The 107,570-nt window shown below is 44.9% G+C and overlaps 1 protein-coding gene across 3 annotated transcripts; it reads left to right on the top strand.

The window, feature by feature from the left end:
* The first annotated feature begins 15,977 nt into the window (after window positions 1–15,977).
* On the top strand, window positions 15,978–102,086 carry FBLN5 (fibulin 5). 3 transcript variants are annotated; one of them, XM_065906353.1, is made up of 12 exons: window positions 15,978–15,994; window positions 16,527–16,571; window positions 20,330–20,384; window positions 22,761–22,812; window positions 26,786–27,040; window positions 71,816–71,938; window positions 76,282–76,398; window positions 80,567–80,686; window positions 86,627–86,749; window positions 87,819–87,945; window positions 91,297–91,492; window positions 101,121–102,086. In XM_065906353.1, exons 2-12 carry the CDS (start codon window positions 16,555–16,557, stop codon window positions 101,280–101,282), a joined length of 1,347 nt encoding a protein of 448 aa, XP_065762425.1. In that variant the 5' UTR covers window positions 15,978–15,994; window positions 16,527–16,554; the 3' UTR covers window positions 101,283–102,086. The 3 variants fall into 3 exon arrangements, with proteins under 3 accessions (XP_065762425.1, XP_065762426.1, XP_065762424.1); XM_065906354.1 differs by lacking the exon at window positions 15,978–15,994 and adding an exon at window positions 16,192–16,206; XM_065906352.1 differs by lacking the exons at window positions 15,978–15,994; window positions 16,527–16,571 and adding an exon at window positions 16,751–17,118.
* The last annotated feature ends 5,484 nt before the right edge of the window (window positions 102,087–107,570 follow it).

The following is a 107,570-nucleotide window of genomic DNA, read 5'->3' as shown; positions in this document are numbered from 1 at the left end:
AGAGTCTTTTCCAATGAGTTGACTCTTGGCATCAGGAGGCCAAAGTATTTGAGGTTCAGCAATAGTCCTTCTAATGAATATTCTGGCTTGATTTTCCTTTAGGATTGACTGGTCTGATCTCTCTGCAGTCCAAGGAACTCTCAAGAGTCTTCTCCAGCACCACAATTTGAAAGCATCAGCTCCAGTTTGGAGCTCAGCCATCTTTATAGTCCAATTCTCACATCTGTACATGACTACTGAGAGAAACCATAGCTTTGACTATACAGATCTTTGTTGGCAAAGTGATGTCTGTGCTTTTCAATATGATGCCTAGGTTTTGTCATAGCTTTTCTTCCAAGGAGCAGGCATCTTAATTTCATGGCTTCAGTTACCATCCACTGTGATTTTGGAGCCCAAGAAAAGAAAATATGTCACTGCTTCCACATTTTCCCCTTCTGTTTACCATGAAGTGACAGGACCAGATGCTATGATCTTAGTTTTTTTTTTCTTTATGTTGAGTTTCAAACCAGCTTTTTCACTCTCCTCTTTCACCCTCATCAAGAGGTTGTTTAGTTCCTCTTCACTTTCTGCCATTAGAGTGGTATCATCTGCATATCTGATTTGTTGATATTTCTCCCAGTAATCTTGATTCCAGCTTGTGATTCATCCAGCCTGGCATTTCGCATGATGTACTGTGCATATAAGTTAAGGAGGGTGGAATATACAGCCTTGTCATACTCCTTTCCCAGTTGGGAATGAGTTATTCTATTTCTCATTCTACCTGTTGCTTGTTGACCTGCGTACAGATTTCTCAGGAGACAGCTAAGGTGGTCTGGTATTCCCATCTCTTTAAAATTTTTCCAGTTTACTGTGACCCATACACTAAAATCAAAGGCTTCAGTGTAGTCAATAAAGCAGACATAGATGTTTTTCTGGAATTCCCTTGCTTTTTCTCTGACCCAGCGGATGTTCACAATTTGATTTCTGGTTCGTCTGCCTCTTTGAAACCCAGCTTGTACATCTGGAAGTTCTCCCTTCATTTACTGCTGAAGCCTAGTTTGAAGGATTTTGAGCATAACTTTGCTAGCATGTGAAATGAGCCCAATTGTATGGTAGTTTGAATATTCTTTGGTATTGCCCTTCTCTGGGATTTGGAATGAAAACTGACCTTTTCCAGTCCTATGGCCACTGCTGAGTTTTCCAAATTTGCTGGCATATTGAGTGCAGCACTTTCACAGCATCATCTTCTTAGGATGTGAAATAGCTCAGCTGGAATTCCATCACCTCCACTAGTTTTCATAGTGACGCTTCCTAAGACCCACTTGACTTCACACTCTAGGATGTCTGGCTCTAGGTGAGTGATCACACCATTGTGGTTGCTTGGGTCATTTAAGACTTTTTTTGTGTAGTTCTATGTATTCCTGCCACCTCTTTTTAATCCCTTCTGCTTCTGTTACATCCTTACCATTTCTGTCTTTTATCCTGCCCATCCTTGCATGAAATGCTCCCTTGATATTGAAAGGTTGTTGTTGACCCACGAAAAGACGCTGGGATTCTTGGCCTCCGGAGGAGAAGAGTTCAGTCCAGGGCCAGAGACAAGGCTGGATCGCTCAGAGCTTTTGTGTAATAAAGATTTATTAAAGTATAAAGGAGATAGAGAAAGCTTCTGACATAGGCAACAAAAGGGGGCAGAAAGAGTACCCCCCTGCCAGTCTTCAGCTGGATGTTATATAGTCACTAGCAGTCTGTTAATGAAAGAAAGGAATGTCTTAAAACTCAGAATGGCACCAGGCCCCTCATCCATAAGATGTATTTTGGGATAATCTTGGCACCAGACGATTCATCCCGGGCCATAAAACAATTGACTTGAATCTTGTAGAAGGGCAGATTACCATACAAATAGTTTCGTTTACACAGACTAGGGGGAAAATGTCTGAGTATAACATAATGGTTTGTCAAGTAAGTTCTGAGCCATTAGGCATAACTGACTGGAAGCCAGAGTCTGGGGTAAATGCATAGTACATTAACATAGTTTAAGACAAACATTTCCATAAGGAAAATGCATTGGTTAACTCAAGGTTTGAGAATAGTTAACTTCACCTGATGGGCTGCCGTCACACAGAGGTCGCACAGAATCAGACACGACTGAAGTGACTTAGCAGCAGCAGCAACTTCAGGTAAAACCAGGTGTCATTATGACAACACAGTATTTTAAGAGAAACCTTTTAAATTTGTATAGAGAAGGAAAAAAGTATTGCTAGTTTGTTTCCTCCTGCTGCTTAAGAGAGAGAAAAATGTCTGACACTTGCAGCCAATTTCCTCTGTTTGGAGACCCCTGGCCTTCTTGCCTGTTACACTCTCAATATCTCCCATTGAAGAGATCTCTAGTCTTTCCCATTCTATTGTCTTCCTCTATTTCTTTGCATTGTTCATTTAAGAAGGGTTTCTGATTTCCCCTCGCTATTCTTTGGAAGTTGGCATTCAGTTTGGTATCTTTCCCTTTCCTCCTTGCCATTCACCTTTCTTTTCTCAGCTATTTTTAAGGCCTCCTTAGACAACCACTTTGCCTTCTTACATTTCTTTTTCTTTGGAATGGTGAGGTCACCACCTCCTGTAAAGTGTTATGAATCTCTGTAGTTCTTCAGGCACTCTGTCTACCAGATCTAATCCCTTGAATCTATTCTTCACCTCTACTGTATAATCATAAGGGATTTGATTTAGGTCATACCTAAATAGCCTAGTGGTTTTCCCTACTATCTTCAATTTAAGTCTGAATTTTGCAATAAGGAGGTCATGATCTGAGCCACAATCAACTCCAGGTCTTGTTTTTGCTGACTGTAGAACTTCTTCACCCTTGGCTACAAAGAATATAATCAGTCTAATTTTGGTGTTGACCATCTGGTGATGTATACGTGTAGAGTCGTTGTGTTGTTGGAAGAGGGTGTTTGCTGTGACCAGTGGGTTTTCTTTTGACAAAACTCTGTTAGCCTTTGCCCTGGTTCATTTTATACTTCCAAGGCCAATCCTGCCTGTTACTCCAGGTGTCTTGACTTCCCACTTTTGTATTCCATCCCCTGTGAGGAAAAGAACATCCTTTTTTTGGTGTTAGGTCTAGAAGGTCTTATAGGTCTTCATAGAACTGGTCAACTTCAGCTTCTTCAGCATCAGTGGTTGGGGCATAGACTTGGACTATTGTGATGTTGAGTGGTTTGCCTTGGAAACAAACTGAGATGCTATATTTCACAAAATTACAGTACTTTAACAGCTTCATCTTTTTAAGATTTTAAATAGCTCAACAGGAATTCCGTCACCTCTACTAGCTTTGTTCATAGTAATGCTTCCTAAGGCCCACTTGACTTCACAATCCAGGATGTTCATTCATAATATTTATTAAACGAATAAATGTACCACTAGTGGAAATGCTGACTAAAGTCTGTAGTTCTACACAGATGTTAGAAGTTGTGATAATCACTGCCAAAAAGTGGATAAGAATGTCAGGGATAGGGTGTTACTAAATCCAAGTGTTGTTTCTAGACGGTAAGGAGAGGTGAAAAGCGTGAAGTGCTTGTTGCTCTGATGGGATACGTTGTAAGAAGAATCTCTTAGATTTAGGAACTGGCTCAGGAAGTTGTTGATTTTGACTTAGAGAAGTGATGGTGGAATGGTGGGAACAAAAGCCATGTTAAGTAGGTTGAGTATGTGCTGAGCAAGTGATGATGGTGTTTATAGGCAACTCTTCTGAGAAATTAGGTTAGGAAAGGGGATAATGGGAGAGGAAAGTAGGGTGGAGGGAGTTGTTAGCTGGGAGATTTGAACATCTGTCAGTGCTTTTGGGAAGGACACATAGATAAGAAACAGTTCTTGCCCAAACCCATTCTATTGGAATACCAATTATTACTAACTTGAACCTTGTTTTCCTATCCTTGGGATTTAGGTCATGTGAATATATATCATATATCTGAGAGTTTTATGGCATGTTATTATTATAATTTAATACATCCAGTAAATTATTAGTCCATTATAATTACAGCAATATTTGTTTTGGAGATAGAGAAAAATTCAAGAATGTTCATAAATACATCTCCCTTAAGGCAAATATTTGAACCCTTAGTTGATTTTCTGTCTTGGCTATTGCTGTGTATCTTCCTTTTAGCCCTTCTTGGGTTGAGAAATTAATACTTTGCACTATAATGATATTTTGACTGTGATCATTTTCAGCTGTGACTTTTTTTTTTTTTTTAAAGTGTACTCTCCTTTTTACCTCTGATATTCTTAGACTTCAGTGAACCGTTTTTGACCCTCAAGAATTAAATCTCAAAAAAAAAAAAAAAAGAAATCTCAGTGATTGAAAATACTTGTGAACTTAATGTAGCTTAAGAGTTTGGTAAAGTTGTTTTCTAGATATACTTGGACTGTAAAAAATGTAAGACACGTTATTTTATTTTGTAAATTATGAGGCATTTTGGATGTTGAAGAACATTGTATTGTGAGAAGGTTCCCTCCAAGAACGGTAAATCAGCCTCTAGCCCTCTGGACCCATGGGTAAATGGATATGTATTTAAAGGGCATTCATGTCCCAGAGCAAGGATCATCCCAGGTGTTGCAGGGAAATATGATTTCATTTAAAGAAAAGAGTTGGGGGACTTCCTAGGTGGTCCACTGGCTAAGACTCCACACTCCCAATGCAGGCGGCCCGGGTTTGATCCCTGGTCAGGGAACTAGATCCCACATGCCACAACCAGGAGTTTGTATGCCTCGACTAAAAAAGATCCCATATGTCAAACTAAAGGAGCTCACTGGTGCAGCCAAATACATAAAGTAAATATTAAAAAAGGAAAGAAAAAAGTTGGAAAGACAGTAACAAGTTTGTTCGGGTTTCCTATGCAGCTCCTTCCGTTTAGTTGTATTTAAAGAACCACCATGTCATCTAGGAGTTAACACATGAATCCCTTTACAAAAGGATTTTCAGGCACTCTCTGCGAATAAAAAGGGGATAGTGGTGATAAAGTTACAAGTTGCAGACTAATGAGGTAATTTTTTATTTTTGAAAACTCATATGGAATGTATAGTCTTTGAAAAATGTTGGAAGCATTTCAAAGTCATTTCTCTAAGGCATTTGCAGGGCCTCATGCAGATTTCCTACTAGAATAGTCTGGATACAGGCATTCAAACTGTCTTGTTCCCTTTAGGAACGCACTTGCCAACGGTAGCTCCTGTGTTGAAAAATATTGATGATGGTAAACATCAATTCTCCACAGAATTGCTACTTGAAGAAATTAATAGTTCCATTTTTAGAAGTCTTTTCACTTTTGGTTTTTTCCCTTCAGACATTAGTTTTACATGGTGAAAAGTAATTTTACCCCTGCTGTCATCCTTTAATTTGTATCTGTGTATGTGTGAAATACTCTAAACATTTAAGAAGGGGCAACCAGGATATTAGGAGGGATGTCTGGGCAGGGCAGTGTGAAGGTGTCAGCCAATACTCCCTACAAAAAACAAGTATAAAACTAAAATGGTCACGAACAACCATCTGGGGGCTCTGGTAATCGACCAACGGCAGGCAAGAAATTGAAAAATATTGATATTGACAAACCTCTAGAGCTGCAGGTTAAGAGCCACTGACATCTGTAGCTTTCCTGCCTGCAGCTTCCCCTCTCACCAGACCTCCCACTGTCTCTAGTACCAATCAGCCTTGGGAACCAGTGGCCCGAGGGGCTGAACTCAATGATGGGGGCCGGCGGGGCGGGGGTGGAGGCTGCAAAAACACGTGACTTTGTCACTCACCGGTGGTGAACTGGGAAGGAAACTCGGCGAAAACCCAGTGTTGCTGGCCTGAGGTTTCCCTTCACATAGGGCAAAGTGGCCCACCGGTAGGAATTTAATGGGGAGTCCCTGGAACTGAGGAAGCCATGGAAGGGCCTTCACTGGGAAGGGAACCAAGAGAGCCTGGTGGGAAGAAAAGCCTTAAGCCATCGTGAGACTGGCCTTTGAGAGTTCTCAATCCACACGCAGATCCACTGCAATGGACGGAAACAATTTGGGCTTGAGGAGTTTAACGAGCACAGCCTCTACTGAACACTAAGCCATGCAGGAACACCCTCTGGGAAGCCAGAGTAAAAAAGATGAAAATAGCAGTGCTTTTTTTGGGCTCCATGCTCTGTGGCATGTGGGATCTTAGTTCCCCAATCAGGAATTGAACCCTTGCCCCCTACACTGGGAGCACAGAGTCTTAACCACTGGGTCACCAGGGAAGCTCCCCCAAAAGATAAAAATAATATAAAAACAGCAGAACCATCAGCAGTTGCAATCTGTCCTGAGGGACACAGATTTCTCAGCTTAAATCCAATCAAGTTTTTAAAAATCAGAAAAATATCAGAATCAATAGCACTACAAGTATAATCTAAATTGTCCAGATTTCAGCCAAAAATTAGGAGTGAAGCAAAGAAGAAAGTATGACCCATACATAGGAAAAAAGCAGTTAGGAGAAACTGCGTGGGTCTAAGTGTTGGATTTAGCCAACAAAAACTTCAAAGCAGTGATTGTAAATGCAAAAATTAAAGGAAAGTGTGTTTAAAGGATACAGAATAAATACTTGCATACTCACTACATAGCTTTATCAAATCTTAACATAATGCCGTATTTTCTAAAGAATTTTAAAAACTTTTTATTAACATTTTAGATGTAGACAAAAGTAAAGAGAGAGGCACAATGAACCCATTAACTATCACCAGCTTCAATGATTATCAACTCAAGGTTGACTTTCAACTCTCATTTCACTTACTTCCCTTTTTTAGTTTGAAAGCATTTTCACATAGCATGTCTTAAAACTGTAATAACTAAAGAGCCAGTCTTGTTCCTTTTAGTAGAACAATAGAGATGGTCAAATAATGTATGCCTCTTCTGTTTCAGAATTCTCTGGCAGTGTTGTTAAAATTTGACATCCCATCTGCATCCATAGAGAAGTTTCCACAGTCTCTCCTAATTTTGGTGTTAAAAGTCCATTCTTTTGTGTAACATGGGGACATGATATACGATAGTAGTATACATTTTTTATTTTATTTAGCAATTAAAAGCTGACAGCATAATAATATTCTCTCTAATTTGTGAAGGGGTTGATTTTTACTGGTCTGGTAAATTCAAGAATCTGGGAGTCACTTGTTTTGTGTAGACCATAAATAGGAAATGAGGTAATTTGGATATCATTCTATTATAAAGGTATATTTAAGATATTAAGTTTGCCCCAAACCTCAATCCATTATGTGTCAGGAAGCAAACAGGCCCAAAGGAAACAGAGATGACAAATTAGCAGAATGCTATTAGCTATATTTTTTGCGTGTTGCCCTGGTGGGGCCCCATGGCAAAGAGTGTGCTTACCTAAAATCTTTTTGTAAAGATCTCATATTTTATACTTGGTTATATGTTAAAACCACAATCAGTTAAAACAATCCATGCGAAAAGTCCAAGTATTTTCACGATTTGCTGAATTTCCTGAGAATTCCAAGTATGTGCAAAAAATCCTGACATCCTCGAAAAGTTGGTTACATTAAAGAACACATGAGACCACACGTATCAGGAGAAGAAATCTTGGAGCAAAAGTTGAGAAACCTGTGTTCCAGTCCCTATTCTGCCACTAATGATATGAACTTGGGTAAAAGTGGATCAATTCATCTCTCTGGGCCTTAGTTTTCACATGTTTAAAATTAGGGGGTTACAGTTAACGAGTTATAAGGTTCAGGACTTGGTCACCTCCTCGAGGTAATGTTCTTTTTTAACATTCTCAGGACTGGTGGGGGTCAATAGTTGCACTGTTGACCATTCAGTGCCTCATGGGAAAGAGAGAGAGGAAGAGAGGAGAGAGAGAAAGAACTAAGCTTTTCTGAGGGCCTACTGTGCCTCAGCATCTGCTAGGTGCTTTATGAACACTATCTCCTTTACAATACTGTGATATATTTTTGCTCCCCGTCCCCCTTTTTTTTCATTGCTCTGTAAGGCATTTGGGGTCTGAGTTCATGACCAGGGATCACCCGTGCCCCCTGCTTTGGAAGTGTTGGATCTTAACCACTGGACCCATTTTACAGCTGACAACTTGAAGCTCAGCAAGGTTAAAAACTTTAGCTTGGAGTCCTGCATTTGTCCAGCTTCTCCAGAGAAACAGAACCAATACTTCTAAAGGTCATTGTATGTTTAACATAAGCATGACAAAGGAGAGCAGAAACCATGAAGGACAGGATGAAGTCATCTAAATACTTAAAAATGCAAAATGCACGTGTTTCCAAACATATCATAAAGAAGATTAAAAGGCAAAAGACAAACTGAGGAAAATATTTGCACTACAAATGACAATGGAGAAATATCTTCACTATGGAATAAAGATGGGAAAAGAAAGTAGAGAAACTGAGCATTAAGCTGATGCTCCTAATGGTTTCTAGTAGAGGTTGCTACTGTTGTTCCAGTTGCTAAGGCATGTCCGACTCTTTGTGACCCCGTGGACTGCAGCATGCCAGGCTTCCCTGTCCTCCACTATCTCCCAGAATTTTCTCAAATTCATGTGCATTGAATCAGCGATGCTATCTAACCATCTCATCCTCTGCCACACCTTTCTCCTTTTGCCTTCAATCTTTCCCAGCATCAGGGTCTTTTCCAATGAGTTGGCTCTTCACATCAGGTGGCCAAAGTATTGGAGCTTCAGCTTCAGCATCAGTCCTTCCAATGAATATTCGGAGTTGATTTCCTTTAGGATTGACTGGTTTGATCTCGTTGCTGTCCAAGGGATTTTCAAAAGTCAAATTCCAGAGTGCTAACCATTACACGATGGGGCCACCACTCAAAAGTCTTCTCCAGCACCACAGTTTGAAAACATTAGTTCTTCGGCACTCAGCCTTCTTTATGGTTCTCTCACATTCATACATGTCTACTGGAAATACCATAGCTTTACCTAAATGGACCTTTGTTGGCAAAGTGATGTCTTTGCTTTTTAATACTCTGTCTGAAAAAAAGTGACAGTGTTAGTCACTCAGTCATGTCTGACTCTGCAACCCATGGACTGTAACCTGCCAGGCTTCTCTGTCCATGGAATTTTCCAGGCAAGAGTACTGGAGTGGGTAGACATTCCCTTCTCCAGGGGATCTTCCTGACCCAGGGATTGAACCTGGGTCTCCTGCATTGTAGGCTATCTAGGTTTGTCATAGCTTTCCTTTCAAGAAGCAGAGGTTGCTACTTGTCCTCTCATATCCATTCTCTGCTTTCACAGTAGGAGAACTCCATATTTTTAGGTTAAGTAGTTTGTGATCTTTCAGAACACAGACTACCTCTCCCAGGGTCCCTTCCCCTGAGGTGTGACTATCAATTTCTATCCTGCTTCCTGAATTGTGGGTGTGGTTGCAATGTGTCATATCGGACAAGGTAGATGAACATCTAGAGAATGCCAAGCAATGAGATGAAAGGAGCTTGAATCTCTGGTACCTTAAAGATAGAGCTGCCATACTAGTTAGCCCTAGACTACCAGCTTATAGAGCATAATATGAGAACATGTGTCACTTTACCAGCAAATATTGAGCTATTTCTATTAAAAATATTGAGCTATTTCTATTAGAAAAGAAACCACAAAGCACCACCCTTCAAAGTGAAGTGAAGTGAAAGTTGTTCAGTCATGTCTGACTCTTTGCGACCCCATGGACTATACAGTCCATGGAATTTTCCAGGCCAGAATGCTGGAGTGGGTAGCCATTCCCCCCAAACCAAAAACCACCACTAGGGTGGAATCATTTTGATTTTTTTATTAGTTTATTCATGGGAATAAACTAACACATGTCTGATAAGATAGGAGATGTGTCCAATAAGTCATGAGAAGAAATGGATTGGGGGGAATACTCCATAAGTAGTTGAACATTTGGGTCTGCAGAGCAAGACAAGTCAGGGATGTGAGAGGTATTTATTTTAGTGTTGTGTGTAAAATGCTGACAGTTTATGAGACTGATGTCCTATAATAGCTATGGGACCAGTGATCCCAGGATGAGAAGGTAGTACCAAAGAGTAGAAAGGCTGGATCTAACTTTGTGGAACTCTTTGCATGTTAGGGAGGAGGAGGTAAAAGGGGCTGTGTCTGGAGAAAGTGTAGTCAGGGTCACATGAGGAAAACCAGGGTAACAGAGTCATGGACACAAGAGAGAAGATGGGTCCTCAACGGTCAAACACTCCAAAGTGAGACAGGAAAGGGGCACATCCTTTAAAAGAATGACATAGCCCAAGGACATGGCATAAACTGATAAAAGCCAACTAGGTTCAAGATGGCGGGCGAGTTGTCTTTCACTAGACCTTGGGCCTCAGTTCACGCTCACTGTAACAATCAGCGTGCTCCATGATACACCCACAGGCACTCTGACCATAGAGGTCAAAAAGGTCACGCCCATGAACTAATAAAATTCCTGGAAATCCCCACCCCATCCCCCAAAACGTGACAACCCCATACCCTGGTGCCACGCTTCCCCTCTGAGATGCCCCACACTCTGTTTATAGAGTGTGTTTCCTCCCTGAATAGATCTTCTTTCGCTTTACTGCGGCTCTTTCTTGAACTCTTTCCTGCAAGAAGCCAAGAGCCTATACTTGGTGGCAGTCCCAGGGACTCAGACGCAACCTGGGAAGTGACCATTCTCTCACGCCCCCTTCTCTGTCCTGCAACAAAAGAGACAAAGGAGTAGTCAGCACGGAGTAAAGGTCACTGTTTTGGCCGTGAGATCACTAGGAAACTTAGGGAGCACCGTTTGGGAGGACTGGTGGGACATGGTGAGATTTCAGAGGGTTAAGTCGGGACTAGCTGGTGAGGAGGCGATGGACTGAGACGTCTGCTGGAGGGAGGAGGAGAGCAGAAGCCACTGGGGGATCACGACAATAACATCCCGCCTCCCCAGGGTAGGAGGACCTGTGGAGTGGGGCTGCTGCCCAATGCCATTCTTCAACACTGGCTGTCATTTTAGTTTTCGTGTTGTTTGAGGCCAAGTTTGGACAATATGAGAAGCAAAAGACTTTATTGGTGCTAAGAAAATAGAAAGAGATGGTAACGATAGAAGAGCCCAGGGAGTTCCGGGGTGTTCATGAGGAGTGAGGGTGAACAGGCACCAGCTGAATAAGAGCAAAGTCAGGGGAAGCAAGGCTTGGTCAGCTGGAGGCAATGTTGGTTCTAGAACCATCTGGCTCAATTTGGGCTTGAATCTGGACTCATTACTGTCTGTGTGGCTCTGATCTCTCTGGGTTTGTTTTTCCTTCTGGAAAAAGAAGAGTTTCCTATTTGACAGAGTTATTGTGGAGGGTCAAAGGAGAGGATGTGTGAAGAGCCCAGCACAACTGTGGACATTTAATATTGCCCCCTTCCCCATTTTAATTTTTTTCTAGAAAGACATTGCACTGTAGTTATTTTTTGACAATGAAAAAATAAACAATTTAGTATTAATCATCAAAATCTATCATTGAATGTCTAATTTTGTGAATCCCCTGCCACCATTTTTAAGCACTATCTTAAAAAAAAAAAAGACAACTTTTTTGTGTGTGTGGACTGTTTTTAAAGTCTATATTGAATTTGTTACAATATATTGTTTCTGTTTCACGTTTTGTGACCATGAAGCATGTGGGATCTTATCTCCCTGACCAAGGATTGAACCTGCACCCCCTGCATTGGAAGGTGAAGTTTTAACCACTGCCAGGAAAGTCCGAAAGTATTATCTTTAAAAAAAAAAAAAAAAAATCATCTGTCTTCCAACCTGTGGCCTTGTGAACAAATTGAGCTCCGCTGGAGCCAGGAAAGTTCCATTCAGCAGGTGATAACCATTTGCATTTATACTACAGTTTACATGTTGTTTGTTGTTCTGTAGTCGTGATGTATTTGATTCTGATGATTGGAGGTGGGGCAAAGGTTTAGATCCTTATTTTGTAATGAAAAACCAAAAACAAACAAAGAACTCTTAGGAAAGGAAGTTCTGAGAAACCAACCACAATCACTTGGCGGTTCATGCTCAACAAATCTCATTTTCTTTTTTAAAATAGAATTGCTAAAAATAAAAATAAAATACAATTGCTAAATCAGGAAATGTGATTTTTTTTTTTAAAAAGTGCATTTTGATGTTAGCAGGACATCTGACAAAGTCTCTCACCCAGTCTTTGTGGACAGGTTGCAGAAATGTAAGCTGAGTGAGAGGAGTTGGTGGCACCCCAAATTAGACAATCAGCAGTGGCCCCAAAATGTTGACAGAATAAGTGGATCTGTGCCAACCTGGACTGAGGGCTTCACTCCAGCACCTGTCCCAGTAAATTTTTTATTGATAACTCTGATAAAGTCATGACAGTCAAGATCAACATATCTGTAGTTGTTAAAGCTGAGAGTGATACTTAATACTTTAGACAGGAGAAGTCATCTTGAAAAAAGATCCTGAACAATGGATGAAAATTTAATAGAGATGCGTGCAGGCCTTGTCTTCCTTAAAAAAAAATTAGCAACCCAAGCATGGGATGGAGGAGACGGTGTTGAAAAGTCTGTGGACCGCAGCTTGTTCCACTGGTGCAAGTTCAGTGCAAACCAAGAGGAGATGTAGCTCAGGGAGGAGACAGACTCAGCTGCTGCAGGGTCGTGTGATCTGCAGGGGTTGGTGGGGAGGGTGTTGTTCAGCCTGGGGAAGAGGATTCCGGTAGGGGCAAGGGGCGGAACTGTTTTCACGAAAAGGAAGTTGGTTACATAGAAGAGGGAATAGCCCATGGCTGCAGAGGGGAGAATTATTAATAGAAACCATGGGAGATAGTAACCCATTGCTGTTGTTCAGGGTCTCGACTCTTTGCAACCCTGAACTACAGCACGCCAGGCTTCCTTGTCCTTCACTATCTCCTAGAGTTTGCTCAAACTCATGTCCATTGAGTTGGTGATGTCATCCAAGCATCTCGTCCTCTGTCGCCCCCTTTTCTTCCTGCCCTCAGTCTTTCCCAGCATCAGGGTCTTTTCCAGATTTGGATTCCATGCAAGACAGAACTTTCTAGCAATTTGACCTGCTCAATAGTGAATGGGGCTGTTTCAGCCATGGAAGTGGATAATTTACTAGGTATTAATATTTTGGGGAGCAGTGTGTATGGGTGGGAATTTAGATACAGTGACCGTTATGAGGGTAAAGGGCTTCCCTCATCATTTAGTCTGTAAAGAATCTGCCTGCAGAGAAGGAGACCCAGGTTTGATCCCTGGGTTGGGAAGATCACCTGGAGAAGGAAATGGCAACCCACTCCAGTATTCTTGCTTGGAAAATCCCATGGACAGAGGAGCCTGGTGGGCTGCAGTCCATGGGGTCAAAAAGAATAGGGCACAATTGAGTGACAAACACTTTTTTTCATTCCCACAGCCACCCTGAGACATAAATAGTATCTCCATTTTACAGATGAGGAAACTGAGATGCTTAAAGATTAAGTGACTTGTCCAAGGTCACCCATCAGATAATCGGCAAAAATCAAGACTCAGACTTTTATGGGAATGCTTATTCTCTCTCCTCTTCCAATCCTACAGTTTTAAGGCGGGAATGATCTCTGGTCCAAGATGGATCTCTGGGCAGTTTTGTCTTCAAGACTCCTTCTGCTCATGTAGAAAGCAGTCATATTGATTTCCTCTCTCTTTGTCCTTCAGAAGGGTTGACGATATAACTGAGGTAATGGACTAAGTCATTTAAACCTCTTTCTACCCCGCCAAAGAGCTCTACACAAATACAGTATACTATTAAATTAGTCTCATATTTTAAATAGATACAAAATATGGTACATGGTACACAATTCAAATTATAGCAAAAGGTGAGCAGGAAAGGGCTAATTCTCTTATATCTCCTTCCCAGCTGCCTACACAATTTCCTTCCTAGGAGACAAAAAATGCTAACGGTTCTTGCTATATTCTTCTAGAGTAGTCTTTTCTATACATATACAAGCAAGAACTTGTGTATATACATTTTTCTCAAATGGTGGCATGCTTTACACATGGTTCTACAATGTATTGATACACTTATTAAGATATTAGTTTGATCTATGTGAAACGACTGATATTCTACCATTTTGATCTACAAAGTTTATTGGAAATCTTTCATTATAAGTCCATAAGGAACTGCTTCAGTCTCTTTCTTTTTTAAAATAAAGTGCAACATACATAAGACTTCACAAATCTTTTCTTTTCTTTTTTTAATATTAATGAACTTTACAAATCAAAGACTTCACAAATCTTAAGTGTACCCACTCCTGTGGAGCCAGCATCTAGACAACTAATTAGAATATTACCAGCATGCATTAGTTCCCTTATGCCCCCTCCCAGTTACTACCTCATTTTGAATTCCATGTTAAAGTTGTCATCCAGTATGTACTCTTACATGTTCACTTTTTTCTATTGGTTGCACATTACTTTATTTAACCCTATTAATACTGAATTGATTGATGATATGTCTCTTTATACTCTTTTTGCTATTCCAAGCAATGAGAGCAATGAATAACCTTATAAATATATTTTAAAAATACTTTACTATGGGAAATGTCCAACATATATCAAGTAAATAGAATAGTATAATGGACACTCAGCTTCAACAACTATCAACATTTTGCCTTTCTTGTCAAATGTCTTTTCATGAGGAGGACTCCATTTACTAACAAAAACAACAACAAAAAATGCCCTTTAAAAAGGCTAAAAATGCAGTCTTTGGACTTTCAGTGGTATCAATAGCTGTGTTATCATGGGGAAGTAAACTAACCTTTCTTAACCCCCTGCAATACAGTGGAGATGATAGATCCTATGCACAGACTTATAAAGAGAAAAAAAGGACCTCATCAGTGCTTTCTCAGCTGGAGGTAGGGCTGTGTTGAGGGGCCCAAGGGAAGATGCAGGTGGGGAAGGAAGGGCTTGGACTACTACCAATCCATTTTCATCTTTTAAAGAATAGAGACTGAGACTTCCCTGGTGGTCCAGAGGTTGAGACTTCATGCTACCAATGCAGGGGATTCAGATTCTATCCCTGATTGCGGAACTAAGATCCCACACGCCATGTGGTGCGGCCAAAAGAAAGAAAAGAAAAGAATCGGGTCTTTAGTAAAATTTCATTTGATAAAAAAAGATCTAATGCTTAAAAAGGAATTCCCAGGTGGCATAGTTGGTAAAGAACCCGCCTGTCAATGCAGGAGATGTAAGACATGTGGTTCGATCCCTGGGTCATGAAGATCTCCTGGAGGAGGAAATGGCAACCCACTCCAGTATTCTTGCCTGGGAAATCTCATGGACAGAGGAGCCTAGCAGGCTACCATCCATGGGGCTGAGAAAGAGTCGGACACGACTGAGGGCATGCATACACAGACAAAGCTTAAAAAACAAAGGAAAAGAAAGAAAAAGAAGTGGTATGAAACCAGCAATGTAACAAATGTGGACTCAGAGCAGTGCTTTTAGTATTACTGTTAGCCATCATTCTGCTTTACCCTTTCTCTTCAAATCACCTGGTTACTTGTTAAAATCACTTTCAAGCCAAGGGACACCTTTTTTCAATTAAAAATGTTTTCCCAGATTTATTGAAATATAATTGACATATAACACTGTGTACCTTTAAGGTGTACAGATCATTGATTTGGTACAGGGACAAATTTTGATTCAAGCAGAACATGGCCCTGAGAATCCCAGGATGAGGCCGGGCCAGAGCGTGTCCTCTCCGAGGTCTGCATTGCACAAGCTGACGTCTGGAGTTGGTGTCAGCCAGTTTCCCTACTCCTCCTCTCTCCCACTCCCTCAGGCTCCCCACCCCTTCTTCTGGAAAATCGTTGAGTCTCAGCGCCGCTTACCCCAAGCCTCTGCTTCGTTGGGTCTGGTTTCCCAATAAATCAAAAGACTCCAGTCCCTGTCGCTGTTTGTCACGAGTTCGAGGTCGTCCTCTCCCCGGGTGGGAGTCACTTTCCCGGGTGTCCCAAGTGCTGATGCTCCGGATCCCCGCCCCCGCCTCGGCCCACGAGCGCCCAGCCCCGGGGACCTCCTCCCCGGGTGGGAAGTAAAGGGTCAACGGGCCCGTCCAGCCACCCGCCCACCCACCCCCCTGCACCCCACCCTCCTGCACTTGCCCGCCAATCGCCTCCATAGAGATGCTGGAGCCCGAGCGAGGGCGACTGCTGCGCCGGGAAAGGGCTCTCCTCCCAGCGCTGAGCACTTGGTCCTGGCAGACGCCCCAAGATTGTTGTGAGGAGTCTAGCCAGTTGGTGAGCGCTGTAATCTGAACCAGCTGTGTCCAGACTGAGGCCCCATTTGCATTGTTTAACATACTTAGAAAATGAAGTGTTCATTTTTAACATTCCTCCTCCAATTGGTTTAATGCTGAATTACTGAAGAGGGCTAAGCAAAACCAGGTGCTTTCTCAGGACCCAGGCTCTCCCCTTCTTCCTCTCCACGCCTCGGCTCGGCCCCCCTGGAATAAAAGTCTCGGAGAGCCCCACAGGCCCAGAGGAGGCCGAAGTTCAGGAACTGCTCCTCCGGGGGTCCCGCGGGCGCTGAGAGTTCTTCCTCTTTTTTCCCCCACCAGCTGCTTCTCCTGCCCACGCATCTTGGACATGCCAGGATTCAAAAGGTACGTTCTCTGCTCCGGACTTTTTTTTTTCCTCCAGGGTCTGGAAACCTTACTCAAAACCCGATGGGTGGAAAATGGCTATGGCCGTGATTCAGGCTGTGTCAGGATATTGGAAAAGGCATTAGCTAGTGATGCAATGATATTGTTAATTATAAAAAGCTGCGCCTCTGTAATTTCCATCTTGAAGTCTTCTTTTGGGAGTGGGTATTTTATAAGACAGTTTCAGAAGCCAGCATCCGACAGAGGACGGCAAAAATCTCAGAGCTTGGTTTTCCCCTTGCTTTTCCGAAAGGGCCGCAGATTTGTGTGCCGCATTTTTCTTTTCTTTTTTTAATTTAAAAAAAGAAAAAAAATTTTTTTCTTAATTTGAGAGATCCGTTACTAGTTCACTAGTAATTATTTTGCTGCATCGGCTGTTGGACCAGCGAACAAGCTAGCTGCACCTCCCGGGGCTGGATTTGCTCTATGTCTGTGTGGGATTCACAAAGGGCATGCGACCCAGAAGTCTCGAGCCAATGAAAACTGGGGACTGCAGACAGAAACGCATGTAAGCAAACATTTTGATATTCTTTAAGGAAATTGCAGTTCCAGTCAAGTGATCCTTCAACCTTGAAGAACTTTATCTAGATTACATCTGCAGTTTTTATCCAGGGAACTCTTGAGAACATAACTGCTTAGACAGATTTTGTGTGTGTGTGTGTGTGTGGGTGTGTGTGTGTGTGCTGAAAATGGAGCTGTAATCCTGTCATCCTGGGTCGGAGACCAGAACTTCTCTGACAGCCCTGAGATTTGAGATTCGGTTGGTCCCTCTTGGTTTTCCTCCCAGTTGAGGATGGAACACAAAATAGGTGGACCCACCTGTTTTTGAAAGTCCCGAGGACCAGTTATGAGCATCAGAGGATCCCCAGGGTTCCTGTAGTTAATTTATCTTGGAGTTTTCTGGAGTTTTTCATGACAAATGTAACTGTTTGTGACACTGTCAGAGCAGGGATGCTTGGATGTTATTTCATTTTTGGAAAACTGTCTCAATTAGCCTGGAGCTTACTTGGCCCCCAGGGCCCAGCTGGGGCTCTTCCAGGAGGCTGGGCTTGAGGCGGGATCTCTCAGGGGAGACCTGTCCTGGGACTGCCCTCTGGCCAAAGGGAATGGGGGAGTCAGGGGTAGGGGGAGACGTGGAGTTAGCATGCCTTTCCCACTAGGTCTTGAAGTCCACTATGTTCAGTCAGCCTGTCCTGTCTCCAACAAAAACGAGACAGGGTTTTATAACCAACTGAAAGGAAACTTCATGTGAAGAAACAGGAAAACATTGAAATTCATAATATACAGCCTGGAAAATAAATTTGTTATTGTTCTTTCATTCCTTCCAGATATAAATCTGGCCTTTGCAAATATCAAAAAGCCCTGGGATTTGGCTCTGCACTTTATAAGGTCAGAGCTGTCTCCGGCGTTCTAGAACCTGTCTCGTGCAGGCGCTCAGATGAAACGAAAACTTGTGGACTCTTAACGGTCGTTATTCTTTGGATCGAGGACTAGACGAAGGGAGTGGGCTTGCCTCTCCTAGCACCACATCAGGGTCCTGTTTCCTCTGAACCGCACCTTAATTCTGGGGCTCTCCAAGTAGCCCAGCGTTGCTGGTTCCCATGAGCCTTGTGTCATGGATTGAGTAAGCTTTGTAGTCTTTTGAACTCTCTTTATCTAAAGGGAGCGATTGTAAAGTGAAGGTGTACACTGATAGTAACAGGTCACTAAATTCAAGCAGGTCCCAGGCCCACTGCTTTACTGAAGAAACCTTTGAGGTCACCTTCTCCAGGAAGTCTTCCCTGATCTTCTCTACCCCCAGCCTGGCTCTCCTGGTGCTCATTGGGTATTTCTATCCATACCTTAACCCAAGTGTCTAGACATTATTGGTTCAGGCGGCCCCTCAACCTGCTCTCCAGAGCAGCGTCTGTGTCATAGTTTTCTAGTTTTTCTGCCTGCAATTAGTAGTTGCTCAGATAAACCCTCTATTGAACTCAATAATAATAGCACCAAAAAAAAAAGCACCAAATAAAACTCTGTATTTGCATAGATTATTTTTAAAACCATTTAAACAATTTTTAAGTGTCCAGTTCAATAGTGTTAAAGTACATTCAAGTACATTCTCCAGAACTCTTTCCATCTTGCAAAACTGAAATTCTATACCCACAAACAACAACTCCCTAATCCCTCCTCCCTCCAGCCCCTGACGCCCACCATTCTGCTTTCTGTCTATGATTTTGATTGCTCTTGGTCCCTTATATAAATGGAATCAAACAGTATTTGTCTTTCTGTGATTGGCTTTGTTTCACTTAGCATAAGATCCTTGAGATTCATCCATATTGTAGCACTTGTCAGAATTTCTTTCCTTTTTAAGGCTGATAATATTCCTTTTATGTATGCAACACATTGTTTATTCATCTGGTGATGGACACTTGGGTTGCTTCCACCTTTTGGCTATTGTGAATAACGCTGCTGTGAACATGGGTGTACAACAGTCTCTTTGAGATTCTGTTTTCAGTTCTTTTGTATGAATGTCCAGATGTGGGATTGCTGGATCATATGGTGTTCCATTTTTAATTTTTTGAAGAACCTCTAGACTGCTTTCCATAGTGGTTGCATCAGCATACCTTGCCAGCAACAGTTCACAAGTGCTCTAGTTTCTCCACAGCCTTACTAGCTTTGAACTTTTTTGGTTATAGCCACCTGAAGGATATAAAGTGGATACACAGTTTCTTGGCACCTCTTTCTAAGTGTCCACTGTGTTCCTTTTTCTTGGGGCTGCCTGGGTCCCCATGTCCGGTCCTCCCTCTGGGTCTGTGTGAGTGCACTCTGGGAGCATGTGTGTTCCCTGTGACACCTCCATTGGGTGGAACTCACATGCCTCACGTTTGTACTTGCATCATCCAGGGGCACAATGGCTCCTTCATGCAGTAGTCATTTCAGAGTGAAGATGTTCAAAACTCAGGCAAGTCCCCTTGGGTCAGGAGTGAAGGTCAAGCAGTGGTGAATACATTATTAATACCACAGTGGTGGGTGTTAGATTTGTTCTTTGAAGCAGTAAAATTGTTTATTTTTAAAGTGAAGTGACAGTCAACTCAGTCGTGTCCGACTCTTTGCGACCCCATGGACTATGTAGTCCATGGAATTCAAGAATACTGGAGTGGGTAGCCTATTTCTTCTCCAGCAGATCTTCCCAACCCAGGTATTAAACCAGGGTCTCCTGCATTGCAGACGAATTCTTTACCAAATGAGCTATCAGGGAAGCCCTGATTTTTTTTTTTTAATGCCACTTGAAGTCATACACATGGCAAACAAACAAAAAAACCCAAGGTCCTAGTGTATAGCACAGGGGGCTATATTCAATATCTGGTGATAAACCATAATTGAAAATAATATGAAAAAGAACATATAGGTATATTGAATCACTTTACTATACAGCAGAAATTAACACAATGTTGTAAATCAATCATGTCATTAAAATTTGTTTCAATTATTTAAAAAATGCCACCTAACACATTATGCAACATATGAAACCAGTGGAAGGAGCGCAGTTCTCTTTGGGATGTTTGGGACATCTGGCATGTCCCCGGCCGCTCTGGAGCAGCCCCTCACCCTCCAAACACAAGCAAAAGGTAAAGTCACCACTGTAAACTCACAGGCAGCAGGAGATGCATATATAACCCCAGACCTGGGTGCTGGAAGTGTCTCGGGCATTTACGTCAACTTCTTACTTCCCTCAGGATACTCACCGTGACCATACTGGCTCTCTGTCTTCCAAGTCCTGGGAATGCACAGGTAAGATTTTTATTTTGTTACTTGTCAGGAAGTATGTTAAAAAACAGGCTGAGGGTGTCCAGCCACACATTTTAGAATCCTAGGATCGTGTCGTTGACCTGAACCGAGCTCTTCACTATACAGAGGTTAAGGCTGGGTCTCAGGGAAGCTGAGACTTGCCCCAGCTGGTGCAGTTTATAAGTGGCAGGGCTGGGACCTTGGTGTCCTGATTTGCCATCCAAGACTCTTATAATCAGATCATGCTGCCTCATTTGTGTTAGTTGGGGAGGGGTCTTGAGTTATTGTAAGTGCTAAAAAGTCAAGCATGTTCTAGTATTTCTGGGCATCGGTGCCTCTCCGTTCTCCCCGTGTTGCCCATGTGTGTGTATGTGTCCTTCCTGGAGGAGGTAGGCAGAAGAAGGGTGACTCAGCTCCCAATCCGTGAAGACCCAGCTTGGCCCAGACCCTGGGAGGAGTGTGAAGGGGGATCTTAAGCTCCTCGGTCTATGTGGAGAAGCCTGCAGCAGCCCTGACTACAAAGTGATGTTTGTGTCAGCCCTTGAGAAATATGGGCAGATCCCTCCTGAGGAGCTCAGGGCAGCCTTTCTGCATCTCCAGTTCAGAAATGAGAGAAGCCCCACCTCTGAGCAGGGCTGAGGGGCCACATAGTCAAGTGGAAATGCACATGCATGTGCATGAACATATAGAAGACATGACAAAATCACCAACACAGCCCCTCTGTTGGTTATAGCTATGTACACCAGGGCCCTGAAATGGGACCAACCAAATTCTCACTGAGTAGACAGATGCACTCCCAAACTTTCAGGGTCTAGGAAGGAGATCTTAGAATTTCAATTCACATTTGTTTTGATCACACCCTTTAAATATTTTTTTCCCTTCATATTAAGAATTTTGAAATAGATTTCATTGGTGGTGGAAAGAATCTTGAGAAAAGTAGCAAAGATTTAATTTTGTTAATATGGGCCATTTTTTTTAAAGTCTTTATTGGATTTGTTATAGTATTGTTTCTGTTTTATGTTTCATTTTTTTGGCCACAAGGCATATGGGATCTTGGCTCCCTGACCAGGAAATAAACCCACATCGCCTGCATTGGAAGGCAAAGCCCCAACCACTGGACCACCAGGGAAGTCCCACCAAAGACTTTGAGGGCTTGGAAAGGCCTTGGCATTCTCCAGTATAACTCTGTGGTGACAGTTGACATCTACATTTAGAGAGGGCCATGTTTATAATATAGTGTTTATTGCACTATAGGCACTTTAGGCACATTAACAATTTAGTCCTTACAACCACTCAGATGTAAGTACTATCATCCCCATTTTACAGATGAGAAAACTGAGGCATAGAAGATTATGCAGTGAATAGGGGCTGAAGTGAGACTTGGAAGCCAGTCAGTAGACTTGAACCCACACCTGCACTTAGCAAATGAGGGTTGAGGCTTACCACATTTCCTGGTTTTCTGAACTTTATGGCACAGCCTCCTGGCTCATTCATTCCATTTTGTTTGCCCCCAGGCCCTAAGACACCTGAACCCACTCCTAGGAATGCAACTGAATCTATTATCTCCACATATCAATCCATAGCTCTGGGAAGTTTAACTTCCCTCAAACCATAAGGAAGGCCAGGGAAGAAGCCCTCATAGGCAAAACCACACCTCCTTGACTTATTGCTGTAACATGTCAGCTCTAGAGGGTGATTGTTGAGCCCATGAGATTTTTCTAAATGCATGAAGTTATAACTCAAGTTGTATGTGAAGCCTGCAGCCCTCAGGGGCTGTTGAGACCTGGCTATCTCTGGAAGCATCTTTGTGTAATTGTCTTTCTGAGATTAAAATGAAAGAATTTCCCCAATTCTATTTCTCTTAGAAAACTGACTACATCACTGTACAGATTTATTTTATACACAGACTCTGTAATCGGGTACAAGATTTCAGAGGGGCCAAAGAACTCATGCTGGGCACTGGAAAGGAGTTAAAAACATAACCTTCAAAGAAAGAGAGTAGTTGCCCTTAAGGCAATGATATTCTCTCCCAGGAAGGGGTGAGCACAGGGCAAGCCTCGCTGGGCACATCAGATGTGATTAGTATTGCTCTTCATAACTAGAGCAGGAAAAACCCCAATAACCATTTGCTAAAAATGGGCATTTTGAAACAATGACGCTGGAACTTAAAAAGTGATGCTAGGTGTAAAATGATTGTTTAAAAAAAAAATATCTAAAAGGGGACAAAAAGGGGTTATAACAGATGTTGGTATTACAAATGCCTTGTTTCTTTACCCATTTTCTTGTACTTTCTGTGATGCGGTTAGTTAGAATACTTCTATAGTGTTAAAAAAAAAAAGTGTGTAAAATGACCTCTCCCCTTTCTCTTCCTTCTTGCAGCAACAATGTACTAACGGCTTTGACCTGGACCGCTCGTCAGGACAGTGTTTAGGTATGAGGCCCTGAAGGTCCTTCGCTGGGTGGGGGTGTAGTCACAGCTCCATTGCAGGGCCATTTCTCTTTTAGCTGTTGTTCAGTATGGTCAAGTCTGTATCAGCCTTGCCCACAGAAATGGGCAAAAACAGTGCCACGGGGTGGCCGAAATCAATGACATTTTCATTGGTCACCTTCTTTGTGCCCAGCACTGGGTAAGCCCTGAGACAGGGTGAAGATGAGGAAGAATTGACTGCCATCCTCAAGGAGCTCCCCATCTATATCAGTTTCCCAGGACCGCCTTTACAAATTGCCACAAACTTAGGGGCTTACACAATACAACTATATGATCTTACAGATGTACAGGCCAAAAGCCTGATGGGGGGTTCTACCAGGCTAACACTGAGGTGTTGGCAGGGCCTTGTTCCTTCCTGGAGGCTTGAGGGAAGAATCCATTTTGTTGCTCATGCATGGTGCAGGCAGAGTTCAGTTTCCTTTTTCTTTTATTTTGATTGCGATATAATTGACATACAACAGTGTCTAAGTTTAAGGTGTACAGTGTGTTGACTCGATACACTTATGTATTCCAATGTGATAACCATCATAGCTTAGAGCTCACACCTCCCTCCCGCCACATTATTACCGTTTCTTTTTTGTGGTGAGATAAATAAATCCATTCAGGATTTATTTTCAGCAATTTCCGAGTATACAATATGGTATTGTTCATAATACCCACTGTGCATTAGTTCCTTAGAACTTATCTTCTAGCTGGAAGTTTGTACCATTTACATCTCCTCGTTTCTCCCACCCCCAAGCCCCTGATGACAACCATTCTACTCTCTGTTTCTGTAAGTTTGGCTTTTCTGGACTCGACATGTAAGTGATATCTTGTAGCATTTGTCTTTCTCTGTTTGCCTGATTTCATGTAGCATAATGCCCCAAGGTCCATCCATGTTGTTGCAAATGACAGCTTTTCCTTCTTCCTCATGACTGAATAATATTCATATGATTATTATTAATATTCTATTATTCATATGATGATGATATTCATTGAGAATAATATCACATCTATCTATTATGAACTTTATCCATTGATATGCATTTTGGGTGTTTCCATAATTTGGCTATCCTGAATAAATGCTTCAATCAACATAGCAGTACAGATAACTCTTTAAAATTCTATTTTCATTTCCTTTGGCTATATACCCAAAATTGGAATTGCTGGATTGTATGGTATTTCTAGTTCTAAGTTTTGGAGGGACCTCCACACTGTATTCCACAGTGGCTGCACTGATTTACATTCCACAGAATTCAGTTTCTTGCGGTTGGAGGACTGATGGCCCTGTTTCCTTGCTGGCTGTTAACTGAAGGCCTTTCTCAGTTGCTAGAGGCCACCTTCTTCCTTGGCTTCTTCCTTGGTCTTCCCCCTGCAGAGCCAACAAGTTAAGTCCCTCACATGTTTCTAATCACATCTTTTTCTGTTGCCTCATCTCGCTGACCAATCCTTCTGCCTCTTCTTCCACTTTTAAGGATTTGTATGATTTCCCTGGGCCCACCCAGATAATCCCAGATAATCCTCTCATCTCAAGGTCTTCTGATTAGCTCTAAATCCATTCTGTGAGTACATGCATGCTCAGTCACTCAGTTGTGTCTGACTTCTTGGAATTGCAGTTCTGTGGACCGTAGCCCTCCAGACTCCTCTGTCTATGGAATTTTCCAGGCAAGAGTACTGGAGTGGATTGCCATTTCCTCCTCCAGGGGATCCTTACAACTCAGGGATTGAACCCACATCTTCTGCATCTCCTGCATTAACAGGCAGATTCTTTTACCATTGAGCCACCTGGGAAACCCTTAAATTCACTCCATCCATGCCTAATTCCTCAGGTTCCAAGTGAGTGAGTGAAAGTCACTCAGTTGTGTCTGACTCTTTGCAACCCCATGGACCATACAGTCCATGGAATTCTCTAGACCAGAGTACTGGAGTGGGTAGCTTTTCCCTTTTCCAGGTTATCTTCCCAACCGAGAGATCAAACCCAGGTCTCCTGCATTGCAGGCAGATTCTTTTTTTTTTTTTTTTTCTTTTTACTATTTCTTTCTTTTTTCATTTATTTTTCTTAGTTGTAGGCTAATTACTTTACAATATTGTAGTGGTTTTTGCAGGCAGATTCTTTACCAGCTGAGCCACCAGGGAAGCAGGTTCCAAGGAGGAGGACAATTTAGGGCTCTTTTCCTAGCACGCCATCTAGTGGGGGTGGTAGACCTAGGCAGAGTGAAATGAACAGAGGAATAAAGTCTTTGCCAAGATGAGGTGATCTCCCCTACAGAAGTAGGGGAGAGAGTGATGCCTTCTGTCTGAGGTCAATAAAGAAAGCCTTCATGGAGGTCACATTTGAGTCGGGTGTTGAAGGATGAATAAGATCCTGAGAAATAGCATCCTAAGTGGTAGGAACAGCATCAGCAAAGCTCAGGGAGACAGAGTATAGAATATCGTGCTGTGGACGAAGCATAGAGTATAGAAAAAGAATACGGCTCCCACCTTGGGAGTATATTTACTTTTTAAATTGTATTTGATTTAGGCCAAATCATTTGTAATCTCTGAGCTTAGGGTTGAAAAGAATGACAGTTGGTGAGGAACAAAACCATGACTTGGAAGCTCCAGGCTCTCACTTTGACTTAAGGTGAAGGGGCGTGAGGATGCCCCAATGGAAGCAGAGAAGGTGATAGCTATCTTCCCTGGCCCCCCAGTTTTAATGATGACGTCAGGCTTACAGCTAGATAATGGAGCTCCACGCTTCCCTTTCCTGGCGGGGGAGTTGGCACGAGTCTCTCAGAGGAGGTGGCAGGGGTGAGCTGTTAGGAATCAGGGCCCTCCCCCCCCAGCCACCGGTCCCACGGAGAGCAGATCCCCCAAGGTTGGTGAGACGCCCCAGTGTGTGGGGTCAGGTCAGCTGCTCCTGCTGGCAGCCCAGTCCAGGCCTCCTCTGTCCCTGGCCCAGCAAGGCTGATTTTCTAGAGAACCCACCCCCACCCCAAACCCCACCCCCAACTCTAGACACAACAGAGCACCAGCCTGGCTGGAAACGGGCCCTGTTTGTTGGCACCGTGTGAGCTGACTCTCAAGTAAGTCTCCACTTTCCTAACAAGTAACTCACTCCTGGCCAAGCCTTGTCTTCCCGGACGCAAGGGACTCATTCTCCCTGCCCAGCTGTTATTTGGAGTAGAATTGAGTACAATGATGAGGTCCATCCCAGTGTTTCCTGAGTGTCGTATGGACACACAAGAGTACCTGAGATGCTTTTGGGTGATATATCCACAGATAAACACTCTTTATTTTAATAGTTTTACGTTTTATTTTTACTCTTACCTTCTATTTTTCATAATTGATAGTGTTTTTTTCATTTGCTGTCATCATGTAAGATGAAAAAAATATGCTTACTTGGATTTCCAGTGTGGATTCGTTTAGAGAAAAGTGTTAAGCATATGGAGCTTCCCTGATGACTCAGTCAGTAAGGAATCTGCCTGCAGTGCAGGAGACGCAGGAGATGTGGGTTCCATCCCTGGGTCGGGAAGATCCCCTGGAGGAGGAAATGGCAACACACTCTGGCATTTCTGCCTGGGATATCCCAAGGATGGAGGAGCCTGGTGGTTTACAATCCATGTGGTTGCAAAGAGTTGGACAGGACTGAACACGTGATGGATTGGTTAATTGGATCGGTTAATTGGATCAAGCATGTGACAGTACAGGCTGTGGTAGCTACAGCCCAGACATCGTGAAGGGGGTATTTGATGGCCTGTCAATTTGATTTAATCCGGCTAATATTTGGGTAGTACCTGATGGTGATGAACCAGGCACTGCCCCACATATTTGGGAGCAGATGCTGGTAAATCATGGTTGGGGTCCTTCCTGGCGCTGTCAGTACAGAGCTCCGCTTCAGTTTGCACCATGTGGCCGAGGGGCTGCTAACACCTGTGTCCTTTCTGTGGCCTTGCAGATGTTGATGAGTGCCGGACCATCCCTGAGGCCTGCCGAGGAGACATGATGTGTGTCAACCAAAACGGCGGGTATTTGTGCATCCCCCGAACGAACCCCGTGTACCGAGGGCCCTACTCCAACCCCTACTCGAACCCCTACTCAGGTTCTTACCCAGCAGCTGCACCCCCGCTGTCAGCTCCAAACTACCCCACCATCTCCAGGCCTCTCATATGCCGCTTTGGATACCAGATGGATGAAAGCAACCAGTGTGTGGGTGAGTAGCCCAGTGTCCTAGGCTTCCTCTACACTGGCAAAGCCATGTTCCTGTCCAGCAGGTCCAGCCCAAGGTCGTCTCCAGAAAGCCACTTTGTCTTTGCTTATTTTCATCTATGTATTCACCTATCTATCTTACCTGTTATCTACGTATTTATTATCTACCTACCTATCTTTCAATTGTATCTATCATCTATCTACTTGAAGACCAAGCTCATGTTTTTTCTCTGTTCAATAACAAATATATTGTCAAACATACTAAGTGAATCAGAGAGAGGATCTAAAGATCTAAAAAGGACCAGCTTTCTAGAGCCTTCCGCATCACACACCCTTCAATGGAATGTTTGCTCCTGAAAGAAAAGAAGCCTTGAGGGACAAGGCCAATTGTTCTGGAAAGAAAGTGTGTTCCTTGGGTGGGGAGCAGTCCTTTGACCAAGCAGAACCTTGCAGATGGGAACTCATAGTGTGAGTGGACCTCAGGGAAGAAGGAGATGCCATATACCATGAGGTCCCCAGGCTGTTGGCAAGTGTTGTGATGGTGCCCGGGGGAGTGCTGGAGTTCTGTGAGCCAGTGTGGCTTTCGTGGAGGGTTACCCAGTATCCTCCCTCATCGCTTTGGCTTTGGTTGGACCAAAACTTTGCAACTGTTCCCAGCATTGGAAGGTGGGTCTAGAGTGATGATCACTCCAGAGTTTTTTGATCATATGCTCCATCTGCAAAATCCTTCTGAACCTGGACCCTTATTACATGCATGCTTATAAATTATATACATATCCTGTTAGTCTCATATGGTTTGAGGAGTGTAAAGCATATGTGAGACGTAGAAAATTTTAAAGGATGTGATCAAAATAAAACATGAATTGAAATTCTAATATTTCCTTCCTGTGCCCTGAAAGTTTGCGAGACCATCAGGGTACTTAATAAGACTGATGTTGGTCCCATTCCAGGGCTCTGAAGGTGGCGTTGTAGCTTACTGGGAGGTTGTGTTGGTGATTTTGTCATGTCTTCTATATGACCATGCAAATGAGTGTGCATTTTCATTTGACTACATGGAAATAATATGCAAACAAAGTGTCTTTCAGAGCAAAAGGGAAAATTGGCTATGCCTTGTCTAAACTCTATTCTTACTGATCTCAAGAGGTGTGTGAGAGAGAGAGAGAGAGGGACAAGGAGCTGACTGATGGTCACATTGACTATAGATGAGTGTTCAAGGAAAAAGAATACAGGACCCAGTCAAGTCACAGACTTAAATGCTGGTGGGGTAAAGAGTAATGTACTTCCTTATGGCCCCTAGGACAATAGACCATTGTAACTGAAAGGGACTTGAGCAATCTTTAACCACAGCCTCTTCATTCTATAAAAAAGGGGATGTGGACTCCACCAAGAGAGATAATTACAGAGGTAGGATGGGGGTCCTGCTCTCCTGACAGCCAGCCTACATTTTCCTCACTCGCCCACGTGACTGCTCTCATTTGGTAGAAAAGGAATGATCTGGAAGGAAAGGCAGAGAAAGAGTTGGGGGTGGGGGGTGGGGAGCTGCTCTTCACGCTGTCCTGTGGGGCTGGGGAAGCCGAGCGACCACATGCACATCTTGAAGTGAGGAAGGGGTTGTCAGGACCCTGCGAGTCGCTCCAGGGTTTCGGGGGGCGCGGGCGGGTCTCGGGTGGCCGCGGGGTGGTCGGTCCCGCAGACTCCTCCTCGGGAACAGCTGGGAACTCCAGTGCGACCCCTCCCCTCACAGCGCTCTTCCCAGGATCCCAGCGCTGGAGAATAGGCTCGGGGCTGGGAACCCTATTCCTCTCCTGGTCCCTGTGACGTCAGGCATTTTACGGCCTCCAACCTGTCTCACGGGAGATGCGGAGCCTCATAATGGCGCTTTTGTAAGGAGAATACAATCCCGGAACCCTGGCGAGGGCTGGCACCGGGCCAGTCCACTTCCAAAAAGTTCAGCCTTCTGTATTCATAAGTCCCGGGTTCCTCCCCGCCTCCCTTCACCCCACCCCGCCTTTCCTGGTTTACACTGGTTCTTCTGGGCATTGTGAGAGTGGACGTCAGAGGGAGGAGGCCCCGGGGGGGATGGAGTGGGGATGAGAGAGGCGGGGCCTGGGAACAGGCCCGGGGAAGCGAGGCTGGGGCTGGGTGCGGGGGAGGAAACGAAGGAACCAAGGGGGGTATTATTGGGAAGAGAGGAGGTGAGGGGGTGAAGGTAGGTCTGATCCTGTGGAGGAGGCTAGAGTGAGTGGCATATGATGTGGAGAATTGGAAAACGTTTCTGAAACTTGGTTTTTCTTTCTTTCTTTTTTTTTTTTAATGTATTTATTTATTTGGCTTAGTGGGGTCTTAATTGCAGCAAGCGGGAACTTTTAGTGGTGGCATGCAAACTCTTAGTTGCAGCATGTGGCATCTAGTTCCTTGACCAGGAATGGAACTTGGTTCCCCTACCTTGGGAGCAGAGTCTTAGCCACTGGACCACCAAGGAATCCCTTTTTTTTTTTTATTAAAGCTTTTATATTGGATTGTAGTTGATTAGCCATGTCGTGATAGTTTCAGGCGTACAGCAGAGTGATTTTGTTATACATATGCATGTATCTGTTCTCTTCAAACTTGGATGTTGTGGGAGCGGAGGACCACTTCTCCAAGGGGCCATCTCCTCCCCCTTCTCAATACAGAAGATGCTCAACAACAGTAACAACAGCAGCAGTAGTAATAATAGCAAGCACACGATGCTGTGTGCTAGGATCCTTACCTGAATGAACATGTTGAATCCAAACCACAACCCTGTACAGCAGGACTGTTGTTATTCTTGTTGGCCCTGAAGCACAGAGAGGTTAAGAATCCGTCTAAGGTCACACAGCAAGTGGGGGCTGACCTAGGGTTTGAACCCATTCAGGCTCTGGATGAGGAAACTGAGGCTAAACAAGGTCAAGGTTCAGGCCTCACAGGAGTCAGTCCTGGAACCCTGATGAAAAACTAGGGCTTTCTCTTGCTTTTTTTTTTTTTGGTAAATAAATTTTTGTTCTGTAAAACTTTGAACCTAGACAGAAGCAGAGAAAATGTAGTGAACACTTACCTACTTGTCACCCAGTTTGGTAATTGTCAATATAGACCCACTCTTGTTTCTTCTTTACCCTGACCCAGTGGATCCATTTAAAGCAAATATCAGGTATCAAATCGTTCTATCCTTAAATACTTCAGAATGTATCTATCTCTAAGAGATAAAGCTTCTTTAAAAAATAATAGCCACAATACCATTATCAAACCTACAAAAATTAACAATAATTCCTTTTTATCATTTAATATCCAGATAGATTTCATATTTCTGTGATTCTTTCATAAATGTCCTTTTTTCCTTTTTTTTTTAGAATCAGATCCAAGTAAGGTCTACAGATTGCATTTGATTAACAAGTCTCTTAATGGCTTCCTAATCTTTTTTGTCTCTTTCGCACTTATTTCGTTGAAGAACCTGAGTTGTCTGTCCTGTAGAATTTCCTACATTTGAGATCTTGCTTGTTGTGTTCTTGGAGTGGTATTTAACATATTTCTTCATCCTATCTATTTTTCTATAAACTGGTAATAGTTAGACCTAGAGACTTGGTCCAGTTTAAGTTTAAATTTTGGGCCAGTTGTTTTCTAGGCAGTGTCCTTGCTCTTTTCTTCTTTCCATGTCCAGGTTTCTGCACATAAACTGTAAGTAAGTCCAGCTTAAAGAAGCAAGTGGACACTTTCATTGAGGTTTGCTCTTTCCGGGTTTTGGACCCACTTCCAAGACAGCAATTTCCTTCCTTGTCCTCTGTCTCTGGAGGCTGGGCAGAGCCAGACTCAGAGCCCAGGTCTCCTGAGCCTCTGAGCTTCTTTCTTGACCTCTCTGTTTTCAGTTCTACTTGGGAGATCCCCAGACCCTGCTCTTTCTGGAACAAAGTTTGGCCTCAGATTTGAGTCCAGCAAGCCCCTAGATGTAAATCTGGATCACTCAGGACCTTTGCAGGCTGAGTGAACAGTGACAGAAGAATTACCGCCCATGAACCAAAGAAGTTTCGTGTCATGAAGAAAACCGGCATCTTGGCTGGGGGAGGTTCAGCACCAGGGTAACCTCTCTGAGGGTAGTGGGACCCGTGGCTGGTTAGAGTGTGTCCCTTGGATCCTGGCCACTTGGGAGAGCTGATGGTCAGCATCTCAGAGACTGGAGAACCAGATGGACTTGGTTAATCGGCAAGGAGGAAGGAACTGGTGCATGAAAGGCAGGATGCTGTGGGGCTAACAGGGTTGATGCTGAGGACTCAGGGAAGGGTGAGCTAAGCTGAGTGGTTGGGGCACCGAGAATATGAACCCCTACTAAGGAACCTTTCTAGCATCTTGCTGCCTCTGAGAACAGAACTTTTGGCTAAGGTCCCTCATGTTGATGCCACTCTTTTAGGCGTGTCTTTCCTTTATGGCTTAACTTGTCACCTCTCTGGGTGGACATTCTTCGTTCTGGCTTTGCTAATCAACTTGGCTCTGTGGCCAAACTAGGGACTCCACCAATAACTAATGCTCGTGAGACATTTCGCAATTGAGAAAGCAGCCTTTTACTAGAGCCACATTGCCCCAGGGACTACAGGAATTCCTCTGGTCATTTGTGAAGTTACAAGCAATATCTTTATTCTCCCTTCTGGCCCAGGGTTTCTCATTGATCAAAGCGCCTGAGCAGGCAGAGAGGAACACATATGGATCCTTTTGGAAGATGAATGGCATTGGCCTGAAGCGTTCTCTTGAGTTATTTTTCCTGAAAGTCAGCCAACATGTAGTCAATCCCTGTTTATAGAGCACCTCTTTGGTGCCAGGCTCTGGCTTAGGCGCTGAGGGGGGCAGGGAGTCTGGGCACAGCCATGGGACTGTCTTCAGAGCTTACCGTCAAGGAAGGGAGATTAGTCACAGAACAAGCAGCTGAAAGACTTGGCAACCTCTGATAGGTTCCTGAGATTTTTCGAAGAGAAGGCAGAGACAGGAAAAGGCTCTGTTTCCTGGAGTGGAGAGGGCTGGGACTTGAAAGCCAGTCAGGCCTTGATACTCACCTTGGTTTGGCCACTTCCTAGTTTTGAGACTGGAGCCTCAGTTTCTTCATCTGTAAAATGGGTACAACAATGCCTATTTCACAGATGACATGTGAAAATATCTCACCCAGTGTCTGCATAGTGTATCACGGTAAATGTTAATTGAGAAAAGAAAGATTCTCAGGTCTTGAGATGATAATTTATGGAGAGTCATCAAGTCTGAAAATGTATTAAATGCCTAATTGTTTTTTTAAAAATTGATATCTGGTCTTTTTTTCTTTTGCAAGGAAGCTTTAATCTTTATAACTTAATTTATTTAATGTCTTAGGCCAGGCTGTGTGTGGCATGCAGGATCTTAGTTCCCTGACCAAGGATTGAACCTGTACTCAGTGGTTAAGGGAGAAGTCTTATCCACTGGACCACCAGGGAAGATCCAAGGTCTTAATTCTCAAAAACCTTTAAAATGACCTAAAACTGAGCTTGGTACTCACCCACCTTGCAGACCTTGTTGGACTTTGTCTAGTTCAGCGCTTTATGAGACTTCAGTCAGATTGTGCTTTGAGATGCTGGTGAAGTCAGAGTTTATTTAATTGTGAAACAAACAAATTAAACTACCCAGCTGATAAGACAAGGGCAGAAGTGCTTGGATGGGGCAGCTCCTGCAGGCTTTTCTGCATATTTTTTAAAATACAGGTTTGAAACCAAGTCCTCAGAATGAGGCCAGGAGGGAAGCACAGGAAACAGACTACTGGGTTCTTTAGCTGCTGAAGGCATTGAGACCAGACCGGGTAGGCCCAGGGAGGAGGGGACCCAGATGGAGGCAGGATACAGATTTGCTCAGATGTCCCTGTGAACTGGGCCTTAGGAAGCCTGTTCATGTGCAGCCCCCACACTCAGGTTATCCCAGCTTGCTTCAGATCTTTCCTAGTCACTGGCTGGGATAGTGAGCAAGCATTTTCACCTCTCTGAACCTCAGTTTTTCCATCTGTAAGCTGGGATGACAGTATCAATTTTCAGTCTAGGATATTTGTGAGATTTCACTGAGATAGTTCACATAACTTGTCTAGCATGGGGGCTGGCTTTCTGTAATGGTTAATAACAGTTGTTGTTATACCATTTTAGGTGTGTCAAATCTTATCATTCTGTGATGAATTCTACTCCATACTCCTAGTCTTGTTATTTGGCTATTGTTTATTCTTTCCTCTGGGAGTTAGACTTAAGAGCAGGAATAGAGATGCTGATGTAGAGAATGGACATGTGAACAGGAGGAGAAGGAAAGGGTGGGATGAATTGGGAGAGTAGCATTGATATATATACCCTACCATACATAAAATACATAGCTAATGGGGTGCTGCTTTATAGCAGTGGAAGGTCAGCTTGGTACTCTGTGATGACCTAGAGGGGTGAGATGGGGGGAGTGGTGGTGGAAGGGAGGCTCAAGAGGGAAGGGACATGTGTATACGCAGAGCGGATTCACTTGGTTATGCAGCAGAAGCAGCAACAACAAGGAAAGAGTACGGGCCTTTTAGAGCATTGGGGGCTGAGTTCTTGCCACTTTTGGTGGCAGGAATTGGCATTACTAGTGCTTCCAAGGGGAACTCAGCAGAGAAGGGACTCCAGGAGGGTGTCCAAGACAGCTCTTCTCGCATACGAATGTGCCCCAGAGTCACCTGTGGGGAAGATCTGACTTGGCAAGTCTGCTCTGGGGCCTGAGGCTCCACATTTTGCAGAAGCTCCTGGATGATGTGATGCTGCTGGTCCAGGAAAGCTGTCATCCATCTGTCTACCCTTAGATAGGCCTGCATTTGAAAAAAGGTAGAAACTTTATTTTTAATGTAATTCCCATATTGTTTGAATTTGTTAGAAGAATGTTTTATTTTTGTTGAGAAACAAAAACAAAAAGCCCCAAAGAAATATTTTTAAAGTCTAAATTGAAGCATCATGCTGTAGTGGTAAAGTTAGGACATCAATAAGAAATGTTCTCTGATCCCAGATTAGCTATTTATTAGCTGTGTGATATTAAGAAAGTCACTTGGCTTATTTGGCCTAAGGTTTATTATCTGTAAAAAGCAGGGACTAGGGGTCTTACTGTGGGATCTGTAGATAGATTTTAGCAGATTGGTTTTCATCTTTTTTCCCCTACTAACTTCTAATGAAATTTAACATTATCCATCTTTATATAGGTAATGAAGTGCCACAGGACACTTAGCAATACCTGTGGCAGTATTGACAAGAGAAACACAGGTATTTATACATCACATTAGAGCTGTACAGTTATTCTGACATACTTTGAAGATCTTGATGTATTTTGAAATAGTCCCACTTGCCATCACTGCACAATTGTGGGAGATACTAGACCTACTGCCCAAACTTGTCATTTCTAAGATATATTATACATTTGTTTAAAAAATATTTTGAAAACTTTCAGTATTATTGGTTTCTTTCATAATCCTATAAATATAATTTATGCAATTAAAATCTACTCTGAGAAATGGGTCTGTGGCTTCATTGGTCTGCAAAACACATGCCCTAGACCAGATGATTTCTTCAATCCCTGGTCCTAAGGGAAGATGATGGTTGTGTCCAGTCAGCCTGGGTTTTCTGTTAACTCGTTCCCACCTGGACTGCTTGTAACGTGGTTCGTCTCTACTTGTGTGTTTCAACCAGCCCACGTGCTCGGTGAAATCTGCTGCTGGGACCATGCCAGTCCTCCATTTGTGAGGAAGCCCGACCTACCCACAGCTGGACCTGGCTGCAGGGATTGGCCTAGGCCCGCCGTGAGGTCAGGGCACTGGCTGGCCTTGGGGCTGGACGGGAACTCTCCGGGGCCTTTGTGTGTGTGGTAGGCACTTCCCTGCATGGCCATTTTCTCAATGAACCACAACTTTTTCTTGGCTCTCACCTTATGTTCCTTGGTCTGGTCATGTTTCTTTTCATCATGTTCCATTCTGGGATTAGCCAGTTGTGTGTGAAGAGCAAGTGGTATTGCAGGAGGATGGAGAAACGTGGATTCGGAGCCGCGGCAGCTCCAGCCCTGCTATGGATGGTTCTGGCAAAACGAGTGTAAGGCCAGGTCTCCAGAGAGCCCTGCTGCAGGGCAGGAAGGCACACGGTTACAGTCACCTTCTGGGGCCAGGGCCAAGCGGACCATTGCAGCCTGTTTAGCCACATGTGTTTGACATTAGTGGGAGGTGCCTGGTAACTGTGGTTCTCAAAGAAGTTCCGTGGTTCCCAAGATGTAGGAAGACGATTGTACCTCCTCTTTCGTCGTCGAGGCAGGTTGTAGATTTCTTTTCAAAGATCCCTCTGATGAAGTGGGGTAAGCACACCACTGGACACCCGGGAGCAGAGCTGCTCGCAGAGGTTCTCTGCCCGCCTCACAGCTTCTGCCCCAGCTCCGTGTGGCTCTGATCTGCATGTGTAGGCGGGGTCCACAGGGGCATGTGCGCGGCTCCTACACCCAGTGTGATGCAAGAAACTGTGATCTGGGAACTCTTTGTGCTGTTAGGAACGGATTAGATGAAATAAGTAAAAATGCCATATGAAAGCAAAGCTTTAGTGCTGCGGAGAGTGCGTGCGTGCCTACAAGGAAACTGATCTAAGCCATAAATGAGGAATCACGTTTAATGCTGCCGACAACAATATCCTCGTGTAAATACCGTCTGATAGGCCCGAGTTATATCTGTGGTTATGCCAAGAAAGGGGATCTTTGTGTTCTCAAAGGCGTGGAGGGACTGGGTGACAGGCTGGGGAGTGGTGGAGGGCAGTGTGATGTGTGGGGAAAGCATGGGCTTTCGATTCAGAGATGCTGGAGTTCAAATGCCACCCCCAGCACAGGTGCCTGGCTCCGAGCTATAAACACTTTGAGAGACCTCTCTTCCAGATGGGATGGTAGTGCTTACCCTGTGGAGTTGGTTTTAGCAAAGGATGTGCTGTCTACACCCCCCAAACAATTGCTGCTGTCTGTCACTCCCACCACCCTCTGCACAGAGGAGCAGCCCCTCTGTCGCATCACATCTAACCAACCCCTGCCCAGCACAGGGATAGACAAGTGGCAGCTGCTCACTGGTGGCTTATCCCAGGTGGGCAGCTGTCAGGAGGGAAAGGGAGGGGAACCGCCTTTGCATTTGTAACCATGTTCTGCTTCTTCCCTGCTCCACTTTGATCCCTGCTCAGCCAAAGGGGCTGCCTTTGAGTCATTCCCTGGGGCTCTCTTGCCTCTGGGGGTGCCAAGGGGCCAGATGGGTATACTCGTTCTTTCTTCGGCTGCCAGCCCCTCTGGACATGTGGACACGCCAATAGAAAGACAGACTCCAGACCACACTGCCCCAGGAGGCGGTGACTAGGAAGTGCTGGTGGGCTGGGCTGACCCATCATTTAGAGACCCCCGGGTCAGATGATCTTCGAGCAGGCTGGGTGGTTTCCTGCTCAAGGGCAGAAAGGCTAGGCTTCCTGGAAGCCTCCAGGTATGTGACAGAGGGCAGGCAGGAGTCCACGTGCTCCCACCAGGACATGGGTGTTGGGAGTTGACACAGTGCTGGGGCTTCCTTGGATGCAGCCGCTGCACCAGCATCCACTGTTTACCCTCAGCATCTGGCGGCGTGAATTCTCAACAAGCTGTGCTGTGCTTAGTCATGCAGTCATGTCTGACCCTTTGCGACCTCATGGACTGCAGCCCGCCAGGCTCTTCTGTCCATGGGGATTCTCCAGGCAAGAACACTGGAATGGGTTGCCATGCCCTCCTCTCTCAGCAAGCTATTGGCAACTAATGAATGGATGAGTGACGGGATGAATAGAAGGAAAGCGTGGGCACCGTTCAACCCAAGTGACTGGGGGGACCTTCACTCACTTCCACATTTGGTCTCTCATCACCCCCTCAAAGCACACCCCTTGAATGGCTCCCACTGTGCTGGATGCCAAAGGGGGACCGTGATGACCAAGCGTCTCTTTGTCCCTTGAGTGCCAAGGCTGTGCTCATGGTGTGCGCCTGCACCCAGCATGCTTCATTGGACCACTGGCACTTAGCAAGCATTGAACTGAATTGAATTTACACTGTAGCTGAGGGGCTGATGGGAAAAGAGGCTTGTGAAGAATCATCTGCTCAGATTGACTTACCAAGAGACCTTACCTCCACCATCCTTTCTGCCCTGGGCTATGCTAGGGAAAATCTGTGATAAGCTGTGCTCTCCTTGGAACCAGGGTTTTGTTTCTCTGCCCTGGGAGGGACTGGCTCTCAGGGATCCACCTCCAGCCAGGGTCAGCTCCTCATACAACTCCAAGGGGCGCCATTCAGCTCTGCCATTGGCATCCTCTGGAGTCCAACAAGCAGCAGGAGGCTCCTATTTGTCTTGGAAACAGAGGTGCATGCTTGGGGAAGGGTCCCTGGGCCATCTCCTTGGGGGCTGGCAGGGAAAGGACATTCACAGGATTCCTTCCCTCCAGAGGGCCTCAGACATCAGACTGGATGCTAAGGACTGACCTCCCATTCCCCTCGGCTTGTCGGACCTGGGCCAGAGGGGAGATGGGGACAGCCAGTGCTGGGCCCTGCCCCAGGCAGCCAGCATCGACGGGCTCCAGGGGACGGTGGGCGGGTCGAGGCTGGGAGGCGGTGAGGCATGGGGGACTTGTCAGTGTGAAATGACTTTCCTTCAAACTAAAACGTTTGCAGAAACCCAGCCAGAGTTGATTTATGAGCCCCACATATTTCATAGGTCTTAACACATCCCCCAGGAATCAATGAGGTCAGACAGAACAGACTCTGCATCCGGAATCAGTATGAAATTGGCATCTTCAACAGTTCCCGTGGGAAGCAGGGGATAATAATTTAAGGGAGGTTATATTAATAATGCAAAGGCACAAAAATCCCGGACTCAGCTTCATTCCCATTGGGGAGAAAGACAAGTCATCTGTTTTCTGCATCTGAGCTGGGTGAGGGGTGGCCACCTCTGCCGGGGCCACTGTGAGCAAAGTGAAGCAAGATGGGATGCTGGCGCCACAGCAGACGATGAACTCCAGAGCCAACAGCAGTGACCACAGCGTCCCACACTGTGTCTGGTGCATGCTCCATAACTGTGATAAATAGACATTTGTGATTATGTATTTAACATCTCTATGTCCAGCAGGAACTTTCTGTCCTGTTCACCATTGTATTTTTAGTGCTTGATAAATATTTGCTTAAAACTCAACATTCAAAAAACTAAGATTGTGGTGTCTGGTCCCATCACTTCATGGCAAATAGAAGGGGAAAAAGTAGAAGCAGTGACTGATTTTGTTTTCTTAGGCTCCAAAATCACTGCGGAATGGTGACTGCAGTCATGAAATTAAAAGACGCTTGCTTCTTGGAAGGAAAGCTGTCACAAATCTAGATAACGTATTAAAAAGCAAAAGCATCACATTGCTTACATGTAGTCAAAACTATGGTTTTTCTGGTAATCATGGGTAGATTTGAGAGTTGGACCATAAGGAAGACTGAGCCCTGAGGAATTGATGCTTTTGAATTGTGGTGCTGGAGAAGACTCTTAAGAGTTTCTTGGACTGCAAGGAGATCAAAACAGTCAATCCTAAAGGAGATCAATGCTGAATATTCATTGGAAGGACAGATGCTGAAGCCAAAGCTGCAATACTTGTCCACCTGATGCAAAGAGCCAACTCATTGGAAAAGACCCTGATGCTGGGAAAGATTGAAGGCAAAAGGAGAAGAGGACGCCAGAGGATGAGATGGTTAGATAGCATCACAACTCAATGAATATAAATTTGAGCAAATTCCAGGAGATAGTGAAGGACAGAGGAACCTGGCATGCTGCAGTCCATGGGGTCTCAAAGAGTCAGACACGACTTAGTGACTGAACAACAGCAACAAAGTATTTGTTTAATAAGCTGAATTATATGTATAGAGGTGAATTGTATTTATAATAGAGTTAAATGGCCCAGAGAAATTGATTACTTCTCAATAAATAATAAATTAACCACATGGGTTAACTAATTATTGTTAATGGACTTTATTCCTGTATCATTTCCATCCTGGGATCTGTACTATGCACAGAAAGGTAAATCAGGCATCATCACCACTTTGGAGAGTTCTGTTTTCTTGCCAGGAGTTGGGGTAGGTTGGTAGGAGGTAGGGAACCCAACTCATACACAGTTACAGCTCAAGGAAATGGGACAGCAGCCAAAGCAGGTATGAGATTCTCTGTTGGCCCTGGGTGGAGTGGTTGCAGAGTTCTTCCACAAGGACAGGTGTTACACATCTGTGCATTCATTTAATTAAACAGGTATTTCACTGAGTATGTCTCTGTGTTAGATATTGCCAAGTTCTGGGAGGGGATCTAAAGATGAATAAGACTCAGTCCCTGCCATCAGAATCTCACAGCTGAGCAGATGTGAGTGGGGGTTGGGGAGAGGTGGATACACATAACTCATCAGAGTCTTTCTGTGAACTTGAGTGTGAGAGGTGGTGAGAGCAGTATGGCCAGGTGCTGTAGGAGCGTGCACAAGGAGTAGGGATTCTGCCCTGGCAATGAATTGTTGTTGTGTAGTCAATAAGTCATGTCCAACTCTTCTGTGATCCCATGGAGTGTAGCCCGCCAGGCTCTTCTGTCCATGGGAGTCTCCAGGCAAGAATACAGACACTTTACCATCTGAGCCACCAGGGAATCCCAAGAATACTGGAGTGAGTGCCATTTCCTTCTCCAGGCTATCTTCCCTGGAGAAGCAACTGAACCATATCTCCTGATTGGCAGGTGGATTCTTTATTACTGAGCCACCTGGGAAGCCCCTGGCAATGGATATGATGGCCTTTGAGTCAATCTTTGGAGGCATGAGTAGGATTTTCACATGGAGATGGGGAAGGTCTTTCTGAGTTGAGGGAACAGCCTGATCAAAGACGTGGAGGCAAGAAACTTCATGACATGTTGAAGAATGCTGGTGAGGGCCAGCCTTGGTCATGAGCCCATTGGTCACTTGCCCATTTATGATACCCAGTGCATGGCTGCTGCATGGAAATGAGGTGGGGCAGGGGAGCAGGCATAGAATGACAGATGAAGCTAAGAATTTTGGCAGGAACTATCATGTATGCCATGATAATTTCTTGGGCTTTGTTCTATGAACACTGGTTTTCAAGTAGAGGAGTAGTATCTTGATATCTGTTTGAAGAAGACTCCTGGCTTAGGAGCCCAGTGGACTGGGGTCTTGATTTAATCTCATCACTGCACAAGCTTGGGGTAGAAGGTGTCATGGCTCCTGAATCTTCTCTTTCTGGGCTCCATTTCCCTGTCTACACAATGGGGCTGGACCACGGTCTTCAAGGCTCCCTCCAGCCCTGACTGCTTGGGATGTGGACACAATTGTGACAACTAAGTGGAGACTAGCTTCTGGAGGCAGGTAGACTTAGAGGTGGTATCTTTTCATTGGAGGCGTGATTTTGCAGTGAGTCTAAACTCTGGGGGTTAATTATCAGACCACCTCCAATGATATCACCTCCATGCTCCACAGAGTCCTGGTTGGAGCCTTCTTTTTTTAAAAAATTAATTTATTTTAATTGGAGGCTAACTACTTTACAATATTGTAGTGGTTTTTGCCATACATTAACATGAATCAGCCATGGGTGTACATGTGTCCCCCATCCTGAACCCCCCTCCCATCTTCCTCCCCATCCCACCCCTCAGGTTTGTCCCAGTGCACCGGCTTTGAGTGTCCTGTTTCATGAATCGAACTTGGGCTGGTGATCTACTTCACATATGGTAATATACATGTTTCAATGCTATTCTCTCAAATCATCCCACCCTCGCCTTTTCCCACAGAGTCTAAAAGTCTGTTCTTTATATCTGTGTCTCTTTTGCTGTCTCACATATAGGGTTATTGTTACCATTTTTTCTAAATTCCATATACATGCATTAATATACTATATTGGTATTTTTCTTTCTGGCTTACTTCACTCTGTATGATAGGCTCCAGTTTCATCCACCTCATTAGAACTGATTCAAATGCATTTTTTAATAGCTGAGTAATATTCCATTGTGTATATGTACCACAGCTTTCTTATCCATTCATCTCCCAATGGACATCTAGGTTGCTTCCATGTCCTAGTTATTATAAACAGTGCTGTGATGAACATTGGAGTACATGTGTCTCTTTCAATTCTGGTTTCCTCAGTCTGTATGCCCAGCAATGGGATTGCTGGGTTGTATGGCAGTTCTATTTCCAGTTTCCTCCACACTGTCCTCCATACTGGGTGTACTAGTTTGCATTCCTACTGACAGTGTAAGAAGGTTCCCTTTTCTCTGCACCCTCTCCAGCATTTACTGTTTGTAGACTTTTTGATAGCAGCCATTCTGACCAGCATGAGATTGTACTTCATTGTGGTTTTGATTTGCTTTCTCTGATAATGAGTGATGTTGAGCATCTTTTCATGTGTTTGTTAGTCATCTGTATGTCTTCTTTGGAGAAATATCTGTTTAGTTCTTTGGCCCATTTTTTGATTGGGTTTTTTATTTTTCTGGTATTGAGCTGCATGAGCTGCTGATATATTTTTGAGATTAATTGTTTGTCAATTGCTTTGTTTGCTATTATTTTCTCTCATTCTGAAGGCTGTCTTTTCACCTTGCTTATAGCTTCTTTCATTGTGAAAAAGCTTTTAAGTTTAATTAGGTCCCATTTTTTAATTTTTGCTTTTATTTCCATTCCTCTGGGAGATAGGTCATAGAGGATCCTGCTGTGATTTATGTTGGAGAATGTTTTGCCTATGTTTTCCTCTAGGAGTTTTATAGTTTCTGGTCTTATGTTTAGATCTTTAATCCATTTTGAGTTTATTTTTGTGTATGGTGTTAGAAAGTGTTCTAGTTTCATTCTTTTACAGTTGGTTGATCAGTTTTCCCAGCACCACTTGTTAAGGAGATTATCTTTTCTCTGTTGTTTATTCTTGCCTCCTTTGCCAAAGATAAGGTGTCCATAGGTGTGTGGATTTATCTTTGGGCTTTCTATTTTGTTCCATTGATTTATATTTCTGTCTTTGTGCCAGTACCATACCGTCTTGATGACTGTAGCTTTTTAATATAGTCTGAAGTCAGACAAGTTGATTTCTCCAGTTCCATTCTTCTTTCTCAGGATTGCTTTGGCTATTCAAGGTTTTTTTGTATTTCCACACAAATTGTGAAATTATTTGTTCTAGTTCTGTGAAAACTACCATTGTTAGCTAGATAGGGATTGCATTGAATCTATCGGTTGCTTTGGGTATATACTCATTTTCACTATACTGATTCTTCTGATCCATGAACATGGTATATTTCTCCATCTATTTTTGTCATCTTTTATTTCTTTCATCAGTGTTTTATAATTTTATATATATAGGTCTTTTGTTTCTTTAGGTAGATTCATTTCTAGGTATTTTATTCTTTTCATCATAAAGGTGAATGGAATTGTTTCCTTAATTTCTCTTTCTGTTTTCTCATTGTTAGTGCATAGGAATGCAAGGGATTTCTGTTTTTTAATTTTACATCCTGCAACTTTACTATATTCATTGATTAGCTCTAGTAATTTTCTGGTGGTGTCTTTAGGGTTTACTGTGTAGAGGATCATGTCATCTGCAAACAGTGAGAGTTTTACTTCTTCTTTTCCAATATTGATTCCTTTTATTTCTTTTTCTTCTCTGATTTCTGTGGCTAAAACTTCCAAAACTCTCCTGAATAGTAGTGGTGAGAGTGGGCACTCTTGTCTTTTTCCTGACTTTAGGGGAAATGCTTTCAATTTTTCACCACTGAGGACAATGTTTGCTGTGGGTTTATCATATATGGCTTTTATTATGTTGTGGTATATTCCTTCTATGCCTACTTTCTGGAGGGTTTTTATCATAGATGGATGTTAAATTTTGTCAAAGGCTTTCTCTGCATCTATTGAGCTAATCAGATGGTTTTTATCTTTCAATTTGTTAATGTGGTGTGTCACATTGATTGATTTGTGGATACTGAAGAACCCTTGCATCCCTGGGATAAAGCCCACTTGGTCATGATGTATGATCTTTTTAATATGTTGTTGCATTCTGTATGCTAGAATTTTGTTGAGGATTTTTGCATCTATGTTCATCAGTGATATTGTGGAGCCTTCTTTTAAGCTTGAGGCAGAGACGAGTCCTTTTTGAGTACCTCCAAGAAAGGGTCATCAGTGGATGGTGATGAAATTGGCTTTGACTGTGATGATAGCACATGGCCTGGTTCTGTAAGAAATCTGGCATTGCCTTTGTAACACCTGGGGAGAGTCTGCAAGCAGCTGGAGCAAAACACAGATTCCTTACAGAGCCAAGACTCTTCTGAGATTGACCATTGGGCTAAGAATGTAAGAGTTCTACAATCACGCCTTTCAGGGAAATTCCCTTCATCAGTTCTTCTAAACAGATCCTTTTAAAGGATCATCTCAATCTTATTCAGCTGCAGAGAGCAGGAGTTGGCCAGGGACCAGGTGGTGCTGGCTTGTGGTCTGATGGCCACTCACTGTGGGAAGCTCGATCCTGTGGTTACATCCTTAAGTGACTCCCTTCATTGTAATAATTCCCACTTGAACACTGCCTCTCCATTTTCCAAGTGGTTTCACATCCACTTAACTCACTGAATTCTCAAACAGACAAGTAGGCAAGCTCAGAATCGTTTCCCCATTTCAGAAGGATGACTTTGAAGGGCTGTATGACTGTCACAACATCTCACAGTTTGTCCATGGGAGAGGCCAACCAGAGTGTAGACTTGCTGATCTTCAACCCAGCTCCTCCCTTAAGATGTGTGCTGACCAGGTTGGCCTCCTTTGTTTTCTCAAACAAAGCAGGCTCTTTCCTACCTCAGGGCCTTTACACTTGCAAATCCTTCTGTTTGGAACTCTCCCTGGCTCATTCCCCCTTTTCAGGCTTCAGCTCAGTAGACACCCAGGACTGATCTCCTTTAGAATGGACTGGTTGGATCTTCTTGCAGTCCAAGGGACTCTCAAGAGTCTTCTCCAGCACTGCAGCTCAAAAGCATCAATTCTTCAGTGCTCAGCCGTTTTTATTGTCCAGCTCTCACATCCATACATGACTACTGGAAAAACCAGAGCTTTGACTATACAGACCTTTATAGGCAAAGTAATATCTCTGCTTTTTAATATGCCATCTAGGTTTGTCATAGCTTTTTTTCCAAGGAGCAAGCGTCTTTTAATTTCATGGCTGCAATCACTGTCCTCATGATTTTGGAGCCCAAGAAAACAAAGTCTCTCACTGTTTCCACTGTTTTTCCATCTACTTGCCATGAAGTGATAAGACTGGATGCCATGATCTTCATTTTTTGAATGTTGAGTTTTAAGCCAGCTTTTTCACTCTCCTCTTTCACCTTCATCAACAGGCCCTTTAATTCTTCTTCACTTTTTGCCATAGGGGTGGTGTCTTCTGCATATCTGAGGTTATTGATATTTCTCTTGGCAATCTTGATTCCAGCCCGGCATTTCGCATGATGTGCTCTGCATATCAGTTAAATAAGCAGGGTGACAACATGCAGCCTTGTCATACTCCTTTCCCAATTAGAAACCAGTTGTTCCATGTCCAGTTCTAACTGTTGCTTCTTGAACTGCAACTGATTACTCAGAGGCAGGTAAGGTAGTCTGGTATTCCCATCTCTTTAAAAATTTTCCACACTTTGCTGTGATCCATACAATCAAAGGCTTTAGCATAGTCAATGAAGCAGATGTTTTTCTGGAATTCTCTTGCTTTTTCCTTGATCCAGTGAATGTTTGCAATTTGATCTCTAGTTTCTCTACACTTTCTAAATGCAGCTTGTACATCTGGAAGTTCTTGGTTCACATACTGTTGAAGCGTGGCTTGAAGAATTTTGAGCATTACTTTGCTAGCATGTAAAATGAGTGCAATTGCGCAGTAGTTTGAATATTCTTTGGCATTGCCCTTCTTTGCGGCTGGAATAAAAACTGACCTTTTCCAGTTCTGTGACCACTGCTGAGTTTTCCAAATTTGCTGACATATTAAGTGCAGCACTTTAACAAGATCATCTTTTAGGATTTGAAATAGCTCAGCTGGAATTCCATCACCCCCACTAGCTTTGTTTATAGTGATGCTTCCTAAGGCCCACTTGATTTCACACTCCAGGATGTCTGGTTCTAGGTGAGTGATCATAGCATTGTGGTTATCTGTGTCATTAAGATCTTTTTTGTATAGTTCTTTTGTGTATTCTTGTCACCTCTTCTTAATATCTTCTGCTTCTGTTAGGTCCATGCTGTTTGTCCTGAAATGGAGCAGGTTTAAAATCATCTGGAGGATTTCAGGCACAGTATCAAAATATATTGTATTCCTACAGTGAATCTAGTTTACATCCATCACCACACACAATTAAAAAAAATTTTTTTTCTTATGATGAGGACTTTTAAGATATACACTCAACAACTTTCAAACATGCAATACAGTATTATTAACTCTAGTCACCATATTACATATTACATCCCTATGACTTATTTGTTTTATAACAGGGTATTTGTACCATTTGACTCCTTCACCCATTTTGTCCACCCTCCCAATGCTGTCTCTGGCAACCACCAGTCTATTCTTGTATACAGGAGCTTCTCCCCCTTGAGTCCATGTGTAAGTGAGATCTAAGGAATTTGTCTTTCTCTAACTTATTTCATTTAGTATAATGCCTTCATGGTCCTTCCTTGTTGTAGCAAGCAGCAAGATTTCCCTTTTTATGGCTGATTTCCTTATCCATTCATCCACTGATGGACATGTGAGTTGGTTCCATATCTTGGCAGTAGTTGTTTGTTTATTGTCTGTTCGATCTCTTATCTTGTTTCTGCCTTATCCTTGTTTATGCCTGGTCCATCATTGGTGCCTGGCAAGTATTTGTCAAATGAGTGTTGACTGAAGACTCAGATGAACTCTTATTTTATTGTCATCCCACACCTAAGAAGGAAGGTCAAACATTGACAGAAACATGGAGTTATTTGGTCTGATCTCTTCTCCCTGTTACCTTTTTCTTTCACTTTTTCACTCCTAAGCGTTTTCTAAGGGTTATTATCACTATTATTGAATTATAGATGATGTACAAAAATATATGTTTTATGTGTACCACGTAGTGATTCACCATTTGAATGGTTATATTCCATTTGTAGCTATTATAAAATATTGACTATATTCCCTGTGCTGTGCATTATATCCTTATAGCTTATTTTATACACAATAGTTTGTACCTCTTGGTCCCCTATCTCTATCTTGCCCCTCCCCACTTCCTCTCTGCACTGGTAACCACTATTTCTCTCTATATATCTGTAAGCCTGCTTCTTTTGGTTGTTGAATTCACTAGTTTGTTGTTCTAAGGGTTATTATTAAATTGGTGTATAGTTTTCATGGACAATTTTCATGAAATTCCAGATGAATGAATGAGGCTATCTGGGTTGAAAGAGGGCTGTCCAAAGTCCAACCAGGATATCCAGCCAAGTGTGGTTCCCTGAGTCTGCCACGCTCTGTGCTGTACTTAAACTTTCATACTCACCTCACCTCACCTGACAACAGGTGGGAAGAACACACACATCCTCACTCTTCCCACTTGGGACAAATTACCGGCAAGCCAGCTGTGGTTGTGATGGACTGGGGACATGCAGGCTGTGACCACGGCTCACGGTTTTCCTCTGTGATGAGCAGATTGACATTACAGGAAGAAACCTTCATCTTGGGCTTGTCAGCATTTTGTTCAAATAAACTACGACCCAGCCCAGATATCACAGCTCTAAACCTCTTGGGAACTTTCTGGGTGAGTGAATTAGAATTCTAGGACTGGCTTGCATGGGACACTTCTAACTCCCAGAGTGGTACTTCCAGAAACTCAAGTGTCTGAGGTCTCTCCTACCCTGTGGTTTCAAGAGAAAAGAGTTGAGATTTTGCCAGACTGGAATTGGGTTTTAAAGGTAAAATTTGATTTTCTTGGTCAAAGGGGAATTGAAGATGAGGTCTGAGGTGTTTATGGAGTGCTGGGAACTGGTGCTGGGGCCAAGATGGCCCACGCTTCATCTTCTAGTTGTGGGCAGGACTCCTTGAAGGATCCGTGGGAAATGGAGAGAGTGGGTGTGTGTACGTGTGCACATACTCGTGCCCTCACAAGAAAGGATGGGTTTGCAAACCACATGGCTGCTCTGGAATACATATTACAGGAGCAACTACCTCTGCCCAAGAGAATCAAGAAATCTACCCAGAGAAGGGACAGGCATAGTTTAGATGGGAACCTGGAGACCAGGGGTGAGACATAATTTGCCCAAAGTCACCTTACCTGTCATTTGCAGAGGTGGGATAGAGCCTAAAGTCACTGAATTCCTGATTCCACAAAACCATGTGGTGCTGTGCAAAGAGACTGGATTTGAAGTTGAGTGACCTTGAACAAGTCCCTTCTTGTCTGTGGGCCTCACAGAGGACTGTGATCTATAGGGTTAATTTAGGCTCTCACTCACTGTAGGGATGAGAGATGAACATCATACGATCTCAGATGGACAGGCTGGGTAGCTCTGGTCCTGGCGCCGGTGTTAACTTTTATATTCTAAGCAGTTTGGGCAGGCTAGTGTTTGTCAGGATAAGGTGAGTCAGGGCATAAACACAACTGTCTTTCTAAAGCAGACTCATTACATTGGCTACAGTTGCTTTCACTAGAGTCTGGTTTCCCAGGAATTCTGCCCCAACCCAGCTGCATGAACAGCCCAAGCCGAATCTTCTTTGTGAGTCAAATAGTTCTGTTCTTTCCATGTTCGAGCTCCATAAAGAGTTATAAATGGGAGACTTCCCCGATGGGTCCAGTAGTCAAGGCTCTATGCTGCCAATGCAGGGGGCGTGGGTTCGATCCCTGATCGGGGAACTAACATCCCATAAGCAGAAGAGCATGAACAACAACAACAAAAACCAAATAAGCATTTTTAAAACATCCAATTTGGAAAAGAGTGTTGTAAATGGAATAAATCTGACTGTTAGCATGATCTCCCTCTGAAGATGAAAATAAAGAAAATAAAAAAAGGTGGCAGGAGACCCTGGTACTTCAGAAGCAAACGAGTCACAAAAGAGTTAACAAAATAGAAAGTGATTATAAGACAGCAGGAGATAGTGTGACTTGGCTTTTAGCTCTCATGAGGAGGGCAGGCTTGCCAGGACCGCATTCCAGGGCAGCCTACTGACCTTGAGGAAGAGTGTGTGGGGTTCGAGTCGAGTCCAGTGAGCCACATGCACACTAAGAACCCTGAGATCGGGCAGAGGAGAGGGGAGGGTGAGCTGTCACGTCCCTCTGGGAGTCTGGGGACAGCCTCCAGGGCGGGAGGTGTTTGGGGCCAGGAGGAAGTGCACAGAGAGTGCGAGGGCACGCGGGCTGCTCTAACAAGTACCACAGCCTAGAGGGCTAGGACAACATTTGTTTTCTCACAGTCTTGAAGGCTGAAGTCCAAGGTCAAGGTTCCAGCAGAGCCGGATTCCTCTGAGCGCCTGAAGGGAGGGGTCTGTTCTAGACTTCTCTCCTTGGCTTGCAAAAAGTCATCTTCACATCGTCTTCCTTCCGTGTGCACCTCTGTGTCTAAATTCCCCCGTCTTATGAGGACTCCATTCACATTGGACTAAGATCCACCCTAATGATCTTATTTTAATTAATCCCTTCTTTAAAAGCCCTATCTTCAAATACAGTCACATTCTGAGGTCCCGGGGCTTAGAACTTCGACAAACGAATTTTAAGAGGCACAATTTGACTTCAACATATGAATTCTGGGGGGAGCACAATTCAGCCCGAAACACAGGACACAGTCATTTTCCTCCAGGGTTTGGTGGGGGGCACACTTGTGGCATCAAGGGCCACTGGGAAAGCCAGTTTTTGGTCTTATCCTTAATGACCCAGCTGTTAGGTGATTTCCCCCTGGAAGCCTTTTTAGATCTTTACCGCTCCGTCCCAAGCCCATTGGATTCCCTCCCCACCACCCCTTGAGTTCCTCAGACACTTAGCTGGTACTCTGTTGAGCCATTTATAATCATCTCCCTTAGACTTCATTAGAAATGTGTTTGTGCTCCTGATTTACTGAAGCCTCATATCTTAGGCATCTTTGTGTCTCTCTCATAGCCCACCGCCTCCTGTCTTGCATATGGAGCAGGTTTGGTAATATTTGTTGGCTTGTTGATGGGCTGGCTGTCCAAGGAAGTTGGGTAATAAGTGCTGGATAAACAGGAAGATGCAGCTATTAATAAAACAGCCACAGCAACATGCCTTTCCTCAGAGTCTTTGCACTCATGGACAAAGTTGAGCTCCTGGGTTTATCAAAAGAAGCTCCTTCCACCCTTCTATCCTTGTTTGACCACAAGGGGTCAACAGAGAAGTCTGCCATCTGGGTTCTCAGCATTCTTAAACCCTCAGAGTTCAAAGAGAATGACTCCTCTGGCCGATCTTGAAGAAGTCCTTCAATCATGGCTTGAATAATGGCATTCATTTGGCCCGGCTCTGTGGATGCTCCTCCCTCCGCCCCCAGTCCTGTGACCTTCTGTCCCCTTGTTTCTTGGCTGAGCATCTGGGTCTGCTGTGGAGAGCAGAGGCAGTTTTGGGAGACTGAGGGTCCTTCCCACGGACCCAGAGTCACACAGCCCATAAAGCCTGACTGTGCAGAAACAGCTGGGTTTTGGCAGGCTGATTCTGAAAAACAATGCTGATAATTTAAAATCACTATTTCAGAATGGTATACGGAGGATGAGGAATGTACTATTAGATAAGGGAGGTCACCCATCTTGTTAAGAGAAGACTCCTTGGAGGACTTGCTCTGAAACACGTTCCCTCCCCTCCTACCTCTCCTTTCTTCTAGTAAAGCTTTCCACCTGGTTCCCAGAGGGTAGGTGTACTTGGATATTGGTCCCTTCAGCTTCTGGGATGGTTGCCAGTGCTTTGGGATGCTTGAGTCCTTGGACCAATTGCCTTGGTGCTCTCCATTTTGCCTTATACACTTTTAGAATTTTCTATGTATGCCCCCAAATGGAAAAGGTTGGTGAGGACTCCTTTAGACTGACGTGTTCTGCAGAGATGTCTAGGATCACTGAGCAGGTTTTTCAGTATTTACCTTTTAAAATGAAACACATTCACTTACTACTTTTGGTGCTCTGACTTTGGACAAAGTGAAAGTCAACATTAGGACTCTGTGGTTCACCGAAGTTGTAGGGCAATTTGATTACATTCAGTATATTAATATACAAAAAGGTCTTAATGACCTGGATAACCACAACGGTGTGGTCACTCACCTAGAGCCAGGCATCCTGAAGTGTGAAGTCAAATGGGTCTTAGGAAGCATTACTGTGAACAAACTAGTGGAGGTCATGGAGCTCCAGATGAACTATTTCAAATTCTAAAAGATGATGCTGTTAAAGTGCTGCACTCAATATGTCAGTAAATTTGGAAAACTCAGCAGAGGCCACAGGACTGGAAAAGGTCAGTTTTCATTCCAATCCCAAAGAAGGGCAGTGCCAAAGAAAGTTCAAACTGTTGTACAATTGTGCTAATTTTACATGCTATTAATAACAAGGTTATGCTCAGAATCCTTTGAGCTAGGCTTCAGTGGTACATGAATGGAGAACTTCCAGTTATATAAGCTGAATTTTGAAGAGGCAGAGGAACCAGAGATCAAATTGCCAACATTTGTTGGATCATGGAGAAAACAAGGGAGTTCCAGAAAAAACATATACTTCTGCTTCATTGACTATGCTAAAGCCTTTCACTGTGTGGATCTCAACAAATTGTGGAAAATTCTTAAAATGATGGGAATACCGGACCGCCTTACCTGTCTCCTGAGAAACCTGTACGAAGGTCAAGAAGCAACAGTTAAAACTGGAAATGGAACAATGGACTGGTTCAAAATTGGGAAAGGAGTACAACAAGGCTGTATATATTGTCAATGTACTTATTTAACTTATATGCAGAGTACATCATGGGAAATGCCAGGTTGGATGAATCACAAGCTGGAATCAAGATTGCTGGGAGAAATATCAACAATCTCAGACATACAGATGGTACCACCCCAATGGCAGAACGTGAAGAGGAACTAAAGAGGCTGTTGATGAGTGTGAAAGAGAAGAGTGAAAAAGTTGGCTTGAAACTCAGTATAAAAAAACCAAGATCATGGTATCTGGTCCCATCAGTAGAAGGGGAAAAAGTAGAAGCAGTCACAGATATTATTTTCCTGGGCTCCAAAATCACTGTGAACAGTGACTGCAGCCATGAAATTAAAAGACGCTTGCTCCTTGGAAGGAAAGCTACGGCAAACCTAGACAGTATGTTAGAAAGCAGAGATAGTACTTTGCCAACAAAGGTCTGTATAATCAAGGCTATGGTTTTTCATAACTGAGAAGTCCACGAGCAGAATTAGCCCCAGAGGTGGCTAGATCCAAGGGCTCATGTGGTATCATATGGACTTGGTTTTTTTCTCTCCCAGTCTCCCGTCTCCAATACAAAGGCTTCTTCATTCTTGGGGCAGGCTCTCTCAAGAGGTATCGCCTAGCAGCTGCAGGCTTTTCTCTTACTGGGTTAGGAACATGAGAGATTGTTTCCATTTTTAGAACTCTGGTGAAAGCATGTAGTGGGATTTTCTTAGCTAGTTTGGGTCACATGCCCATTCCTGAGCCCATCACCATGACCAGCAACAATTTGGGCTGTTGATTTACTGAGCCCACATCACCAACCCAATGCTGGAGCCAGTAGTGGGTTGTAAAGCTGTCTGGAACACTAAAGATGAGGAAAGATGGTTTCTCAAAGGAAATGTAGAGTATTGGTACCTTGTGAAAGGAGTCTGGATGTTGAGTGGGCAAGAGCTGTACCTGGAATCTCCTGTCTCCACTACAAAGGCTTCTTGATTTTCAGGGCAGACTCTGTCTTCCAGATGGAAATAGAGGAAACAGAAGACCATAGTTTGTTCTGAGTCAACAGTGACTGATAAAGGAGAATGTGCTCCCCAGATGATTCATTGCCCATTGTACATACACCTTCTGTGACATGGAGAGATGGTCACCAGTAAAGAAAGAAGTAGGGGGCCTGGAACTGTCCAGATACTACCCATCTGTCCTCATGTAGCTGGGTATCCACACTGCCCGTTGAAGACAATTAACGCTCTTAGTCATTAAAAACTGCCAGGGAGATAATAACACAAATCCTCTTTATAGAAATACCAGAATGTTATAACTTTCTGAGTCAAGGAGAAATGCCTGTTGCCTTTCTCAAATCATTTGTGTTGCTCTTTCTTATCCTGCGCTTAAGAAAAAAAATAAAAACCAAAGTATGGCAGATTGTATAGAGTATAACCATTATCGTCATCATCACACATCAAGGCACCTATATGTCTCTGTTTCCATTTTTATTTTAATGGTGGTGATACATTAATTCTGGGCTTCCCAGGTGGCTCTAGCAGTAAAGAATCCACCTGCCAATGCAGGAGACCCAAGAGACATGGTTCAATCCCTGATTCGGGAAGATACCCTGAAGAAGGGCATGGCAACCCAGAATCCCATGAACAGAGGAGCCTGGTGAGCTAGAGTCCATTGGGTCACAAAGAGTTGGACATGGCTGAAGGGACTTAGCACTCACTAGCACTGATATGGTAATTATTTGTGTACGTTAATTGCCTTTACTCACATAGAGTTTTTGATCCTGCTTTATCTCCTGGCCCCTTATCATAGTAAATCTTGGGAATGGCCTTCGTTTTCTTATCTATAAAATAAGGATAATGCCTATTTCATGTTCTTCTGTGAGAATTAAAAGAATGCATACAAAGTATGTGATGTTAGAATGAGTAAGAAGTGTAGCTATTTGTAGCAGTGTATTTCCTAAGACTTGTTTCATTAGAGTAATTAACTTCTGCCCTTAAAGAAAAGCCCAGTTGATCACTTACAAAGTGAGGATAGCTTCTAAGAACTTTTGAACTGGAATGATGGTTCAGGGATACACCACTGCCTCATGACTGAGAAAGAAAATCTGAAGTAATTGAATACTGCTTTGCTGGAAAAGGACCTGAGTTATGCTCAGGGCATGGTACTGAGATGTCAGAAGTAGACTAGAATATCCCCTCCAAGTATTTAATGGAGAAGCATCTATAGGAAGACCTTAGAGCCAGGGCCAGGATATCTGGGCCTGACCCAGATCTGCCCCTCACTAGCTGTGTGACCTTGAATATGTGTCTTAAGACACATATCCAAGAAAGTATGGAAATTTTTTTTTTTGAAATTTCAATTTTACAAAACAATGCTTTATTGTTTTCTAAGATAGCTACACCAGATTACATACTAATTAGCAGTGATTAAGATTTTCTATTGATCTTCAATCTCACCAACCCTTGGTATGATATACTTCCTAATTTTTTACCACTCTAGTAGTTGTAAAATGGTATTTTTTGTGTTCTAAATTGCATTTCTTAGGTTGCTAATGAGGTTAATAATATTTTAATATATTTATTGGCCATTTGTATTTCTTCTTTTGTGTAATTGTCTGATTGTATATTTTGCCTGTCTTCCTATTGGATTTTCTTTCCTTTTTATACTTGCGATTTGTATGAATCTATATATCTAGATACTTATCCTTTTCTAATTGTATGAGTTGCAATTGACTTCTCCCAATTTATGGCTTATCTTTTCAGTATCTTCATGGAGTTTTTGAAGAACAGACATTCCCAGTTTTAATGTCGTCAAATGTTTTTGTGGAGGCTTGCCTGAAAAATCTTTCCCAACCCTAAGATCATAAATATGTTTTCTTATATAGTCTTTTGAAGGTTTTAAAGCTTTATTTTTCACATATAACTCTTAAATCCATTTGGAATTTATTAGTGTATATGGTGAAAAGTATAGATCCAGTTTCCCTTTTCTTCACATGGACAATTACTAAGTACCCCAACACCTGTTACTGAGCAGCCCCTCCCATCCCCGTTGCTCTGTAATGTCCCCTCACTTACCTGTCAAATACCCACACTTGTGCTGTTTCTGCGTTGTCGTCACTCTCCTCTGTTGTCAGTTTTTGCACCAGTACCTCTCAGTGTTAATCATCATAGCTCATAATAAGTCTTACTGTCTAATAAGGCAGGCTCCTTTTTCAGGAGTGTCTTGGGTCTTCTTAGGTCAAGTGCCTTAAAAAAACTTTTTGAGATTTTGGTTGTAATTCAGTGAGTTTCTAGATGCATTTGAAGACAAATGATATCTTCATTTTACTATATCTCTTTATCTGTATACATTAAATCTCTTCCCTTTTTGCACATCTTTGTCTAGATTGATTTCTTGGAAGTGTATATATATGTTAGTATATATAATACACATTTTTGTTGTTATATTTATGATATCTTAAAAAATTCAGTGTTTCTTTTTGTTGCTAGTGTATAGAAACAGTTTATTTTAAAATACTGATCTTATATCTAGATAGCTTGTGAAATTCTCATATTCTTTCCAATACTTCGTAGAATCTTTTGGGTGATTTTGACAAATGTACTATCTATGAAAATGAGAATTTTGTTTCTTCTCTAATTTTTAATACCTTTTCTTTGTTTTTTATGTCTTATAGTACTGGCTGGTACCTTTAGAATAATATTGGACATAGGTGTTGACAGTAGAATTCTTGTGCCTTTCTGGTGGTAAAAGGACTGTGTCTATTGTTTTTCCTCATTAAGAATGTTTTCTTTTCTTTTAAGTAATTAATGGTTATTGAATTTTATCAAATGCTTTTTCTACAACTATGAGATAATTATATGCTTTTGAAATTTGCTTTTGTGGGGAATCGCAATGACACATTTTCTTATTAATCTACCTTTCATTCATTCTTAGTACAACCAAATTTTTCATGATACAGTATAATTTGTTTCAAATAAACTGCTGAATTTGTTTGGCTCATATTTTGTTTAGAATTTTTTCATTACTGTCTATATATTAAAATGACTTGTATTTCTTTTAAAAAATTACTTTTCCTGGGTTTGATATCTTGATAGCGTGACATTCTTTCTTTTCTATTCTCTGGAAGGCTAGAATGATTCATGGAAAGTTTATTGGGATTTTTCTATAAGATCATTGAGGTCTGATTTTATATGTGTGTGTGAAGATTTTTAGCTACTGATATAGTTTTTTTTAACAGTTATGGGACTTTTGGACTTTTTATTCTTTCTTAAGTCAGTTTTGCAAAATTATGTTTTTCTAGGAATTTGTCTATTTTAAGTTTTCAAATTAATTTGCATGAGCTTTGCATAGCATTCTTTCTATTTTCTTTTAAATCTCTGCTGAATCTGTTGCTATTCTGTAGTTCTGTTGCTATTTTTCATTCCCAGGATTTTAGTGATCTTTTAAAAATATGCTAAAGTCATATCTGTTTTATTAGTCATTTTCAAAGAACCAGTTTTTGGCTTAGTGGATTTTTTTTTTACCTTTTGCTTTTTATTTCATTATTTTTCTGCTCTTATCCTTAGTATCTTCTTGCTAATTTTTAAAAAATTTCTTTGTTCTCTTTCTAATTTCTTTTGCTGGATACTTAGCTCATTAATTTTAAACCTTCCTTCTTTCCTAATATTTAAGACTATATCTTTTTCTTTGTGTTGTACAAATTTGGATATGTAGTATTTTCATTGCCATTAAGTTCTAGGGATTTTCTGATTTATTGTGACTACTTCTTGTGGTCTATGATTTATTTAGTGATGAGTTTTTAAATTTTACGTATTTATGGGGGTTATCTTTTTTGTTCTTGATTTCTACTTGCACTGTCATCAGGGAATATGATTTGTATGATACTGTGAGATTTGCTTGGAACATGATTTATTCATTTTGTATCCACAGTGCCTAGCATAATGCCAAGAATGTCGAAGTTGTTTGATAAATGTTTTCTGATCTAATGAATGACAGATGAATGAATGTCTAGTGACCAGGCATTAGAGGAATTAGCTCTTTCTACTCAGCCAAGTTGTCCAATCCTGCCAGCTACATCTTATTCCAAAATACCCTTGCAAAGGCACACTAGGAATATAATGGCCCGCCAAAGCTGTCTCCTCTCCTGCTCACACCCTTCCTCTTTTGGCCTGGGAAATAGACACTGAGTGGGTGGGTGAGAGGTTGCTTGCAAAACTGATAGTGTGAGACCATCAGACCCAGTCTTCAATGTGATAGAATTAGATAATTGCTTTACACTTATTTCTGGAGAAAAATATTTCTTCTATAATGGTAATCGTCTCTACGTGTGAGTTGGCATTTCTTCAAAAGGAAACTCGTATTTCACTGAATCCCTGAAAGTAGCTAGGCATGATATACCCATTTAAAAAACAGAAACACTGACATAAACCTAGGGAGTGTGAAGCTGGAATATAAAGGATAAACTAATTAATCAGAAGCTTCTCTGTCTTTTCCTAAGCCCCTGAGAAGGGCCTTCTGAAGATGCCTATTCAACAGGTCTTAAAAGAGTTCCAGAGGGAAATATGAGACCATTCTTTCAGAGTGCATCTCAGGGAAGAGGGCAATGTTTATACATTAAAACAGCACTCATATATTGTAGCAACACTTGCATCATATTATGATAATGTTCATATACTGTAACAATGGTCATACCTGATAACAATGTTTATATATTGTAATAGACACTTGACATGGGGCCAACCGGAAAGTAGAAGTTAACTTGGTTGTGCTCCCGAAGAGCATCAGGTAAGAAGCCCTTCCCCATTTAGGTCTGTCTCTTATCCTATGTCTCCTCCCTACCTTCTAGTAGTCTGTTCACAAGACCACGTCCTTATTTTGTATGCAGGGTCAAATTGTGCGCCTCCAGCCACGTTTATGTCTTTTCCTCTTGTGTCCTCTAGAGGGCCTCCTTAGCCCTGCATAGGTAAGAGGTGTACCGTGAGGGATGAGAGTAGGAACTCCTCTGGAGCAGAGAGGATTCAGATGGATCAAACTTTGCAGATGAAGGAGACCCCAGGCCTCGTTTTTCAGAGGAGGAAACAGGCTGGGGAAGACTTGCCTGGGGCCACCATTGAGCCAGTGGAAGGTTCTGGACTCGGATCTGGCTTTCAGTCCCCTGTTTTTTCTCTTCTTTTAGAAGGTGAGCTCCCCTCCTCCCATCCCTTTCTTCCCCTTCTTCCTCCTACTTTTTGACATGAAGCTGGAATAAGTCAGCCTTGGCTGAGGGCCATTTCTGTGTTGGGCACTGATTTACAGGCTTTACGTATATGGGATCTTCACAAAACACCAGGAGTTGTGTATCATCACCAACTCCTTTTACAAATGAAGAAAACCAAGGCTTTTAGGGGCTAAAACAAATCAGCAAAAAACAAGAAAACAAGAAAAATCACATAGCCACAGGATTTGAAACAGGTCTGACTCCAAAGCCCATATTCCCACCGACCTCCGTTGTCCGTTGAACCTAGTGCACAGAAGTGTGAGATGCCCCATGCCCTAGTGCAGACCTCTTTGTTCCTGTTCCACTGCCCTCCCCTCTATGCCTTCATCATCCTCCCCCTCCACCTTTGTTCTCCTGATTCTCTGCTCCCATCCAAGGATACTCAAGTCTTGATTCCTTTGTGGAGAAGGGAGCTGTGAAGGAGATATGGGCTGATAGGCAGAGAGGTAAGCTTGTCAGAAGCACAGGATGTTACTACTGTCTGGCTCTTCTCTGGGATTTTATTTCAGACCACAGGTCATTTATGTATTCCAGTAGGAACAGTTGATAAAATTGAGAGTTGAAGTCAATGAATATGTTTTGATTTACAGATACTAACTTTATTGGGGGTAAAAACACATAACATGAAATTTGCCACCTTGACCATTTTTAAGAGTAGAGTTGAATTCTGTTAAGGACATTCACATTGTTGTGAAATAGATCTCCAGAACTTTGCCATCTTGCAAATCTAGAACTCTGTACCCTTTGCAGAGTCACTCCCTTTTTACCCTTCCCCTCACCCCCTGGTAACCACCATTCTACCTTATGTTTCCTATGAATTTGGCTACTTTTAGATACTTCATATAAATAGAATCATTAATATTTGTCTTTTTGTGACTGGTTTATATCACTTAGTATAATGTATTACTGGGTTCTTTCATGCTGTTGCACATCAGAAATTCCTTTCTTTTAAATGCTGAATAATATTCCACTGTATGCATAGACCACACTTTGTTTATTCATTCATCCATCGATGGATAGTAGGGTTGCTTCCATCTCTTGGCTATTGTGATTAACGCTGTAACAATCCGCCCATACTGATTACCCATAATATGTCCTGACCCACCTGTACTGACTACCGGCGTACCCTTAGAAGAGAACCCAGACCAGAGAAAGGTGGGGTCGTGAAAGTCTAATGAAGAAAGTCTTGAAAGAAGAAAGGAAAGGATGACTGTGCCAAATGGTGAAGGGAAGTAGTGAAGGATAAAGACTAAATCTTTGGATTTGATCTTGTGAAAATAATTCTTGACCTTGTGAAAATCATTCGTGACCTTGACGAGAGAGGCTATAGTAAAATAAAGAAGATGGAAGTCTGATTGTATCAGGTTAGAGAGTGGGAGGTGGGAAGGCAGAGCAGTGACTTCCAGGAAGATTGTGGCAGAGGGACCCAGAGAAATTCGGTGGTCACAGCGGAGTTACCTTGGATCATGTGTTTTTATTAGCATTTCCTTCACTACTGCTACTGTTAATCAAAATAGCATTTATTACAAACTCAGTTGAGCATGCTCTTAACCCAACCATTCAGAATCAGTAACTACATTTTGGAGGGTTCATCTTACTGTGGTATTTAAAAAATACATAAGTCAAAATTTTTCTGATTGAAGCTAACTCAGACAGCTCATTAAAACATGAAGCTTAATGCTAATTGTTGCAGAACTACAAAGGGCTAGGACTTTTGTGGTGTTAATTGAGAACTAATACAAGTTCCCACATGCAGGAAAGGATGACTGTGGCTTTTTTTATCCTTTCTCTCACTCCTCCTTTGCCCTCCTCATCATCTTTTCATTTTTTCTTTATTTTCCCCTTTCCTGTTCTTTCTGCTCATCTTCTCTTCCTCCTTCTCCAGCATCCTTAGCTTGGTATACAATCATTTTACAAATGGGCTCCTATCTTCCCTTCCATCCCCTGCACTCACCCACATGTGCCTGCTTGTGTTAGCTGCTCTTGGCTGTCTAGATGTTCTGTGCCTTTTATGCCTCCATGCCTTTGCACATGCCATTCTTTTGGCTGGCTCCTGTTCATCTGTATTGAGAAACAAGTTAAGTTACAATAACGGAGACTTTCAACACACTGATTTAGATAGGAGAGAATTAAAAGTCTCTCTCATGGTACAGTCCAGAAGCATGCAGTTCAGGTCTGGAAGGCTGGCTAGACCAAGCTCAATGTGTGACTTTACCTCTGGATCCAAAATAGCTGCTCCAGCTCTAGCCATCACACCTGCATCCCAGCCAGAGGGAGGAGAGATGTGACAAGGGAACCACACATTCGTTCTTTTAAAGCATGACCCAGAAGTTGTTACATGTTATTTTTACTTATATCCCTCTGGCCAGAGTTTCATCACATAGCCACATATCACTGTGAAGCAAAATGGAAAATGCAGTCTTTAGTTGGGAGAATGGGTATCGGAGGACTGTGTCCGATTGGGGTAGCCCCTGCCACATCATCCCTCGAGATTCACCCCAATGTCCTATTCCAGGAATCCATCCCCTTTTCCAAGAAGTCTCTTCCTCCCGGAAGTGCCCATATTCTTTTCTCCAGCACGACACTTACCATACAGAATTGGGATTATCTGGTCTCTTATCCGTTGCCTGCTAGACTGTAAACAGACATGGCCCACGTGCCATTTATCTTTGACTCCCTAGTACCTACAACAGTGACGGCTCACGGTGAATGTCTGTTGCATAAATGAATCCTGAATGGCTGTATTACTGGCCCTGGGTCTTTGGTGCTGTGCTCCTGATGGTGGGAGGGAGGGCTAGACTGGTTGGCAGGTCACCTACTTGATTGCCCTCAAACACTGCCCCTTCACCTCTCTGCCTTCCGAAGAAGAGAAATCCAGACATCTGCTAGTGACTCCAGAGGGGGGATGGAAGAGAGCAGCCCCTACTCCATCAGCTAGGTAAACACACAATCCTGGGAAGTATTTAATCAGTTCAAATATTTATTTTAGGTTTAAGTGATACAATCCAAGGCTTACCACGTCCAAAGGGTTGTGTGGAGCAGGTGTGGCTATTGCAGTCCTGTGCCGTTTGGGGTGGGGCTCTCCCTTCCAGACTCTCAGGACATGCAACCCCTCAGTCACCAGACAGTATCCCTCAGACTCTCTCTCTTTCTGGCATCCTCTCCCCTAGCTCAGAGTTCCTGTGTGCCTTTGACCTCTTCCTCCCATCCTATGGGGTGCCACCTCGTCTTGAGTTGTAGCCTCAACAGTTATTCTCTGATGAGCTGAGGTCATTGGCTGGAGATGAGGAACAGGGAGCTTTGGACCAAAGCAGAGTAGAGGGGTGGAGAGCAGGAGAGACCAGCAGAGGGGGTGATCTCAGGATGAAAAGAAAAGTGAAAGTGTAAGTCCCTCAGTCATGTCCGACTCTTCTGTTACCCCATGGACTGTAGCCTGCCAGGTTCTTCTATCCATGGAATTCTCCAGGCAAGAATACTGGAGTGGGTTACCATGCCCTCCTCCAGGGAATCTTCTTGACCCAGGGACTGAACCCAGGTCTCCCACATTGCAGGCAAATTCTTTACCATCTGAATCACCAGGGAAGTCTCAGGATGGAATATCTCTATCCTTAATCACCTACTGGCCTGCTGCTTGTAACTTGTGTCGAAAGAGCCATCTGTCTCTCCCCTCCCTTGTCTTAGGGTTCCAGGAATGGGTGTATATGGAGGAAGTGTTCCCCTATGTCAACGTCCAGGGTCAAAGCCTGCCCTCACCTCCCAGATGTGGGACACTCACTGTTATGTGTTCCCACAGCCTTCCTCAGTGCCCCCCTCATTTCTGCTCACCACCTGTCTTCCTCACTAGCCTGCAAGTCCTTGGAGGCCCCATTTCAGAGACAGGGAAGCATAGGCAGGCCAATGGCATGCACATGGGTGGGCTGCTTAGTTAGTGATGGTGTCAGAGGTGGTAGCAGAGTTTCTGATCCCCTGTGTGGGGAGGCATGTGCAGATTCCTTTCTCGTGCTCTGGGAGGGGTTGGCAGGGAGTGTTTGATCCTGACAACAGGATGATTGATTTCTTGGGGTGAATTTGCACACCTGGGTATTCTCACAGCCAGCACCAGAATGAGGGTCTGCAAAGTGGATTGGGTTTCCTGGTTGTGACCTACAAGTTCCTGTTGGTGCCCATTTTCAGGCCAGGAAAAGGTGTATCTTTTCTCTCCTCTGATGTCCCTCCCTCCTGTGAATGTTGAGAATAAATTTTTTGCTTGTCTAGGTTGTCTGGCTCTTTAGAAGGAAAGAGGAAATATAACTCACTCCATCAAGCCAAGCACATGGTGTGTCTAAGCCTCTGGAGGTTGGTTGTTCGGTCGCTAAGTCATGTCCGACTCTTTGCGACTCCATGGACTGCAGCATTCCAGGCTTCCCTGTCCTTCACTGTCTCCTAGAGTTTGCTCAAACTCATATCCATCGAGTCGGTGATGCCATCCAACCATCTCATCCTCTGTCAACCCCCTCTCCTGCCTTCAGTCTTTCCCAGCAACAGGGTCTTTTCCAGTGAGTCAGCTCTTTGCATCAGGTGACCAAATTATTGGAATTTCTGCATCAGTCCTTCCAATGAGTGTTCAGGGTTGATTTCCTTTGGGATTGACTGGTTTGATCTCCTTGAAGTCCAAGGGACTCTCAAGAGTCTTCTCCAGCACCAGAATTTGAAAGTAGACACTTTCAAATCAGCCCTTGGCAAAGACTGAACAGAGGTGAGGACCCATCTCAAGCAGAGGCCTGAGGTCTGTTGGGCAAGGGCAGTCCCCAGATGTCCTCTGTCTGCTTAGGACACAAATGTGAATAAGACCCACGTTTTGTTTTCAAGAAACTTACAGTTTAGTGGAAGGAGATGGAGCCCTGCACAGCTAATTATGTAATACTGCGTGAGATGCTGTAAAACCTGATGTGCTTAATTAGCACATCTGGGGATAAAAGTAGGCTAGATGTGCTCTAGCATATCACATCACATCTTGTGCTTTGCCAAGATGTAAAAAGAAAGCTGTGAGGTTTCTAAGGAGGGGATGTATGGTGTTGAGTAGTAGGAGCCACACATTCTGTGTCTTGGATGGTTCTGGAGGCTGTGTTTCGCTTGCTTTCAGGGGGAGAGGCTGGAGGCCAGCAGACTAGTATGGAGTTATTCCAGTCATTCAGAGAAAAGACAGTGAGGCCTTGGAATTTTAGGGTGTAAGGGATGGTAAGAAAGAATTTGCAAGATTTCCAGAAGAACTGTGTGAGAGTCGTGGGTGGGGGAAAGGATTTAAGGAAGTCTGAGCTTTTAAGCCTAGGGTTCTGCAAAACAGAGAGGAGGGTGTGGGGATCAGGGACAAGGAGATCCCAACCCGGGCACTGTGGATGACGTGGAGCTGAGGGTGTGGGGGAGGAATAGCTCAGAGGGGACTGGGAGATGGAGCCTATGGGAGATGCGGTGGAGATGACACAGTTTAAGAGCTAAAGTATTTATAGACTGTGTTCCTGAACAGGGATGGTCTGCACTGAAGGAAAAACCCTGTCTTTTCTCCGAACTGGAATCTTTTGCACTTTTTGTCATCACTTTGGGGGCAGTATTTCTAAGAACTTAGTTAAGATTCAGGGAACTGAGTTAACTCTTAGGAAATCAAAACACCACCGGGAAATTGAAAGGAGGAAAACCTATCGTAGGTACACAGTGCTCACAACCACTGTAGGTGGATGTGAGTAATAGCTGTTGTTTGGACCCCCAGGAAAGCATTTTTAGACTGTGGTTTTGACTGTGTTGAGAACTTCTTGAATAAGGCTCTAAAAATCACAATACTGTTATAACTAACAGGTTTGATCTTAGAGAAGAATCTGGCTAGGGATTGCCAGTTTGATTTTTGAACATTTAATTCCCTCCCAGACTCTTTTGAACAGCTTCTTAAACTCTGAGCAGGTTGCGTGGATACAGAACCAAACACCACTCTCAATAATCCAGCACCTTGCCTCGTGGAGTGAGGTCCTGGAGCCAGCAGCATTGGCATCACCTGGGAGCTTATTAGAAATGCAGAGTCAACCAAATTGGAGCCTGCATTTCAACAAGATCCTCACTGATTCATGTGCACATTAAAATTTAAGAAGTTTTAGTCTGGCACGGCACACTCCAGATACGGATTTATATTGGAATCATTTAGGTCACTTTAAACAGTTTTTCAAGCCTCCACCCCAGACTTTCTGTGTTAAACTGGCAATTCTCTTGGGCAGCTAGGTTTGCGAACCACTGACTAGTATAGTTGCAAAAATCCTTCTCTGTTGATGGACAAATGGCAAGAATTTTGGCAAATGGAAATCTAGTTTGAGCTCCACGTTTGTTTGCTTTATAATCACAAAATGGCTAAAGTCTCGTGCCCTTTTGAAAAATACCATTGTCTACATTGTCAATAAGCAGCCTTGTCCCCTTACTCTCAGGACAACTTTTTTTTTTTGTCTAGTAAAATAAATTTATTCACATTATTTGGTATAATGTTCTCCCAAGCATGCAATATTTTTCATTGCTGTAATTTATAATTTTTTTAAATCCTCAGGAAGTTAATGATTTGGGGAATATCTAAATTCTTAGAGAACGTAAATCTGAAGAATGCTAATATAATGTTAGCATAAAGAATCTTACAGTATATTTCTACAAAATACTTTAAAGTCATTATTAATAAATACATTAAGTAATTAACTCTGCAGTGAAGAGACCTCTCAGAACTATTGGTGCATGATAGTCAAGAAGGAACATAAGTGTCCCTCCCTCACTCCCACCCCCACGCCTGAACCTGCAGTGATCATTCACACGTTGTCAAAACTTGAATGAGATTAGCCAGTTCACTGCCCAGTTTGAGAGCAGCTAACGTCAGCTGATGTTTACCAAGCACTCTGGTTGAAAAAAATTAGCCAAGAACCAAACAATGTGATCCCCATTAGTTGCATAGTTTGTTCCTGTAGAAGGTCAGAGCTAGAAGGGCCTTTTAGAGCTCTCCTCCAAGCTCTTGCGTTATGGATAGAAAAATAGAATCCATGGAGAAGTTGGAGGCTGCAGCCCAGCTGGTTTCATCCGAGAGGATTTTTTGTTGTTTGGAAAATGGACCACATATTTGTTGCTTAATTAGAGGCACGAAATGAGCAGGCTTTGTGCTCTAAGCTTAATATCAAGCATTGGGAAAAGTGCTGTAAACACAGAAAGAGCTGGCTTCTGATGACTGCCCCGGACCCATAAGACACATGGAATGCAGATGTCCTGGGAATTCAACAAGAGAGTTCTCAAACGCTGAGATCTTTAATTAAGCAGGTGTTTGGGAAGTCGGTCCTGTGTAGCTTCCAGCCTTGGCTGAGCTCGTCTCGCTGAAAAATGGCCCCGATCCAGCCCAGCAGCAGGCCTGAAACTGGCTTCAATTGGAGGCGTTGGAATGTGCCATTTTTATTTTCTTCTTTCTTATCAAGCCCCATTAGCTTGAGCAAGGAAGGAACAAAAACGGGCTGGGAAAACATGTTGTTTCACTGGGTAAAAATTTACTACCAAGGAAATGATTTGGCCGTGTCCAAAAAAGGACTCGTGGAGGCCTTTGGAAAGGTGCAGTCTTCCAAAGGCTTTGGACACTTTCTCCCAGTGTCACCCACTGAGAATGTTTCCCTTTGGCTGATGGCCATTCTCACACAAGAGCCGAGACACTCAGCCGAGGGTGTGTCCACAGGCTCACAAAGTCAGCCCTGCCTTAATCACAGTATTGGAGAGGAGAAAACACAGGAAGAGGGAAGAATCATGGTGTTAAGGTATTTGGCTGTGGACTTCAGTAAGACACACGCACCCTTAGGCTTTCGGACATCCTCAGTTACAGAATCATGGACGGTTGGCGACTGTGGTGGATTGAACCATAAGCTAACTGTGTCTCACAGCCCACTGAGTGCTGTCATCATCGTGTCTTCTGAATCCCAGGACAAAGCCTGCAGCCGGCGGAAACCAAGCTTCCCCCATCTTTCAGAACTCTTAGAAACAGCCGCTCTCTAAAGAAGGAAACTAAAACTTCCCAAGTACTTCCTGTGCGCCAGGTAGTGGGAATGGCACCTGCAAACACAATTATTTGTGAACTCTCCTAGCAGCTGAGGAGGCAGGCTGTTGCAGCGCTATTTTGCAGAGCATCTGAGCATCCCTCAGATTAATCAACTTGTCAGTAATATTCAGTTCTTAAGTGCAAGAACTGGATTCACACCCAGCTCTGCCTGCCCTCAACGTTCTTTTCTTTTCTTTTTTAACCCGGTAGCCCTTTCTGGGCAGGTCTCAGACCTTTGGTCTCTTTTTCCTCTTAATCTTTGGTACAGGCAGCATGACAGGAAATCTTTTCCCTGTGGGCATGGGGGAACCGTTAGTTTTTGTTTGGGTTTGCTGTATTTTACGCTTTTTAAGGGACATTTATTTCAATGAGAATTTGTGTTGTGAGAACAGGTTAACTATTTTCCCTTGAACTTTTAGGAATAAATCCTGAAATGTAAATGCATGTAGGTATACAATATGGACATTCAAATATAATAAATACCTGGCTTATGTATGCATATTATTTGTATTCAAACATGTTTATGCATGGGCTTCCCTGGTGGCTCAGATAGTAACGAATCTGCCTGCAATACAGGAGACCCAGGTTTGATCCCTGGGTCGGGAAGATCCCCTGGAGGAGGGCATGGCAACCCACTCCAGTATTCTCGCCTGGAGAACCCCATGGACAGAGAAGCCTGGTGGGCTACAGTCCATGGAGCTGCAAAAAGTTGGACACAGCTGAGCAACTAAGCACAGACACGTTTATGCATATTTATAGCAGTATGTTGTCTGTTTTACCTGCCTGTAGAGATTTTTATGTAATAAACTGTGAGTTAACCCTGAGATTATGCTTGGAACCATTAGTTTTATAGGGAATGGGAAAGTGGGTTGTATGCTGAGAACTCACTCACTCCCAGGGAAGGCCGTATAAGAGGCATAAAGCAACAGCATGATAGTCAGGATGCCCCGTGAGAACTCCATCTGACAAGGTGGGGGGGAGGACCTGTCTATTGCTACTCGCTTCTATCACAGACTCCTGCTCCAAGGGCCAAGCCTTCCAGCAGCTTTGCAGACTGTGGCCTTTTCCCATGCTGTCCCTTGAGTCAGCCTGGAAGATTCTAATTTTACATTTTTTATTGAAGTAGAGTTGATTTACAATGTTGTGCCAATCTCTGCTATACTGCCAAGTGACTCAGCTGTGCACATATAGACATTCCTTATTAATGTTCTTTTCTGTTATGGTTTATCACGGAATATTGAGCATAGTTCCCTGTGCTGTAGAGTAGAACCGTGTTGTTCATCCATTCTACATATAATAGTTTACATCTGCTAACCCCAACCTCCCACTCCATCATTCCCCCATTTCCCACCCGCCTTGGCAACCACCAGTCTGTTCTCTATGTCCTTGATTTTCTTTCTGTTTCATAGATAAGATCATTTGTGTCATACTTTAGATTCCACACGTAAGTGATATCATATGGTATTTGTCTTTCTCTTTCTGAACTTACTTTGCTTAGTATTAAATATGATAATCTTTAGGTCCATCCATGTTACTGCAAATGGCATTATTTCATTCTTTTTATGGCCAAGTAGTATTCCATTGTATATATGTATCACATCTTCTTTATCCGTTCATCTGTCAGTGGACATTTACATTGTTTCCATGTCTTGGCTATTGTGAAAAGTGCTGCTATGAACTAGGGGTGCATGATCTTTTCAAATTATAGTTTTGTCCAGGTATGTGCTCAGGAGTGAGATTGCTGGATTATATAGTAATCCTATTTTTAGTTTTCTGAGGAACTCCACACTGTTTTCCATAATGGCTTCACCAACTTACATTCCCACCAACAGTGTAGGAGGGTCCCTTTTTTTCCACACCCTCTCCAGCATTTATTTGTAGGCTTTTTAGTGATGGCCATTCTGACTGGTATGAGGTGGTACCTCATTGCAGTTTTGATTTTCATTTCTCTAATAATTGTGATGTTGACCATCTCTTCATCTGCCTAATGGCCATTTGTATGTTCTCTTCAGAGAAATGTTTATTAAGGTCTCAGCCTGGAAGATTCTGTTCCTTTTGTTGTTCTGGTTTGTTGGGCAGATGTATTCTGATGTCTTGAGGCCAGTTTCTCCATCTGGTGCCCCTGTGAGATCTTGCTGCCTTAGTGCATCAGCTGGGGACATGGGACACAGCTATGGATACGACCTCCTGAATGAGTATGTCTGACATGTGGGCCTCTGTACCAAGACCGGAAGCTCACTTCTGCCTCCTGGAAGCGGGTCAAGGAGATGAGGTTGACTGCTTTGAGAACTTTTCTAAGTGAGCAGTTTTTGTTTGAAATTGCTGTACTTTTAAAATCATTTTTATATGCATTTATTTTGGGGCTTCCTAGGTGCTACTAGTGATAAAGAACCTGTCTGCCAATGTAGGAGGTGTAAGTGACACGGGTTCAAATCCTAGGTCAGGAAGATGCCCTGGAGGAGGGCATGGCAACCCACTCCAGCGTCCTTGCGTTTAGAATCCCATGGACAGAGGATCCTGGCGGGGGCAGGGGGTGGGCTATGGACGATAGGGTCGCAAAGAATCAGGCACGACTGAAGTGACTTAACATGCATGCACGTGTATTTATTTATTTTATTATTTATTGGGTGCCAGGTCTTAGCTGCGACATGCAGTCGCATCTTCAGTCTTTGCTGAGGCATAAAATTTTCTTTTTAGTTGCTGCATGTGAGATCTTGTGAAATCTTTTAGTCATGGCATGTGGATTCTTAGCTGCAGCATGCGGGATCTAGTTTCCCGGCTAGGGATCGAACCAGGGCCCCCTGTATTGGGAGTGCAGAGTCTTAGCCACTGGACCACCGGGTAAGTCCCGAGAATGCTGTAAGTGAAGGCCACCCTGGGGAGGTCTGCAGGAAAGGGCGACAGCTCAGAGCTGCCACAGGCAGCAGGGCTGTGCTGCTCAACACGGAGAATGATTTCTTCCTGGACGGGTGCAGTGCTGGGCTGTGATCTGGTTCTGGAGGTGTCAGGGAGCTCTGTCCTCCAGTTACCGGGGTGCTGGTCGCCTGGACAGCAGGTAGATGTCGTCCTGGTGGAGGAGAGATGAGCCACAGCTGCTGTGTTGGAGTCCTCGAAGGGCCCAGGCAGCTGCCCAGGATTACAGCCCCAGGAGAGACACTGTGAGAGTCACATGGTTGGAGGGACTGTGCTCCCCACGGGCTCTCTCAGCAGGCTGGAGATTTGGGAGGACACACACACACACACACACATACACACACAGAGCCAGAGGAGAACACAAAGAATTAATAGATGAGTGAGGGCATGAATGATTGAATGAACCCAGCATCCTCTTCTCTTAAGGGACGTTTCCTAAACATTACACAGAAAAGGAAAGGAGTAACCAGCACAATTTGCATCCGAGAATAATGGCACTTACTTAGGTTGTCCTAACTTGTACTTTTCCACTGGTGCAGAGAAGGCCGCTTTGCCAAAGAATGTCCTTGGGAGTGGTTCGACGTATTTTTTCCCTTCTGTTATTTAAGTCAAAGGTATTTAATGTAAGCTATTCAGCTGTGAGCTGGAATGTGTGATGAGTCTTTTCACCTCTTGCAGAACCCAAGGCATGAACGGTCTCAGTTTCAGCCCCTCAGGTGTGCAAGCTGATGGGGGTTTTTGGTGGGGGTGGTTGTGTTTAAAGTCTACACACTTGTCAGCAAGTTGGCTGGAAAAACTTGTCTGGGGACTCAGAGGCCTTAATGTGTGTTGCCCATGTGTTCATTGATTCATTCATTAAACATTTACTATGGACCCAAGGTGGGGACTCTCCAGGTCGCTTAAGTGGTAAAGAACCCACCTGCCAATGCAGGAGATGCAAGCAGGAGACATGGGTTCCATCCTGTGGGAAGATCCCTCTGAGGAGGAAGATCCCCTGGAGGGAAGATCCTTTGGAGGAGGAAATGGCAACCCACTCCAGTATTCTTGCCTAGAAAACTAATGGACAAGAGGAGCCTGGTGGGCTACAGTCCATGGGGTCACAAAGAATCAGACATGATTTAACACATGCATGGACCCAAGTTAAACCAGGTATATTTTGAGGATATAAAGATGGGACATACTTCCCCCAGAGACTCCCAGACTTACTGAGTTCTCAGAACATATTTAGATTGACCATCCATTCAACGTCAATCAATTGACAATGAATTCAACCCCTTCAGGTCATCCAGTCAGTCAATTCAAGTCATTTTTTGAATGTCCATCAACAGATATGCAGTATAACTGAGTTAGTTCTTTATCTGAGTAAAAATGGTGGATTTAAAAAAAAAAATAAATCTTAGAGATTTTGTTTCTGGATGATTTGGATAGTTTGCACGTGCCTACACTTTGAGGCCTCCCACGCTCTTCTGAGCCCAGTCTGGGCCTCTCCCAGTTTGGTGGCTCTCTGTCAGGCTAGTGGGGGCACGTTGTTTCCATGCAAGTTACACAGGCACAGAGCCCTGGGAACTTGCTGTCACCAGAGTTTCTGACTGCTCTGCTGTTCCTTCACCCTCCATTCCCCTCGAAGCAGGATAAAGAGCACACATTCCTAAGGCAGTGTTGTTCCCAGGGTACAATTGTCATCCATCACTTCCCGCCGGAAAAATGTAAATATGTGCTGGCCGATAGTGGCGTTATTTATTATCCTGGGCTTCGATAGGGATTTGAGCAGGAGCGGCTGCCGGCCAAGCATTATTTGTTGATTCCCCTGGGAGGCTCTGCTGGGTGGGCAGAGCTGGGGCTGGAGGCGATGCCCAGGGCAAAGGCAGGAACTCTTGCAGCTGAGAAGGCCCTGGGTCTTTGCCATCAAGGCTCTACATCGCTGGGGCGCAGCAGAGGCGGCTGCCACCCTGGAAGTAGGTTCTTGGAGGTTGTCCATGTTGAGAAGGCTGGAGCCTGGCTCCATGGGATGTCCAGACTCTGGTCATTGGGGCTGGGGTGGGAACTGACCAGCATCCTTGGTGTTGACTGATGAGGCACATGGTGGTGATTGTGGTTGGTGGTGTCCTTAGACCCAGGAGACCATCACTTACCTGGCTGAATGTTTCACTGGATCAGTTGTGCTCGCTTCCTGAGTGCACACCTGTACTACCGATGGAGCTAACACTTTGGAATCCTCGGGGCCCCCAGCGCTGCCCCCCTGCCCCCAGTCTGCCATCTACAATGTCAAGAGGCAGACAGTTTTCCAGGTGGGGCAGGAAAAGGCAGCAAAAGCTCAACCCTGTCTCCTCTGCTTCACCTGCCGGGGCCCGGCAGCTTGAGCCCTGTCATCTCTGCGCAGAGGGGGCTGGGGGGCAGGGAGGCCTGGACTTCTCTCTGGCCTTGATGCTATAGCACTATTTTCCCATCTGTGAAATGGGAATCACCAGCCCACTGCATGGGGCGACTGTGAGAGGAGAATGAGGAATCGGGTGCACGGCTCAGTCTCCGGGAAGTGCAGTTTTAATGCTACTGGGTTGGCCAAAATGTTTGTTTGGGTTTTTCGGAAGCTGTTATGGCAAAACCCTAACAAACTTTTCCTCAACTTGATATTTCTGATGGTGCGATGGTCCATTCTGGAGGGGTAGGGTGTAGATGAGCAAACCCTGATGAGAGGGCAAAAGGCAGGAGCCCTACTATGGATGCAGGCAGGTGAGGGTGGGAGTGAAGAGGAGAGGCGGGGCCAGGCCAGATGAATTAAGGGCGCTGGGTGAATCCCTGTGGAGTTTTGTCAAAGTGAGGGCATGGTGTCAGGAGCACCCATTACAGGACCCCCTAAGGTGCAGTGTGGGGAGAAAAGAAAGTAGGATTCATTTCAGCAAAAACAGTTTTGAGTACTGTGTACACCACATGAGAAATGGGGCCATAATATAGCTTGGTCTCCACGCTTTGACGGTCCCAATGAAGGAGAAGAGGCTGACTTGGACACAAGTACCTGCCCAGCAGCAGACAGGTGGGCATGTGTACCAACAGCGTGGGGAAACCCAATCTGAGCAGAGGGCAGCAGGAGGTGAGCCCCAGAGCTCTGGAGTGGAGGAGGGAAGGCTGGAGGGCTCCTAGAAGCTTCCTGAAGGAGCAGTGGCCCTAACATAAAAGATTTTCATGCGTGGATGCAGTCAAGTGACTTGCAAGCTTCCGCTAGCGAGGGATGTTTCTCTTCCTTCCGTTATTGTTCTCAGAGGTGTTTATCATGGCTCTGTGCACCCAGAAGGTACCAACAGACCTGTTTATATGTGAATGGATAAGTCTAATACAAAATACATTTCTAAGTCAAGTAATGGTTGTTATCAAGGTGAACCTGCTTTCAGAGAATGTTGGACAGGATAGTAAAACAGTGCTTAAGGATGTTTTCTTTTTGGCCATTTTCCTTGTAGATTTCCAGGGAGCAGATTGGCTCTGCCCCCTCCAGAAAGGCCAGGGTCTCCTAGTGGTACCTTTAGGGAGGTGATATAACCCGGGGACATAATCAACTGCCTCCCAGACAGACAAGCAAGCAGCTAGCACCTCTGGTGGCTCCAGGACTCTAAACAGGTATAGGTGACATTCTTTGGAATATGTCTGTGTTACAGATGTGGATGAGTGTGCAACGGATTCCCACCAGTGCAACCCTACCCAGATTTGCATCAACACCGAAGGAGGCTACACCTGCTCCTGCACGGATGGCTACTGGCTACTCGAAGGCCAGTGCTTAGGTAATACAGAAACCCTTGAAAGTGAATGATTGCCTCAGGGTATTGTGAATTGTGGTCACGGCTGGGTGGTCTAAGGGCAATGTGCTTTTCTTTGGGGCTGGGGGTGGCAGAAGACTGTTGAGCTTACATGGAGCACCACCCTTTAAGATCACTTGTCACCATCACCACATCATGGCACGTCATCACCAGAGATTTTTTCCCCCCACGTGCTTATTTTTGGGCTTCTCTGATTGCTCAGTTGGTAAAGATCTGCCTGCAATGCAGGAGACTCTGGTTTGATTCCTGGGTCAGGAAGATTTGCTGGAGAAGGGATAGGCTCCTACTCCAGTATTCTTGGATCTACCCAATCCAGTATTCCCTCATGGTTCAGCTGGTAAAGAATCTGCCTGCAATGCAGGAGACCTGGGTTTGATCCCTGGGTTGGGAAGGGAAGATCCCCTAGAGAAGGGAACAGCTACCCACTCCAGTATTCTGGCCATGGTGTTGCAAAGAGTTGGATGTGACTAAGCCACTTTCACTTTCTCTTATTTTTATTATGACAATGATGGTGGTTTACTCACTAAGTTGTGTCTCTTGCAACCTGATGGACCGTGGCCTTCTAGGTTCCTCTGTTCTTGGGATTTCTCAGGCAAGAATATTGGAGTGGGTTGCCGTTTCCTTCCCCAGGGGATCTTCCCAACCCACAGATGGAATCTGCATCTGCTGCATTGCGGGTAGATTCTTTACCACTGAACCACCAAAACATGTTTTTGTCCAGTGCCAAATGTAGACAAGATTGCGGCAGCCTGGCTCCCTGCTGTTGACAATTGGGATTGATCCATCATGGCTGCAGCCTCTTACTCTGCTTTTCAGGCCCTGAACCTTGCTGTCTTCCTCCCTTTTGCTGTCCTGTTTATATAGAGTCCAATAAAGACTCTGCCAGGATAGGAAGGTGCTTTTCAGGCCTTCATCACTGCCTCTCCATCATCAGAATTTTTTAATGTAACTTTTAAATGTTCATATTTGGTTTTACCTAGACCTTCTTTCTGCCTTTGGAAATTTATAACAGAGGCAGGAAGTGATAGAGGTGAGGGTTATTCTGTCCCTAATTAGCTGCTGCTGCTGCTAAGTTGCTTCAGTCGTGTCCGACTCTGTGCGACCCCATAGATGACAGCCCACCAGGCTCCCCCGTCCCTGAGATTCTCCAAGAACACTGGAGTGGGTTGCCATTTCCTTCTCCAATTCATGAAAGTGAAAAGTGAAAGTGAAGTCGCTCAGTCATGTCTGACTCTTAGCGACCCCATGGGTCCCTAATTAGAAATCCTACCAAAAGAAGGGAATGCTTGCTTTGTCACAGAAATGTCCCAGGTCTCAAATGTGAATCAGGGGATTCAGATCTAACATCATCTCCTTCCAATACCCCATCATAGCCCCCACCCCTCGCCCACCCCTCTAGCTCTGGTGTTTTTAAAGAAGTCAGTCAGCACCTATTGAGAATTTTGTCCCTTGCAGTTGGCATCGGCTGTATGATCCCTCTGTTTATTTTTACTGGAGGGCTATTTTCCTTTCTTCCCCTCTAGTCTTTGGCTTAGCCAAGTGAATGCATTCATAGCAATCTCTAGTTGTCATTTTAATTTCTCTTTCTAGGGTGTAATTTCTTTGCTGTTTTCTTGGAAAAGTCCTTCTAGTTTAAAGTCTCAAGACACTGTTCTGTTGCCTGAAAGTCAGTCCTGGAGGTGCTAAGAAATAAATCCAAACAACATGATGGAAACAAACAGACAAAAAGATTCTTTTTTCCCGTTTTCTCTTGATTGAGATTGAGTTGAGGTCTCCTTTAGAGCCCTGCCCAAAGGGGCCTGACAAGCCAGCCTGGACCTCACTTGGTTCTCCTTTCCAGGCACCGAAGAGCTGGCTGCAAATGGGCATATGTGAATATGATGATTGCCTTGCATTTTAACCAACCTCAGCTATTATGGAAAATTTGAGGCCACTGATTTGAACATAAGCAGATCAGTGTGAGTTATTTGTATGGGAACTCAATATGTAGCATTTCAGAGCTGGAAGGGATGTTGTATATTATGTCACCCACCTTTTATAGAGTTGGAAACTGAGACTCACAGAGGAGGAACATGTTGGACAAAGAGTTAGTTGAGTCTAAAATCTGTGTTCTGTTTGTCAGCCCAGTTTTTTTTTCCCCACAAGGGGGTGCTAGAGAAGACCAGGTGACCGGGACATGCAGGCCGGATTGCAGAGACCTTGGGGCCGGGAAACCCCTCCCCATCTGAGTGGGGACAGTAACTGGGACATTCCTCTCCCAGGAGGGTTGCTCTTATCACAGAGCATGAAACTTTAGGAAGGATGCTCCTGAAGGCCTAATGGTGCTGCACACACAGTCTGCTTACACTTGACATCCAAAGTGAGGACCTTTCCCCAATATGGCTAAGCTTGTGCCTTTTCCTGGCCAAACTCTTCTTTTGCTTTCAAGGTGCAAGTTCCATAGCCATCCACCACCCTTTCTGCATGACTTTGGAGGCATTGCCTTTGCAGAAAAAGAAGGACTAGGGGATTGCCTTTCCTCCAAGCTACCCCTAAGGCAGAAGATGCCCTCTTTCCCCCCTGCTGCCTCTCTGGGCTTGGGGATGCACCCAACTGCACCCACATAAGAGTCAGGACCAGCAACTGCATAAGTCAGTGTGCTTTCCACGTGGGAGCTGAGTGCCACTCAGTAGGCAGTGAGGTGAGCTGGGTTAAAAGTAGCTGCCAGTCAGAGATAAAACAGATTGACAAGGGCAGGGCACAGCTTCTGAGGGGGGCTGAACAATGAATAATGTGGAGGTGGGGTCCCTTCTGGCAGTTGTTCAGTCATTCAGTCTTGTCCAGTTCTTTGCAACCCTATGGACTGCAGCTCACCAGGCTTTCCTGTCCTTCACTCTCTCCTAGAGTTTGCTCAAACTTATGTCAATTGAATCAATGTCATCCAACCATCTCATCCTCTGTCTCCCCCTTCTCTTCCTGCCCTCAATCTTTCCCAGCATCAGAGTCTTTTCTGATGAGTCAGCTCCTCTCATCAGCATCAAAGTATTGGAGCTTCAGCATCAGTCCTTCCAATGAAGACTATTGCTTTCTGGCAGTAGGTGGTAGAAGCCAGGCACAGAGACAAGTTCTAAGCTGATCTTCCAAACCCTGGATGAACCCTGGTTCCAAAGGAACTGGGATACCAGAGGGGGAATGTTTAGGAGGAGTTGAGGATGAAATAGGGACCTGTTATAGCTATAAGTGAGGTGAGAGCTTAGTCCCCACCAGGAGGCTTCATTCAAAACATCCTATCTTGCAGGAGTGATTTCTCCAGCCCATCAGCCTGGGGTGTTGGGAGGTGCTTTCCCATACTCAGACTCCCCATTGACTGGTACATGTCAGCCTGGCTCTGCTAAAAGGAACCATTCACCCACATAGCTGCTTGCTCAAGAAATGCTGGTTGTAGTTTGAAAAAGGTGTGTTTATCCAGAGTTTTAAGGGTGCTGTGCTACAAGGAGGAGATTCAAGGTGAACTCCAGAGTCCTCGTGCTCCTGGGTTCACAGGTCTCCAGACTGCAGTACTCCCCACCTTGGCCTAGCCGGTACTCAGTCTTGTTCCCAACAGCCAGACATATTCATTATTTATTATTATTTTTAAAGAAATAATTATTTATTTGGCTGTGTCAGGTCTTAGTTGCATCATGCAGGATCTTTCGTTGAAGCGGGCAGGCCCTCTAGTTGTGGCGAGTGGCGGCTTCTCTAGTTGTGGTATGTGCATTGAATTGCCCCATGACGTTTGGGATCTTAGTTCCCTGATCAGGGATTAAACTCATATCCCCTGCATTACCAGGTAGATTCTTAACCACTGGATCACCAGGGACGTCCCCATATTCATTATTAGTGGAGCTGGCAAAAAGCCTATAGGAACCAGGCTATGGAATCCTCTTACACTTTAACTTGTCCCTTCCCAGAGCAGTGACATGTTTCTGTAGAATCTGAGTGACTGTCAGGGTTGGATTCATCTTAGTGTTAAGTCTTAGATTTGGATGAAATCCTAGAGGTCACCTTGACCAACGTTCCTCTCTAAGCAAAAATTTTTTTCTGCAACTTTCAAGATAGGTTCAGGTGTTCACAAGACTAAGACAGGTCATGGAGGATGGTGGGGAGATTGAACCCGGAATCCAGAGGGTTGTCACCCTCCCTGTGGCTTAGTTGGTGCTGTCTTTGCATTAGTTCCCCTTCGCTTCCCTTTGTCATCCTGTTCCAGAAGAGATGGGCAGTAATGATGCTGGGGGTGGCATTGGTGATGGAGAAGAAATATCTTACCTTGCTTGCAATTCTGTTTCCAGACATTGATGAATGTCGTTATGGCTATTGCCAGCAGCTGTGTGCGAATGTTCCGGGATCTTATTCCTGTACATGCAACCCTGGTTTTACCCTCAACGAGGATGGAAGGTCTTGCCAAGGTATGTGATGTGAATGATAACTTGAACACAGTGTGAAACCCTAGATGCTGTCTTCTTCAAAGTCTGACAGCTTATGTCGGTGAGAAACGCCGTTGTTAAAGTGTATTTCCACTCACTGCCTGCTCATGCCATTGCTTACAGAAACCTGAGATCCTCACTGAGCTTATGTGAAACATGTCAGGATGTGCTCTGCGCATTTACTGAGATTAGAACCACATCATCCACCAGCTGGGAGCTTACGATTTCATGGATTTACTTCTCTCTATGTATCCGCTGTCCACAAGTAGCCTTGCCAACATTTTTGATCAGTCAGAAGCTTTCTCACATGTCCTCTAGCCTGACTGAGTTCAATTCCCGAGGCCCAAAGAGGGATGAAGAGAGAGGGCTTGGATGAAGAGAGAGGGCTTCTGATTCCTGCTGAATTGTGAGATACTCACTTTATGCAAGGGTTTCACAGGCAACTTAAAAAAATTTTTTTTTGTTGTTTATTTGTATATCTTTTATTTTATTTTTATTTATTTTTTTAAATTTTTTTTTATTAGTTGGAGGCTAATTACTTCACAACATTTCAGTGGGTTTTGTCATACATTGACATGAATCAGCCATAATTTTATTTATTTTACTTTTGGCTGTGCAGGGTCTTCATTGCTGCATGGGCTTTTGCTAGTTGCAGCAAGCAGGAGCTCCTCTCTAGTTGTGGTGCGTGGGCTTCTCATCATGGTGGCCTCTCGTTGCAGAGGGCGTGCTCTAGGGCTTGGGAGTTCCAGTAGTTGTGGCACACGGGCTGAGTTGCGTAGTGCCGTGAGGGATCTTCCTGAGTCAGGGATGGAACCCTTGTCTCCTGCATTGGCAGGCAAAGTCTTTACCCTGGAGTCACCAGGGGAAGCCCCACAGGCAACTTCGATGCCTGTCATTATAGCTGTCCCTTCTCCGTGCTAGGAGGGCCTGTTATTTAGCCAGGAGTCCAGTGGTGCTGGTGGTGGTAACTTCCCTTACAACCCGACATTCCCTGCAGTAACACAATGAAACAAGGGCATTTTCTGACTTTCACATGATGGCATCATATACTGATAAGTAAGAAAAACAAGTTCCAGGCTTATGGCAGTTTCCAGCGGAAGGTATCTTCTGCTCAGGAAGTGAATAGGGGACTTAAGACCCAAGGAATTAGCGCAAGTCCTGCCTGGCCCCCGGCTCCCCGCCCCCAGCCTGCAGCCTGGGGCCTCCAGTCCCTGGCAGCTGCCCCATCCAGGGTGGAGACAGCGCCAGAGACTCAGAATGAGGTCTTTGTTTGGAGCCGGCCACCAGCTTTTGCGGGATCCATTTCCTTGTCACAGCACTCGAGGTCTGGCTGGCAGGCTCCTGGCCAGCTAGTTGGAGGATATTATGTCTCCATTAGTTTAATCGTATCTAAATCATTGAGTAAACAGGAAGGCATCAGCGTTAAAGAGCTGGATCCTGGATTCTTTGTCAGTCTCTCTTCCAAAGCTGGTTCTGCTGATTGTTCCAAGAAGTCTCGACTATGTTCCTCTCGCCAGGAGAGGTCATTTTCTTCTGAGAGCAGAGGCTGGCCTGGGAGGTTGAGGGAGTTGATTGCACAGGGGAGCAGGCGCCTGGCTCCTTTGCTGCTGTGATAAGTGGCTTAGTACAGATGCAGGCTTCTCCGTGCCAGGGCTGGAGGTTCAAGATGCCAGCCCCTCCTAAGGCACGGCCACTCACAGAGAAGCCGAAAGACCATGGTGTCCCGTGGAAACCGTCCTCTGACAAGGAGCAGTAACATACCTGGCGATGCCAGGCCCAGCAGTGTGATGAAGCGGCAGACACAGCACCTAGGCCTGGACTCGGGCACTCGGCCACTGGGATATTGCATCAGCGGGGCCCACAGCGACACAGGATGTGACAAACTCCAGCGAGCTTTTGTATTCCTAACTCCTCAAGCAAGGAAGACAGCTTTGCCCTCGTCAAAGCATTGTCACATTTGTTCATTTCACGGAGCCCCAACAATAGCCTTGCGAGGTAGGCAGGGCGGATGAGGAAATCAGGCTTCAAAGATGTTAAGCAACTTGGCCAGAGTCTGGCAGCTAGGTGATGGCAGAAAGAAGCGTAAAGCCCAAGAGTCCAGTCTTCCTGTCCAGCAGGTTGGAGTGGGGAGCGGGTCTGCTCCCACAGGATTCAGAAGGGCCCTTGGGCATGTGTGGAGGGCAGGGCTGGCCTGAGAGGGCTGCCAGGGCCCTGGGGGCAGAAGTGCAAGTAGCTGAAAGCTGCAAGAGGGCGGGTCTTGAGCTTGCTCTCCCTGCACAACCAGTCTCTGGCCGGAAGCTGAGGACTTGAGCCCTCCTTCTCCTCGGTGCCGTCCTGCCTGGATAGCCTGGCATCACACGTTTTCCTGGCCTCCTGGGTGGACAGCCTCTAGACTCCCTTTGCACTGGAGGAGACTGGCATCTCCCTGGACTCGGCCTGTATGGCCATCTATTTTTTTCTGCCCCTCTGAAAGTTTCAAAGATGCCAGGAAGCGGGAGCTATATGGATATGGGCTTGCCCTCTTCTGTAAGAAAAACTTCTCAAGCCACTTCCCTTTTTATTCTGAAAGCATTCAAATCTCTATTAAGAGTCTGAAGAGGTTTGCCTGGACTTTGAAAGGGATAGAAATTTTCTCAGCTGGCATTTTGGTCATTGTCATATGGAGAAGTGGGGAGAGGAGCTTAAAATGAGTCAGCCAGTGACATTGTACCAATGACTCCCTCCTTGCCTCCCCTTCTCTGAGCTGTGCAGAATGAATCCTGTGTATTGTGGAAAGACCCCTGACTCACATCCCATTTTCAACTGTGCCCTTGCTAGCTTGGGGACTTGGGCACATCTCTCAACTTCAAAACCGGGATAAACATCTTTGTTGATGTATAATTGACATAAGATGAACTGCACTGTTAAAGGCACATGATTTCATGCACTTTGACATACACATATCTCCTGAAACCGTTGTCAACTCAAGATAGGCACTTCAGTCGTGTCTGACTTTTTGCAACCCTATGGACTGTAGCCTGTCAGGCTCCTCTGTCCCCGGGATTCTCTAGGGAAAAATACTGGAGTGGGTTGCCATGCCCTCCTCCAGGGGATCTTCCAGATCCTGGGATTGAACCTTCATCTCTCATGTCTCCTGCATTGGCAGGTGAATTCTTTACCAATTGTGCCGCCCGGGCAGCCCAATGACTATCCTATCACTCCTTAAAGTTTCCTTGTGCCCTTTTGTGCTTCTCTCCTTAACCTACTGAACTTGTGACATGGGTTGATGATTCTGAGCCCAGGCAATAAGGATTCGGTGAGTACGAGATCCTTCTGTAATAAACAGTGACATTATTTATGTCCATCTATCTTAGTTGGCTCAGGCTGCCATGACAGAATATTATACCATAGACTGTGGTGGCTTAGACAACAGAAATTTACTTTCTCACAGTTGTGGAGGCTGAAAGTCCAATGTGAAGTTACCAGCATGATTGGGTGCTTGGGTGCTTCTTGGCTTGTAGGTGGCCACCTTCTCCCGGTGTCCTCACACAACAGAAAGAGCAAGAGCAAGAGCTCCAGTGCTTCTTTTCATAAGGGCCCCACTTTTATGAGTTCATTTAACCTTAATTACCTCCCAATGGCCCCATTTCCAAATATCATCACATGTGGGGATGAGGGATTCAACATGTGAATTTTGGAAGGGACACAGTTCAGTCCACAGCCATAGTGAATAGTTATTTTTTGTAAATTATCATGCTTATTTACCCCTTTATCTGAAACTTCAAAGTCAGTGGGGGTGAGGTAAGGGCTAATTGGGGATGGGAAGTAGCAGATGTAGCCTAGAAATTCCTGTTGGCGAGCCTTGGAGAGTGGACTTGCTTGGAGGTATAAACGTGTACATGTCTACACACGTATATGATATGTATATATGCCGTTTCCACCCTTCCTAACTTGCAACCCCAGAGGGGATGTATAGATGGAGCCCATGGTTCTTCAGTGAACACGTTGGGGTCTGAGCTCTCCATCTGACAGTTCTTAGATGGAGATCCTTGGTATCTGTGGATCTGGTCTCCTGATGGTAGTGGATTTTGTTGCTGGTGCATTCTTCTGCTAAGTTAATACAAACATTCTCTTGTGGGAATGGTCAGTGATATGCTTTGATTTTCCACAGATGTGAATGAGTGTGCAACTGAGAATCCCTGCGTGCAAACCTGCGTCAACACCTATGGCTCTTTCATCTGCCGCTGCGACCCAGGATATGAACTTGAGGATGATGGCGTTCATTGCAGTGGTAATGAGCTTGGGTTTGGAGACTTCCACTTGTCCTAGGGGCACTGGGGCAGGGGTTTCTTCACAGGTGTTTCCTCTTGTTTCCCAGGCAGATTTCCAGTTTGGGACATTTTCCAGTGCAGCGGGGTTACAACCACACAAAATAGAGATGAGTCACTTCCCAAAGGTGCCATGCAACTGCCTGTCCCTTGTTATTTGACCCTTAATGCAAAAATCAGTGGAGCTAACTTTTAGGATCTGACATGGGGCTGAAGAGGAAGAGGAATTGCCTAATTTTGCATGCTGGTTTGTTATCTGTCTTCACCCAGCACTGAGTCAAGTCATGGGAATAGGGCAGATAATACTAATAGAATAATAGCAGGAATAAAAGCGAGTCTCACAGGGTAGGGTTGGGAGGGGGAGTGTTGAATGAATGAGATTATGTATGTAAACTATTAAAATCTCTATAATCAGTGCCTAACTTCAGACCTGGCACACCATGAACATGCAGTAACTAGTTTGCGAATCAACTAATGAATGATTGGATGTTGAATGAATAAAATCTTAATTTGTTGTGAGAACACAGATGGTTCAGTTGACCTTTTGTAAATTCCTTCCAAACCCAGGAAGCTATGACTCTCTGCTCATGCTAGTCTGTGGATTCTATCATAATTATCTTAGAAACTTGTAAACTCTGGTAAACTCCTTGAGAATAGGAGTAGCTTCTTGCTCCTATCTGTTCCTGTAGCATTCTGCAGAGGGCCATGTATAGTTCATTCTTTGCTTCATTTTTCCTTCTCTTCTTTCTTTTCCTGTTTTTTGTAAATGTTGACTTAAACTCCATTCTATTCAGTTTTAGCATCATCAGCAATTGTAAAGGAGCACAGTCCAAATTAATGATGCTTCACTGTATTTTTCAAAACAAGTGGGCCATATCCTAGAGTGAAAATCTTTTCGTCCTTCAGAATAGAAAGTTTCCTAATCCTGGATTTCATTGTAACAGGAACTGACCAAGGCCATGAATGGAACTTGTGTGTAGCTTTAGGTAGGACTAGAGTGTTTTGGGGACAGAATTCTCTGAAACAAACGAGCCCTTCTCCCCAGGGCCAGGAAAGACACAGCCACAAGTAGGCAGTTACAGAGAGCCTTAGGCCGATTAAATGTCAGTCCCAGAAATAGCTGTAAAATACCCTTAGGCATAAAAAGCTACTCTCTTCCTAGATTTCAATCCCGGTCTCTCCCCACCTCCTGTGGCACTCTTTTGGGTGAATCTGGGCTAAGGAACTGAGAGGTGAGAAGTTTAGCATGATGGGATGGGATCATTCATTTTTGGAGAATTGTCTGCACATCCACAGATGTGGCCACCTGCAGAGAAGGTGTGAGAGAGTGACCGTGGAGTCAGAGCCAATTTCAGATTCTAGCTCTCCTGCTCAGTACTTTCCTGGCCAAGTCACTTCCTGAGCCTCAGTTTCTCATTTGTTAACAAACAAACCAACCAACAAACACCTTCACAGGGGCAGTCATCAAGATGAAATGAGCTGGGGGACTTAAGTGTCATTTGTGTTCATTTAACTTTCTCTAAGCCTAGGTGTAAGACGCTTCTGGTTTGTCAAGAAGCCATCCTTGGTGTTTTGGCAAAGATTTTCAGTTGGCTCACTTTAACCAAAATGGGCATCTTTTTTTCCCCATATCCGTCATGATGCACACTTTCTGAAATCTTCAGGTAACCCCTGTCCACTGTGGGCCTGGGCTTCCCTGATGGCTCAGCAGGTGAAGAATCCACCTGCAATGCACGAGACACAAGAGACGCAGGTTTGATCCCTGGGGCAGGAAGATCCTCTGGAGGAGGAAAATGGCAGCCCACTCAAATATTCTTACCTGAAAAATCCCATGGACAGGAGAAATCTCCCCTCTGTTGAGGAGCCTGGCGGGCTACAGTCCATGGGGTCGCAGAGAGTCAGACAGGATTGGCAGGGATGTTTGCTGGGAGCTTGTTGTCCGTCCTTTCCCACTCACTCCCTTGTGCTGCTGGTTTCCCGGCCGGGAACTATGACCTTCACGGTGTTGTTCCAGCTGAGTGATCTGACCCAGGAAACCACGATAGATTCTCATGTGACTGCTTGAAACTGTGCTCCCTGCCAGAAACTGGCCTGTGTTTCTTTTTTTATTCCTGCTTCAATCTTTAATAGTCATTTTTATTGGAGTCTAGTTGCTTTACAATGCTGTGTTCATTTCTGCCGTATGGCAAAGTGAACCAGCTATATGTATACACATATCCCCTCCTTTTTGGATTTCCTTTCCATTTAGGTCACCACAGAGCACTGGGTAGAGTTCCCTGTGCTCTACAGTCTGTTCTCCTAAGTTATTTATTTTATACATAGTAGTTCTTGCCTGGAGAATCCCAAGGATGGGGGAGCCTGGTGGGCTGCCATCTATGGGGTTGCACAGAGTCGGACACAACTGAAGTGACTTAGCAGCAACAGCAGTGTGTATACATTAATCCCAGCCTCCCAGTTCTTCCCATCCCTATCTTCCTCCCTTGGTATCCATACATTTGTTCTCTATGTCTGTGTCTCCATTTCTGCTCTCCAAATAAGATCATTTATACCATTTTTCTAGATTCCACATATATGCGTTAATATATGATATTTCTTTCTGACTTACTTCACTTACTTATCTATTGTGTTGTTCAGTTGCTCAGTAGTGTCCGACTCTGAGAACCCATGGACTATAGCCCACCAGGCTTCCCTGTCCTTCACTATCTCCCAGAGTTTGCTCAAACTCATGTCCTTTGAGTCAGTAACCTCTGTGAGCCTCAATCTCCTCTCTGTTGAATATGGTTAGTAATAGCACCTCTTTCTAGGGCTGAGGTGAGGGTTGAATGTCATTTACCCATCTCGTTCTCTGTTGTCCCCATCTCCTGCCCTCAATCTTTCCCAGCATCAGGGTCTTTCCCAAAGAGCTGGCTCTTCACATCACATCACATCACATCACATCAGGTGGCCAAAGTACTGGAGCTTCAGCTTCAGCATCAGTCCTTCCAATGAATATTCAGGACTGATTTCCTTTAGAATGGACTGGTTGGATCTCCTTGCAGTCCAAGGGACTCTCAAGCATCTTCTCCAACACTACAGTTCAAAAGCATCAATTCTTCAGTGCTCAGCCTTCTTTATAGTCCAGCTCTCACATCCATACAACTACTGGAAAAACCATAGCTTTGACTAGATGGAACTTTGTTGGCAAAGTGATGTCTCTGCTTTTTAATATGCAGTCTAGGTTTGTCATAACTTTTTTTCTCTAGGTCCATTGTATTTCTCCTTATGGAGGATGGAGCCACAATCCTTAGTAAAGTCTGGGGATTGTGACTCTAACATAAGCAGAGCGGTCTGTTAGGTGGGGGTGGTTGCTCTCTCTCCATCTGCAGTGGGGCGAGCCCCAGCCAGGGAACTTCCCAAGCCCAGGACTCCCCAGATCCACCAGGTTGGAGTCCGATTCAGGCAGGATTTACTCAGGGAGACATTATGGCGTTGTGTTGATGCGTATAAACTCCAGAGTCTGGCTGGCCAGGTTCAAATCCCAGCTTTGCTGCTTACTCGTTATCTGTAAATTTAGTCAAGGTCGTTAACCTTGGGACTTCCCTGGTGGTCCGGTGATTAAGACTCTGTGCTTCCAATGCAGGGGGCAGCTTTGATCCCTTGTTGGGGAACTAAGATCCCACATGCCGCATGGCATGGCCAAAAAGTAAAAAAAAAAAAAAAGTTACCTAATCTCTGTGAGCCTCAATCTCCCCCTCTGTCAAGTATGGTTAGTAGCAGCACCCCTTTCTAGGGCTGAGGTGAGGATTGAATAAGATGAGGCGTGTAGCACATGTAACCTAGGGCTTGGTACACAGCAAGCTCTCAGGAAATGACAGGTTTTACCACTGCCTTCTACTAAAGGTATGAATGGAATCTACATCCTTAACAGAAATAAACAGGACACTCTGTTAGGACATCTGGGACCAAGACCAGACTCTATGAGGCTCCCCAGGGAGCGGGAGTGGGCAGGATAGAGCAGATCTGACTCGCTGAGTGTGCTTTAACTTTAACGTGCTTTAACAAAGCCGCATCTCAGTTCTGCTGGCTCGTAACCCATCGCCTGGAGGCCTCTGGGAGAGAAGGAAAGGAGTTTTTCCTTCTCGAATGTGAGAGACAGCAGGCATGTAACAGGAATTATCGCATGGTGGAGGAGCAGCCTCCCATGCGCTGACATCCTCGCTGGGTGATTCCAGAGAGCAATCCGAGGACATGTCACATGGGGAAGCCAGTGAAAGCAAGTTTTCGGGAACACAACAAATGAAAGAAAAACATGTTTTCTTTGGCGTGCTTATCGCGTGAGGCTCAAATGGGGGTTCTCTTGCCAAATGCTGTGTGTGATGAAGAGTTGGCTTTTCTGGAGCGCCTGCTTTTGTATCCCTGGCCACAATCTACAAGTTCAATGGCTCCCTCTTCAGGTCCCCACCTCCATGGCTGGAGAGTGGCCCAGCACCAGGTCCCACATCCCAGGGACCACCCGAGGCAGGCGGGCCACCCCATGCCACACAGAGTTTTCCCTTTCAAGGAAGTTTTTTAAATATTTATTTATTTATTTGGCTGTGCCAGGGCTTAGTTGCAGCACACAGACTCTTTGATCTTCATTGCAGCATGTGAAATCTTTAGTTGCAACATGTGAGATCTAGTTCCTGGACCAGGGATGGAACCTGGGCCTCCTGTATTGGGAGGACAGAGTCTTAGCCACTGGACCACCAGAGAAGTCCTTCAGGGAGGTTTTTGGACCCAATGAAGTTTTAATAAAATTCGCACCCCCTGGCCTTCTGGAGATGTCCCTTTTAGTTGTGATTTTAGGAATAATATTTTTTCTCAACTTGTGGGTGATTAGAGGGGAGTTAGCACTGGTAACTGGGGCTTTCCAGGTAGCGTTGTGGTAAAGAACCTGTCTGCCAATGCAGGAGACATAAGAGACGTGGGTTTGATCCCTGGGTCAGGAAAATCCCCTAGAGGAAGGCATGGCAACCCACTCTGGTATTCTTGCCTAGAGAATCCCATGGACAGAGGAGCCTGGCATGCTGCAGTCCATGGGGTCGCAAAGAGTCAGACATGACTTAGTGACTAAATAACAAGGCATTGGTAAAGTTGCCCTTTCAGAAAACTAGGTCCAGTGAATGTTTTTTTAGGTCTGGGGAAGAGCTCTGCACCCAGAAAACTCCAGCAGACAAACAAATCTCACCTCTAGATGTAGAGGGTAGATTCACCTACAGGGCAAAATGAGACAGTGATGAGTAGATGATGTAGCTGAGCCAGAGGCAAACGGTGTTGGAAACTTGATGGAGACAGACTTCAGCTCCACGAAGGAGAGAATTTTCTACCAATTAGAGCTGTCCAATTATCAATGGGCTTCCTTGGTAGGTAGTGAGCGCCCCACCATCAGAAGTGTTCAAAAATGAATTGGAAACTTCTTGGCAGAGAAGCTATCCTATGTGTCAGGAGAGTGTGGTTACTATTGTTCAGTTGCTAAGTCATGTCTGACTCTTTGCGACCCCATGGACTACAGCACTCCAGAATTTTCCCTGTCCTTCCCGTCTCTCTTCGTCATGCTCAGACTCACGTCCTTTGAGTCAGTGATGCCATCCAACCATTTCATCCTCTGTCATCCTCTCCTCCTGCCTTCAGTCTTTCCCAGCATCAGGGTCTTTTCTAATGAGTCGGCTCTTTGCATCAGATGGCCAAAATATTGGAGCTTCAACTTCAGCATTAGTCCTTCCAGTGACTATTCAGGGCTGATTTCCTTTAGGATTGACTGATTTGATCTCCTTGCTGACCAAGGAGAGTGTGCAGGCTTGGATAAATAAAGCTAGAATAGCACTAAGTTCCCATGCCCAGGTAGTTTATGATTATAAATGGTGTGTGTAACTTGTCTCCCCCAGATATGGACGAATGCAGCTTCTCTGAATTCCTCTGCCAACATGAGTGTGTGAACCAGCCGGGCACGTACTTCTGCTCCTGCCCAGCCGGCTACATCCTGCTGGACGACAACCGGAGCTGCCAGGGTAAGGCTGCTAGAGGGACCCAGCTGGGGGAGGTGTGAGATGGAGCTGGCTCAGGGGGCCACCTGGGTGTCTTTGCCTGGGGAAGGTGGCAGGGGTGAGGGTGTGAATGGGTGCTGGTGACTCCCAGTGCGGCAGGCTCTGGGCAGGATGCCTGGGCTGGTACCTTCCTGCCCTGCAACCCCATCAGAAAAGACAAGGTCACTCTCATTGGTGGAATGCCCTCTGCAGATACACGCAGCTGGTCCTGCCTCCCCAGGCAGGTCTCTGCGGCCCCTCTGAGGAAGGCTCCAGACCCCACCAGGACCTCTGATGGCCGGCTCGTGGTCCATGAGCCAGTTTTCTCATGCTCCCTGGAGAGCAGCCTGGTCAGCCTTTCTCTACCAACTTCCTAGAGAATGGACGCATGTGTGGGGGGACACCTGCATCCTCTGACTGCTGCATGCCTCAAAGTGTCGTGACCCCCGGCTGTGAAGGGGGTGGGGTCTCCCCAAGATTGGCTGCTCAAGATTCTTTCCAGCCCATGCTCACCTACTGGGGCAGATGGTGGAGGCTGGTAGCTGGGCAACAGATTCATTTTCAGCTCCTTGGACCTGCCTTATCCTAACACCAAGCAAGAATTCTACACACAACAGTGCCAAGCAGTAGAAATATATTGTGGGCTATAAATGCGAGCCACATATGTAATTTAAAATGTTCTAGTAGTCACATTAAAGCAATAGAAAGAAACAGGTAAAATTAATTTTAGAGCATATTTTATTTTGAGCTGTATATCTAAAATATTACCTTTCTACTGTGTACTCAATATAAAAATTGTCGATGTTTTCCATTCTTTGGCTTTACTAAGTTGTCGGATCTGATCTATATTTCCCACTTACGGCACATCTCAGTTTAGACTAGTCACGTTTCAAGTGCTCAGTGGTCACGTGTGGCCGGTGGCTGCCATCCTGGATAGTGTAGTTCTGTAGAAAGACCCAGGCAGCCTCCACCCCGACTCCCACTCATCTGGCCCCAGGTCCGTCACCTTGGAAGTGCTGCCTGGCTTCAGCCTCTTGTCTATTACGCATTTCAGACATCAACGAGTGTGAGCACAGAAACCACACGTGCATTCTGCAGCAGACCTGCTACAATTTGCAAGGGGGCTTCAAGTGCATCGACCCCATCCGCTGTGAGGAGCCTTATCTGCGGATCAGTGATAAGTAAGTCATGGTTTCCCCTGGGGAGATGGGAGTGTGGATGAGGAGCCTGTTTCAGAAATCTGCCGGTGTGGTGTCAAGGAGAGAGTACCTGCCAGGGTAATGGGAGATGTGGTCTACTGTCTCCTACACAACAAGGGAAGCCTGGCATACTCCAGTCCACGGGATAGCAAAGAGGCAGACAGCACTGAGCGACTGAACTGAACACAACACATGCGTGCCCTCCCTCCCCCGCCACACTGTTCTCTACCGTTCCCCAACTCATGCCAGAGCTATATGAAGATTCTCTAGACTACTAATCAAGAGGAGAGGCGGGGCTCATGAGTCTCCTTTTCCCTTTAATGACTTTGTTCTGGATGTTGTTGCTGTTTTGGTGGATATACGGGGTCTTTAGATAGAGCTGGGCTTCTCAAAGATCACGTGCATAGAAACCACCTAGGGATCTTGTTAATGGCCCAGTTCTGATTCCATGGGCCTGATTTGGTGTGAGACTCGGCCTTGCAGACAAGCCCCCAGGTGAAATGGATGCTTCTAGTCTTCCTGGACCTTGTTGGGAGTAGTGAGGGGCTGGAGAGGTCTCTAGAGAGTTCTCATTAACCGAGGGTAACTAGCTTGCTCTAATCAAGTTTTTTATGTCACAGTAGTGATTGAATGAAATCACCAGATGGCAAATATTTAGCTGAGGTGAGAACTGAAGTGAAGACAACCTCTACAGAGTGAATACACTAGAACAGTGGTTTTCTGCCCCCGTGTACTAGAAATTCCTTTTCCTACTATTCAGTTCCTATTTATCTGTCTCAGTTCCACAGCAACCTGCATGCATTACAACAGGCACGTGCACACACACACACAGATGTCTTCTGCCCTCCTCCCTTCTAGTCACCTGTTTACTACCCCCGAAGCTCCCAGCCCTCCCAACGGATGGAACGGACACGTCCATCGTGCATGCCCTCTAAGGACACAGCCCCTAAGAGGAATTGATACCTTACCAGTGTGCTTCCCGCTCTGATCAAAAGCTGGCAGAAGAGGACAAAGCCAGGAACAGACAGGTCCTAAAGAAGTCTTCGCTGGCTGCTAAGAGCTGTGCCTCTAAGTAACCCTGTGGAACAGCATCCTTTGATTTCTGGTTCAGGGCCCTTTGTGGCAGAGCAGAACTCCGCCCTCACCAACTCCCATTCCTGGTTGTCCCTGGGTTTCTCCAGGTCTCAGTTGTCTGTGGTGGGGACCCCCTCCCTGAGCTGGTGTTACTGGCGGGGCCTGACAGGCCGCTGAGAGCCCTGGGAGACTCCTGCACCCTGCCTCCAGGCCCCATTCCAGTTTCACTCCAGCCGCCCTGGTCCAGCTCATTTCCTTGTCCAGGTGTCCTGTATTCCTGCCAACCCGAGCATGACCTGCTCTCACCTTCACCCACACCCCAGAATGTTCCTCCTCCCGGCTTCTGGGCACACGTTTTCTGCACACGGGAGGCGTGCCTGCCACTGCCACAGGGACAGACCTGCCCCAGCTTTCAGATCTGGGCGCCAGTGCCACCTCCAGCTGTTTGCGATCCTCTTCAGCTAGGAGCCATCTCTCCCTCCTCCAAATCTCTTTTAGAAAGCAATTAGTTTCTGTGTGACACGTGACATTTTAATGTGGCTATTTTGGCACCCGGAACATCTTGACTTGGCTGTTTTGATGCAGACTTAAAAAAACAAAACTTTAAATATTCCGTCTTAAAAAGCCATGTTATTTGTTTGTTTATTTTTGGCTGTACTGGGTCTTCATTGCTTCTCTCCTCAGGCTCTTCTTTAGTTGCAGTGAGCAGGGGCTACTCTTTAGTTGCAATACGAGGGTTTCTCATGGAGGTGGCTTCTGGTGTTGCAGAGCACAGGCTCTAGGCACATGGGCTTCAGTAGTTTCAGAGTTAAGGCTCCACAGTTGTAGTTTCCAGGCACAGGCTCAATAGTTGTGGTGCATGGACTTAGTTGCTCTTTGGCATATGGGATCTTCCCGGACCAAGGATAGAACCCGTACCTCCTGCATGTGGATCCAACCTTTCCTGCAGGCAGATTTTTTACCCCTGAGCCACCATGGAAGGTGCTAAAAATTCTTTTTACACCCTCACTTATTAAGTATTAGTCTGACTCCTGGTCTATGCCCAGTGCCAGCTGCTGTGGTATTTGTTCTTATACTGGTGGAGGAGAAAGACAATGAACAAATGGTCACAAAATGAATCCATGATCCTCGATGGTAGTAGGGGCTGAGAACAGGAAGAATGGAAATTTGCAAAGTGAAAGAGTAGGCTGGACTTGGTCTAGTCAGAGAAGTCTAAAAGCCCCTCTGAGTAAATGACCCTTGAGCTGGAATGGAAAGGCGAATGGATGTTAACAGAGTAGAATAGCAGAGGGAACCGAGTGTTTAAGACTATGAGACAAGAGTGAGCTTGATGTCTTCAGGGACGGGAAGATATTTTAGAAGCAGAACGGATAGATTTTGAAGACTGACTGGAAGTCAGGGGAGAGTGACAGAAACAGCAAAGCGTACTCCCAGTTTTGGCCACCAAGGCATAGATCAACAGATATCCTCATCCTGTTATGCACTCTGACCTCTAGGGGGAATCTCAGGGATGAGAGGAGAGATGGAGGCGATTCGGGATAAATCCAGGGATGTCTGTAAAACACATACCTTGGTAATAAGTCAACTTTATACTATGATAATGCTATTACTAGTTTTCAAGTGAGATGCTTTGTATCAGAGATATTTGTGTCTATGATTTATTTATATTAAAGAGTAAATTTAAGATCATTAAATTTATCATTGCAGTAAATGTCCTAACATCTGAAAGTCCTGTCCTAACATTGTATCTTGTACATAGTGAGTTCTGATGTTTGTTTAGAGAAAGAAAATACCCAATTCTATTCCACACAGACTGGAGTAAGTACAATAGAAAATATAAAAAATACCACTCAAGACCCGTCAATCTATTGTAATTTCTCACATTTAAAGCTTCTCAATGAGTATGGATGGTTGGGAAGTGAAGAGCTATGAAGCACACTTTTGCCAACTAAATATGTGACCATCATGAAGTACATTACAGGATGTCCCAGGGTTCTGAAATCCAGACAACTCAGGTTTATGCTTTAGTAACAGGACTATCTGATTGGCCAGAACAGGCTGTTCTCTAGGAACCACAGGGCTCACTTACATGCTGGAGAGTTTTTAGACCAGAGACAGAAGTAGAGGACCTCTACAGTCACAACATTTGGATGGTAGAAATGGGGTGTCCTCCTTTTCCATGTTTCAAGCACAGAGGTAGGTACAACCAGCATCTGGAAAGGATCTGCCGCTTTCTTACATGATTTCCCTTCCCGACAGCCGCTGTATGTGTCCCGCTGAGAATCCTGGCTGCAGAGACCAGCCCTTCACCATCTTGTACCGGGATATGGACGTGGTGTCAGGACGCTCTGTTCCCGCTGACATCTTTCAAATGCAAGCAACCACCCGCTACCCTGGGGCTTATTACATTTTCCAGATCAAGTCTGGGAATGAGGGCAGAGAATTCTATATGCGGGTAAGAGGGGGTGCTGAGTGGTGGTCACCATCTTCCACAAGGTGTTCTGTTGTCTAGCCTGGAGTGTGTTTCTAGAAACAGGCCAGAGGGCAGTCCAGAGGAGTGGGTGTGGAGGTGGGAGGGGAAAGTGGATGGGAGTCAGGACTCCACTGTCCTGGTTCCTCTCACTTTCTGAGTGGCCTGGAGAAAGTTGCTTCTCCTCTGTGAGCCTCAGGATCCTTATCTGTGCAATGAGAAATTAGGCCAAGATGCAATTGTAGGTCTCTTTCTTCCTGCAGTTCTTTTTTTTTTAACCATTTTAAAAAAATTGAAGTGTAGACAATTTACAATGTTGTCTTAGTTCCAGGTGTATGGCAAAGTGATTCCATTATATTTACAGATATAGACATATCTATATCTATGTACGTATATTCTCTCAAGTCCCTGGGCTTCCCAGGTAACTCAGTGGTAAAGGAACTGTCTGCTAATGCAGGAGCTGTAGGAGACACAGGTTCAGTCCCTGGGACAGGAAAATCCCCTGGAGGAGGAAATCCACACCAGTATTCTTGTCTGGAAAATTCCATGGACAGAGGACCCTGGCAGGCTACAGTCCATGGGGTCACAAAAGAGCCCAACACAGCTGAAGCAACTGAGCACTCATACACGCATCAAGTCCCTACTATTTACTTCTAGAAACTTACTACAGCAATAAACAAAATGGTCCCGAATCCCTGCCTTCATGGCACTTACATAGCAGTGAACTTAAAGGCATTCCTCAAAGAAGTGGGCTCTACCTGTGTTGTCCAACACAGTAGCCATATGGTTCTTTACATTTAAACTAATGAAAATGAAGTAAAATAAATAAAATTAAAAATTAGGTTCTGTCGTTGCACTAACTACATTTCAAGGGCTCAGTAGCAACATGAGGCTGCTGTATTAGCTTGGATATAGAACATTTCTATCACTGGAGAAAGTTTGGCTGGCTAGCATCGATTGAGCCATATCAGGATAAATTGGTGTGGATTTATCAGGAACAAATTTTAGAGTACACATCCTAGATGTGTTTGATTATTTGTAAATTACACAGATGTGATACTGTACCATTTCTATCATTGAGCTTCATTTCCCTCAACCTCTGGAGGGATCACGTGTCTTTGAAGCCCACTGTCTTACAGAGATGTTTTTCACATTTCAGTGTGAATTTGGATGCTTGTTGAAAAAGTGAATTCCAGAACTTCCTCTCTAGAGGATATATTTCAGAAGATGGTGAAAAAAAAAAAAAGAAGATGGTGGCTAAGACCTAGTGTATCGGTTTCTGATGTCTGCTGTAACAAATTGTCACCAGCTTGGTGGCTTAGGACAACAGGAATTTATTCTGGAAGCCAGAAGTCTAAAATCATTGTCACTGTGCTGGAATCTACCCACTGCTCTGGGCTTCCCAGGTGGTGCTAGTGGTAAAGAACCTACCTGCCAATGCAGGAGATGTAAGAGATGAGGGTTTCATCCCTGGCTCAGGGAGATGCCCTGAAGGAGGGCATGGCAACCCACTCCAGTATTTTTGCCTAGAGAATCCCATGGACAGAGCAGTCTGGCAGGCTACGGTCCATGGGGTCACAAAGATTCAGACACAACTGAAGTGACTTAGCACACTCACGCACACACTGAAATCAAGATGTCAGCAGGGTCATGCTGCCTCCAGAGGTTACAGGGGAGAATCCATTCCTTGTCTCTTCCAGCTTCTGGTGCTGCCATTCTTGATTTGTGACCACACCACTCCAATCTCTGCATCCTTGTCACATTCCCTCCTCCTCTTCTGCGTGTATCAAATCTCCCCCAGTCTCTTAGAATGTCACTTGTGATTGTATTTAGGGCCTATCCAGATAATCCAGGATAATCCCCCTGTGTTAAGATCCTTAACTTAATCCCATCTGCGAAGATCCCTTTTCCATATAAGGTAATATTTATAGGGTCCAGGGATTAGGACTTGATACCCTTGGGGGCCATGATTCACCTTAGGAATCTGCATTTCTTTCTTTTTTTAAAAAAAATTAATTAATTTTACTTTACCACATTATATTGGTTTTGCCATATATTGGCTTGAATTCACCATGGGTGTACATGTGTTCCCCCATCCTGAACCCCCCTCCCACCTCCCTCCCCATCCCATCCCTCTGGGTCATCCCAGGGCACCAGCCCCGAGCATCCTGTATCCTGCATCGAGCCTGGACTGGCAGGGAATCTGCATTTTTAATGAACACAGTATGTGGTCCTCCAAGGTCAGTGTGGGGCACTTGACTCAAAAGTTCACAGCTTTGACAGGGGTAGCATGTGGGCTGGTGAAAGAACCGTGTGTCTGAGCTCTCTTCCCACCCTCTCCCAAGCCCCTGTCTTCCAGTCTTTGCCTCTGGGGCTGGGACCATCTGAAAACAGAGGTTTCAGAAGCAGGATTAGAACAGATTAGAAAAGACCTCAGGAGCTAGTATCATGCCTATTTCCTCACTAATACATTTTGGACAAGACTCGAACAGGGCCAGGTCACATGTGATAATGCACTTGTGGACCCAGCATCTGTAAAACAGTGTAGTGGGGTTACGGGCTTTGTAAGAAGATGGAATGAGTTGAGGGTAGAGGAACTTCTCAAGATGAAAAAGATGGAGCTGTGTCTCTGTCAGTCCTTCCTGCCTTCCCATCAGCCATGGCCATCCAGCAGAACCCACTTCTGCCCACCTCTGTGGGCTTGCAGCCCCGTTGAGCATAAGCCCAGCCCGCCAGCATTCTCCCATCTGGCCTCTGTCATCTGTACAGACACAGCAGGTCCCAATCATAGGTACAAAGATGCCCCTCTCGGGGATTTAAAATACCATCACCTGTATCAGCTGCTTTAGGTTTTCCCCCCGGCAGAATAGAAGCTCTAGGAAGTGGCCTTGCCTTGGCCAGGTCACCACCTACTAAAATCCCCTTGATCCAATGTTCCCTGTGTAGCTGACTTGTAAGAGCTGCCCCATGATGGTGGGGGAGAGATCGTCTTCTGCAGGCGAGTGACCAGAAGGGGGGCCCCTTCCTGCGAGCTTCCTCTAGTGCCTGGATTGTTACGGTGACGAGGCGACCCTTGAAACTCACAAAACTTTGAACCGTATGTGGTTTGCTCGCTCTCTCTGGAGAACTTTGAGAAGGGCCCTAATTGGTTAGCATTTATTCAACTGAGGATGCCATGACACAGGGGGATGAGGGCCCATAGACCCGCCCCAGGAATGGCTGAAGGAACTTAGGGATGGGAAGCTGGATCCTGGCTGGAAAGGTCCTAAAAGCTGCTCTTGGGAAGAGAAGACAGGCCCGGTGTAGGGGCCCTGTGAAGCCAGGCAGCCTCCCTGCAGGAGGAGGTAAGGTTTCCCTTCCCACACTGTGCAAAGCAGCAGTGCCCTCCTCAGGAAGCCACGCAGTCATGGGCTGTGGAACCAGGCTGACCCACCTCATTTCCTTCCACAACTCACCAACCCTATGGCCTTGGACAAACACTCTAACCTCTCTGAGCCTCAGTTTCCTCATCTGTGCGTGCTAAGTCCCTGCAGTCGTGTCCGACTCTTTGCAACCCTATGGACTATAGCCCGCCAGGCTCCTCTGACCATGGGATTCTCCAGGCAAGAATACTGGAGTGGGTTGCCATTTCCTTCTCCAGGGGATCTTCCGAACCCAGGGATCAAACACGCATCTCTTATGTCTCCTGCATTGGCAGACAGGTCCTGTACCCCTAGTGCCACCTGGGAAGCCATCCTTATCTGTATAGAGGGGATAATGATAGTATCTACTATGGGATTGGATGAGATCATCTACTTAGCACAGTGCTTGGAGCACAGAGCAGCTGTTTTTTATCAAACAAGCAGGATGAAACTTTCAATAACTTTCTTTTTCTCCTCTGGCTATCTTGAATCTGCACACACCTGGGTGAGTCTCAGGCAGACCCCATTGGATTCACAGATGCTCTCAGTTACTATCAAATTGCCTTTCTCCCTCATGTCAGAAGTCCCAGCTGCTTTAGGTAGAAGCCAACCATGAGTCTATCAGTGTAAAGTCCCCGCCTCCCCCCGCCCTCCCTGCCAGCTTGAATCTCTGTCCTGCCTTCCTCTTCCCCTTTCCTCACTGATTGTGCTGACGTGGCTCTTCCTCTGGGGTTTTGGGGGGTACAGATGGTGGAAGGGAAGTGGTGAGGGGGGCCAGGGTCTTACTCCCTTGTTGCTATTGTAGGCAGGACCTGGTGCTCTCTTCTGGGGCCCAAATGCTCTTGCTTTCATGGGATGCTTTGTCGGTTCTTTGGAGACTTCCCTGAGGACTTTGCACTGACCATTCCCAGGTGTGGGCGAGGGCCTCTGGTTGGCTGCTTGCCACCCCAAAGCGCTCTCTCAGAAAGTTTGCATGTGTGGGTGTTGCCTCGCCCTGGCGGGCAGACCTTGCACTGGGCCTTCAGGACACCAGTAGCCAGCTTCCCCACAGCCCCCTGTGCCCCGCGTGGTGCACAACATCTCTGGGCTTTCTTCTCCGGGAGAGTCCAGTGCACTCTGCATCCTTAAGTTCAGAGGGCCTACACTGAAAGCCCCTCTTGCTTGATTTGGGGGCTGGTAAGTGTGTCTGATACACTTATACAGGCTGGAGGTGACAGTGAGAGATCTGGCGCTGGGCTATGGCCTTCAAGTCCTGTATGACAACAGCAGGAGAAATTACACAAATAGCAGTCGCAGCTGATCCTGCATGGTGCGGGACATATGTCAAGTATTTCCCATGTATCACTGCTCTCATCTTCATCACAGCCCTGTCCTCTAGGGCAGAGGTCCCCAACCTCCGGGATCTATTGCCTGATGATCTGAGGTGGAGCTGATGTAATCATAGTAGAAATAAAGTGCACAATAAATGTAATGCACTTGAATCATCCTTAAACCATCCCCTGCCTTCCGGTCTTCCACAAAACCGGTCTCTGGTGCCCAGAAGGTTGGGCACCGCTGCTAGAGCTTGCTTACACTCCCTGACTTTACAGATGAGAGCCCTGAGACACCGAGAGGTGAAGGAACCTGCCCCAGATCTCACAGTTTAGAAAACCCCAGCGCAGGATTAGAACCCAGACAGTGTGCCCCTAGTATCTGTACATACTCTCATATTTCTCTTTAGGATGTGGGGTACTTGTCTAGCTTTGGGGTCTCAGCCAAGACTGAGACGACAAAAAAAGTCTCCTTTAATGTCTAATCACAGAAGAAAGTGTGCAATAAGCACTGGTTATGATTGTATTGGTAGAGTCATTTCTGTGGCTGCTGCTACTGTGGTTAGGAGGTTGTGGGCTGTTGGGCCCTGGCGAGGTTGGAGATGTTGGAGATGCCCAAGGGACTGCAGCATCTTGTCGGGGGTGGGTGTTGATAACTGTTCAGGCTCTGCCACCCTGAGTGTCACTGATGGTGTTACAGTCTCCTGGGAAGAGCTTCATTTCACACAGCAGGCAAGCCACACACATACATACCCACAAATATACACACACATGCACACACGCCTGTACGTACACACACACACAGTCACTCATGTGCACAGGTAGATGCTGCTGCTGCTAAGTCACTTCAGTCGTGTCCGGCTCTGTGCGACCCCACAGACAGCAGCCCACCAGGCTCCCCTGTCCCTGGGATTCTCCAGGCAAGAACACTGGAGTGGGTTGCCATTTCCTTCTCCAATGCATGAAAGTGAAAAGTGAAAGCAAAGTCGCTCAGTCGTGTCCGACTCTTCATGACCCCATGAACCGCAGCCTACCAGGCTCCTCCGTCCACGGGATTCTCCAGACAAGAGCACTGGAGTGGGGTGCCATTGCCTTCTCCGGCACAGGTACATACACACATACAAATACTCACATGCAGATACACATGTACACACACATCCCTTTCATGAGCCCCCATTGGCACTCTGCCTCCCCCTGAGACCTGGACAGACAGCTGGTGACTGGCTTTGGCCAGGTGACTTAGGGACAGTTAGGACGGGAAGAAGGAGTCCGGGCAGAGGGTACAAACTGCGCCAAAGGGCATGGAGATCAGGTGACGGGGCCGGGGAAAGCTGACTTGCTGTGGCCTGGCTGCTTGCCCTGTGTCAGACAACGCCTTCTCGCTGGTTGACTCAGGACAAACCTGAGCCTGTGTGGGGGCAGGCTGAAGAAGACAGACGGTCAGGTGGGCTGTTTGCAAGCTACTCCCCTGCGGGCCCCTTCACCGGCATCACAACTCGCTCCACCTTCTGTCACTGACGTTAATTCAGCTCCACTACATATGCAGCTCTGAGAGTTTAGGAACATGTGGCTTCTGCCCTGAGGATTCCACACTATGAGGGGAGGGAAAAACAACCAGGCAAACATTTACAATTCAAAGGAGTGATTCTCAAATAGACTAAGTGCCTGGGATGGTCTGGAAATGGAGAGATACTGAGAACTTATCTGAGTTTAGTGGCTAGAAGCTTGATTTTTGGAGTCAGATGCTCTAGTTCCATGTGCTACATTACTTTGTAGGGTTATAAAGATTAAAAAGGAGGTGTATGCCAAAGAAAGGGCAAGTGTCAGTCGCTCAGTCATGTCTGACTCTTTGCCATCCCATGGACTGTAGCTCACCAGGCTCCTCTGTCCAGGGGATTCTCCAGGCAAGAATACTGAAGTGTGTAGCCCTTCCCCTCTCCAAGGAATCTTCCTGACCCAGAGATTGAACCTGAGTCTCCCACATTGCAGGCAGTCTTTACCATCTGAGCCACCAGGGAAGCCCAAGTCGTAACGAAATGCTGAGTATCAGCCATGACCACCATCACCATCATCATTTTGTACCAAGTGACCACCAGGTTCACTAATGACCAGAGCCTCTCAGGGGGGCCTATTTCATTAATGCCCTGGGTCTGCCCTAAAAGCCTAGTGAGGAGGGGAGATATCTGTCCTCAGCAAACTTGGCAGGCACTTGAGTCCTCCATGTGCTTGTGGGCGGGCCTTTCTCAGGCTGCTGTAGCTCTGACCCTGCTGGGGATCAGACTGGTTGACCTCTAAGACTACTTCCAAATAGAAGAGGCAGTGATGCTCTCACACTCTGGAGACATTTACAAGGACAGCTCAAAGGAACAACTGGGAAGTTTCCAGCTATTCCACTCCCTATTCCAGGCTCTGCAACTCTCCTGCCCACAACTTGCCCACAGCTTGCCCAAGCCTGCCCACAGCTCAGGGTCTTCAACCCCTGGCCTTTGTTTGTGCAAACAGTAAAAGCTGGTGAGATAATAGACCTGTAAATGCCCTGGGCATTTCCCTGTATGGCTTACCCTCTGAAGTCCTAGCTCAGGGCTCCAAGGTTTTGCAAGAGTTGACAAGGAAGTCGGAGCGATCCTTTATATGAGAGGGTGCCAATTGCATGCATGCTGACGGGAACAGAGGGAGCTCATGCCAAGAGGAAGTTGTGTAGTGTCAGGCTGCTGATAGCCCAGAGGACAGGGGAGGTCCCCCTACTGGGGTGGGACCTGTCTGCCTGCCCTGCCCTTGTCATACCTGTGGCAGCTCTTGGGGATGTCCAGAACTTTATGGGGAGCTCTCCCTTCATGGAGACAGATAAAATGTCTGGTGTGGCTTTAAACAAGCCAAGTTTCTTGATTTTGCAGAGCTTGTTGCTTTGTTTCTGGACACAGTGCTGGGCGCTACAACTTGTAGGAAGGGATTGTCCAGCATGTCCTGTTCCCTCGTGCTATTTACTTTCCAGGGACCTACTTTCTTGTTGTTGCCCTGGCCCTTTGAGTATTTATCCTTCAGGGCAGTGCTAGGGAGAAATAAAACATGTATCAGTCTTTTCTGATAATTGTGCAGTGAAAGAGGCCTGAAGTTTGTGGTCAAAAGCACTGAAATGGAACCCCATTTCCCTGCCCATAAATGGTCTAGTGACCCTAAGCAGTGACTTAACTTATGGAGACTCAGTTCACAAGGAACAACAGAACAAGGGGATAATGAGACATACCTTTAGTATGGCAGCTAGGGTCCCCAGATTGGGTCCTGTGCTTTTAGATGAGCACCCCTTAATTGTTGATGTGCCCATGAATCACCTGCAGATTGTATTAAGCTACAGCTCCTGGCTTAGTATGTCTTAGGCTGGTGCTGAGGTCTTTCATTACTCATAAGTGCCCTGGTAATGCTGATACTGCTGGTCCAAGGACCACACTTTGAGTAGCCAGGCCTTTCAGAGCTTTTACAGGGATTAAATAAGAATATGTACGTAAAAGTGGCCAGAAGAGTGCTTCACACATAGCAGAAGCTAAGTTATATCAGTCCTCTCTCCTCACCACCTTGAAAACTTTAGGAAAAGATTCAGTGGAGGAAAAAAACTCACATGAAGTTATCAGGACCACAGAGATAGATTCACAGGGTGATGAAGCTGCAGGGCAGGGGGTGCGGTGTGTCCAGCCAGAAGCTCCAGCAGAGGCTGCACTCAGAACCACCTGGAGGCTGGTAAACAAGTCACACTTCCCCAGGCATCATCAAAAAAAATCCACTGCAGCAGAAAATCTTGGAATGGGCCCCTGGAATTATTAGTTTAAAAAGTGTCCCAGGTGCTATGGAGCTGTTTACTTGGCAACTGCTGATCTGGTACAAACTCTCTTTTTAGAGAGGAGGTTCAGAGAAATGAAGCAACAGCCTGGAGTCACACAGTTTAGGCAACTGTTTGTGCTTTTATTCAAGACACAGTCACTGAACATTTACCATGTGCCAGGCATCATTCTGGGTTTTGGAGGGCTCGGGGTGGAAGACCCACCCCCAGTCCTTGCTCTTACAGAGTTCATAGTCTACTGTGGACCTAGACATCAGACGTGGACCTGGTGAATAGCATGGATGATGACACGTGATAATGAATACTTTTCTTCCTCGGTAAAGTAGGGGGTGCACTGGCAGAAGGTCACAGGGACCTGAATTAAATTGGAAAAAGCAGAGAAGCTCCTCTGAGGAGGTGATGTTTCAGTGAGACCTGAAGGGGCAGCAGGGAGAAGCCAGGGGAACATGAAGCAAAGTCAGAGAGGAGGGCATCAAGGGATGCCAGTCTACTGGCAGTGGGCAAGGGGGAGCACCCCGATTGGGGCTACAGAGGCTGGCTGCGACCAGACCACTTGACCTTTGGCTTTGGTGACTGTCCCAGAGGCCATGTCACCTGAAGGACAGCTTTCCTCACCCTCTCTACCATTGTTTGTTTTCTTTTTCTAAAAAGTTTATTATTGGAGTATAATTGCTTTACAATGTGTTAGTTTCCGCTGTACAACATGAATCAGCTTTATGTATACATACATCCCCTCCCTCTCGAGCCTCCCTCCCACCACCCTCATCCCACCCTTGTAGGTCATCACAGAGCCCCGAGCTGAGTACCCTGGGCTATACGGTAGCCTCTCTCTCTCTGTTTTACACATGATACTGTATATATGTCAATATTTCTCCCAGTTGGTCCTAAGCTCCCTTCCCCGCTCTGTGTCCACACGTCTGTTCTCTCCGTCTGCGCCTCTATTCCTGTTCCTTCAAACAGGCTCATCTGTACCATTTGCTGCTGTGTGACAGCTTCCAGAGTCAAGCTTATCCTTGGCTCCGTCAACCGGTCAGACCTTCTCTAACTAGTATACCCGGTTCCGTCCACAGCAAACGGGCCCCATCAGTGCCACCCTGGTGATGACTCGCCCCATCAAAGGGCCCCGGGACATACAACTGGACTTGGAAATGATCACGGTCAACACCGTCATCAACTTCAGAGGCAGCTCTGTGATCCGACTGCGGATATATGTGTCCCAGTACCCGTTCTGAGCGCCGGGCTGCAGCCTCTGACACTGCCTCCAACTGCACCAAGGGACAGAGAAGCGGAGAAACCAGAGAGGGCCCGAGAATGAGACAGACGTGAGGCCTTTTCGGCTGAACGTCTCCTGAGGAGTCAGTATGAGTCCCGACCACGCCTCTATTCTTATAGACCCATCACTTTGAAGGACATACTTCCCCAGTTTCTACGACGCAGTTATCAAAAAGCATTATCACTGGCACCCTGACCTGAGATCGACGGTGATTTTTCAAGGCCTTCAGTTTTTTTCCATAGTTTTCAAAGAAAATAGGTTTGCGGGGGTCTGAGTCCACGTTCAAAAACTGTGAACCACTTCCTCTCACCTCCTCCAGGCCTTCTCTCTATCTCTCGCTGATTGCTTCTTTGCCAAGGCCCCCCAAAGCTCCTGGGGACGCTGGGTATAGCTAGCTTGCTTCTTGCATGTACAGAAGGCTATAGAAAGAAACCACAGAATGATCTAAAGGTTTTTAAAGAGTCTATTTCAAAGCCATGTCTGGTATTTTCAGCCATAAGAGAAGTTTTAGTTGTCCTTAAATTTGTATAACTGTTTAATTCTTTCTTGTTCATTTTGATGATGATTATTATTTTTAATCCATGGTAGAATGCCTGCAAAAGGTCATAAGGCACATGTTATATTCTGTCTTCCCAAACCCAGTCTTCTCTCCATTTTATCCCAGTGTTTTCTTTGAAGACCCCTTCATCATGCTTTCTTTTGACTTTTTACCCAACTGGGTTGGAAGGCAGAGGTCTCCCAACTGATTAAATATTTGAAGAGATCTTGTGTTTGGTTCATTTTGACATGGGAGATGATTCAGCCTTTGGGGTTGGTTCTAGTTCTCTTTAGTTTACTGGGTACTGGTTTGAAAAGCTCTCCAGAGAGCATGATCATCATTAAAAACATAATGGGAATGAGGGAGAGGAGAGCATCAACCCCAAATCATTAGAAGACAATGACCAAACCCTCTGTGATGTGGATTATTTCCAGGTACTTTTCCAGAACAGGAAAGTATTCAAGTTGCTTTAAATCAGTGGCCCTCGCCCCTGATGGTGTAGTAGGATAACCAGTGGAGTTTTCAAGACAAAAACTTGACTTCCTGGGCCTTACACCCAGAGATTCTGATTTACTTGTTCTTAGGGCCTAAGAATTTTTAAAAGTTCATGAGTAGGTGGAGTTGAGAGTGCATTGTATAAAGAGAGGGAGACAATTGGGACCAAGCCCTGGCGACTTTATCTTCAACATCGTTTCAGTTACTTGTACAGTTCATTGTCCTTTTCCTAGTCAGTGACCTGGATTCCTTTCAGTCTTGGAACCCCAGGCAAGGATAAAGGGGGTCAACAGAGCATGTCACAGATGGGAGAACAGACCGGGGCAGCTGCTTTTGTGTCTCATGTCAGGAGTCAACTCTGTTACGAGTCCAAGATCACACTGCTGGCCTCACTACAGGTCAATGAATTGAGAGACCAATTGTTGAGGCAAAGAATGATGACTTTGTTTAAAAGTCTGCAGACCGAGACTTTTGACGCATATCCCAAAAAACCATCTTGCCTGAGTTAGACTTCAGGCTTCTTTTATACTAAAAGGAGAGGAAGCAAAGTCAAACACTTCCTGGTTCTGGTCAGAGGGGATATGTTAATTTCTTCCTCCCTAAAAGGAACCCTTTCCAAACCATTTCCCACTGTGCCTCCTCTGTCAGGTTCAAGTGACGGTTAACAGTAACACCAGTAACAAATCAACAACTGAACAGCCCAGTTTCACAGCTCAGATAAAAAGAACAATTTCCTACAGACTTGCCAGGGTGCAGGCCCAGCTCCGCAGAGCAGAGAGAAGAGGTGGCTCTGGGCCTGGGGCTCCCCTTGCATGTTGGAGTCCTAGGTGTCAGGGATGGGTGTGGAGTTAGAATGCTCAAGGCTTATGTGAGCTCTGCGCCAAGCTGCTCTGAATGACTGATTCAGGCTCGTAACACCATGAAGGTAAGGTTTCCTTTAACTTCTGAAAAAGTAGGAGGGGCAGCCTTGTCTTGGTGATTTGAGGACCTTTGGGTTTCAGAGGGGCCACCTCTGGAACCAGACCTGAGTCTCGACGGCTTGCATTCTATTCGTCCATGTCAAAGACATGGCTTCCTGTTTCTAAGAAAAAAGGCACATAAAAACAGTCTCAAAGGGCTTCTTGGCCTTTGGATTGCTCTTTCCAAACATAGCCTGATGAGTTCAGTGTAAATGAATCAGAAGCATGTGGGATCAATTTACCTTAAAATACACTGGGGCCTAAAAATTAAGGGAAAGATGCCTTGGGGCAAAGCGTGTATGTATTGTAGGGCCAAACCCCAAACATTTGGGAAACAGTTTCAGAGGCTCCCAGAACCCGAAAAGCTGTTGGTTTCCGCCACCCTTTGAGAATAGTCGGGTGTTACTGTTTTCATAAGACCGGGAATAAGTCTGCTCTTTGAATCTCAGCACTGTGCCCCCTCTGCTCCAGTTTGCTGGGGCTGGCTGTTCTCTTGGACCCTGAGGTATCAGGCCATTCCATGCCTGTCCCCCCCACCCCCCACCCCATCAGCTCTACCCCATCTCTGAGCTGGGCTGGGAGCTTGTCACATGAACTCTGCTTTGTTCTGCTCTGTCAGAGGAATGAAGGGTTATGTGGTGGAAGAAATGCAAGATTAAGAATTGGGACACCTGCAAAAGTTCTTGTGTTACCACCTAATCTTCTGGGTTCAATATAGATGAAAACTTCCATTCAGCTGCCTTTAGTTCTACAGTTCTGCGATTCCTTGAAATGTACTTTGGGGATGACAGCCAGCGTTTCCATTAAACTACAGTTTTAGAGCTTACAGCGGTTTGCCAATCATAACACTTTCTAATTGGCATAGAATCCACCTACCTGTTGCCTCTCAGGCCTGAGTAACGTACTTAGAAATTTTCTTAGGTAACTGTCTTGGCACTTGGGGTGTTATTTTCCCAGATGGTGAAAATTTTTCAGGTGGTCTGATTACTTCATTTATTTGGTGGTTTCAATGTATTTTCGTGGGCTGATTGTTTACTGTAATGTGTACAAACTTCATCTGGGTAACCCAAGAGGGTGATCAGAGAGAGATGACATGACCGAGGAGCAGCTATTCTCTTTCCCCCTCTCAACACATGAAATCTTGTTTGTAAAAAGTTTTCATTGTAAGAGGAGAACACAGTTTGGTTAAGCATCCACCCAGTCCACTTGGGTTGGGCCAGTTTCTGGATTCAGAGAGATGAACAAGACAGATAGAGGTCCCGATAAGAAATTTATGAATATCTAAGGATTGATGTAGCCTCTGAGACAAAACTAACTGAAATACATCGTGGTGGATGCAGTTTAGCAGTGTGAACAAAATGATTTGGGTTAGATTCTCATAATTATTAAGACATACCTATTTCATACAACAAGAATTCTTATGAACATCCTCAGGCATGTGTTTAAAATTTAGACTAAGATGCTTCTGCTTAGGAGTTACTAAAAACACTGCAAGGAAACACAAAATCAATGTTAGCCGAAATTTTTCTCTCTCTAGGATACTGTGGGTATGTACTTTGAAATGCAATGTTTTCATCTCTAGGGGAAAAAAAGCAGACTTTTAGTAAAGCTCTTCATTGTTTTGAAATTGGCCAATGCCCATCACCTATCACAGATATACAGATGGTTCCTTCTTGTTGATGTTTTTGTTCTCAAATTTCTTAGTGCCTTTACTTAACAGATCACTGATGCTTCATAGAATCCCTGACATAAATAACTAAAAGACGTTTTGTAAAAAAAATATAATAATAACCAAGAAGCTTCAGGACAGAAGGGAGTGCACTGAGGCAAGATTTATTACTTTGGCGGCATTTTTTTTGGCCCTGGGTGGGAGAATGACAGCATCTAGTTAGAATCTTTGATTTGCTAATGATTCCTGGTGAGGAATCTTTGCCAGCATCCATCAGTGAAATCGACCGTTAGGGTGAGAAAATAGGTGTCAACACAGGAATGATCTATTATATTGTTGTTGGTGTCCTCTCAAAGAGGGAAAGACATGTTGACAGGCAGTGACTAGCAACCCTTTTTTTCCAGGAATTTGGAATACTCTTGAGCAATAATGTAAAGTGAATGTAGGAGTAAATTGTGCATAGATGCAAATATTAAGATCTTTATGATATCTGTCTAGATTTAAGTTGGTAATTTATCAATCCGATTTAAGGCTACCAGGGAGTCACTGGATTGCTGAATGCCATTTTAAAGTAATTTTTGTTTGGGGAGGGTTGTTTTGGTTTCAACAGAGCCTTTTTTCTAATTCTTGCTCTCCTACTTTCTACTGAGAATACATTTGATTTTGCAGAACTGGCTTCTATCACAAGATAGCTACTATACTTTCAAACACATGCCTTGAGTTCTGAGCTTTAGTGTACAAACCATTTATAACTTACCCTATTTTTGATTGCCCCTTTCTTTTTTTAAGTTTAGTTTTAACTGGAGGATAATTGCTTTATACTGTTATATTGGTTTCTGCTGTACAACAATGCAAATCAGTCATAACTATGTGCATATCCCTGCCCCTGTGAGCCTCCCTCCTGCCGCACCCGCATCCCACCCCTCTAGGTTGTCACAGAGCACCGCCCCAGGTTGAACTCCCTGTGTTAAAGAGGAGCACAGATTGCTCTTACAGTCTTCGTTCTCTGCTCTTAAAAATTTTTTACCAAGAAAGTACCCAACATTTAAACCAAGCTGTGGCATTTGCAAATAAATTAGCTCTTTACAGTGATCCTGTAGCCTTACATTTTTTCTGTTGTCTTACTTCGTTTCGTTTCCTTCTAGTTCCACATTGAAAGAGACCCCACAGAAGTGTCCACCCCAAGCTTGGCATTTCCATAGAGCATCCTCCCAGTCTTTCTGAAAAGCAGAGCTGTGGGCCAGTAACACTGCTGCAAAGGCAGTGTTTTTTATGTGCAAAGGCACTATTGAAATCATAATTGGCATTTTTCAGTTAAACCACAGTGAGTCCAGAGGATCCTTTCAGCTCAGAATCTAGCCAGAGCTGGGGAGAGCTAGCCCCTCTTGCTTCCTGCTTTTTTCCTGTTGGAACTTTGGAATGCATAACTTTTTCAGAGCCCTCAGTACCACTTTTAAAGACTCGTGGCATCATTTTCCATCATAAAAAGCCAGGACTTTTCTCAAGTAAGCGGTGAAGAGCTTGCAGGTGTGCTGCAAGAATTTTGTGGCCATAAAGGCACGTGGAAAAGGAATGGTTTGCTCATCTGGAGCAGCTGGAGAGATGGGGCAGGCTCTGGAAGGGAAGGAAGTTCCTTCTTCTAGCTAATCCCGAGCCAGCACACTGATACTCAGCTAATAAAGACTCTGCTCCTCATACTCACTCCCTCCAGCTGCAAGCTTCCATCTTGGGAGACTGCCTCAAGGCTGCTCTAGTTTTTAACTTTCACCAGATTTCACTCAGCTCTGCTCCACTCCTTTGTTGATTCCTCAACAACGTGCTGAAGGCTGAGAGATGGGATGACGAGGGCAAGGATGGAGACAAGGATGGGGCTTCTCTTGTTCCTCCTCCCAAATAAGAACTCCGTTTCCTCATTTTAGTTCTGAGTAAGGTTGTGGGCTTGGGATTGGGAGAATCCTTCATTCCCCTCCTCTTCCTCCTCTCATTTCTTCTCTTTATGCTCTTCCCTCTGTTCTTTCTTTTTCCACACTGCTCTCTAACTCCCATGCCCTGATCTCCATCCCAAAGTTGGAAGTTGGTGGTAGGGTCCTGTCCAGTGGAAGCAGAGCTGGGTCTGAGTGGCAAAGTATAAAATGATGGATATAGTTTGACATTTTCTCTCTCCACCTCCCTTCCTCTTCTCTCCCAAGCACACAGAACCTCTCTCCGGTCTGTGGAACATCCTTTCCTGAGCAAAGCCACGATTTCCCTTTCTTCGTTTTTCTCCTGTCTTCCCTGCTCAAAATAGAAAGAATCTTTATCCAGTGATTTGATTCTGGGTCTTCCCTGTGGATGTTCTTCATGAGGAGTCATTCTCAGGATCTTTTCTGACCTCCAATTTCTCCCTTCCAGGCTTTACTTCCTTCATTCCAACAACACCCCTTGGTCAGGAGCCAGGCTACCCCTACTCATTCCCAGAAATGCACTTAAAAAAATCTTTCCAGCACTCTCTTTGTCCCTAATCCATCTTGTCATGGTGCCTATATTCTTCGAGCAGTCAGGAGCAGGGGCTGGGAAAAACTGGAGTCCGTTTAAACACGGGCAATG

The sequence above is a fragment of the Muntiacus reevesi genome, chromosome 15, assembly GCF_963930625.1.
Source record: "Muntiacus reevesi chromosome 15, mMunRee1.1, whole genome shotgun sequence".
In the NCBI taxonomy this organism is placed as follows: Eukaryota; Metazoa; Chordata; class Mammalia; order Artiodactyla; family Cervidae; genus Muntiacus; species Muntiacus reevesi.
Note: the sequence above shows the minus strand (reverse complement) of the source record. Positions and strands in the feature narration are given on the sequence as shown.

Excerpts from the sequence above, each read along its gene's own strand:
- FBLN5 (XM_065906352.1), top strand. The coding sequence starts at position 17,063 with ATGCGACCCAGAAGTCTCGAGCCAATGAAAACTGGGGACTGCAGACAG. Across the intron at positions 20,385-22,760 it reads CAAGTCCTGGGAATGCACAG|CAACAATGTACTAACGGCTT; the intron begins GTAAGATTTTTA and ends TCCTTCTTGCAG. Across the intron at positions 87,946-91,296 it reads TATCTGCGGATCAGTGATAA|CCGCTGTATGTGTCCCGCTG; the intron begins GTAAGTCATGGT and ends CCTTCCCGACAG.